Genomic DNA, 131,012 nt, shown 5'->3' with positions numbered 1-131,012 from the left:
GAGAGGGAAAGAAGAGAAGAGTAGAGTAGAATGGAGAGGAGGAGGGAGATGGAAAGAAGAGAAGAGGAGAGTAGTGAGAGTAAAGCAGAGCAGAGCAGAAGAGAAGAGAACAGATGAGAAGAGAACAGAAGATGACAGAGGAGAGGAGAGAAGGAGCTGCAAGGGACCTTGGAGGTCTTCTAGTCCAGCCCCCTAAGTGGTTTTTGTACACCTTCAGACAAAAGGACTCACAATCTGAGTTGTTGACGGCATCTCCAAAGCCTGGCCGTGTCCACTATTGTCAGCTTCATCTTGACCCCTTTCTCTTCGATGTCCACAGTATGTTTTACAATCTCTACCGTCTGATTTATTCTTTCTTCATAGATAAAGGAAAAACAACAATGCAGGTAGGTTAGCACCAAGATCTGGCGCCAAGTCCCAACTAAGATGGGGATGACCCAGGAGTCATCCCCAGGTTGCATCTGCTCTCCCTTTCCTCCAAAATATCCAATGTGTTGGGTGGCCTTGGCAGGGTTGTAACTTTGAATGGTCCCTAAGAGACTAGCTGTAGAAGGGACAAACTCATCCATTACACTGAAGCATAATTTTGGCCATTCCATGATGTAGTTGTGGACCAGGAAAGATCCCGGTTGGTCCACAAATCAGCTTATTTTGTAAAAACAGATCCTCTCAGATTACAAAGACGCTCACCCACACGTTTCTACCAAGAATATACAATTAAGACCCACAAGTTATAAACATCATAGGGAATTGTGCTATTGGCTGACCACGACTAATTAAGAATGGTACCCTCAGCGTTGAGAAGTTTCCGGTCTTTGTAGAGATCTGTCAGAAAGAGACTGTTCACCAGGGTTGATTTGCCCAAACCAGATTCTCCTAAAAGAACAAAAAGCAAACAATTCTTTAAAAAAAAAAAATAATAATAATCTTGGAAGGAGTCTCGAATCTTCAGAAATGGCACAGCTGAACTAACACAATCTTCTCTCTGTACCTGATATTCTTATTTAGAACATCCTGTCCTTGGAGAGAGACAATATTTCAGTCAAATTTTTAATCTCCATTCTCCGGGAGGGGAAGGGAGAGCCAGGGAGGGGGAGGGAGGGGAAGAGGAAAGACGAGATGGGGCAGGAAGGGAAGAGACGAGACAGGGAGGGAAAGGAAGGGAAGAGAGAGGAGGGAAGGGACAGAAGAGATGGAGGGAAGGAAGGGATGGGATGGGATAAGAAGAGAAGAGAGAGACACGGGAGGGAAGGGAAGGAAGAGAGAGGGAAGGAGGGATGGGAAGAGAGGAGAGGGAGGGAAGTGATGGGAAGAGAGGGAGGGAAGGGATGGGATGGGAAGGGGAAAGAAGAGAAGAGATGGGGAGGGGAGGGGAGAGGAGGGGAGAGAAGAGAAGAAAGCATGGGAGGGAGGGAGGGAGAGAGGAAAGAGAAAGAGGGAAGGAAGGAAGGAAGGAAGGAAGGAAGGAAGGAAAGAAGGAAGGAAGATTAAACAGCATTCATCCTTTTGATTCATCCACCCCTGGATGTTCACAGTTGGTCCACCTCTATCAAGGATGAGTTTACCATGCAAGCTATTCACAAGTAGAACCTTGGCTGACCACTCCTAACTGATTTTGGATGACCTTGGAAGATCTACCAAGCCGGACTGCTTAGTCCATCCCACAACTGCTCTACCAGGAAGCTGAAAACCCCCTCTCAGTAGACACACCCATCCTTAAAGAGAAGGTCCTCAATCTGGGTCTTCCCTCACCTGCCACCATGAGAGTGAAGTCGAAGCCCTTCTTCACCGACTTTCGATGGACCTGGTTGGGCAAAGTGGCAAAGCCCACATACTGCTTCTCATGGTCCTGAGAAGGGGAGATAAGCAGCCATGGGTCAGACTGGGGAAAAAGGAGAGAATGAGAAGAGAACAAACTTTTGATTTGCACAACAATCACATCTCAACTCTTGAGGTTGGCTACTCCCAAGTAAAGTCGGGAGATGTTCGCTTAGATTGGGTCTTCTACTCCAGGGGTCCCCAACCAGAGGTGGGTTCCTACCAGTTCTCACCCATTCAGTAGAACCGGTTCGTCAAATCTACCAAACTGGTTAGAAGAGGTTCCACCAGTGGACCCGGAAAGCAGGCCACACCTACAGAAGAGGTTCCCAAAATTTTTGAAACCCACCACTGGCAAGGATCTTGTAACTTGACAGCTTTAAGACTTGCATGCTTCAATGCCAGAGTTTCTGAATAACTACTTGGACTGACCTAAGTACTAATTCATAATTTCATATCCGGTCACATGGGCGGCAAGCCACTCCCATCTGGTCACATGGGTGGCAAGCCACTCCCACAAAGGAGGCCACACCCACAGAGTAGGTTCCAACAATTTTTGAAACCCACCACTGTCCCCAACGTTTCAGATCTTGTGGACCACTCAATTCATAATCTTAAATCCCGCGGACCACTAACAAGATCTGCCTAATGACCAGCTGGGTGGGCCTGGCTAGGTGGTCATGTGACTGGGTGGGCGTGGCCAACTGGAAGGCACTCATGTCAAGGGGCGCCCTTGCTGTTTCACCGTAATTCTGCAACCGCTCTACAGAGGTTTCATAATTTCTTGGAAACCTAGTTAAGGGTAGGCTAACCTACTGAACAAGAACCAAGAACACAATGGCCAGAATGCCTTCATTTTGTTAATTGCCCTCGTCCTGGAACCCCTTCAGGAATATTTAAATTTTAAAAAAAAAGAATTACATTTTTCTTTTCTCTAGCAAAAGTTGATCTGTGTTGCAATTTCCTCTGTGTGTGTGTGTGTGTGTGTGTGTGTGTTTGCTTAAAAGGAAGTGAGTGTTGGGTTGATGCCCTTGTTCACACACAACAGTCTTAACCCCCCACCCCTACCCTGCTTCCAAAATCTCCACAGCTGGGTTTTACACAACAACGACAACAAAGCGAACCAAAATTTGAAGAAGAAGAAAAAAAAGCCTCATTGCAGCTTAGGACAATGGGGAAATCCAGGCCACAGAGCTCATTCCAGAACGCAATCTTTTGCGATTAGAAAGGCACGGCGTGACTCGATGGCGTCTTCTCACAGAAAGGGCAAAAACCCAGAAAGATTCTTTCCAGCAGAGAGCCAGAAAAATACGAACGGGGGGAAAAAAACCCTGCTAAAGGGGAAAGCAGAGTTTGCAAAGCATGGCAATATCATCAGCTTTTTCGGATACATTTTTGCCTTCGGAAGTCAAGGCTGGTACACAGTGGCTTCCAAAAGAAATCAGCACATTTTCTTTATTTCTTTTTAAAGGCCAACATGATCTGGTGCCCCCTTGATACAAAATGAAATTCAATGTAGAGAAAAGGCAAAGTCCTACCCTTAGGTAAGAAAAATCAAAAGGACACCTATAAACCGGGTGAAACCGGGTTCAATAGCAGGGACTGTGAGAGGGATCTTGGAGTCTTTTTTTTTTTTTTAATAATTTTATTTTTTATTACATAGACAACATCACATAACAATAGAAAAAAACAATGGGAAAAGGAGAGGAAAAAAAGGAAAGAAAAAAAAAGACAAAAAAACCCATAGGGTTTTTAACCTAGGGTTTAAAATAAAAGGGGGGGAGGGGGGAAGACAAAAAAGAAAAAAAAGAAAAAAAACCATCATCACATGCAGCATGTCGTTTGGTTACAATTGTTTTAACCTCTGCATCTTCAAATAATATTTACCGTCTCAAATATTTCATCTAATATAACTAAAGGCCTTATTTTCATTCTACAATATATATTTAGTTAACATTAGCATTATTTTTCCCCAGAGAGTATACTTCTATTTATTGTTAACTTTGCATTTCATACCTTCAAACAGAGATCTTATTCCTTCATTGTTCAACAAAGCATCGCTACCTATATATACCAGTTTTCATTTGTTCCCCTATTAGAATTGCTTTATCAGCAGCGAAATATCATTATAAAAAGTTCTTAACCTTATACATTATATCCCCAGACCTTATATTAGTACTTCATTGTGTCATTATTAGATCATTTCACAGCATAATTATATCATCATTTACTTTTTTCAATTAAGGCATAAGTAGATCATTTTTCATTTCCAAAGTTTTTTTTCCCCCCTAGCCACCGATAAAACAAATCCCATATCTTATAAAATTGTTCATCCTCTTGCTCTCTAATTTCAAATGTGGATCTTGGAGTCTTAATGGACAACCAGCTAAAGAGAAGCCAACAGTGTGCAGCGGCAGCCAAAAAAGCCAATGCAATCCTAAGTGGCATTAACCGAAGGATGCAATAAAGATCAAGGGAGATACTAATACCACTCTGTAAAGCCTTAATAAGACCACAGCTAGAATACTGCATTCGGTTTTGGTCACCACACTATAAAAAAGATGTGGAGACTCTTGAAAGAGTGCAGAGAAACCAGAATGATGATGGGACTGGAGACTAAAACATACGAAGAATGGTTGCAGGAACCGGGCATGGCTAGTCTAGTGAAGAGAAGGACGAGGGGAGACAGGAGAGCATCCTTCCATATTTGAGGGGCTGCCACAGAGAGGAGGGGGGTCAAGCTATTTTCCAAAGCCCCTGAAGGCCAGACAAGGAATAATGGATGGAAACTGATCAAGGAGAGATTCAACCTGGAAATAAGAAGACATTTCCTGACAGTGATAACAACCAACCCATAGAACAGAAGTTGCCTTGGGAAGTTCTGGGAGCTTCATCCCTGGAAGCTTTCAAGAAGAAATCGGACTGCCATCTGTCCGAAATGGTGTAGGGTCTCCTGCTTGAGTGGGGGGGTTGGACTAGATGACCTACAAGGTCCCTTCCAACTCTGTTAAACTGTTATCTGATGTGTCTGATTCCCATTGTCAAAGGCCACCCTAGCTAAATATTATGGGTGCTAAAGTCCCATCCCTCCAAAATGGTGTTTCTCAACCTCAGCAACCTTAAGATGTGGTGGACTTCACCTTCCAGTTTTCCCCAAATTTCACAATCGGATCATAAGCATCTCTTGGACAACCCCAAGGTAGGATGCATGCCAATCTACCTGAACAAATCTGCTCACCTCACCCACATCCACCTCAATCTTCTGTTCAGACCATATTGGGTTGACGGCTGGGAAGATCCCCCCCAAATCATCAATCTTTGTGTATAATTTTTGTTCCTCCCCTTCTTTGTCAAGAGTCAAATCAGAGCAGCCACAGAAAGTCATCGATTTTGCAAACCACAAAATAACCTTGACCCATCACTGTCTCTTCCGATTTGCCTCGCCAACTAGATTCACAGATTAACAGAGTTGGAAGGGACCTTATAGGTCATCTAGTCCAACCCCCCAACCCCCCAAGCAGGAGACCCTACAGCATTTCTGACAAACGGCAGTCCAGTCTCTTCTTGAAAGCTTCCAAGGGATGAAGCTCCCACAACTTCCAAAGGCAATTTATGTTCGATGGGTTGATTGTTCTCACTGTCAGGAAATTCCTCCTTATTTCCAGGTTGAATCTCTCCTTGATCAGTTTCCATCCATTATTCCTTCTCTGGCCTTCGGTTGCTTTGGAAAATAGCTTGACCCCCTCCTCTCTGTGGCAGCCCAGGGGTGGGTTCCTGCCAGTTCTAACCTCTTCTCTAGAAGAGGTTCCACAAATCTACAGTGCCGTTTAGAACCGGTTCCAGCTCCCTCTCCACACCTGTCCACACATCATCAAGATGAAGAGCGAGAGGAGGAATTCTGGGAGTTGAAGTCCACAAGTCTTAAAGCTGTCAAGTTTGAACACCCTTGGGTTTTTTTTTTCTAAAGGGTTAGGGGTGCAAGGGTCTTGTAACTTGACAGCTTTAAGACTTGCATGCTTCAAATGCCAGAGTTTCTGAGCCAACATTTTGGTTGCTAAGCAAGAGCGTTGTTAAGTGAGTTCCACCACATTTTACAAATTGGCCACACCCACATGACTGCCAATCCATTCCCACTCAGTAACATGGCTGGCAAGCCACTCCCACAAAGCAGGCCACACCTACAGGAGTGGTTCTAAAAAAATTCAAAACCCATCACTGTGGCAGCCCCTCAAATACTGGAAGACTGCTCTCATGTCTCCCCTGGTCCTTCTTTTCCCTAGACTAGCCATGCCCAGTTCCTGCAACCGTTCATCATGTTTTAATCTCCAGTCCCCTAATCATATAATATATAATAGATGACCTACATATAATCATATAATAGATGACCTACAAGGTCCCTTCCAACTCTGCTAATCTAATCTAATCTAATCAAATCTCTTAACCGTCAGCAATTTTTGACCTAATAAAGGAGTATATTCATAGTTCAGGGTTGAAATGAGGGGCCATTGGTGCTCTCTGAGCCTAGTTGCTATCTTGCAGACCCTTCATGATCCAAAGAAGGCAACATCATAAGTGATGATCTAGCACTGATGTTAGCTAGTTTGGATCATGAAACGTCTGCAAGAAAACGAACAAGTTCAGAGAACACCAAGGACCCCACTGTACTTTCTCCTCTTCCCCCTCCTCCTCCTCCTCCTCCTCTCCCTTCACTCCCATCTAGCACTGATGAGGTTACTTAGTTAGAAATAGAAATAGAATAACAGAGTTGGAAGGGACCTTGGAGGTCTTCTAGTCCAACCCCCTGCTCAGGCAGGAAACCCAACACCACTTCAGGCAAATGGCTATCCAACATCTTCTTCAAAACTTCCAGTGTTGGAGCATTCACAACTTCTGGAGGCCAGTTGTTCCACTGAGTAATTGTTCTAATTATCAGGAAATGTCTCTTTAATTCCAGGTTGCTTCTCTCCTTGATTAGTTCCCACCCATTGCTTCTTGTCCTGCCTTCCGGTGCTTTTGGAGAATAACTTGATTCCAGGGGTGAAATTCAGCAGGTTCTGGAGAACCGGTCGTGGAAATTTTGAGTAGTTTGAAGAACCGGCAAATACCTCCTCTGGCTGGTCCCAGAGTGGGGTGGGAATGGAGATTTTGCAATATCCTTTCCCCCAGCTGTGGAGAGGGGATGGGGATTTTGCAGTATCCTGCCACGCCCACAGAACCAGTAGTAAAAAAAAATTGAATTTCACCACTGCTTGACTCCTGCTTCTTTGTGGCAGCCCCTGAGATATTGGAAGACTGCTATCATGCCTCCCCTAGTCCTTCTTTTCATTAAACTAGACCAGTTTCTGCAACGGTTCTTCAAATGTTTTAGCCTCCAGTCCCCTAATTATCTTTGTTGCTCTTCAGTTGACTCATGAAATGCCTGCAGAAAAACCACCAAGCTCAGAGAGCACCAAGGACCTCACAGTCCTCTTATTCCTCCTCCCAAACCCCCACTCCCTGCTAGCATTGGTGATGTTACCTAGTTGGGTCATGAAACATCTGCAAGAAAACCACCAAGCTCAGAGAGCACCAAGGACCCCTCATTTTTGTCCTGAACGTTTCCTTCCCTTCCACTTGGGAAGTGTCTTGGATGGGGAGATGATGCGTCTCCTGGGCTATCCTTCTCTCTAAGTCTAAGCCCCTTTCCCCCCCCCCGCCCCCTCTTCCCCCCACCCACCCATCCGCCTACTCCTTTCCAATCCGGTCCTCACTCTGCAGATATCCTGGTACCTTCAGCTTGGCAGAAGGACTCCGTTGGGTTTGAGTGCGGGGTAAAAGCAGCTTTGCCACTAACTGCTCTTGCAGGATGATGGAGTCCATCTGAAGGAACTCGGCAGAAAGATCCCGGGGGAGGGGGGGAGCTCCAAGCGTCAAACTATAAATGGATCGGCGCGGAGGAGAGCAGCCCCATTCGGGAGTTCTTATCCAGTTTTGACTAACTGTATCTGGCAAGCACCAGTCCGCCCACCCACACGTACGGGCACAGACACACTAACAGCAGCCAGAGGGCGAGGATTTCCTGTCCAACTCTTACAGGCTTATTACTCAGAGGGAGGAGAAGACCTGTGTGTGTCTGTGTGTCTGTGTGTCTGTGCGTGCGTGTGTGTGTGTGTGTGTACACAAAGGAGAATATCCACTGCAGCTAACAGGAGCGTCCTAGAGTGAGCATTGCCACCCTGATCCTGGCAACGGAGCCAAGGAACTATAACAAAGGCTTTGGAATAGGAATTGGGGTCAAACATCTAGCTATTCCTCGTGTAGTTTTGATAAATAGAGAGAAAAAGAGATGGGGGGGGGGGCAGGCAGGCAGAAAATAGTAGGTGTCACGTTCCGGCGTTCCACGTTGCATACAAACAGAGATTCAGTTTCTTTGGTGAAAAACGTTTATCTCTATCTAAGAAACTACGTGATAACCAGCACTAAATGACAATTATACAAAGGTAATCAAATCCAAATCAGTTCTAACCAAGTTAACACCATCACCCATAGATAGATAGATAGATAGATAGATAGATAGATAGATAGATAGATAGATAGATGGATGGATGGATGGATGGATGGATGGATGGATGGATGGATGGATGGATGGATGGATGGATGGATGGATGGATGATAGGTAGATAGATAGATAGATAGAGAGAGAGAGAGAGAGAGAGAGAGAGGTAGATAGAAATAGATAGAGATAGATAGATAGATAGATAGATAGATAGATAGATAGATAGTGATAGATAGATAGATAGATAGATAGATAGATAGATAGATAGATAGAGACAGACAGACAGACAGACAGACAGACAATGGATGGATGGATGGATGGGTGGGTGGGTGGGTGGGTGGGTGAACGAAGACAGATTAACAGAAAATGGTACATAAAAGATAGGGAGAGAGAGAGAGAGAGAAAAAGAGGGGGGGTCAGGCAGGCAGGCAGAAAAGGGTAGATAGATAACCCAGCAGTAACCCCCCCCTCCTGATCTTAATATACTAATTGTCACTACTGCAACGTGCTCTACATGGGGCAGCCCTTGAAGAGTATTCGGCGACTTCAGCTTGTCCAGAATGCAGCCGCGCGAGCGATTGTGGGTGTATCTCGGTTCACCCACGTAACACCTATCCTCCGCGAGCTGCACTGGCTGCCTATTGGTCTCCGGATACGCTTCAAGGCGCTAGTCGTCACTTATAAAGCCCTTCATGGTATTGGACCTGGGTACTTGAGAGACTGCCTGCTGCCAATTACCTCCACTAGACCAATCAGATCCCACAGACTAGGCCTCCTCCGAATTCCATCCGCCGGCCAGTGTCGACTGGCGACTACCCGGAGGAGAGCCTTCTCTGTGGCTGCTCCGGCCCTCTGGAACGAACTCCCCGTGGAGATTCGTACCCTCACCACCCTCCAGACCTTCCGCATAGCCTTTAAAACCTGGCTGTTCTGACAGGCTTGGGGCTAAAGAATCGTTGCCCCTATCTCGAATGGTATGATTGTTGTGCTTTTAACTATGTATTGTTTTATGTTGTTGTTAAACTGTCTGTATCCCCCTTCCCTTGTTTGAGTTGTGAGCCGCCCTGAGTCCCCTTAGGGAAAAGGGCGGCATACAAATGAAATAAAACTCTAAACTCTAAACTCTAAACTCAACATACTAAAAAACCCTAGAGAGGTGGGTGCGTCCTGATCTCTTGTGGCTGCACAATAATTCAAGGCTAGTTCCTTCCTTGATTCCTCCTCCTTGCCTGGCTGGGAATTCCCAACAAACACATAGAGAATTATCATTTTTAGATGGAGATTTTAACGCCCACTTGCGGTGAAGATTATTTTGGAGAAAACATGCACAGGTCCTCCTTCTGTACAGGCACAAAACTCAACCAGGCTGTTCGGCTAAAGAATTGTCCTTGCATTTTGTTGCAGTAAACCTGACTTGCGATGCAACTTACCCCTTCCCTTCAACCACTTCCCAATTCTGTTTTCTTTTGCTCAAGTCAACTATTGTGCAATAAGGAGGAAGTGGCTCCTTTGCCCAATAACTTGCTAGAAATTTACTGATACATGAGATTAATGTTGCTTAAACATGTCACAGAGAAGAGGGGGTGGCCATATGCTCCCAAGCACCTGAAGGAAGGACAAGAAACAATGGAAGGGAATAAATCAAGGAGAATAGCAACCTGGAAATAAGGAGGGATTTCTTGCCTGAAAGAACAATGGAACAGCTTGCCTCTGGGAATTATGGGTGCTCCATCAACTGGAAGTTCTCAAGAAGAATCAGGACACAATGGTATAGGGCAGCTGACTTTCGAGACATGCGTGCATGCGTGGGGGCGGGGCGGAGTGCGGGGAGGTGACACACGCACCAGCAAGGGGACGGGGCACCTAGGGAGCATCACCCGTCACTGGTATAAGGTCTCCTGCTTGAGCAGGTTGGACTAGATGACCTCCAAGGTCCCTTCCAACTCTGTTACTTCATGCTCTATGTTCTACCATGCACCAAAACAATGTTCCACGTCTTTTTTTTCCCTATTTTTTTTTAATTGCCGCATTTGCACCAACTTGAATATTTCACGGCAACCTTTGTTTTATTGCAACGTTTATTTCTTTTTCAAAAAAATCAGCAGGGGAATAGTGCTTCCATGACTTGGAGGGGGCACACGATACATTTAAATCTCCAAGGTTTGATTTTACTCCTTTTTAATAAAAGCTTTTGCTCTGAACCAGGTCACACTCAGCTTCTACCAGCTGCTCAACCTGGAGATTATTATAAATTGTCTTCCATGGCTGCAAAGTCCATCTTAAACCACCAGAGGGATGTCAACGACTGTATAATAACAATACAGACAATTATCCTACAGCCTGGGTTGCAAATCATTGCCCATCTTTGCAAATCATTGTCCAGCTTTTATTCTTAAGGAATAAAAGAGGATCCCATCAGGTCTTCGTTTGTTTCTCATCCCTTATTGTCCCTACAAGGCTCGAAATTCTCGGTTTGAATAACTTAGAACTGTGTCACTTGTGGTCAGGTATTGCATACAAAATTATATATAGTCATGTTTTACCTGTAAATGACTTTTTCTGTTTTACATCACAATAATATGCATGCAAACAACCACTTTAAACTCAATGTAAATCGTTTTAAGGGGACGCAGTGGCTCAGTGGCGAAGACGCTGAGCTTGCCCATCAGAAAAGTCGGTAGGTCGCCGGTTCGAATCCCTAGCACCACATAACGGAGTGAGCTCCCTTATGGTCCCAGCTTCTGCCAACCTAGCAGTTCGAAAGCACGTAAAAAATGCAAGTAGGAAAATAGGGACCACCTTTGGTGGGAAGGGAACAGTGTTCTGTGCGCCTTTGGTATTTAGTCATGCCGGCCACATGACCACGGAGATGTCTTCGGACAGCGCTGGCTCTTCAGCTTTAAAACGGAGATGAGCACTGCCCCCTAGAGTCGGGAACGGCTAACACATATGTGCGAGGGGAAGCTTTGCCTTTACCTTAAATCGTTCTAAACTTGATTGTAAAAAATATGATTTCTGCAACAGAGTTGTCAACGTCTGAAATGTCTTGGCTACAAATTTGAGTTTGAGTCACAAATTGACTTCCGTGGACCTTACTTCATATTTAAGTGGTTAGTTGAGGGGGTGTGCATAAGTGTACTAACATCCTTATCGTTCCTGTTATTGTGTTTTTATTCTCTTATTCTTTATTTTCATTTTTGTTTGACAAATTCCAATAAATAAATAAAAATTCTGGGAATTGAAGTCTAAACATAAAGTTACTGAGAAATATTGCTCTGTGACCTTCTTGGCATGTTCTCTCTAGGTTGCTCAGCAAAAAAAAATTTTTTGGGGAGTAATTATGCATCTGTGTTATAATTTATGTTTGAGTTTTGTGCCTGTTGTTTTTCTTTCTCCGTTATTACTTTAAAAGCATTAAAAATATAAATAATGATGAAGGGGAAAACTGGAACTTTCCCTGGCCGTGAGGATTCAAAATCAGGGTTCAAAATCTGACATTTAAAGGTAAAGGTAAAGGTTCCCCTCACACATATGTGCTGGTCGTTCCTAACTCCATTTCAAAGCCGAAGAGCCAGCGCTGTCCGAAGACGTCTCCGTGGTCATGTGGCCGGCATGATTCAATGCCGAAGGCGCACGGAACGCAGTTCCCTTCCCACCAAAGGTGCTTCCTATTTTTCTACTTGAATTTTTAACATGCTTTCGAACTGCTAGGTTGGCAGAAGCTGGGAGAAGTCTTGGGAGCTCACTCCGTTACATGGCACTAGGGATTTGAACCGCCGAACTGCCAACCTTTCTCATCGACAAGCTCAGTGTCTTAGCCACTGAGCCACTGCTTCCCTATCTGACATTTACCAGCCAGTACATCAACATAACTAAACGGGATACAGAATAAACAGTGGCAAATAGCAAATGTAAAAAGAAAAAAGAAAAAGGGGAATCCTGGCTCAAAATGCCCTCAATCTCTATCACAATCATCCCTTTGTCCAGGGTGAAATCAAAGGGAAAGCGATGTCCCCATCTGACACACTGGGTGGGAAAAACACTGATTTATAAATGGCAAATCGTTTCACGCCTAAAGAGCCGCCCGTCAATTAAAGTGGGCGGAAAACCCATTTTATTTTGAACTCCTTGGGACAAGGAAAGGATACTAAAGGATAAAGGAACGTGCGCTGTGCCAAGAAAGTTAGAAATCAGATTTTAAAAAACACTTTAAATCAGTGTTTTTCAATCCTGCCAACTTTAAGATGTAGTGATTTCAACTTCCAGCATTCCCCAGTCTGCATGTTTTAATATGGGTGGACTTCAGCTCCCAGACTTCCCCAGCCAGCATGCTTTAAGATGGGTGGACTTCAGCTCCCAGAATTCCCCAGCCAGAATGCTTTAAGATGGGTGGACTTCGACTCCCAGAATTCCCCAGCCAGAATGCTTTAAGATGGGTAGACTTCAACTCCCAGAATTCCCCAGCCAGAATGCTTTAAGATGGGTAGATTTTGACTCCGAGAATTCCCCAGCCAGTATGCTTTAAGATGGGTGGACTTCGACTCCCAGAATTCCCCAGCCAGAATGCTTTAAGATGGGTAGACTTCAACTCCCAGAATTCCCCAGCCAGAATGCTTTAAGATGGGTAGATTTTGACTCCGAGAATTCCCCAGCCAGAATGCTTTAAGATGGGTGGACTTTGACTCCGAGAATTCCCCAGCCAGAATGCTTTAAGATGGGTGGACTTCGACTCCCAGAATTCCCCAGCCAGAATGCTTTAAGATGGGTAGACTTCAACTCCCAGAATTCCCCAGCCAGAATGCTTTAAGATGGGTGGACTTTGACTCCGAGAATTCCCCAGCCAGAATGCTTTAAGATGGGTAGACTTCAACTCCGAGAATTCCCCAGCCAGTATGCTTTAAGATGGGTGGACTTCGACTCTCAGAATTCCCCAGCCAGCATGCTTTAAGATGGGTAGACTTCAACTCCCAGAATTCCCCAGCCAGTATGCTTTAAGATGGGTGAACTTCGACTCCCAGAATTCCCCAGCCAGAATGCTTTAAGATGGGTAGACTTCGACTCCCAGAATTCCCCAGCCAGCATACTTTAAGATGGGTGGACTTCGACTCCCAGAATTCCCCAGCCAGCATGCTTTAAGATGGGTGGACTTCAACTCCCAGAATTCCCCAGCCAGAATGCTTTAAAATGGGTAGACTTCGACTCCCAGAATTCCCCAGCCAGAATGCTTTAAGATGGGTAGACTTCGACTCCCAGAATTCCCCAGCCAGCATACTTTAAGATGGGTGGACTTCAACTCCCAGAATTCCCCAGCCAGCATGCTTTAAGATGGGTGGACTTCAACTCCCAGAATTCCCCAGCCAGAATGCTTTAAGATGGGTAGACTTCGACTCCCAGAATTCCCCAGCCAGCATGCTTTAAGATGGGTGGACTTCAACTCCCAGAATTCCCCAGCCAGCATGGTTTAAGATGGGTGGACTTCGACTCCCAGAATTCCCCAGCCAGCATGCTTTAAGATGGGTGGACTTCAACTCCCAGAATTCCCCAGCCAGAATGCTTTAAGATGGGTGGACTTCAACTCCCAGAATTCCCCAGCCAGAATGCTTTAAGATGGGTGGACTTCAACTCCCAGAATTCCCCAGCCAGCATGGTTTAAGATGGGTGGACTTCAACTCCCAGAATTCCCCAGCCAGAATGCTTTAAAATGGGTAGACTTCGACTCCCAGAATTCCCCAGCCAGCATGCTTTAAGATGGGTGGACTTCAACTCCCAGAATTCCCCAGCCAGAATGCTTTAAGATGGGTAGACTTCGACTCCCAGAATTCCCCAGCCAGCATGCTTTAAGATGGGTGGACTTCAACTCCCAGAATTCCCCAGCCAGCATGGTTTAAGATGGGTGGACTTCGACTCCCAGAATTCCCCAGCCAGCATGCTTTAAGATGGGTGGACTTCGACTCCCAGAATTCCCCAGCCAGAATGCTTTAAGATGGGTGGACTTCAACTCCCAGAATTCCCCAGCCAGAATGCTTTAAGATGGGTGGACTTCGACTCCCAGAATTCCCCAGCCAGCATGGTTTAAGATGGGTGGACTTCAACTCCCAGAATTCCCCAGCCAGAATGCTTTAAAATGGGTAGACTTCGACTCCCAGAATTCCCCAGCCAGCATGCTTTAAGATGGGTAGACTTCGACTCCCAGAATTCCCCAGCCAGAATGCTTTACGATGGGTGGACTTCGACTCCCAGAATTCCCCAGCCAGCATGCTTTAAGATGGGTAGACGTCAACTCCCAGAATTCCCCAGCCAGCATGCTTTAAAATGGGTAGACTTCGACTCCCAGAATTCCCCAGCCAGCATGCTTTAAGATGGGTAGACTTCGACTCCCAGAATTCCCCAGCCAGAATGCTTTACGATGGGTGGACTTCGACTCCCAGAATTCCCCAGCCAGCATGCTTTAAGATGGGTAGACGTCAACTCCCAGAATTCCCCAGCCAGTATGCTTTAAGATGTGTAGACTTCAACTCCCAGAATTCCCCAGCCAGCATGCTTTAAGATGTGTAGACTTCAACTCCCAGAATTCCCCAGCCAGCATGCTTTAAGATGGGTGGACGTCAACTCCCAGAATCCCCCATCTATCATGCTTTATGATGTATGGAATTAAATGCCCAGAATTTCCCAGCCATCATGTTTTAAGAACGGTAAGCAGTCAGCAGTGCTGACCAAAGAATTCTGGGAGTTGAAGTCCACCCATCTTAAAGCTGCCAAGGTTGAAAGAGAACATCTTAAATCCCACCCTTAGGTTACCAAAACCTAATACCTGCATTCAAATGCAATCAAAACAAATCCTATGGTAGTTTAAGGAAAAGAACCAGGTTTACAATGGCTGGATTCACACAACACACCGAATCAGATAACCGATTTGTAACGTCCATTGAGGTAATGCTGGAGGTCAACATTTCGTAACAGAATAGCAGAGTTGGAAATGACCTTGGAGGTCATCTAGTCCAACCCCCCTACTCAAGCAGGAAACCCTAGACCATTTCAGACAAATGGCTGTCCAGTGTCTTCTCCAGAAATGCGCCCCTACACCATTTTCAACTACTATGTTTCCCCGAAAATAAGACAGGGTCTTATTTTCTTTTGACTCCCCCGAAATAAGTGCTTGGCCTTATTTTCAGGGAGGTCTTATTATTTTTGAGGTGCAGGAGGTGGCGAGCGTGGTCACCTCATGGCTGCTGCTGTGTTGCAATATTTTTGGAGAGGGCTTATTTTAGTGCATACACTCAATAGCCCAATTGGGCTTATTATCCAGGGAGATCTTATTTTTGGGGAAGCATAATTGAAGCTCACTGGCTCATTCTTAGTTTTCTTCCTCTATTTCTCCTGAAGAAATGAGCAGAGAGCCAAAAAACTAAGGCCGATTTTCTAAATTTTCACACTCCCTCTTGTTGAAATGTAATGTAATAAATATAACCAGCCGGGGCGCAAGACAATTTGAACGGAGCAAAAGTCGAACTCAAGGCATTCACTGATTAGCTCCTTGGGTTATGTAAACATAGGGCAGGTCACCCTCGCTTCAAAAGCAAGGCCATGGATTATTTCGGGGAGCTTCCCCTATTTTTATCACGTCTTTCAACGGTAGCTACATTTTCCTCATTGTTTTCACAGGGAAAAGAAAGAAAGGATATGAATATTGCTGTTTAGATGTTCTATTAAAAGAGCATCGTCCCGAAGGCATCACATTCCAAAGAGGAAAAAAGAAAAAAATTGAACATTTCAATGGCTGCCAGAAGTATGGCATGCAAACACACACGCGCACACACACACACACACAAATACACACAGAGAGAGGGAGGGAAGGAGGGGAGAGAGAGATGACCAGGGGTTTGGAGTAGCAGATCACCAAGGTCCCTTCCAACTCTTGTTATTCTACTGTATAGTCTGTTGGCGTAACTTTTCGGCACTGAGTGCTGAAACGGGAGTGCGAGCGCCCCGTCCGGGGCTGCGGAACTGGGTCATCGGTGGAGGATGTCCCGCCACCCCGACGGGAACCAGGAATGACAGGCAGGAAGGCACGAGGATCCCTGAAAGGAACCTTCGCATGTACATGCGCATCAGAAACCAGAACCCCAGGTGGCTGCTGCACCTGTGCCTGCTGGAAACTGGTAGATCATCTGCCTGGCACATGCATGCTCACTGGGCGTCTGCTTTTCCAGTTTCTGGCACTTCCGTACGCATGAAGGCCAACTGCCTGGTATGCCAGATCCGGAAGAGCAACGGGAGACGACTTGCGTGCCGAGAGAGAGATATGCCTCTGCGTGTCACTTCTATAGGTTCGCCACCATGGGTATATTCATAAGAGCCAAGGTGGCGCAGTGGTTAGGGTGTAGTACTGCAGGCCACTTCAGCTGACTGTTATCTGCAGTTCAGCGGTTCTAATCTCACCGGCTCAAGGTTGACTCAGCCTTCCAACCTTCCGAGGTGGGTGAAATGAGGACCCAGACTGTGGGGGCGATATGCTGACTCTGTAAACCGCTTAGAGAGGGCTGAAAGCCCTATGAAGCGGTATATAAGTCTAACTGCTATTGCTATTGCTATTCTATATTCCCTACCACCCTATTATAGTAACTGGAAAGGTTTTTAAAAAATGGAAATCTGGGGTATTTTTCACCGCTCTCCTCATTCTAGCTAAATATGTCATTAAAACAGCAGTGACTGTGAGAGGGATCTTGGAGTCCTAGTGGGACAACCTCTTAAATAGGAGCCAGCCATGTGCAGCAGCTGCCAAAAAAGTCAACACAGTTCTAGGCTGCATCAACAGAGGGATAGAAAGAATCAAGATCGCTTGAAGTGTTAATACCACTTTATAAAGCCTTGGTAAGGCCATACTTGGAATCCTGCATTCAGTTTTGGTCACCACGATGTAGAAAAGATGTGGAGACTGTAGAAAGAATGCAGAGAAGAGCAACAAAGAGGATTAGGGGACTGGAGGCTAAAAGATATGAAGAACGGTTGCAGGAACTGGGTATGTCTATTTTAATAGAAAGACGGACTAGGGGAGACATGATAGCAGTGTTCCAGGGGCTGCCCCAAAGAAAAGGGAATCAAACTATTCTCCAAAGCACCTGAGGGCAGAACAAGAAGCAATGGATGGAAATTAATCAAGGAGAGAAGCAACCTAGAACTGAGGAGCAATTTCCTGACAATTAGAACAATTAACCAGTGGAAGAATTTGCTTCCAGAAGTTGTGAATTCTGCAACGCTGGAAATCTTTAAGAAGATGTTGGATAGCCATTTGTCTGAAATGGTCTAAGGTTTCCTGCCTAGGCAGGGGGTTGGACTAGAAGACCTCCAAGGTCCCTTCCAACTCTGCTATTGTAAAATTTCTGTGCTTTAAAATGAAAAGGGGAGAGGGGAAGCTAAGGCAGAAAACATGTCCATCGCTGGGGAACAAGAAAGCCAGAAGGATTGAGTTGGATTCAGCCAAGTGGAATTATTTCAGGAAGTTCATTTTGCCAAGAAATGAAGCACTGAGTCATTGACGCTGGAAAATACACCTGTTTCCCTGACGCTCCCAGCCCAGAGGGAGAAAAACAGTTTTGGTCCTCGTGTACAAAATTGTGATAAAAGGAAAACTCCCTTGCAAAAAATGAAGTTTCTGCTCCAAATTACAAGCCAGGGAAGGAGATGCAGTCAACAGTTTTGGGAGCGACGGATGTGAAATGCTGAAGTGGTGAAGAGTGTCAGAGCAAATTTGTTGGGCTAGGTTTCTAGATCTCATGATGGGGTGGAAGGCGATGAAACACGAGGTTAGGAGATCTAGCTTCTTTCGGTTGCCCATTCTTGTACAATAGAACTTCCAACTTCTTGTCACCCAAACCAAAGGGAATTGTCTCAGCTTGCAGGAGGACATGAAGAGGAGGAGAAGCAGAAAAAAAGAAGGAAGGAGAAGGAGAAAGAGGAAGAGAGAAAGCGAGGAGAGGAAGTAAGAGGAGGAGAGGAAGGAGGAGAAGAAGAGGGAGGAGGAGAAGGAGAGGAAGAGGAAGAAGAAGGCGGAGAGGAAGGGGAGGGAGAGGAGGGGGAGGAGGAAGAGAAGGAGAAGAAAAAGAAGGAAAGAGAAGGAGAAAAAGAAGAAGAGAGGGAGGGAGGAGAGGAAGAAGGAGAAGGAGAGGAAGAAAAAGGAGAAGGAGAGGAAGAGGAAGGAGAAGAAGAGAGAGAGGGAGGAGAGGAAGAAAGAGGAGAGGGAGAAGGAGAGGGAGAGGAACAAGAAGGAGGGGAAGAAGGAAGAGGGGAGGAAGGGGGAGGGGAACGGGGAGGAGAAGAAGAAGGAGGAGGAGGAGGAGGAAGGAGAAAGGAAGAGAGAGAGGGAGGAGAGGAAGAAAAAGGAGGAGATGAAGAAGGAGAGGAAGAGGGAGGAGGAGAGGGAGAAGAAGGAGAGGAAGAGGAAGAAGAAGGAGGGGAAGAAGGAAGAGGAGAGGAAGGGGGAGGGGAAGGGGGAGGAGAAGGAGAAGAAGCAGAAGAAGAAAAAGAAGAAAGGAGAAAGGAAGAGAGAGAGGGAGGAGAGGAAGAAAGAAGAGGAGAGGGAGAAGAAGGAGAGGAAGGAGAAGGAGGGGAAGAAGAAGGAGGAGAGGAAGGAGGGGGGAGAAGGGGGAAGAGAAGGAGAAGGAGGGAAGAAGGAGGAGGAGGAGGACACATCCTCACTACCCCATTGTAGAACTCTTTTATCCCATGCCAATTTTTTAAAAAAAACTCTCGTTTCACGTAATTATGATCCTTTGCTAATAGTTCTTATTTTTCCTCTGGCCGCCTGTGAAAAACACCACTTCTCTCAGCAGCTACTTCCCCGTCTCTCTTGCCAACTCCCCGAAGTTGACAAGCGGATGGTTCACCGCACCCCAAACTCACAAACTCCCTTCTGTATGTCGGCCCGGTGTGAAGAATCTTGATCCAGAAGGATAACACAGAGAGGGAGAGGGGGAGGGAGGGATGGAAAGAAAGTGAAAAAGAAAGGAAAGAAAGAGAGAGAGAAATGGAAAGAAAGAAAGAGGAAGGAGGGAAAAAGAAAGAAAAGGAGAGAGAGAGAGGGGGGGGGGGGAGGGGTGTTTTTCTCCAAGCCTATCCAAAGTTCGTGCAGGAGCTTTTGTTCATTTGGAGCCAAGGAAAAGAAAAATACAGGATAGGGAAAAACTCACACGCTCTACCCATTATGCTGATTTTCCGTAAGCTGGTTTCGCGAGGTCGGTTCAGTTCGCAGCAAACCTCGGATAAAGTATGAATTGTGTCCAGTTCATGGTGCCTGGCTGAATTATTATTGGTCTCTGGAGCTGAGCTTCAGCATCTCAAAACCAAGGAAAAGAAAAATAAAACAGCTTCAGATCGCTTTTGGACTTGGTACTTGAGGTGAAAACAAACAAAGTTTTGATTTCGGGTTTTGGTGATGAGTTTGTTGTTAGAGGAATGGATAAAAGTAAAAAGTTGAGGTCCTACGTTTATTACCTTATTCTATTGGCTAAAAGATGGGACCCGGTGGCTCAGTGGCTAAGAGGCTGAGCTTGTCGATCATAGAGGTTGTCAGTTCGGCGGTTCGAATCCCTAGCGCCGCGTAACGGAGGGAGCTCCCGTTACTTGCCCCAGCTTCTGCCAACCTAGCCGTTCGAAACCAGGTAAAAAATGCAAGTAGAAAAATAGGAACCACCTTTGGTGGGAAAGTAACAGCGTTCCGTGCGCCTTCGGTGTTGAGTCATGCCAGCCACATGACCACGGAGACGTCTTTGGACAGCGCTATCTGTTCGGCTTTGAAACGGAAATGAGCACCGCCCCCTAGAGTCAGGAACGACTAGCACAGATGTGCGAGGGGAACGTTTACCTTTAAATTGCAGGCGCCCTTTTGCTTATTTTTCATGTGCTCCAAGATGAAGAATTCCGGCTGGATATCGACAGAAAAACAAATTAAATTCTGCTTTTGCATGTCTTCGCCTCGAACCCAGCGAGGGATAAACGCCTCTGAACCTGAGGACCTCAGAGAGAACAAACTGTGAAAAAAAAATCCGGCATTTGTGGGAAAGGTGTGAAAAGTTTCGTTTGACTGTGTAACAGAGCTGGCTTTTGGCAAAGGAGGCGTCGGCCCAAGCCCACCTTGGCAAGCTCAAAAAAAAAAAAAAAAAGCCACACCCGCCTTACTATATTCCTTGGCACCGGAATGGTGATTCCCACCCTGGGCCGTCAATGGAGGCATTCAGACAGCGAGGAAAGTTCAGTGGCTGTAATGTTTGAAATGCTATTTGATTTGTCTGCCTTATGAAAAGGCATTTTTAGGGGCCCTTGGTGTTCTCTGAGCTTGGGGGTTTTCTTGCAGGCGTTTCATGACCCAAACTAAGTAACATCATCAATGGGAGGAGGAGGAGGAGGAGGAGCAATAGCAATAGCAATAGCAGTAGACTTATATACCGCTTCATAGGCCTTTCAGGCCTCTCTAAGCGGTTTACAGAGAGTCAGCATATTGCCCCCAACAATCTGGGTCCTCATTTTACCCACCTCGGAAGGATGGAAGGCTGAGTCAACCCTGAGCCGGTGAGATTTGAACCGCTGACCTGCTGATCTAGCAGTAGCCTGCAGTGCTGCATTTAACCACTGCGCCACCTTGGCTCTGAGGAGAAGGAGAAGGAAGGAGGAGGAGGAGGAGGAGGAGGAGGAGGAGGAGGAGGAGGAGGAGGAGGAGGAGGAGGAAGCGGAGGAGAGGAGGAGGAGGAGGAGGAGGAGGAGGAGGAGGAGGAGGAGGAGGAGGAGGAGGAGGAGGAGAAAGGTTGAGTTCCTTGGTGCTCTCTGAGCTTTGAGGTTTTCTTGAAGACATTTCCTGACCCAAACTAGGTAATATCATCAATGGGAGGAGGAGGAGGAGGAGGAGGAGGAGGAGGAGGAGGAGGAGGAGGAGGAGGAGGAGGAGGAGGAGGAGGAGGAGGAGGAAGATTGAGTTCCTTGCTGCTCTTTGAGCTTTGGGGTCTTTTTGCAGATGTTTCATGGCCCAAACTAAGTAATGACATCAATGGGAGGAGGAGGGGGGGGAGGAGGAGGAGGACGACGACGACGACAACGACTGTGAGTTCCTTGGTGTTCTCTGAACTAGGTTGTTTTCTTGCAGATGTTTCATTAACTAACCTAAGTAACATTTTTTAAATTAATTTAATTAATAGCCATGGTGGTATGGTGGTTAGAGTGCAGTCCTGCAGGCTACTTCTGCTGCTTGCCAGCTGCCTGCAATTTGGCAGTTCAAATCTCACCGGGCTCAAGGTTGACTTAGCCTTCCATCCTTCCGAGGTGGTTAAAATGAGGGCCCAGATTGTTGGGGGAGAAGAGGCTGACTCCTTAAACCGCTTAGAGAGAGCTGCAAAAGCACTGTAAAGCGATATATAAGTCTAAAGGCTATTGCTAACATCATTAGCGCTAGAAGGGAATAGGGTTTAGAGAGATGAGGAGGACTGTGGGGTCCTTGGTGCTCTCTGAGCTTGGTGGTCTTCCTGCAGACGTTTCACAACCCAACTGGGGAGCATCATCAGAGCATGAAAGGAGTGGGGTTTAAATCTCTGTTTTTATATACAAATAACTAGCTTGCAAAGAGCAAAGCTGAGCACTAAGATGAGCATCTACTAACAATGTTCTTCAACCTAGGTGACTTTTAAGATTCAGGGACTTCAACTCCCAGAATCCCCCCCCCCATGCTGGCCTGGGGAATTCTGGGAGTTGAAGTTCACCGAGATGGAAAAACACCCATCTGGAGGCATCCCATCCCCAGCTGAGCTGTCCTCCTGAACGTAGAGGCACGACTTGGGTTTCATGCTCCGTTTGCAGCCATGTCCCCAGCACTGGCTGGCACCAGCCAAGAATGTACCAACGGGTGTGTGGTTTCCCGAACAGGCAAGCTTTGTTTGAGCCAACAACAAAAGCTGGCGTGAAAGAACACGGCGCCACAGCTTTGAGGCAGCCCACAGTCCCTCTCCAAGTACCCAAACATTTGCAGAGCAAAGACATTGAGAAAAGGGGAACTTTGAGATCCGTTCCTAGGGCGCTTTTGAACAGGACTTATACAGAAAGGCTCCCCTCTGGAGCTCTCCCAGCCCTGGAACACACAAAGCCTTCGCAGTGTGAAAGCTTCATCAAAAATTGTGCATTTTCTTCCTCTAAAAACAAAACCCCCAGCAGTTTTTCCTTTGCTGTTCCACCGTATCATTTTATTTTCTGAAAACTAAGGCAACGAAGATCCAGCTATGACCATTATCTTTCAAACATCGTCAGCGTTGAAACAAACTTATGCAGATTCAATAAGGTAAAGGTTCTCCTCGCACATAAGTGCTAGTCATTCCCGACCCTGGGGGGCGCTGCTCATCTCCGTTTCAAAGCCGAAGAGCCAGCGCTGTCCGAAGACGTCTCCGTGGTCATGTGGCCGGCATGACTCAATGCCGAAGGCGCACGGAACGCTGTTTCCTTCCCACCAAAGGTGGTTCCTATTTTTCTACTTGCATTTTTTTTACGTGCTTTCAAACGGCTAGTTTGGCAGAAGCTGGGACAAGACACGGATGCTCGCTCCGTTACGCGGCGCTAGGGATTCGAACCGCCGAAATCCCGACCTTTCTGATCGACAAGCTCGACATCTTAGCCACTGAGCCACCGCATCCCTTCTTTAAAATAGGGAGGCAGGGGAAAACAAATGAGAACCTAAGGCATTCTATTTTCCTAATTCTACACCTTAGAAATATTTTTTTCTGTTAATTGCAAACGGTGTTTAGGTCCCTCTGTGCTCGAAATATTAGAAAGAAGTGGTTCTTTTAATCTACCGATGGGTAGCACTGGCACTTAAGACTTATATACTGCTTTACAGTGCTTTACAACCGTCTCTAAGCAGTTTACAGAGTCAGCCTCTTTCCTCCAACAATCTGGGTCCTCATTTTACCCATATCGGAAGGATGGAAGGCTGAGTCAACCTTGAGTCAGTCAGGATCAAACAGGAAGGAAGGAAGGAAGGAAGGAAGGGCGATAGCACTTACTTATATACCGCTCCACAGTGCTTCCCAGCCCTCTCTAAGCGGTTTACAGAGTCAGCCTCTTGCCCCCAACAATCTGGGTCCTCATTTTACCCATATCGGAAGGATGGAAGGCTGAGTCAACCTTGAAATGGTCTTTGATGCTCACACAAGCATACAACACGAGAGAGGACATCGCACAACACTACAAAACTAAGAACAGCCCCAGGGTCCCAACCCATCAATTGCATTTCTTGTGCAGAGAACCATTCCTTCATACCTACACAAAATTACTTGAGACCCGCAGTCCACCCTATAAAAATTTACACACCCTAGAAAGGCAAGAGCGTGAAACGTTTTTTTCCGGGGAACAAGAAAACCCAAGAAGAACAAAGAAATGTTGCATTTTTTTTTTAAAGGACTTTTATTTTTTTAATCCCCCAAAGGCTTAAATCCTGTGTGACTAGCGTATGCAGAGAAGTAATTTTTCTCTGATGCATTTGTCTGCTTGGAGCATGAATTATTTAGAAGAGGGAAGCCACGCTCAAGTCATATATCAAACCAAAAGGAAAGCTATATTGCAGAAATACCATTTCTAGGGGCGTCACCTGGGGTGGCAGGGAAACTATCCCCACGATTGCGAATGTATGGCACACGTCAGAGAGGGGACCCAGAGCTGTCTGACAGTTATCAGCTGCCTTTGGAATCAGACATCAGTGAGGCAGAAGAACAGCTGGAGCCTGTTCCCAGTGGGCGCATGCACAGAGTTGCCAGACGAAGGGAACAGCAAAAGAACAGGGGTCGACATGGGAGTAAGGCCACAGGTGGATGGTGAAGGGCCCCTCCCAGAGGAAATAAAAGAGGAGCAAAAGGGAAGTGGAGTTTGCAGGAGACAATTAGTTCGCTTCATTGGTTCGTGACTCTCCGAGGCTCCTTGCAAAAGTTTTGCAGATATCAGCCTGGCAGCTCTCCAAGCCAGAGAAGGTCTGTGACTGTAAATCCTCCCTCGAAAGACTTTGCTGGATATAAATGAGCAGAATTCACAGTCAATTAATAAAAGGTTTTTTTTGTCAGGACCAGGAGTTTGCTTCATGCTCTTGGGAGGCCTCGGTCAGAACAAGATTGCCCTTCTCACACAAAAATGCCGTTTTGCCTGTCATTTTGCAGGACAGGCTGAATTTTTCTCTCCCTGACTGGCCCGCAAGCAGGATTCACAAAGCCAGTGTGGGGATTCCCACAGGTTTCCAAGACCAGCCTTTACACCGGAGCTGGCTAGGCGAGTTTCTGTCTTGCAGAAATTCTGCTTTGGAGAGCCAGCAGATCTCGTTTTATTTGCTAATTGGTTTGGATGACTCCTGATTGCGGTGTGTCCCGGTTTTCTCTTCCTGGTGAAGAAGAGGCAAGGGACAGCAGCATCTAAAAAATGTGGAGCGGTTTCAGTTCCTGTGTACCGCCCCAGAAACTATCCACCCACACATCACGATAGAAATTGGAGTGGTGTGGAGGCCTACAACTGGAGCAGTTGCCCCACAGTCAGGAAGGCTGTGAGTTCAATCCTAGGTGGAGGCAGATAAATTCTCTCTCAGGGTACACTGAGAATATTATCTGCTGAATAAAACTGTTCTGATCGAGGCTTCCCAAGAGCATGAAAAAAACTCCTTGTCCCGGCAAAATACTCTTTTATTAATTTACAGGCAAACCCCACTTATATAAATTGACTGAATTCTGCTCATTCAAATCCCTAACGCCGCGTAACAGAGTGAGCTCCCGTGACTTGTCCCAGCTTCTGCCAACCTAGCAGTTTGAAAGCAGGTAAAAAATGCAAGTAGAAAAATTTGGCGTTGAGTCATGCCGGCCACATGACCACGGAGACGTCTTCGGACAGCGCTGGCTCTTTGGCTTTGAAACGGAGATGAGCACCGCCCCCTAGAGTAGGGAACAACCAGCACATATGTGCCAGGGGAACCTTTACCCTTGAGGACAGCCTGTCTAGGCTCGGGAGATTGTTTTCATGTGCAATTTTCCATTAAATCACTTCCGAGGTGGTTTTACCTGTAGGAGAAATTGTTTTTTCCCCATCTATGAGTCTGTTCAGCCTTCCCGAATCCCTTTATTCTGACCCCACAGATTGTGAATGTGGATGATAGTTAAACTGTCATTAATCCAGCTGTGGCTGGATTAAGCTTAAACTGCTGGATAAGCTGTTTTCGGATTCTGCCAATCGCCAAGAATCTTTGTCTCTTTTTTAATCCATTGCCGGATGGAGTGTTTTTTTTAAAAAAAGGTAATGACATTTCTCTCTAAATGAAAAGAGTACGTTCACCCCAACTAGCCTTCATTAAGAAAAGGAACTGTATGTCCTGGTTTATATTGTTAAGTTAGAACCCAGGAGACTCGAGCAGGAATCAAAAGTATTTCCGTCGTAACTGTTCTGACTGAGGCTTCCCAAGAGCATGAAGCAAACTCCTGGTCCTGACAAAAAAACCTTTTATTAATTGAGCGAAAATTCTGCTCATTTATATCCAGCAAAGTCTTTCAAGGGAGGATTTACGGTCACAGACCTTATCAGGCTTGAGAGCTGCCAGGCCGATATCTGCAAAACTTGGCAAGGAGCCAAGTTACTCCCCAGTCGACCTCTGTTCTTTAGTTCCTCCCTTCGTCTGGCAACTCTGTGCATGCGCACACTGGGAACAGGCTCCAGCTGTTCTTCTGCCTCACTGATCTCTGACTCCGAAGGCAGCTGACAACTGGCATACAGCCCTGGCCCCCTCCCTGCCTCCGACACAGAGCCCTCATCAGAGCTTTCCCAAGCCTCCGCTGGCCACTGGGGAGCCACAAGTCTTTTTTTTTCTTCTACGTAACTCACGAGGCGGATAAATAAATAAATAAAAATCCAACTGGAGGATTTGTGCCTTGCACGCCACCCAAATTAAAAGAAATGTCTCGGATCCGGGCGGCATGTTTCCATCGGCGGCAAGCTCTGCTAGATCAAATCCCCAGACAGATATCTGCATAGGGCAGTTTTTTCAAGAAGGCTGCAGAAAGACAGATATGGAGGGAAGGGAAAGGGGGCGATGTATATTGGGAAAATACTGATGGAATTTGGTAGCTGTTGGCTCTTGTTCTGCTCCCAAGGGACTGAGGATGGCGTAACAGCACCCTGCTGGCTGGGATCAAAGATTTCATCCTCCCCATGCACAACAGTCCAAGAGATGGGACTAAGATAACACTGGATATCGGACATTAATACAACTGAGCACGTCCAGACGTATTTCACAAGAAGAGTCCTCCACTCCTCTGCTCACAATAGATTCCCTTATGCCACCAGGCTTGAAATTCTGGGCTTGGACAACCTGGAACTACGGTCCGATTTAAGCACAGTACACAAAATTGTCTGCTACAACATCCTACCTTATTCAGCTTCAATCTCAATAACACACAGGCAAATAATCGATACAAACTCAAGGTAAACTGCTCCAAACTCGACTGCGGAAAATACGACTTCAGCAACAGAGTGGAATGCTCTACCTGACTCTGTGGTTTCTTCCCCAAACCCCCACAGCTTCAACCTTAAGTTGTCTACCGTGGACCTCACCCAGTGGTGGGTTTCAAAAATTGTTCGAACCTACTCTGTGGGTGTGGCCTCCTTTGTGGGAGTGACTTGCCACCCATGTGACCGGATGGAAGTGGCTTGCCGCCCATGTGACCGGATATGAAGATGCCGACGACACTTGTCAGAACCACCTTAAATTACCTCACACACAGCACTGGCATGCATAAGAATATGATGTAAACTTGTTTTTTAAAAGGCATCTTTGGTTTGCGTTAAAACAACTTCAACACACGCAATGTTCTGATTGCACCACAAATGCAGTAGTCATCCTTACCTTTCACAGAGGCACTGAGTTCTATAAATATGAGCATGATAGTGTAGAATAATCATATCCAAGGACCAGTGGTGGGTTTCAAAACATTGTGGAACCTCTTCTGTAGGTGTGGCCTGCTTTCCGGGTCCACTGGTGGAACCTCTTCTAATCGGTTCGGTAGATTTGACGAACCGGTTCTACCGAATAGGTGCGAACTGGTAGGAACCCACCTCTGACCTCACCCCATTCCTAAGAGGTCCGTAAAGGGAGTGTGCATAAGCGCACCAGCGTGCCTTCCGTCCCTGTCCTACTGTCCCCGTTTATTTGTACTCATTTCTTTCGTCCATATCCAAGTTTATATTTATACCTGTTATGCTGTACATGTTTGACAAGCTAATAAATACAAATAAAAACAAACAAATACAAATAAAACCATCTTTCCCAGAGTCTGTAAAGATTCTCAGCCACTCAACATTTCATGGTGGCCCTCTTGAAAAAGCACCTTTGGAACAGTCCAAGAGATGTGCTACTGGGAAACAAAATCAAATTTTTCTTTTACCGTACTCTATTGTATTTTCTGAGTGGTGGCTCCGTGGTTAAGACGCTGAGCTTGTCGATCAGAAAGGTTGGCGGTTCGAATCCCTAGTGGCGCGTAACGGAGTGAGCTCTCGTTACTTGTCCCAGCTTCTGCCAACCTAGCACTTTGAAAGCATGTAAAAAATGCAAGTAGAAAAATCGGGACCACCTTTGGTGGGAAGGGAAGAGCGTTCCGTGTGCCTTCGGCGTTGAGTCATGCCGGCCACATGACCACAGAGATGTCTTCGGACAGTGCTGGCTCTTCGGCTTTGAAATGGAGATGAGCACCGCCCCCTAGAGTCAGGAATGACTAGCACATATGTGTGAGGCGAACCTTTACCTATTGTATTCAAAGAAGATGCAGAAAGAGTGCAAGAGAAGAACAACAAAGAGGTTCAGTGGTATGGAGGCTGAACAGTTGAGAGAAATTGGGTGTGTCTAGTTTAATGAAAAGAAGGACTAGGGGAGACATGATATCAGTGTTCCAATATCTCAGGGGTTGCCCCAAAGAAGAGGGAGTCAAACTATTCTCCAAAACACCTGAGGGTAGAACAAGAAGCAATGGGTGGAAACTAATCAAGGAGAGAAGCAACTTAGAACTAAGGAGGAATTTTATGACAGTGAGAACAATTAACCAGTGGAACTACTTGCCTCCAAAAGTTGTGAATGTTCCAACACTGGACGTTTTTAAGAAGAGAGTGGACAACCATTTGTCTGGAATGGCAGTGATGGCTAACCTTTTCCGGACCGAGTGCCCAAAGCACACAAACCCCCCAAAATGCAACGCGTCTCCCTACACCTGCGCCCCCCCCAAGCGTGCATGACGCCCCCAGCTGGCCGGCAGGAGCCACACATGCATGCACAGTGGAGGTGAATTGGGGCGACGGCTCGGGTGTCACAGGTTCCCCATCGCGGGTGTAGGGTCTCCTGCTTCTGCAGGGGGCTGGACTAGAAGACCTCCGAGGCCCCTTCCAGCGCTGTTCATGCGAAAACGGCCGTCAAATCAGACACGGCGTGTGACCCAACGGAACACGCCCTTCATGGTATTGGACCTGGGTACTTGAGAGACCGCCTGCTGCCAATTACCTCCAACAGACCTATTAGATCCCACAGATTAGGCCTCCTCCGAATTCCATCTGCTGGCCAATGTCGCCTGGCTACCACCCGGAGGAGGGCCTTCTCTGTGGCTGCTCTGGCCCTCTGGAACGAGCTCCCCGTGGAGATTCGGACCCTCACCACCCTTCAGGCCTTCCGCAAAGCCCTTAAAACCTGGCTGTTCCGACAGGCCTGGGGCTGACGAGTTCCCATCCCCGCTCGAACTGTGTGGCTGTTGATTGTTTTTAAATTCTTTCTGTAGTTGTTTGTTGTGCTGTTTTTTCCCCCCTTGTCTGTATTTCCCTGTGGCACGACAAAACCGCACTCAACTAAAGCGTGCCCGATTAAACCACGTCGCTGATGTCATCAACAGGGCGACAACAGCGAGCGCGGAGAAAAAAGGGCGCTTTAAATAGCGCTTTGAAAGCAAGCCGATTCAAGTTAAGGTAAGGGTTAGGTTTAGGGTTAGGGTTAGGTTTAGGGTTAGGTTAAGGGTTAGGGTTAGGGTTAGGTTAAGGGTTAGGTTTAGGATTAGGTTTAGGGGGGTTAGGTTTAGGGGTTAATTTTAGGTTTAGTGTTTACAGCGTGCTTTTTTCTCCGCGCTGTTGTCGCGCTGTGATGACATCAGCTACGCGGTTTCGTCGAGCGCGCTTTAGTCGAACACAGTTTTGTGGTGGAACCGTATTTCCCTCCCTTTGAATTGTGAGCGGCCCTGAGTCCCTCCGGGAATAGGGCGGCATATAAATGCAATAAATTCAATTCAATTCAATTCAACAGCATGGCAGAGGGGCCAGAGCGATTCCAGAGCTCAATCACTGCCATAACCGAAGGGCCCTTTATGAAGGAGCCTTTTCAGCCGGCTAAATTTAAGGCCAGATCTTCAATCTTGCTGACAGACGCAATCCAACCACCTTCGAGTTCAATCGCAGCTGTTTTGGAATAACGCCGCCCTTTCCCTTCCCCGTACGCATCTCTGCGCCAACGGTACCCCATGTAATATTGCTAACGTGCACAGCTAGCGTGACTTTGCAGGAGTGTGGAGCAGATGCCTCCCGTTGCTTAGCAACAACACTGGATGGAGATGCAGGAGCCGTTTCGCTTCCAGCAATCTCCTTCCAACTATTCTTAGACCTCGCTGAGGTTTCCAAGAGTTGGTTCAAGGCAACTTTTTCGCTCCCTGCACGGGGTCTTCCCATGGCACGTGTCTCAGGAGGATTTGGACGTGACCCAAATGTCACAGAAGGCAACCGTTAATTCAACCCAACAGGCCGACGCGAAATAAAAGCTCCTCCGATTTCCCGGGCTCTGAATCTCTCACGAGACTGGATGAATGCAGGTTCAGTCCTCGATTTACAACCAACGACGGAGCCCAACGTCTCTCTTGCTAAGTGAGACGTTTGTTAAAGTGAGTTTCGCCCTGTGTTTTCCATTTTTTTTTTTCTTGACCTAGTTGTCAAGCGAAACCCTGCGGTTGTAAAATGAGTAGCACAGCCGTTAAGCGAAACATGCTTGTCAGAAGGTCGCAAAAGGGGATGGTATGACCTTGGGATGCAGCAACGGTCGTAAGTATGAACCGGTTGCCAAGCCTCTGAATTTTTCATCCCGGGGGGGGGGGGATGCTACGAAGGTCGTAAGTGTGGGAAATGGTCCTACATCAATTTTTTTCAGTACTGTCGTAACTTTGAATAGTCACTAAGCGAGCTGTTTGTAAGTCAAAGGCCGTGAGGGTGAAAAAACGTCCTAAGTCACTTTTTTTCATCACTGTTGGAACTTCAAACGGTCACTAAATGTGACCGTACGTCAAAGCTCATAAGTGTGGTAAAAATGCTCAAAAGTCACTTTTTTCAGCGCAGTTTTAACTTTGGTCGCTAAATGAATTGTTGTAAGCCGACGCCCACCTGTACTTCTAAGCAACGTGTAATAAGTTGGCAACTAACCACAGAGAGGTTTAGTTGAGCAGGTGAGAGATTAATTCACAGGTTGCATTAATCTGAAAACGTAGTTTGTGGTGATGAGAACACAGCCATCCTGACTCAGGTCACCACAGACTCTGGGTTCTAATCACCACAGACTCTGGGTTCTAATCCCGCCTTAGCCATGAAAGCCAGCTGGGTGACTTTGGGCCAATCACCAGGAGACAATGAGCTCTAGTCCCGCTTTAGCCGTGAAAGCCAGCTGGGTGATTTTGGGCCAATCACCAGGAGACTGGGAGTTCTAGTCCCATGGAGTCCCTCCCGCTCAGCCCAAAGCACATGACAGGACTGTTGTTGGGAAAATAAGAGAAGAGGAAGGTGTGTTGGATATGTTTGCCGCCTTGCGTTATTTGTAAAAAATAATAAAAAGGCAGGAAACAAATAAACAAATAAACAAATATATAAATCCAGAAGTAAGAAGAGGCATGGTTGCCATGTTTGATCACAATTCAATTCACTCCCTAAACCATCTGAAAACACAGGGGGTTGGACTAGAAGACCTCCAAGGTCCCTTCCAACTCTGTTATTCTATTCTATCCTATTCTATTCTATCCTTCCTCCTTGCCAGGTTGAGGAAATGCCAGGGAACTTACTCAGGTGGGGAAAAGACTCCAGAAGGCCAATTTACTCCTCCAATCATTTAACCTCATGCCTTCAACATCTGTATCCCCCCCCCCCCCGCTCAAACCGGCTAAACAGCCAGGCCCAAATCATGGATGGATTTAATTCTTGCTGTCTCCCCATCCCCAGCTACCTACGACTACGTACCTCCGAGACCAAGAAGCCACATCCCCTTTTAGCTCCCAAATGGCACACAAGCCATAATTTCAAAATAGATGGCATGCAAAGGGTTATTTAAAAAAAGTGGGGGGGACAAATTATCTGGATATAGTCTGGAATCCAATTTGCCCTTCTACCAGCCAATAACAATAATACCCTAATTCTGCATATATATCTTTCTCTCTCTCTCTCTCTCTCTCTCTCTCTCTCTCTCTCTCTCTGCCTCTTTCTTTCTCTCTCTTATTTTCTTTCTCTCTCTCTCTGTCTGTCTCACTTTCTCATATCTTTCTGTCTCTTTCTCTCATCTCTGTCTCTCATCTCTGTCTCTCTCTCCCCGTCTCCCCCTCTCTCTTTCTCTCTCTCTGTCTCATCTTTCTGTCTCATCTCTCTTTCTCTCTCTCTCTCTCATCTCTCTGTCTCTCTATCTCTCTATCTCCCCCTCTCTTTCTCTCTCTCTCTCCCCCTGTCTCCCCCTCTCTCTTTCTCTCTCTCTCTGTCTCATCTTTCTGTCTCATCTCTCTCATTCTCTCTCATCTCTCTGTCTCTCTCTGTTTCTCATCTCTCTCTCTGTCTCTCTCTCCTGCTCTCTCTTTCTCTCTCTGTCTCTCTCCCTCTCCCTCTCTCTTTCTCTCTGTCTCTCTATCTCTCTATCTCCCTCTCTCTCTTTCTCTCTGTCTCTCTCTCTCTTTCTCATCTCTCTGTCTCTCTCTCCCCCTCTCTCTTTCTCTCTCTGTCTCTCTATCTCTCTATCTCCCCCTCTCTCTTTCTCTCTCTCATCTCTCTCATCTCTCTCTCTCTCTCTCTCTCTCTGTCTCCCTCCCCCCTCCCTCTGCAAACCGATCGGGCACAATGCTCAAGCCAGCCAGCCAAATTGCAGATAAACAACCTTCCACCCTGCCACGGAATTACATCACCCTAGCTTTTCCCCCCCACCCTACCCCACCCCTGCACAAACACACACCCTAGCATCTCTCCAGGGGCACATCGAAAGGATGCTGAAGAGGGAGGGGGGGTAGAAAGCCTCAGATGGTAAGGAGGAAGCCAGCTTTGAAATCTCATAAAACTGACTCTCCGGGAGAGAGAGAATTGTCAGAAAATGGACTGGCTTGGCTTGGCCCCAGCACATGGCCGAGCGGTAGCCCATCAGGGTTGCTAGCTGCCAATCAAAGGGCAGGCCTTAGGATTTGCAAACCCCCCCCTTTAAAAAATCCTGCTTTCCTGCAGCAGCCCAGAAAGCCGAAACCCCTATCCTTAAATGCGTGTCTGTCTGTGGATGCTTGCTTATTAATCTTCCAGGAAAGCTTGACATTCACTCCCCCTCCCTCCCTTTACGCAGACCTAGAGAGGGGTCTCTCTGTGAAAATTGAGGGGGCTGGGGGAGGGAGGGAGAGAAGAGGGGAGGCATTCTGCTTGCCCTCCCTTGAGGCAGGCGAGGAAATGGAAGTGCCCCCCTCCTCTTCTTTAGCATCATCTGGGATGCCAAAAAGGGGGGGGGGGGAGAGAAAGAAAGAGAAAAAAAATAAGGGAGTCAACCTTACCTGTTTTTCTTCTACGGGAAAGCCAAAATGGGCAGATGCCGGATGAGAGAAAGAGAGAGAGAGAGAGGAAAGGAGGGAAGAAAAAAAGGCAAAATTAGAAGAATAAGAAAGCACACAGCCGCCCGAGACTCAAGACCCCCTCCCCAAAATAAGGCAGGCAGTGCCTTATTCTCCCCCACCTTCTCCCACCCACCCACCCCAAAAATAAACCTCACCTGGGTTGACAAGCTTGCTCTTGTACCGCAGGGCTGTGCTCATCTCGAAGACCCTCGACCCCCCCCCCAAAAAAAGAGGGTCTGGGGCTTCCTGGATTAGGGGTGGCGGCTGCCTCCCCCACCCCTCCCCTCCGCCCTTGCAATCCGGGCAGCGAGCCCTGCCCCACCGCCTTTCCCGGCTTTGCAAACGCGGCTCCGGCGGAGGCTGCAGCAAGCGGAATAAACGGAGATCCAAGGAAAAGGGGAGGAGGGGGAGGGAGGAATAGGAAAGGAGGGAGGCGGACCCAAAGCAGGCCTGGCCCCGCCCAATCTGTCGCCGGCAGCCAATCAAAAGCCAAAGCCCCCTCCAGCCGGCCGATCTGCGCCCCCCCTTCTCCCCCAACATAAAAGTCTATATTTTCTCAAGTCTCCAAGGATGAAAACGGCATCCTCGCGCTGCAGCCAGGTCATTCCAGGCGCTAGTCCTCATGATTCGGCTGAAAGATCAGAGAGCGCCACCGGAGCTAGTAAGGTAAAAGCAGCATCTTCTCGTGCCCGTCGGAGCCGAAGTGAATTGATGGCAGGGTAGCCAGTGAGTATTCTGGTAGGGTTTTTTTTGGGGGGGGGGTGTATGATTGGGGTACAGTCTCCTCTCTTGTTCTTTTTGCTGCAGCCCCCCAGCATCCCCATCCTGACTGGGTGACTCAGTGGCTAAGACACTGAGCTTGTCGATCAGAAAGGTCGGGCGTTTGGATCCCTAAGGGGACGGGTTGGGCTAGATGACCTCTAATGGTCCCTTCCAACTCTTGTTACTGTTTACTCTAAACACAGGAGAAGTTCTCCTGTGGTCTCACCTCAAATTTCAAAACATCTGTCCGTTTTGTTTCCTACGCCTAAAATTTCCCGCAACTGTATTGTATTTAGCACTGATGAGGTTACCTAGTTGGGTCACGAAAGGTCTGCGAGGAAACCACCAAGCTCAGAGAGCACCAAGGACCCCATAGTCCTCTTCTTCCTCCTCCTCCCTTCTCCTCCTCCTCTGCACACCCTACTCCCTTCAGCATTGATGATGTTGCCTAGTTGGTAAGCGCTCTGTAATGTGTGTGGGTATACAAGTGCCAGGAAACTGGCATAGTAGAAGGCCAGGCCTCAGTTTCCCACACACCCCAAGGTCTCCTCTGCCTTAAAAGGTCCATCAAGCCCTCTTTAAGAAATAACCATAATGGACAATTACAAACCATTCTTCCCATGTTTTAAGATCTTTGCGTCCCATTCTTTTAAGATCTTTGAGTCCCATGCTTTAAGATCTTTGGGTCCCATTCTTTTAAGATCTTGGGGTCCTATGTTTTAAGATATTTGGATCCCATGTTTTAAGATATTTGAGTCCCATTCTTTTAAGATCTTTGGGTCCTATGTTTTCAGATATTTGGATCCCATGTTTTAAGATCTTTGGGTCCCATGTTTTAAGATATTTGGGTCCCATTCTTTTAAGATCTTTGGGTCTCATGTTTTAAGATATTTGGATCCCATGTTTTCAGATATTTGGATCCCATGTTTTAAGATATCTGAATCCCATTCTTTTAAGATCTTTGGGTCCCATGTTTTAAGAAAGGCACCAAATAAATCCATGTACCATTTGTTAAAGAGCTTTGTAGCGATAAATGTCCATTAAAATGTCAATTAAAAAGGGCACAGCGGAGAGGATAGAAGTAGACTGGGTGATGGGAGATTTTAATTTGATTAGTAGGTTACTATAAGGTTGTATGTTATTCCACCTATTCTTCATTTAGCTGACAGCTGCAGTTTGACGCCTCTCATTATGAGGGTTGTCTAGACACCCAATCCTATCCTTGGGCATTTATTTAAATGCCTTATTGAACTGAATGTTTGAGCTTTAATATACATTGGGTGTAAAGGAATTTATGGAATTGATTTGCAAGTGTCTTTGGGTCCCATGGTTTTAAGATATTTGGCTCCCATGCTTTGAGGCACCGAATAAATCCATGTACCATTTGTTAAACAGCTTCTATGCCAGAGAAGTTAACTATATTGAATTCTACTGTACATCGTGCAATATTCATGCAATATCAGGGGTTTTCAATTCAATTGCATAGAAGGCGAAGGATGCGTGTTTGTATTTTATGTTTTTATGTATAAGGTACACTGAAGATGGAATTTAATTTCGTTGTACGAGGTGCCATGACAATAAAGTGAAAAGCAAAAGTTACCATTATTATTTTCAGCTCAAACATGAATATTTGATAGAATATTATATCCAATATTAGGATAGGGTAGGATAGGATAGGAACCTATCAAGGTCAAGACATGGGATGTGACTCGCTTAACCACTGCCTTTCTTAGCAGCGGAAGGTCTGGTTGGGGGTGGCTCCCTCAGTGGAGGTTTTTGAGAAGAGATTGGACAACTGTTTGTCTGGAACGGAATAGAGTCTCCTGCTGAACAGGGGGTTGGACTAGATGACCTCCAGGGTCCCTTCCAACTCTTATTTTTCTGGTCCCAATTTCTTTCCCAAAATTCAATGGATTTCAAGAAAACACACTTCCATCTGTTCACCTGTTCAAAGCTCTAGGGATTTCGCCCACAGGTTTTCTCTCTCTAACACACACACACACACACACACACAGAGAGAGAGAGAGAGAGAGAGAGAGAGAGAGAAAGAGGGAGAGAGAGAGAGAGAGAGAGAGAGAAACTCACACAGTTTTGTCAGGTTGATTCCATTTATTACAAAAGAAGGTCCAGAAAAATTAGTGTCCACGATGCTTACAAAACCTTTGAGGATTTATATTGTCGTTCTCTCAACGGAACAGAGTTCAAATTGCATAGAAAACACGGTGACAACCAAAAACAACCTATTATTTTGGAAAGAAATGTAGAAATTTCTTTTTTTAAAAGGATGGGGGCGTAATGCTCTACCCATGATTTATAAGGCATTGTGGGTGAAACTCTCCAAATTGTTCACATCCTTGGCAAGTTATATGTTCCATACAGAGATGGGTTGCCAATTTTTATTTTTTTTTACTACCGGTTCACTGGTGGGCGCGCGCGTTTTGACGCTCCTGCGCATGCTCAAAAGCTCCTGCGCATGTGCAAAAGTGTCCAGGTGGGTGGGTGGAGCCTCCCACCGCCGCTACTACTGGGAGCAACTCACCTCTGGTTCTGTACTGTGTATGTATGTATGTATGTATGTATGTATGTATGTATGTATGTATATGTATGTGTATATATATATATATATATATAATGTAGTATTTGTGCTGATAAATAAATAAAGGGAGACTAGTATAGATCTATTTCAAGCTATTTAGCTCTCATCAGCTAGCCATACCCTTACTGGGATTCGAACCTAGGCTATATTACTTATTAGGCAGATGTGTTAACCACTAAGCCACAGGCTCTGATCCGTTATCAGCTGAGCCAATATACATATATATATATATGTGTGTGTGTGTGTGTGTGTGTGTTTTATTTGTGCTGATAAATAAATGAAGGGAGACTAGTATAGATCTATTTCAAGCTATTTAGCTCTCATCAGCTAGCCATACCCTCTAAATAGCTTGAAATAGATCTATACTAGTCTCCCTTCATTTATTTATCAGCACAAATAAAAATTAAAAAAACACAAATATAACAAAGGCAACAGTAAAAAACATTGGGTTTCTGTCGTGATGGACTCTTGTGACGAGCCGATTGACAGATGATGGAAGCAGTTAGCTTCCTCCCATAATTGGGGCTTACCAGGGGTTGTAAAATTCATATATATATGAATAAAATTCATATATATATGAATATATATATATATATATATTTTGAGGGAGCACCAGAAAGGAAGAATATGATCCCATATGACCTGCAAACATCTTTTTAACGAAGTGGAGAGAAAAATGCTATAAACTCACCTAGGGCTGCAAATAAATGTAGATACCGTGTTTCCCTGAAAATAAGGCCCTGTCTTATTTATTTTTGCCACCAAAAAAGGCACCGGGTCTTATTTTTAGGGGATCTCATCCACTGAATAACTCACTTGCGCATGTCATCCCCAGCCTCCTTTTCCCTGTCAAAGGCCTTTTTCTGAGGCTTCCCTGAAGGCGTCTGCAGCCGATAACAGAACTCAGGATCGATCGGCTGCAGAAGGTCCAACGAGGCAGGTGTTGGGATATTTGAGGCCTGGCTACTTACCTGTCCAAAGATAAGTAGTAGGGCAACTACACCCTGCCCTCCATCCCCACCCTAGCTTAATTTTTACCCGGGCACTCTGGAGTGGCCAGTGTTAGGAATATAATCTAACGCAGTGTTTCTCAACGTTGGCAACTTGAAGATGTCCAGACTTCAACTCCCAGAATTCCCCAGCCAGCATTTGCTGGCTGGGGAATTCTGGGAGTTGAAGTCCAGACATCTTCAAGTTGCCAACGTTGAGAAACACTGATCTAACGGTTGGGTTGGCAATATATAAATCATGTAACTGTTTCTTTAAACCATACTGTAAAATGTGATTGACGGGTAAGCTTACCTAACAGCCAGGATATTAATTAGGACTTATTTTTTTGGGGGGGGTAGGGCGCACGTGTAAAAAAATCCAAGCTAGGACTGATTTAACAGGGTTGGTCGTATTTCCGGGGAAACACGGTACAACTCACACGATTGAGAAGAAATTGGCCAAGTCTTAACTCAAAACATCATTCCGACAGGGCACGTTGAGGGTAAAGATTCAGGAATCTGCTCAGTGGGAGGGGGGGGGGAGGAAAGAAACGTACCAAGAGCCACCTGGGCAGAAGATTAAAAAAAACAGAAGCAGGTTCTAAAGCTTAGCAGATACAACGTGCATTGTTAATTGGGGTTTTTAAAACAATGCAAGAGACACATCGAAAGATGCCAAAGGAGGGAGAAACATAACGGGTCCCCTATTGTGATGCTACATGCATGCATAGCAAGATGTGAGAAGAAAAATAGAAGCAATGTTGTACGTATGACAGCTGGGTTCAGTTTTTCCAATGTGAACTTCAAAGGTTTCTTTCTTTAGCTGCACTGGGTTATATATCTTGGTCCGGCATCCACGCATGAACCTCTCAAATCCATTAGTGTCATCATTGAAATTCAATTTTAATTCATGGCCCCTTTGTCTTAAGACCACCGAGTCCCCGCTGTAAGGAAGAGCACAAAGGCAAGAGTTTAGAAGGCTGGCTGGCGGATGGGCGATCCTCGACTTACGGCCAGCCCATTGAGTGACCAAAGGGATAACGGAACTGGAAAAAAGCAGCCTATGACAGGTTTTCATGGTAACTCCTTTTTGGGGGGGGGGGATGAGCTGGAAATAAAAAACTTTGCTGCGCTCACATTTGCGGTCCGGTAGTGAAGGTAAGTGAATCCCACCACTGGAGAGGAGGGGAAAAAAAGAAAAATGAAAAGAAAGGGGAGAGGGTAGAAGAGGAATGGGGAAAAGAAAGGAGAAACAAAAAGAAGGGGGAGAGAGGAGGGGAAAGGGGAAAAGAAATGAGGGGGAGGAGAGGAAAGGGGAAAGGAAGGCAGGGGAAGAGAAGGGGAAAGGAAAGGTAAGGAAGAGAAAGGAAAGAGAGGAAGGAAATAGATAAAGGTAAAGGTTCCCCTTGCACATATGTACTAGTTGTTCCCGACAGTAGGGGGCAGTGCTTCATCTCCCTTTCGAAGCCGAAGAGCCAGCGCTGTCCAAAGATGTCTCCGTGGTCATGTGGCTGGCAATGACTCAACGCTGAACGCAACGCTCTTCCCTTCCCACCAAAGGTGGTTCCTATTTTCCTACTTGCATTTTCTATGTTGCTATCGAACTGCTAGGTTGGCAGAAGCTGGGACAAGTAACTGGAGCTCACCTTTCTGATCGACAAGCTCAGCATCTCAGCCACTGAGCCACTGCGTGCCTTTTTCTTGGCAGAGTAAATCCACCCCCCCCTTTTTTTTTTGCATACAGCAACAGTTCCTGTGCTTTTAAATTAAGCGCTGCTTTGGTGCACAGCAGGGATTTTACGAGTGTCACAATTTGCCTGCCTTGAGGCACATAGTCAAGGCTGGTTCAACTGAGGGCAGGAAAGAGAGAGAGAGACAGAGAGACAGCTATTGTGGTCTCTGTGTGAGAGTTTTTTTGCCAGTTTGTCCATTTATAAAATGTGTAATTTTGGAGTTTCCAGCCAGATCAGAAAAACTGGAAGTGGCCAAGCGAAGGCACGGGGAGGAACTGAGTTCAGAAAGGCTGCTTGAACTGAGACAGGAAGTACAGAAAAGTAAAGATGACGATCGTGGAGTACCTGATGAACTGATTGAACTACTGTAGAGGGGAGCTGGGAGCAGATTCGGACAGTGTGGAGGTTGGGGAGGAAGATGGGCCAGTCCTGGAGTCTGGGGAAGAATCTGATGAGGGCTCTGTGTCGGAGGCAGAGATGGGGCCAGAGCCGTCTGACAGTTATCAGCTGCCTTTAGAGTCAGACATCAGTGAGGCAGAGGAACAGCTGGAGCCTTTTCAGAGTGTACAAAGAGATAGATAGATAGATAGATAGATAGATAGATAGATAGATAGATAGATAGATAGATAGATAGATAATGATAGATGACAGAGATAGATGGAGAGATAGAGAGATAGAGAGATAGAGATAGATGATGATGATAGATAGATAGATAGATGATAGATAGATATGGATAGAGAGAGAGATAGATGATAGATGATAGATAGATAGATAGATAGATAGATAGATAGATAGATAAGATAAGATAGAAAGAAAGATAGACAGACAGTAAGACAGACAGACAGACAGACATTTTTTTCCCCAAAGGCTTAAATCCTGCGTGACTAGCGTATGCAGAGAAGTAATTTTTCTCTGATGCATTTGTCTGCATGGAGCATGAATTATTTAGAAAAGGGAAGCCACGCTCAAGTATATTTTATGCACCACTTTCAATTATGTCATATGTCAAACCAAAAGGAAACCTATATTCCAGAAATATCATTTCTAGGGGGTGTCACCTGGGGTGGCAGGGAAACTAGCCCCACGATGGCGAATGTATGAAACATGTCAGAGAGGGGGCCAGAGCTGTCTGACAGTTATCAGCTGCCTCTGGAGTCAGACAAGGCAAAAGGTCAGTGAGGCAGAAGAACAGCTGGAGCCTGTTCCCAGTGTGCCCATGCGCAGAGTTGCCAGACGAAGGGAACAGCTAAAGAACAGGGGTCGACTTGGGAGTAAGGCCACAGGTGGACGATGAATGGCCCCTACCAGAGGAAATAAAAGAGGAGCGAAAGGGTAGTGGAGTTTGCAGGAGACCATTAGTTCGCTTCATTGGTTCTGACTCTCCGAGGCTCCTTGCTAAGTTCTGCAGATCTCGGCCTGGCAGCTCTCCAAGCCAGATAAGGTCTGTGACTGTAAATCCTCCCTTGAAAATTTTGATGGATGTGAATGAGCAGAACTCATAGTCAATTCATCAAAGGGTTTTTTGTTGGGACAAGGAGTTGGCTTCCTGCTCTTGGGAAGCCTGGGTCAGAACACTTATGCTGGCATGGATCACAGTCCAAACCGGCATGCTAGCACACTGTACGCCTATCAAAAATTCAGCAGTAATGTGTAGTGGCTCCATAAGATCCATTGTGCTGCTGGCAGAGCAGGAATGTGGCCATCACACAAACAAGGCCGTGAGGCAGAGGAAACTCTAGCGAAAGGTATCTTGGGTCTAATTCAAGTGAATGGTCTTTTCCGCTTTGGATCAGAGTTAGGAGAGGGTGGGGTGAAAAGAATGAAAAGAAAGGGGAGAGGGAAGAAGAGGAATGGGGAAAAGAAAGAAGAAACAAAAAAAGGGGGAGGGGAAAGGAGAAAAGAAAGGAGATATGAAAAGAAAGGAGGGGGAGGAGAGGAGAGAAAAGGGGAAAGGAAAGGGAGAAAGGAAAGGAAGAGAAAGGAGGGGAAAGGAAAGGGGGAAAGGAAATAGAAAGGAGAGGAAGAGGGAAAGGAAAGGGAAAAAGGAAAGGAAAGGGAGAAAGGAAATAGAAATAGAGAACGGAAAGGAAAGGGAGAATGGAAAGGAAAGGAAAGGGAGAAAAGAAATAGAAATAGAGAAAGGGAAGGGAGAAAGGAAAGGAAAGGAAGAGGGAAAGGAAAGGGAGAAAAGAAATAGAAATAGAGAAAGGGAAGGGAGAAAGGAAAGGAAAGGAAAGGGGAAAGGAAAGGAAGAGGGAAAGGAAAGGAGAAAGGAAATAGAAATAGAGAACGGAAAGGAAAGGGAGAAAGGAAAGGAAAGGAAAGAGAGAAACAAAATAGAACTAGAGAAAGGAAAGGAAGAGGGAAAGGAAAGGGAGAAAAGAAATAGAAATAGAGAAAAGGAAAGAAGAAAGGAAAGGAAAGGGGGGAAAAAGGAAAGGCAAGGAAGAAGGGAAGGGATGTCAACTCACAGAGAGAAACTGACAAGTCAACATGACTCACAAGGAGGCAGGATCTACTCAAACAACAGGACAATTCACTAAACCTCCCTTAACCATAGTTACAGGAAACTTCAACCTGATGGTTACTCCAAAGAAGATCTAAACTCCTGGCTAAATTTCACATTCCCACCTGAAAGACTTGGGCTCCCTTCTGCAACCTTCTCCTCCCCAGATGATGTCCCTCATTACCTCCCTCTGGCATCAGACCACGGCTGAAGTCTGGTTGCTATGGCGATGCCAGACCCATTTGTCTTTTAAAAAAACCCACATATCCGTTATCGTTATCGCAAGGGGCTGAGGGTGATTTTTCAGCCTTTTGCAAAAAAATGCGCTTGGCAGGAACCAGACCGACAGGCGGTCGCAAAAAGCAACTTGAGATAACGGAGAAAATTATGCAAACATTTTTTTTTTAAAGGCAGCTTCCTCCCCATCTTTCTTTTTCCTTGTTTTAAATGTCCTTCCACGAATTAATCCTAAGTGAAATAAATGCGTGATTAGCATCTGGAGGGATTTAAAAATGATTGCTGATGCTCAGAGCTGCTCCAGATGTTATGGAATTCTTTGTAAAAATTCTTGATTGGCCAAGTGTGGCTGGACACCCAAGGAATTTATCTTTGGTGCATATGCTCTCAGTGTACGCAAGGAGAATAAAATACATTTCATCAAGAATAAAAAGCGATAGTCACAGGTTACTAATAAGCTATCAAATACTACTAGTAAACAAATAAAACAATATAAATTGTAAAGATACAAGCAACATGGTTATAGTCATACGTGGGGAGAGATAGATACTAGGAAGGAAGAGAAGAAGAATAGTAAGACAATCTTAGTAAATGGTTTGACAGTGTTGTGGGAATTAGTTGTTTACCAGAGTGTTGGTGTTTGGGGAAAAACTGTCCTTATGTCTAGTTGTTCTGGTGTGCAGTGCCCTATAGCGTTGTTTTGAGGGTAGGAGTTGAAACAATTGATGTCCAGGATGTGAGGGGTCAATAGTTATTTTCACAGCCCACTTTTTGACTTTTTGCAGTGTACAGGTCCACGATGGAAGGCGGGTTGCTAGCCATTGTTTTTTTCTGCAGTTTTAATTATCCATTATCTATAACAAACTGAAGATAAAGGGAATTTAAAGGACTTGTCTCCTTTAAATTCCCTTTTTCCTTTTTGTGGTTTTTGGGGAGAGGAGGGGGGGGAGAAAAATCAGGATTTATGGGACATGTTCCTCCTCTTTCCAGAAAGAAAAACAAAAAAAAATGACATCCCATCATTTTAAGAGCTATTTCTGCAGCTCTGGCACATTCAGAAGTCATGATGATCCATCGCGAGATAAACCTTGGTCAGATTTTTGCAATCTTAAGCAAAAGGGTGGAGAAGAATGCGAGGTTCCTTTGCAAAAAAAAAAAAATCTGCCATCACAGACAAATTAGGCATAAAGAGGTTTTCGTGTTGCTGTTTCTAGTCTGTTCTTCTTCCAGCAGCCCAGGGCAGCTTGATTAATGTACCTCCTCCCCTTTAATTCCTGCTAGAACTTCCAAGGCTATATAATGACATGGTTAGGAAAAAACCTTGGGAGACAAACTGATAAGGGACCGGTCAGATAAGAGATGGCACAGCCCACAGCTGCATAATGAATGGGAAAAGAGACTCAGAAGGGACCCTCCCTAGTTTCTAAGGATGCAAAGGAGAGGGCTGTAATGTTATGTGGGAAAAACCTTGGAAGACGGGGAAATGAAATGCTGCCTAGGGAATGTTTAGATAATGGTCAGCATAGCCCTCAGCTTCCTAATGGGTGGAAAAAGAGACTGAAGAAGGGACCCTCCCTAGTTTCTCGGGCTGTAAAGGAGGTGGCTACAATGGTATAGGGGAAAACCCATGGGAGACGGGGAGATGAGATGTTACCTGGGGAACGGCCAGATAAGAGATGGCATAGCTCACAGCTGCCTAATGGGTTGAGAAAGAGGCTCAGAAAGGACCCTCCCTAGTATCTTTGGCTGTAAAGGAGAGAGATGTAATGGTATGTGAGAAAGACTTTGGGAGACGGGGAAGAGATACCTCCAAGGCATGGTCAGATAAGAAATGGCTGAGCCCACAGCTGAATAATGGGTGGAGAAAGATGCTCAGAAGGGACTCTCCCTAGTTTCTCGGGCTGTAAAGGAGGCAGCTATAATAGTATGTGGGAAAGGCCTTGGGAGAGGGGAAGGTGAGATGCTGCCTAGGGAGTGTTTAGATAATGGACAGCATAGCCCTCAGCTTCCTAATGGGTGGGAGAAAGAGACTCAAGAAGGGGCCTCCCTAGTTTCTCGGGCTGTAAAGGAGGCGGCTATAATGGTATAGGGGACAAACCATGGGAGACGGGGAGATGAGATGTTGCCTAGGGAACAGTCAGATAAGAGATGGCATAGCTCACAGCTGCATAATGGGTGGAGAGGCTGCCTAGGAGGGATCCTCCCTAGTTTCTCGGGCTGTAAAGGAGGCAACTATAATGGTATGTGAGAAAGACCTTGGGAGTTGGGCAGAAAAGGAGAGAAGAGAGGCTGCTTGGGGAGCTGTCCGATAAGAGACAGCATAGCCCACAGCTACAAAATGGGTGGGGAAAGAGACTCAGAAGAGACCCTCCCTAGTTTCTAAGGATGTAAAGGAGAGGGTTGTAATGGTATGTGGGAAAGACCTTGGGAGTTGGGGCAGAAAGGGGGAGAAGAGAGACTGCCTAGGGAGCAGACCAATAAGGGATGGCATAGCCCACAGCTGCATAACGGGTGGAGAAAGATGCTCAGAAGGGACCCTCCCCAGTTTCTAAGGATGTAAAAGAGAGGGCTGTAATGCTATGTGGGAAAAACTTTGGGAGACAGGTGGAAGAGACACTGGGCCGCTTTATCCAGCAACTGAACAATGAGTGAGACAAGAGGGATTCTCCCTAGGTTCTCGTTGTAAAAGAGATATGGGGGTGGGGGAGAGAGAGAAAGTACAGGTAGTCCTCAACTTACAATATTTAGTAACTTTTCAAACTTACAGCAGCACTGAAAAAGCAACTTATGACTGTTTTTCACACTTATGACCACAGTCCCCACAGTCATGTGACCAAAATTCAGATGCTTGCCAACTGTTTCATACTTATGATGGTTGCAATGTCCCAAGGTCACGTGGTCCCCTTTGGCAACCTTCTGACAAGCAAAGTCAGTGGGGAAGAAGCTGGATTCACTTAACAACATGTTATTAACTTAACATATTCACTTAACAATTATGGCGAGAAAGGTCATAAAATGGGGCAAACCTCATTTCACAACCATCTCGCTTAGCAACAGAAATTTTGGGCCCAAATTTGGTCGTAAATTGAGGACCACCTGAATGTTCAAACTTGCAAGATTCATCCGTGTAGCTTTGCAATAGAGGTTGTTCTGGAATCAAAAGTAGGGAATCGATGCAGTGAATTTAGTTACACATATTGAAACTGCTTTTAAAAAAAATATTATTATTTCAATTTGGGTAGGGGGAACGCGGTGGCTCAGTGGCCAAGACGCTGAGATTGTCGATCAGAAAGGTTGGCAGTTCAGTGGTTTGAATCCCTAGTGCCCCATAACGGAGTGAGCTCCCATGACTTGTCCCAGCTTCTGCCAACCTAGCAGTTAGAAAGAACGTAAAATTGCAAGTAGAAAAATAGGAACCACTTTGGTGGGGAGGTAACAGTGTTCCATGCGCCTTCGGGTGTTGAGTCATGCTGGCCACATGACCACGGCGACATCTTCAGACAGCGCTGGCTCTTCAACTTTGAAATGGAGATGAGCACCGCCCCCTAGAGTCAGGAACGACCAGCACATATGTGCGTGGGGAACCTTTACCTTTAGCCAACAAAATTGGGCTATTCCCTTGCTTTCCCAGCAGCAGACAGCTATCCCTTCTTGGCTGCAACCATGCGGGAAATTTTGGCTGCCCTCTTTGACTCTGACTCAAGCCAAGTTTAGTTATGACACTTCCTTTCCCAAGAAAAGTTTCCATTCGGATCGCTCCCGTTTAGAAGTTTTAAGAAGCAACTGCACAACTTGCTTTTCTTCCTTGTTGTTTTTTTTTTTGCAGGAAAAAAACAGACCATGCGCACCGCCGGGATATCTCATTCCCCAAAAATGTGGATCCCACAGAATTCTGGCTCATTGCTGTGTCTAGACTGGGAACTGTGACATGAAGCCAGCTTCTAAAAGTCTGTTTTGGAAAAGTGGTGGGTTTTTTTCTCCCTGTTAGAAAATAGGCCTCTTCAGGAAGCAACTGAAGGTTAAGTGGCTTTTTCAAGATGCTTCTGCCCGTCATTGGTTTGAAATAGACGGCCAGCCAATCGCCAACAACTTCCTGGGAGGAGCTATAAATGGGGAGGAGCTTGCTTTCCCAAATTTTAATTTTCTATTCTTCCAGGGCTTGAAGGGGGAAAAAGAAAAACACTGTTCCCATTTTGGTTGAAGCCCAAAGTCTCCCAATCAAAAGCCGAAAATCTTCTCCTCCATCCTGGCTGTTCGGTGTCAAGATTCACCTATTATCTTCGGACAGAACAACAGATGTTACAGGATTTATTTAGTTCGGTTTCTCCTTAGAAACCGTGTCTAGACTTTGTGCTGGAGGCAGAAAAAAAATGACATCTGGATCCTGGGATTTGCTGATTAGGTTACTTTGAGGTTATAGAAAGGTTAGGATTTACCAAGAATTTAAAATTTAAAAAATTGGCTGTAATTTTATATTTTTAAATTCTACTGCACTGAAAAAAGTTAGAAGTTTAATGCTTTCTTTGTTCTGTTTATCTTATCCTTCTTTCCTTCCTTTTTCTTCCTTTCTTTCCTTTCTTCCTTTTCTTTCTTTTCTATTTCTTTCTTTCTTTCCTTCCTTCCTTTTCTCTTCCTTTTCTTTCTCTTCCTTCCTTCCATTTCCTTTATTTCCCTTTCCCATTTCCCATTATCTTTATTTTCATTCATGATTTATATCATATCTATATATGAACTTAATGAAAAATAAAAATAAAAGACATGACAAGGCATATTTCTTGGTTCTGGTCAGTGTGTTGGGTCCATCTACCTTTGTAGAGGCTAAGTCAGCAAACTATATTACAAAGTAGCATGATTAAGAGAAATATAAATCCAGTTATTCATTCCAGGGTATCCCATTCCTCTGCTCTCTTAATAGTTGTGCAGATCCCATATAGAGTGGAGTAAAATCATCGGAAGAAAATCTAAACTTTAAACTTCAACCGTGACAGTAACTTTCCAAGTCGTGGGAAATGCCTTGACATCGACGTTACATTCTCCTAACTACGTAAATATTTTGGGTTTGTATTGACTTCAAACAAGGAAAGCAGAAATCAACGAAAAGAAAAATAAACAAACTTCCTTCAATGTGGAAACTGTTGCAAAGCCTTAAGGTAGAACACAAGCCATGTTACTCAAGGCTTCATATTTTAACAAGTCAGCAAAGCACAGCTGGCTGCTCAAAACTGACCACTTCAAACAGCATCCAACGTCCTACAATTGCTGGGGCTTTGGATGAGGGCTGGAGGGCCTTGTGGGACTGTATCATGGTCTGGAACTTGCCGACCATCTCAGCCCACTGAGCCTCCAGGCCTTGCACTCCTGCAGATCTTCCCTCTGCTTGGAAAGCCTATGCTGGTAGTCCTCAGTGAGGTGCTTCTGCTGAGCCTCCTTCTCGGTCAGATCCCTTTTGAACTGAGCTGTTTTGCCAACTCTTTCTCCTGGTGCCTGCTTAGTTCCAGCCACTGCTTCCTGTTGGGGTCCTAAGGAGCCCGGGCGTGGAGGCCGAGGAGTGGCTGGGAGGGGAGGGGCGAGCAGAGGCTGGCGAGGCGCCCCGCAATGTGAGTGACATGAAGTTGGCCACGTCCACCCAGTCACATGACCACCTAGGCACTCCCACCCAGCCGGTCATTAGGCAGATCATATTCGTGGTCTGGGGGATTTAAAATTATGAATTTAGTGGTCCCTGAGGTCCGAAAGGTTGGGGACCCCTGGACTAGACATGCGTAGCTCCCTCAACTGTCCATCGCATGGTTTCGCCTCCAGACCCTCCATCATCTTTGTGGCTCTTCTCTTGCACTCTTTCTAGGGTCTCAACATCTTTGTCCACGTACGGTGTGCAGTCACGTATTTTTATTATGATTCCAAGAGGATTTGTCGGCTGTACAAAGAGGGTTGACGGGACCTTTGATAACTACCCATCAGGGGGTTGCTAGAGCCACCCTCAGCCTCCCTTGGTGACTGCTGCTTCTCTCCATACTTCGAGAGATGGGAACCTGTTTGTCCCTACATCAACGCCAAGAAAATAATCCGGTGTGCATCTCTGAAGCGCGGGAATGTAAAGCCGTACTTACCGTCAAAGTTTTAGGATACCTCCTTACTCGTCTGCAGGTTTCATCCTCATCTGGGCTTGCATTTGGGCAATCATCTCCTGCATACGACGCAACTGGGTGGGTGGCAGGGGGGGGAGAAAAAGAGAGAAAATGCAGTGAGCACAGGTAGCCATAGCAAGTAGACTTATATACCACTTCACAGTGCTTTACAACTGTTTGCAAAGTCAGCATATTGTCCCCAACAACTTGAGTCATCTGATCTTAATACCTTTTTTGCACTGCTAGACATAAAATATCTATTCTATTCATCCATCCATCCATCCATCCTCTTTCTTTCTCTATCTCTCTTTCCTACCTGCATCTACTGTATCTATAGCAATATCACTTAGGCTTATACACAGTGCTTTACAACCCTGTCTACAAAGTCAGCATATTTCTGTTGTGGCCCGCCAGCAGAGCTGGCGGCAGATTGGGACAGTGAGGAGGTTGGGGAGGAACATGGGCCAGTCCTGGAGTCTGCGGAAGGCTCTGATGAGGGCTCTGTGTCAGAGGCAGAGAGGGGGCCGGGGCCATCTGACAGTTATCAGCTACCTTTGGAGTCGGAGATCAGCGCACATCGGGAACAGCTGGAGCCTGTTCCCAATGTGCGCATACGCAGAGTTGCCAGAAGAAAAGAACATCTAAGAAATCAGTGTTGACTTGGGAATAAAGCCGCACGTGAACAGTGAATGGCCCCTCCCATAGGGGAATAAAGAGGAGCGAAAGGGGAGTGGAGTTTGCAGGAGGCCGTAAGTTCAATTCATTTGGGTGAAGATCTGTTCCTGACTTCTTGCCAAGGAATTGCTGCTACAGCGTGGAGTTTGGGAGATATCGGCCTGGCAGCTCTCCAAGCCTGATAAAGTTGTGAAATCTCTTAAAAGATTGTTTGCTGGGACTTTGCTGGAGAGGAATTCACTTTAAACTCAATAAAACGGGTTTTATCGGGACGAAGAGTTGGCTTCGTGCTTTTGGGAAGCCTAGGTCAGAACTATTTCCCCCAACAATCTGTGTCCTCATTTTACCCACCTCAGAAGGATGGAAGGCTAAGTCAACCTTGAGCCAGCCTGGATTGAACTCCTGGCAGTGAGCAGAGTTAGCTTGCAATACTGCATTCTAACCCCTGTACCATCCGGGAGCATATGTGAAGTAAGGCGATGCAATGCAATATAAAAATTTTAATGTGTTGTAGTCCTTGACTTAAAACCAGTCACTTAACGACCGTTACAAAGGGACTTGAAAATGTTATTTATGACCGGTCCTCAAAGTTACGACTGTCATGGTTCTGTTGTCACTTGATCACATTTTGGCCAAAAAGTGTCCATTGGATAAAATTGATTTGGACTTTGCTTAATAGCAATAGCCCTTAGATTTATATAGCGCTTCACAGTGCTTTACAGGCCTCTCTAAGCAGGCTCTACAGAGTCCAGGACCATGGCAACTTGCTTAATGACCATTATCAAAATGGTCACAACATCGAATTTGTCCCATGATGATTCGACTTATGGCCGCAATGACTTGCAACCAAAACTCTGGGCTCCGTTATGGCCCTAAGTGGAGGATAGATAAAAGGAAAAGATTCCCCTGTACATGCGTGCTAGCCGTTCCTGACTCTAGGGGGCGGTGCTCATCTCTATTTCAAAGCCGAAGAGCCAGCGCTGTCCGAAGACGTCTCCGTGGTCATGTGGCCGGCATGGCTCAATGCCGAAGGCACACGGAACGCTGTTCCCTTCCCACCAAAGATGGTCCCTATTTTTCTACTTGCATTTTTTCGTGCTTTTCGTGCTAGGTTGGCAGAAGCTGGGACAAGTCACGGGAGCTCACTCCGTTATGCCCCCTTTTCTGATCGGCTAAGCGTCTTAGCCACTGTGTCCCCTTAAGTTGAGGATTACCCGTATTAAAAAAAAATCCACTGGATTCTACAGAGTGAAAAATCCAAGAATTTCCATTCAGAAAACCACCAATAATGGGAAGATATTCCCACGATGCTGTAACAAGCTATTTGGTATTCAAGGTATGTTTCAACGAGCCACTAATCTGGAGGAATGTGGCCAAAACACACAAGCTGTTACAACCAGCTTGCAATTATTATTTTCTTCAATTCTCCCGTGGGAATCATTTTCTCCCGTGGGACTTCTTTGCAGAAGCCACATTCTTCAAGTATGACCCATTGCTCGCTCCATGCTATTTATGGACAGCAATCTGTTTTCTTCTTTTCCCGTCCATTCTGGCATTTACGGTAAACCGAACAAGAAAAGACTAGAAGAATTTTTTAATAAAAATAACCGTGGCAGGAAGGAGGATGAAGAATTCAGCCAAGAGCATGTCTGCGTTACTATAAAAACATTTTTTTAAAAATCTATTTGCTAGTGGATTCATAAATGTGAATATATTTGAGTCCCAATGGCTCAAGCCTTCCAAATTAGAATAAAGTAGAGTAGAGTAGAATAGAATAGAATAGCAGAGTTGGAAGGGACCTTGGAGGTCTTCTAGTCCAACCCCCTGCTCAGGCAGGAAACCCTACACCATTTCAGACAAATGGTTATCCAACATCTTCTTTAAAACTTCCAGTGCTGGGGCATTCACAACTTCTGGAGGCAAGTTTGTCCCACTGGTTAATTGTTCTCACTGTCTTGAAATTCCTCCTTAGTTCTAAGTTGCTTCTCTCCTTGATTAGTTTCCACCCATTGCTTCTTGTCCTGCCCTTGGGTGTTTTGGAGAATAATTTGAATCCCTCTTCTTTGTGGCAGCCCCTGAGATATTGGAAGATTGCTATCATGTCACCCCTAGTCCTTCTTTTCATCAGACTAGCGAGACATCATTCTGAGGTCGGTAAAATGAGGGCCCAAATTGTTGGGGTCAATGTGCTGACTCCATAAGAGAGTGAAGCACTGTGAAGCGGTACATAAGTCTAAGGGCTATTGCTATATGAATAGAATAGGATAGAATGTAAAAAGAATAGAATAGAATAGAACAAGCATAGAATAGAACAGAATAGACTGTAAAAGAATAGGATAGGGTAGGGTAGGGTAGGATAGAATAGAATGTAGGATAGGATAGGATGTAAAAAGTATAGAATAGAATAGAAAAAGAATAGTATAGAATAAAATAAAATAGAATAGAACAGAACAGAACGTGATAGGATAGGATAGGATGTAAAAAGAATAGAATAGAATATAAAAAGAATAGAATATAAAAACAATAGGGATAGGATACAATAGAATGTAAAAAGAATAGAATAGAATATAGAAAGAATAGAATAGAATAGAATATAAAAAGAATAGGATAGAATAGAATAGAATAGAATGAATAGAATGTAAAAAGAATAGAATAGAATATAAAAAGAATAGGGTAGGATAGGATAGGATGTAAAAAGAATAGAATAGAATAGAATATAGAAAGAATAGAATAGAATAGAAAAAGAATAGAATAGAATAGAAAAAGAATAGGGTAGGGTAGGATAGGATAGGATAGGATAGAACGTAAAAAGATTAAAATAGAATAGAATATAGAAAGAATAGAATGGAATATAAAAAGAATACAAAAATAAAGGATAGGATAGGATAGGATAGAATAGAACGTAAAAAGAATAGAATAGAATAGAAATAGAATAGAATGTAAAAAGAATAGAATAGAATAGAAAAAGAATAGAATAGAATGTAAAAAGAATAGAATAGAATAGAAAAAGAATAGGGTAGGATAGAATAGAATACAGAAAGAATAGAATAGAATAGAATATAAAAAGGATAGGATAGAATAGAATGTAAAAAGAATAGAATAGAAAAAGAATAGGGTAGGATAGGATATCATGTAAAAAGAATAGAATAGAACAGAATATAGAAAGAATAGAATAGAATATAAAAAGGAATAGAAAAACAATAGCATAGAATAGGATAGGGCAGGATAGGATACAATAGAATGTAAAAAGAATAGAATATAATTCTTTATTGGCCCATATCTAAGCATAAACAGTAATTTCAGCACAGATTAAACATCTCTATTCTTGTTCCTACTTCACTTCCTTCATTATCATCATCATCACTATCTTCTCCAAATTCCTGCATTTTCTACATATTTAAGAGGCCCAGGGATTTAAGCAGCCACCCAATTTGTACAACATCCTGCTCTGTTGTGGCTTTAGAACTCTTGCATAATTCAGGCGCTTGGCAAGCAGTTCATATTTATCACGGGTGCACTGTTCCCAGGCTCATGGGATCCCCTTCCGCAACAAGCAAAATCAACAGACAAGCCAGATTCACTTAACAACCGTGTTGCTAACTGAACCGCTGCAGTGATTCACTTAGCAACGGTGGCATGAAAAGCCATCAAATGGGGCAAAACTCACTTAATAAGTGGCTCGCTCAGCAACAGAAATTTGGGGGCTCAATTTGTTAGTCGTAAGTTGAGGGCTAACGGCAGCCAATATCGACCTAAGCTAAGTGCTCAAGTGCCAATTACTTTTCCGCCCTGTGTTTCTTTCGAGCAACAGTGAATGTTCTGACCGGAATATTTGAAATGAACAGAGAAAGCTATCGGAGGATGCTGAATTGAAGGAGGAGAAGGCATCTTTTTACATGTGGGAGATCAGATTTAAAAAACGGTGGACTTTTGAGACCTGAGAGACTCAAAACATGCTTTTTTTTTGTTTCTGTTTCGGAAGGACTTTCCTGTTTCAAGACTCGTTTTGTTTTTGGAAAAAAGTAGCTAGCTTTATATTTGGAAGAAGAGATATAGATATTTAAAGGCAATTCGGGAAGCAAAAGTCCAGGAGACACAACACTAAATGAATACCAGTAAGAAACAGACCAGTTTGGCAGCTGGAACAAAGCATGGAAAAGATTAATTGTTCTCAAAAGTCAAGGATTTTTATTCTTTGATAAAACCCAGAATAACTATTGAGCAGGATATCTTGATCCTGGTGAGTCTGGCACTCCTCCAAGGTCTGTCTGTCTGTCTGTCTCTCTCTCTCTCACACACACACACACACACATGGGGGGGGGAGAGGGAGACAGAGAGAGAGACAGGTGGGGGAAAGAGAGAGAGGGATAGAGAGACAGAGAGAGGAGAGAGAGAGACAGAGAGAGACACAGAAAGAGGGGAGAGGGAGAGACAGGTGGGGAGGGAGAGAAAGAGAGAAGGAGAGAGAAAGACAGAGAGGAGAGAGACACACAGAGAGAGGACAGAAAGACAGACAGACAGAGAGAGGGGAGAGAGAGAGACAGGTAGGGGAAAGAGAGGGAGGGAGAGAGAGAGACAGAGAGAGGAGAGACAGACAGACAGACAGAGAGACACAAAAAGAGGGGAGAAGGAGAGACAGGGAGGGAGGGAGAGAAAGAGAGAGAGAAAGACAGAGAGGAGAGAGACACACAGAGAGAGGACAGAAAGACAGACAGACAGAGAGAGGGGAGAGAGACAGAGACAGGTAGGGGAAAGAGAGGGAGGGAGAGAGAGAGAGAGGAGAGACAGACAGACAGACAGAGAGAGAGACACAAAAAGAGGGGAGAAGGAGAGACAGGGAGGGAGGGAGAGAAAGAGAGAAAGACAGAGAGGAGAGAGACACACAGAGAGAGGACAGAAAGACAGACAGACAGAGAGAGGGGGGGAGAGAGAGACAGGTAGGGGAAAGAGAGGGAGGGAGAGAGAGAGACAGAGAGAGGAGAGACAGACAGACAGAGAGACACAAAAAGAGGGGAGAAGGAGAGACAGGGAGGGAGGGAGAGAAAGAGAGAGAGAAAGACAGAGAGGAGAGAGACACACAGAGAGAGGACAGAAAGACAGACAGAGAGAGAGAGGGGAGAGAGACAGAGACAGGTAGGGGAAAGAGAGGGAGGGAGAGAGAGAGAGAGGAGAGACAGACAGACAGAGAGAGAGACACAAAAAGAGGGGAGAAGGAGAGACAGGGAGGGAGGGAGAGAAAGAGAGAGAGAAAGACAGAGAGGAGAGAGACACACAGAGAGAGGACAGAAAGACAGACAGAGAGAGAGAGAGGGGGGAGAGAGAGACAGGTGGGGGAAAGAGAGGGGGGAGAGAGAGAGACAGGAGAGAGAGACAGAGAGAGACACAGAAAGAGGGGAGAGGGGGAGACAGGTGGGGAGGGAGAGAAAGAGAGAGGGAGAGAGAAAGATAGAGGAGAGAGACACACAGAGAGAGGACAGAAAGACAGACAGACAGAAGGAAGAGAGAGAGACAGGTGGGGGAAAGAGAGGGAGGAAGAGAGAGAGACAGAGATAAGAGAGAGACACAGAAAGAGGGGAGAGGGGGAGACAGGTGGGGAGGGAGAGAATGAGAGAGGGAGAGAGAAAGATAGAGAGGAGAGAGACACACAGAGAGAGGACAGAAAGACAGACAGACAGACAGACAGAGGGGAGAGAGAGAAAGGGAGAGAGATGTTCAGAAGGTTATATAAACTTTCCAGATTTGTAAACAGAATTTCAAGCGCTATTACTGCTCAGAATGTAAAACACTAAAAGGGAAATTGATGTTTGCACTCCCAACAAAGTCCAAGGAATGCAAACCCATTTCCTGTGTCTTTTTTAGTCCTGCTTTTCCATCTTACTTGAGCATTATAAACACTGCTTTAGAGAACAGGCAGCTTCTTAGGTAAGAGGAAGGATAAACTGGCTTGCAAGATGGTTATGACACTAAAAAATACCGAAGGAAGTTTTTGAAGAATGGAATCAGAAGAGAGTAGCCACCATATCAACAATTTCAGTGGTGAAGTCTGCTTCTATGGATAGCTTAACATCCAGCCAATGCCATCTGGCTACGACCCGGGGGAGGGCCTTCTCTGTTGCAGCTCCGGTCCTTTGGAACGAACTCCACACGGAGATTCGGACCCTCACCTCTCTCCCTGCTTTCCAAAAAGCCGTTAAAACCTGGCTGTGTCGGCAGGCTTGGGGTTGATGAGCTCCCTTCCCCTCTCGACAGATGTGGTTGTTGGTCATTTTAAATGTTTATTTTGTACTTGTATGTTTCCCCTTCCCGTTTAAGTTGTTCGCCGCCCTGAGTCCCTTTTAGGGAATAGGGGGGCATATAAATAAAATAAAACTTAAACTTAAACTTAAACATTCAAATGAATGTTATTTGACAAGATAAGAGATGGTACTGAAAATGGACTTACATCAGACAGGCCAGGAGAATGACTTAGAAAAGGATGTTTCACTGGATCTCTGCAAAAGCAACTGGCTCAGTTTCCCAAATGTAAAAGGGAATTTACAAATGAGAAACCAAGAAAGAGATCTGGGTAATCTTTTTTTCCCCCTACCGGATTTATAAAAGAGAACTCTTAAAGCCTTGAAGAACTCTGCAATTCTTATATAAAATTCCCAATAACTAACTAAATAAAAATACGGTGTATAATAAGTTCGATCACCAGGTTTGGAGGGCATCTGATGCCTCTTTACTGTTCCTTTTGCTTGGCTCTTTAACCATGATTAAATGTGCTGTTGTGGCCTGCCAGCGGCCAGCAGAGCTGGCGGCAGATTCGGACAGTGAGAAGGTTGGGGAGGAACTTGGGCCAGTCCTGGAGTCTGGGGAAGGCTCTGATGAGGGCTCTGTGTCGGAAGCAGAGAGGGGGCCAGAGCCATCTGACAGTTATCATCTGCCTTCAGAATCAGAGATCAGTGGGGCAGAAGAACAGCTGGAGCCTGTTCCCGATGTATGCATGCACAGAGCTGCCAGGAGAAGGGAACAGCTAAGGAACAAGGGTCGACTTGGGAATAAAGCCACAGGTGGACGCTGAATGGCCCCTCCCAGAGGAAATAAAAGAGGAGCGAAAGGGGAGTGGAGTTTGCAGGAGGCCATTAGTTCAATTCATTCGGGTGAAGATCTGTTCCTGACTTCGTGCCAAGGAATTGCTGCTACAGCGTGGCGTTTGGAAGATATCGGCCTGGCAGCTCTCCAAGCCTGAGAAAGGTCTGTAGTTGTGAAATCTCTTGAAAGACTGTTGGGCGGGACTTTGCTGGAGAGGAATTCCCTTTAAACTAAATAAAAGAGGTTTCACCGGGACAAGGAGTCGGGTTCATGCTCTTGGGAAGCCTAGGTCAGAACATGTTTATCCTTCCAAAAGACGATCGTTGCTGGTTAACAGTAACTAAATTTGAACTCAACCGATATCCCCCAGCCTGGCTTTTAGGTCCTTACCTCAGCCTCCTTCTGCTGAAGGATCCTGTCTTTGTCCAGGACTTCTTCCTCTGCAGGCCTGTGAAATATAAAATGGATTCGGTTGGACCAAGTTGACAGTTATTTGGATTGTGGACTTTTTCCCCCCTGTGAAACCTGGCAGGGAAAGCCAAATTCAGACAAAGAGAACTACTGAAAATGCAAGATCCGTTTTTCTCACCATGTACGTGTGTACACCCGAAGTAGACTGGGTTGTTTCTCTGTGTCATATATGTATACGCATAATTTTGTATTTATTTATTTAGTCATGTTTATGGTAGTGTATATTGGAGATGGAGATGCTTTGAGAGCTGAATGCAACGAAATTTCATTTTAATAATTGCCGATTAGTGTACATTCATTGACAATAAAGTTATTCTATTCTATTATACTATCCTATTCTATTCTATCCTATTATCCTATCCTAATCTAATCTATTCTAATCTTATTCTATTCCTTAATCCTTTTGCTTCTCCTTCTCCTTTTATTCTATTATCCTATCCTATCCTAATCTAATCTATTCTAATTTTATTCTATTCTGTTCCTTAATCCTTTTGCTTCTCCTTCTCCTTCTTTCTATTCTATTATCCTATCCTATTTTATCCTATTCTATTATCCTATCTTATCCTATCCTAATCTTATTTTATTCTGTTCCTTAATCATTTTGCTTCTCCTTCTCCTTTCTATTCTATTATCCTATCCTATTTTATCCTATTCTATTATCCTAACTTATCCTATCCTAATCTTATTTTATTCTGTTCCTTAATCATTTTGCTTCTCCTTCTCCTTTCTATTCTATTATCCTATTCTATTATCCTATCCTATCCTATCCTATTCTAATTTTATTGTATTCTGTTCCTTAATCCTTTTGCTTCTCCTTCTCCTTCTTTCTATTCTATTATCCTATCCTATTTTATCCTATTCTATTATCCTATCTTATCCTATCTAATCTTATTTTATTCTGTTCCTTAATCATTTTGCTTCTCCTTCTCCTTTCTATTCTATTATCCTATCCTATCCTATTCTAATGTTATTCTATCCTGTTCCTTAATCCTTTTGCTTCGCCTTCTCCTTCTTTCTATTCTATTATCCTATTCTATTATCCTATCCAATGCTAATCTAATCTTATTCTATTCTATTAATCCTTTTGCTTCTCCTTCTCCTCCTATTCTATTCTATTCTACTCTACTCTATTCTCTATTTTACTCTTTCTTTTTTGTTTATCTTTTAATGCACAAAGGCAAGAACTATACACACACCTACATGCTCACTCCTTGAATTAATAATGTTTTTCTGTACATGCTCTACATGTATCAAAAGAGAAAGCAAAGGAACAGGTTGGTTACTAGCGTGACCCGTCAAAACCGCGCTCGACTAAACCGCACCTGATTAAACCGCGTCGCTGATGTCATTAACAGGGCGACAACAGCCAGCGCGGAGAAAGAAGGGTGCTTTAAATAGTGCTTTGAAAGCAAGCCGATTCAACTTAAGGTAAGGGTTAGTCTTAGGGTTAGCTTTAGGGTTAGGGTTAGGATTAGGTTAAGGGTTAGGGTTAGGGTTAGGGTTAGGTTTAGGGTTAGGTTAAGGGTTAGGTTTAGGATTAGGTTAAGGGTTAGGTTTAGGGGGATTAGGTTTAGGTTTAGGGGTTAATTTTAGGTTTAGGGTTTACAGCATGCTTTTGTCTCCGTGCTGTTGTTGCCCAGTTGATGACGTCAGCGACGTGGTTTAGTCGAGCACGGTTTTGTGGGTGAACCGGTTACTAGTAAGGTGCAATGCAAAACGAAACGAAACAAAATTTCAAAGAGCAACCTTCCACCTCAAGCTCTTGGTCGGCTAAATTCAAATTAGAAAACAGCCTTTAAGTATACAATTTTTTCCCCCCAGAATTCTTTGTAAAGCAAGATGGTTAAAATTAAACATACGAGAGGAAGAGAGAGAATTAGAGGGATAAACAGACTGATTTTAAAGACTGGTGGCATCCTGAAGACACGTCCTGAAGTTGCAAAAGTTGCACACACAAACACACAAAAAAGGGTTATGCAAGGATACATTTGTCAGTTTTTAAAGGGGGTCAGGAGATTCGTTGGTGTTTGGGCTGTCAAAAGCTGAAGCATCTACACTTCTGGAAATAGCCTGCTCTATGACAGCTTTCTGAATTTCTAAGTCGTGGTGTTTGTTCTCGCACATAAGACAAATCTCCTCCTAAATGGCATTTCACACATCCTTCTTAGCTAGAATCTTAACCTCTGGGGAGGATCTGCCATCACAATCCTTATTTTTGCTGAATCTAGAGAGAAAAAGGTGTTTTAAAAGGTAAAGGGCTTCACCTGTCCAGTCATTTCTGCCTCTAGGGGGCAGTGCTCATCTCCGTTCCTTAGCCTTAGACCAGGAAGGTCAAACTCAAGGCTCAGGGGCCGGATCTGACCTGCGGGATGCTTAAGTCTGGCCCCGCGGCCTGGAAATAACATGGGACCACCAGCTCGCGGTGCCACTGGAAGCCAAAATGGGGCGCCGGGGGGGAGGGGGGGAGAGGTGCATGAGCCTCCCCCACACACACCATTTTCAGCCTGGATGACCTACTGCAGCACTCTGCCAGCCAAAATGCGGTATGGGGGGAGCCCACGCACGACCCCCCCGTGCCCCATTTTGGCTGGCAAAGTGCTGCAGGAGGTCATCCAGGCTGAAAATGGGGTGCAGGGGGCCTCACGCGCTTCGCCCATGCCCCGTTTTGGCCAGCAAAGTGTTGCAGGATGTATCCGTACAATCTCCCTCCCCAACCCACCCACATCAGGCCGGCCTGTGGAGAACTACAATGTTGATCCAGCCCTCGAAAAAATCCAGTTTGACACACCCCCCCCTCCCTTAAACCCTTCCATGGTCAGAGGGTCAGGACGATTATACGCCGACAGGCAATGGAATACTATTGCCTTCCCATTTATTTGGTTCCACCACAAATCCGCGAAGCCCTTATCCGCGGAGACATAAGCGCGAAGACTAATTCGCGCCGTTCGAAGCGCTAAGGAAAAACGCGACCCTACCGCGATGACATAATCGCGGAGGGCAAATCCGCACATTCCCAAGCACTCAGTACCCTAAACCTAACCCTAAACCTAAATCTAACCCTAAACCTAACCCTAAACCTAAATCTAACCCTAAACCTAACCCTAAACCTAAACCTAACCCTAAAACAAAACCCTAAACCTAATCCTAACCCTTACCTTAATTGAAATCAGCTTTCTGCCGCGGCGCTGTTTTAAAGCGCCCTTCTGTTGCCGCGCTGTTGTTGCGGCGGTGATGACGTGTGGTGATGACATCGCGGCTTTAGCGACGCGCTTATGTCTCCATGGATAAGGGCTTCGCGGTTTTGTCATGCCACGATTTATTTAATGACAGGTAGTGCTTGACTTAACAACCATTCATTGAGTGACTGTTCAAAATAGGGGTGGGATTCAGCCGGTTCAGACGAACCAGTAGCTCCGACAATCAGCTGAGAGCCGAACCGGCTTGTTCTGACGATCAGGGTCTGGTCGACAAGCCTAGGGTCGTAATCATTAGGGCATTCTGCTATTTGAATCTATAGCTAGTTTCTGGTAATCAACCCTCCCAGGGGGGTCATTTAAAAGGAAATTTGAGGCTCTTTTTTTGCAGTTTGCTTTTAGAAAGGGATGCGGTGGCTCAGTGGCTAAGACGCTGAGCTTGTCAATCAAAAAGGTTGGCAGTTCGAATCCCTAGCACCGCATAACGGAGTGAGCTCCCACTACTTGTCCCAGCTTCTGCCAACCTAGTAGTTCGAAAGCAGGTAACAAATGCAAGTAGAAAGATAGGAACCACCTTTGGTGGGAAGGGAACAGTGTTCCGTGCGCCTTTGGTGTTGAATCATGCCGGCCACATGACCACGGAGACGTCTTCGGACAGCGCTGGCTCTTCGGCTTTGAAACAGAGATGAGCATCGCCCCCTAGAGTCAGGAATGACTAGCACATATGTGCGAGGGGAAGTTTTACCTTAACCTTAAGTTAGGAAAGGTTTTAAAGGGAGATTCATAGCTGCAGCCAACGAAGGAAAGCAACGAGACACGAAGAAAGAACTTACTTGCCAGTCCTTTTTAATCTCTCTGACCGGAAATTTTCGTAATGCAAATCCTGGGTTACTTCTTGGAGGTCTTGCATGTGTGTCCTGAAAGAAGAAACACAATAGAGGTTGATCAGAATGGACATGAAGCCAATGGTATGTCTTCCATATGGCTTATTTAAAAACCTTCTGCAGCCCGGACAGCTGTTAGCAACAAACGAGACAAAATCTTCAAATGTAGCATGAAAATTGTCCAGTAGAGGGAACCCTTGGACTGGAATTTATTCTTTCCAAAGATGCAAAGTGGAATTAAGACTAAACAATCAGGAATTGCTCACTCTCTCTCTGTCTCTCTCTCTGTCTCTATCCATCTATCCATATCTATCCATCCATATCTATCAGTCGATACATTTCTTTCTTTTTATTTTTTTTCTTTCTATCCATTTATATCTATCATCCATATCTATACGTCTATTTATATCTACCTACCTACCCATCATATTTATCCATATTTACCCATATCTGTCTGTCTGTCTGTCTGTCTGTCTGTCTGTCTATCTATCTATCTATCTATCTATCTATCTATCTATCATCTATCTATCTATCTATCTATCTATCTATCTATCTATCATCTATCTATCTCTATCATATCTACCTACCTACCTATCTACTTTATATTTCTTTCTATCTCATATCTACCTACCTGTCTACTGTATGTATCTATCTATCTATCTATCTATCTATCTATCTATCTATCTATCTATCTATCTATCTATCTATCTATCTCATTCATATCTGCCTAGCTACCTATTGTATATTTCTTTCTTTTTTTCTTTCTTTTTCTTTTTCTTTCTTTCTTTCTTTTTCTTTCTTTCTTTCTTTCTTTCCTTTTTCTATCTATCTATCTATCTATCTATCTATCTATCTATCTATCTATCTATCTATCTATCTATCTATCTATCATCTATTTATCTATCATCTATCTATCTATCTATATCATATCTACCTACCTATCTACCGACCTACCTACTTACTGTATATTTCTTTCTATCTATATCTATCTATCTATCTATCTATCTATCTATCTATCTATCTATCATCTATCTATCTATCTATCTATCTCTACCTACCTACCTACCTACCTACCTACCTATCTCTATATCAATCATACCTACCTACCTACCTACCTACTTACCTACCTAACCTACCTACCTACCTACCTACCTACCTACCTACCTACCGTATCTATCTATCTATCTATCTATCTATCTATCTATCTATCTATCTATCTATCATCTATCTATCTATCTATCTATCTATCTATCTATCTATCTATCTATTATCTATCTATCTATCTATCTATCTATCTATCTATCTATAGCTTATCATCCATCTCTATCATCCACCCGTCCATCCATCTAGGATCTCATGTCTTATGTATTTTATCTATCTTATCTGTCATCCCTGTCTGTCCGTCCGTCTGTCCATATCTATACCTCCATCCATCCCTATTTATACATCTCTCTCTATCTATCTATCTATCTATCTATCTATCTATCTATCTATCTATCTATCTATCTATCTATCTATCTATCTATCTATCTCAGTGATATCCATGAGTTTTTTTGCTAGCTGACATAATGCACAGGGCTTCCCTACAAAGAGAGGCCAAAGAAGGTATGGGACTTACACCAGCATCGTGCGTAACTTGAGGAAGTCGTTGTGTTCAGGGTTCTCCACTTCCACCACCCCCCAGGGGTAGAGGCGGCCTCGAATCTTTTTCCCCTTCACTTCGATCAGCTGGTTGGACCCGATCACAGCAAAAGGAACACTGGCCTGGAGGAGTCAAGAGGAGGAAGAATTCCATGTCACCCCACATGTCGGAAAGCTGAGAGACCATCATTTATCCCTGTGATGGCAAGCCTATGGCATGCCATAGGTGGCATGCAGAGCCCTCTCCATTGCACATGTGTGCACCTCCTGCCGGCCAGCTGCTCTTCGGACGGGGCGCATGCAGGGAACAATACTTTTGACAGTGAATAGTGTGCATTTTGGATCCGAGTTCTGTTAAGATGCAGCCTGTTCTGCCTTAAAATGGATTCTACTGCACAGCACAGTGGAGTTGCCATGGTAACGGCTTCAGAGTACTCCACAAGGGGGCTCCCTCTAATACAGGGTTGGGATAAATACATAACCAGGCTATGCCGGGTTATCAGCTAGTAAATAATAAATACATAAATATATAGCCTGAAAGCTGTCAGATTTAGAGGCCCTGGTCACACATGTGAAAAACCACAACTTATCTTTCCAAAAACCCATGATTTGACTCCACAAACAGCAAAAAAATTGCTCCCCCTTCAGAAATGCATCCTTTTGGCGAAAAGCATCCGGGAACTAATTTCTTAAGATGCAGATTCTAGAAAGAATCCAAGGGCCTAACACTGAAAGATTCATTCATTTAGCAATTTTTCTAAGTTACCATCATCTTCTTTCTTTCAACAGCCCTGTAATCCCTTGCAGGGTGGAGTCTGGGCAGCTGAATGGAGCTGAGTGTTTTGATGGCCTAATGCCCTTCCTGTTGCCAATGCAGAGGTTTTTTTCGGCAGATATTTCCTCATTGTGCCCAGAGAGATAGAAATATCTGCCTCTAACTGGGATCGAACTCTCAGCCTGGTGGTTTAGAGGCGGGAGCTCCACCTCTAAGCCACCAGACCACTCCCTTTCTAAGTTACCATGGCACTGGAGAGGGGGGGGGGAAAGGGGGGGGAAACTTACAACTGGTGTCTATGGAGATTCTCAGTCATCCAGGTCATCGTTGTCCCAAAGGTGCTTTTTTTTTCCCCAAGAGACAACTGGACTTTCTGGTTCTTAAGGTCTTCGAAGAAAAAACAAGAAAGCCTTGTGAAAAAGCACCTTTGGGACTTCACGACTGGTCCTCCTCGCTTTTGCGCAGCAGCGTTCCAACTTCGAACGGGGGTTTAAACGAATGGCCGGAAGTCTAGGGCTGTTGGTAATGATACGATTGCGTTGGCTCACCTTCAGGATCCTCGTTTGTTCTTTGAACTCTTCATCCTCGTCAGAGTCGGCATCGGGCAGCTGGTAAATCCGGATGCCATGCTCAGCAATTTCATCTAACACCTGCCAAAGTAAAGAAAGAAAGAAAGAAAGAAAGAAAGAAAGAAAGAAAGAAAGAAAGAAAGAAAGAAAGAAAGAAAGAAAGAAAGATAGATTTGAACTAATGAATTAATTGTTCTCCTGCAAACTCCACTCCCCTTTCGCCCCTTTTTCATTTCCTCTGGGAGGGGCCATTCAACATCCACCTGTGGCCTTACTCCCAAGTCGCCCCCTGTTCTTTAGCTGTTCCCTTCGTCTGGCAGCTCTGCGCATGCGCACACTGGGAACAGGCTCCCACTGTACTTCTGCCTCAATGAAGTCCGACTCCGAAGGCAGCTGATAACTGTCAGACGGCCCTGGCCCCCTCTCTGCCTCCAACACATAGCCCTCCCCAGAACCTTTCCCAAACTCCAGGACTGGCCCAGGTTCCTCCCCAACTTCCTCACTGTCTTGAATCTGTTATGTTGGCTGCCGGCAGGCCACAATATACCCATTTCAACATACCCATTATTCTATTTCTTAGAGGAAAATATAACTCTCCACACAATAATAATAATAATTCCAGTGGTAATCGGCACACTTGGTGCTATTCCAAAAGCACTGGAATTTACATTTAAAACAGTAAAAAATTGACAAAATCACCATCAGTCAAATGCAAAAAGCCGCACTGCTTGGATCTGCACACATATTACGAAAATACATTACGACGTCCTAGGCCCCTGGGTGGGGCCCGACTAGTAATCAATGCCAAATCCGGTGAAACAACTGGCCGCTGTGATACAATTGTGATGATGATGATGATGATGATGATGATGATGATCAACCGAAGAGAACATCCAGGACTAATCCATCCAAACACAAACGGACGCAACATTTTGCAAATCTGGCAGACTATTTTCCAAAGGCGGGGCTTAAAGAATTAGCACACAGTCGTTTTAATTATAGGTTGCCAGAGAGAATAACCCTCCCAGGAACAGCCTAACATGCGGGGACTGGCCAAGATTGGCTAGTCTGCTGTTGGTCAATGATGGGGAATAAGAAAGGCCAGTTTCTCTGGACAGAGATCTTGGCGATAAAGTGTAAAACCCGAAACAATGGCGGGAAAGCCAGCAAGGGTGGCTGAATAATATACCACAGCTGTTCAGCCAAGTGCTTTCCTGAAAGGAAAAAAAGAAAGGAAGAATAGCAAGGAAAACAAACTGCATTTCATACCCCCCCCCCCCAACAATAAAACTGCATTTTGTTTCTTCAGACCTCAGTTTATGGGTCCCTGGGGGCTTCGTGCGTCTTAAAGATTAGGCTTCCCAGGGGGAAAAAAAAGAAGAAGAAAAAGAAGTCAAAATGTAAAGTTTCCCTTCACACAGTCTTTTCTTTTTTGAACTTCCTCAAAAAAACGGCACTGGATGGCTTGTGAATAGGGCACGCATTGATTCCCACTTGAGAGGATGTATTTATTTTATTTTTATGTATTTTGGTTTGTGAAGCATGTGTGAGAAAACTATAAGTATGAATATAGCATATAAACATAGAAGTACAATACAATACAATAGCAGAGTTGGAAGGGACCTTGGAGGTCTTCTAGTCCAACCCTCTGCCTAGGCAGGAAACTCTATACCGCTTCAGACAAATGGCTATCCAACATCTTCTTAAAATCTTCCAGTGTTGGAGCATTCACAACTTCTGGAGGCAAGTCGTTCCACTGATTAATTGTTCTAACTGTCAGGAAATTCCTCCTCAGTTCAGGTGAACTGTGGGGTCCCTGATGCCCTCTGAGCTTGGTTGTTTCCTTGAGGTGTTTCACGACCCAACAAGGTAGCATCATCAGTGCTGGAAGGGAGTGTGGGGTCTGGTCTTTCTTTATATACAATAGCTTGCTTGCAGAGAGTAAACCCCACACCCCTCTAGCGTTGATGATGTTACCTAGTTGGGTGATGAAATGTTTTGCAAGAAAACTACCAAACTCAGAGAGCACCAATACCCCCATAATTAAATTATTCTTATTTAGGAGACTAGTTGATAACCTGACATTGCTCAGGTATTTATTTATAGGGGGAAAATGTCTGGACCAAACGTAATTTTTAATGTTGGATTTTCCCCCTTACCAGAGGGAGCCCCCTTGTGGAATATTGTGAAGCCATTACCATGGCGACTCCACTGCGCTGTTCAGTAGAAGTCATTTTACAGCAGTATGGTAGAAGCCATTTTAAGGCACAACAGGCTGTATCTTAACAGAACACACACCCCCGAGGGGTATTAAAGGTGTCTTTCATTTCATTTCATTTCATTTTATTAAGTTTGTATGCCGCCCTATTCCCGAGAGACTCAGGGCGGCTAACAATAAAAAGGGAGGGGATACAAAAACAAAATAAAAAACAACAATTTAAAATTCTACAACAGCCGTAACCTCAAATGGGGCTGGATAGTTCAACAGCCCCAGGCCTGCCGGAACAGCCACAGAGAAGGATCTGCTTTGCGGAAGGCCAGAAGGGTAGTAAGGGTCCGGATCTCCACAGGGAGATCGTTCCAGAGGGCCGGAGCAGCCACAGAGAAGGCCCTCCCCTGAGGAGTCGCCAGCCGACATTGGCCGGCAGATGGAATTCGGAGGCCTAGTCTGTGGGATCTAATAGGTCTTTGGGAGGTGACTGGCAGGAGGCGGTCTCTCAAGTACCCAGGTCCGATACCATGTAGGGCTTTAAAAGTAACGACTAGCACCTTGAAGCGTGTCTGGAGACCAATGGGCAGCCAGTGCAGCTCGCAGAGGATAGGTGTAACGTGGGTGTACCGAGGTGCACCACAATCGCCCGCGCGGCTGCGTTCTGGACAAGCTGAAGTCTTCGAACACTCTTCAAGGGCAGCCCCATGAAGAGCGTGTTACAGTAATCCAGTCTTGAGGTGACAAGGGCGTGAGTGACTATCCAAAGGGCTCCCGGTCCAGGTAGGGCCGCAATTGGTGCACCAGGCGAACCTGGGCAAAGGTCCCCCTGGTCACAGCCGACAGATGATGTTCTAAAGTCAGCTGCGGATCCAGGACGACTCCCAAATTGCAGGCCCTCTCTGAGGGGCGTATAATTTCACTCCCCAGGCTGAGAGATGGAATAGCTGGACCATCTTTGGGAGGGAGCATCAATAGCCACTCGGTCTTGTCGGGATTGAGCACCAACTTGTTCGTTCCCATCCAGACCCTGACAGCCTCCAGGCACTGGCACATCACTTCTACCGTTTCACTGAGTTGGCACGGGGCGGACAGATACAACTGTGTATCATCCGCATATTGATGATATTTAATCCCGTGCCGGCGTATGATCTCACCCAGCGGCTTCATGTAGATGTTGAATAGGAGGGGGGACAGGACCGAACCCTGCGGCACCCCATAATTGAGGGGCCTAGGGGTCGATCTCTGCCCTCCGACCAACACCGACTGCGACCTGTCTGAGAGGTAGGAGGAGAACCACCGAAGAATGGTGCCTCCCACTCCCACCTCCCGTAACCGTTGCAGAAGAATACCATGGTCGATGGTATCGAAGGCCGCTGAGAGGTCAAGAAGCACAAGGATAGAGGAGTGACCCCTATCCCTGGCTCACCAGAGATCAGCGATCAGCGAGACCAAAGCAGTTTCCATGCTGTAACCAGGCCTGAAACCGGACTGAAAGGGATCCAGATAATCGGTTTCATCCAAGGACCGTCGGAGTTGAAAGGCCACCACTTTCTCAACAACCTTCCCAACAAAGGGGAGCTTGGTGACTGGACGATAGTTACTCAAGATGGCTGGATCCAGAGAAGGTTTCTTCAGGAGGGGTCTCACCACCGCATCCTTTAGGACAGTGATCCCCAACCCCCGGTCCGCGGACCGGTGCCGGGCCGTGGAGTGCCTGGCACCGGGCCGCGCAGTGGCCGGGGGCCATGATCGCTGCAGCGGCCGGGGGCCATAGTTTCTTTCTGTATGCAAATTAGGGCTAACTGGCACAAGGGGTGTTACTGGACCGCTGGTGGCACTCTGACGTCACCAGCGGCCCACCGCCCCCCTGTGTCCAGCGCCGCCCTTCTCATTCCTTTTCAGCGCTTCAGCGCTGGCCGATTCCTGAAAAAAACCTAAGAGCGCCTGCGCAGCTACGTAGGGCTAGCGTAGACAGCGCTAGTAGCGTAGCCTTGCGTAGGCGCAGTTTGTGCTACGCTATCTACGCTAGCCATACTGAACAATCAATGTGTCGTCGCGAACAACACCTCCCCACCCCTGCGCGCGCTCAGCGGGCCACGGTAAAATTATCAAAGGCTGACTGGTCCGCGGCGATAAAAAGGTTGGGGACCACTGCTTTAGGAGGTGCGGGAAGGACCCCTCCCGGAGAGAGGTGTTAACTATCGTCTGGATCCAGTCACGTGTCACCTCCCTGCTGGTCGAGACCAGCCTGGAGGGGCACGGGTCCAGTATACAAGTGGAGGCACTCACCGCTCCCATGGCCTTGTCCACTTCATCAGAAACACAAGTTGAAACTCGCTCCATAAAATTCGCTCAAGACCTTCCCTCGGTACCTCGGCTGGTACTGTGCAATTGGAGTCCAGATCTGTCCAAATCCGAGCGACTTTATCCGTTAGAAACTGAACAAATTCCTCAGCCCTACCTTGTAAAGGGTTGTCCGCATCCCTCCCTTTCAAGAGGGAGCGGGCTATTCTAAACAAGGCGGCTGGGCGCGATTCAGCGGATGCAATAAGAGCGGTAAAATGCGCAGATTTCGCCACCCGTATTGCCACGAGATAGGTCCTGATAAAGGCTCTCATCAGTGCTCGGTCTGACTCGGAGTTACTGGCCCTCAAGCGGCGCTCTAGGCTTCTCTTTTGGCGCTTATCTCCCGGAGTTCCTCAGTAAACCAAGGAGCTCTCCTGGATCCACTACCTCGGAGAGGCCGTAAAGGCGCAATCCGGTTTAGAGCCCCTGCCGCCGCTGTATTCCAAGCAGCGACTAAGAACTCTACCGGATTGTGGACTAGAGTGTCAGGTATTTCTCCAAGCGCCGTCTGAAATCCCATAGGGTCCATCAGGCGCCTGGGGCGGAACCACCTAATTGGTTCCTCCTCCCTACAGTGGGAGATTGGTCTCCGAAAGTCAAGCCTCAGTAGGAAGTGATCAGACCATGACAAGGACAAGATCTTAATGCCCCTCAAATCTAGATCACGTCTCCACTGCTCCGAGAGGAATACGAGGTTGAGTGTGTGCCCCGCTGAGTTAGTCGGACCCTGGATTACTTGGGTCAAGTCCATGGCCGTTATGGAAGCCATGAACTCCTGCGCCCCATCAGAGTGTCCACCGAGCGAAGGCAGGTTGAAGTCCCCCAGGACCATAAGCCTAGGGAACTCTACCGCCAGCTCAGCTACTGACTCAAGGAGCGAGGGGAGGGCTGTTGTAACGCTGTTGGGAAGAAGTTACATTAGCAACAAGCCCACTTGACCCTCAAGGTCCAACTTCACCAATAAGGACTCACACCCGACAAGCTCCGGAGCAGGGATCCTACGAGGGACTAATGACCCTCGGATGATGATAGCCACTCCCCCACCCCTTCCCTGGGGTCATGGCTGATGAGGCACCTGAAATCCTTCTGGGCACATTTCAGTGAGGGGGACTCCTCCCTCCGGGCCCAGCCAGGTTTCAGTAATACATGCCAGGTCTGCCCCCTCATCTAATATTAGGTCCCGGACGAGGGGAGCCTTGTGAACCACAGAGCTGGCATTTAGCAACAACAGCCTGAGACCAGGGCCCTAACCACTCTCACAATGCGGCCTTGGAGTGGAACTAACAGGGCCGGAAGGAGGGATCGCTGCGACATAGCGAACCCTCCTCCCCCGGTAATGGCTACCCTGAAGTTCCCGCCGTACCTGCCCCTCCCCATCGTGACCGTAATGTTCCGGCCCACTCCCGTAATTGTAGACCCCCCTGAAGCTTCCACTCTCTCCGGCAGGCTATCAATCTCAATCATTCTAGGACGGGAGATAGGCCTGGGCCCCCTACCACTTCTGCAATGGCACTCAGTGGAGGAGGCACCCGGTTGTTCTCCCAGTCCCCTCATGCATACACAGTCACTCACTCATACAGTCCCCACAAGTCAGATTAAAATTACAAAAATACAGTGACAATAAAATAATAAGTGGGTACAAACATACATCAAACATACATCACATACATACCACATACATATCCCACACAAAAGAAAAAGGAAAAATTGCGCAGATGTTAAAGATGGAGAGTGCGTATAAAGTTTGTGGCAGAATCACAGTTCAGGTGATGGAGTTTTAACGTTGCTAAAAAAGGGATAGTTCTACTTCTCTCTGTCCTTTAGAGTAAGATGGAATAAGATGGTATAGCAGGGGGTCTTACCCCCTACTGTATTTGTTTCCAGGGAGTAAGAGAGTAAGTAATTTATTTATCTATCTATCTATCTATCTATCTTGATTGAAAAAGAAGAGGAGGAGTAAGAGGAGGAGGAGTTGTTGTTGTTAATACTTCTAACTTTAACACTTATCTCCCATGCTGAAATGAGATTTGAAACAGCCTAAATGGGATTGCAAGGCAGTACTACAAACCATCAGGGAGAACTCATATATAAGGTAAAGGCAAAGGTTCCCCTCACACATATGTGCTAATTGTTCCTGACTCTAGGGGGCAGTGCTCATTTCCGTTTCAAAGCCAAAGAGCCAGCGCTGTCCGCAGATGTCTCCATGGTCATGTGGCCGGCATGACACAATGCCGAAGGCGCACGGAACGCTGTTCCCTTCCCACCAAAGGTGGTCCCTCTTTTTTCTACTTGCATTTTTTACGTGCTCTCGAACTGCTAGGTTGGCAGAAGCTGGGACAAGTCACAGGAGCTCACTCCGTTACGCGGCACTAGGGATTCAAACTGCTGAACTGCCAACCTCAGAGCTCCTGTGACTTGTCCCAGCTTCTGGCAACCTAGCACTTTGAAAGCATTTAAAAAATGCAAGTAGAAAAATAGGGACCACCTTTGGTGGGAAGGGAACAGTGTTCTGTGCGCTTTCAGCGTTTAGTCATACCAGCCACATGACCACGGAGATGTCTTCGGACAGCACTGGCTCTTCAGCTTTGAAACAGAGATGAGCACCGCCCCCTAGAGTCAGGAAAGGCTAGCACGTATGTGCAAGGGAACCTTTACCTTTACCCTATATAAAATAGTTTAATTTCCAGTATTAAGGGATAGGATTTCCTGCTGTTCATCAATTTTAAGATGTACCCCTGGGAAGTTTCTGCATAAAACCCTTCTGAAACGGAGGTGAAACCAAGATGGAAAAAATATATATATCCAGAGATGATTTTAATTGAATTGGCTAACAATACAAAAAGCAGCGATTAAAGCCCCCTTGCAGAAAGTTATTCAATACAATACAATAGCAGAGTTGGAAGGGACCTTGGAGGTCTTCTAGTCCAACCCCCTGCCTAGGCAGGAAACCCTACACCATTTCAGACAAATGGCTATCCAACACCTTCTTAAAAACTTCCAGTGTTGGAGAACCCACAACTTCTGGAGGCAAGCTGTTCCACTGATTAATTGTTCTAACTGTCAGGAAATTTCTCCTCAGTTCTCAGTTGCTTCTCTCCTTGATTAGTTTCCACCCATTGCTTCTTGTTCTACCCTCAGGTGCCTTGGAGAATAGTTTGACTATAAGCAGGTATACATTCCCCGTTCCCCTGAAAATAAGACCTCCCCGGATAATAAGCCTAATCAGGCTTTTGAGCGCATACGCTAAAACAAGCCCTCCCTGAAAATATTGCGACACAGCAGTAGCCATGAGGTGACCACGCTCGCCGCCTCCTGCACCTCAAAAATAATAAGATCTGCCCAAAAATAAGGCCAAGTGCTTATTTCAGGGGTCAAAAGAAAATAAGAACCCTGTCTTATTTTTGGGAAAACACGGTATGTGCATAAGAAATGAGTATAAATAGATGGGAACAGTAGGACAGGGATGGTAGGCTGGGGTGCTTATGATGCCCCCTTACAGACCTCTTGGGAATGGGGTGAGGTCCACGGTTGACAGTTGAAAGTTGAAGCTATGGGGCTTTAAGGATGTAACAATGGAGTCGGGTGGTGCATTCCAGGCGTTGACCACTCTGTTGCTGAAAGTTGTATTTTCTGCAATCGAGTTTAGAGTGGTTTACCTTGAGTTTGTTTCGATTATTTGCCCGAGTATTATTGAGGTTGAAGCCGAAGTAGTTGTTGACAGGTAGGACATTGTAGTAGCCAATTTTGTGTACTATGCTTAGGTCAGACTGTAGGCGGCGTACTTCTAGGTTGTCCAAGCCCAAAATTTTGAGCCTTGTGGCATAAGGGATTCTGTTGCAAGCAGAGGAGTGGAGGACTCTTCTCGTGAAATACCTCTGGACTGTATTAATGTCTGATATACAGTGTGGATTGCAGGCAGACGAGCTGTATTCGAGAATTGGTCTGGCAAAGGTTTTGTATGCCCTGGTTAGCAGCGCAATGTTACTGGAATAGAAGCTTCGCAACATTAGGTTAACAACTCTTCATGCTAGAGCCGAGGTGGCGCAGTGGTTAAATGCAGCACTGCAGGCTACTTCAGCTGACTGCAGTTCAGCAGTTTGGCTGTTCAAATCCCACCAGGCTCAAGGTTGACTCAGCCTTCCATCCTTCCGAGGTGGGTAAAATGAGGACCCAGATTGTTGTTGGGGGCAATATGCTGACTCTGTAAACCACTTAGAGAGGGCTGAAAGCCCTATGAAGCGGTATATAAGTCTAACTATTGCTATTGCTACTATTGGTTTGGGGCAATTTTTATTTTATTTTTTAAGAAAAAAGGACAAAGAAGAAGGTTCAATTTCCACGAAGTCAGGAATTCTGACTTCCTTAACAGAAAAATCCACCATTCAGGTTTCTGCTTATTCAAATACTTTTCAAAAAACCAGAAGTAGAAAAAAAAAAAGCCCTAATCTTTACTTTGGATGGTTTGCCAAATGGCAGAAACATCTAAAAAAACAACCCCCAACAACCCAAAAACCTTCGAAGCTGTGCCAAGAAAGGCGAATTCTGATCCCCTGCTTTGATTAGAGATTTCGCACTAAAGAGATGTTTGCAGGAAGAAAAATATACAGTAGCAGAAATTTCAAAGCTTTGGATCAACATGAAACATTCTGCCTTATAAAGCCAGTTTGTAGGGGAATTTTGTTTTTTTTTAAAGGCTGATTCAAATGGATCAAAATTTAAACAATGGGCTCGATGTTTATTTGCCCTTTTGCCGCTCTATATGGGGACAGGCCTTTTGTTAAAACTATCCGTGAACATTTAATGCAAAAATAAGCGCCGAAGATTTACAAGCTGGTAACGCCAAGGCGAAAGGAGGTGAAACCAACTAATCAACTGTGGTTTTCTGGAGGGCAAGATGCTTAAAGAAAGTTTTAAAACTCTCCATTTCTTTAAATGTAAAGAAGACGATTTAATTCAGTGGTTTTCATCAACCTTAGCAACACTGTGCAGACTTCGAATCCCAGAATTCCTCAGCCAGTGTGTTTTGAGATGGGTGGACGTCAACTCCCAGAATTCCCCAGTCAGAATGCTTTAAGATGGGTGGACTTCAACTCCCAGAATTCCCCAGTCAGAATGCTTTAAGATGGGTGGACTTCAACTCCCAGAATTCCCCAGTCAGAATGCTTTAAGATGGATGGACTTCAACTCCCAGAATTCCTCAGCCAGAATGGTTTAAGATGGATGGACTTCAACTCCCAGAATTCCCCAGCCAGAATGGTTTAAGATGGATGGACTTCCACTCCCAGAATTCCCCAGCCAGGATGCTTTAAGATGGGTGGACTTCAACTCCCAGAATTCCCCAGCCAGAATGCTTTAAGATGGGTAGACTTCAACTCCCAGAATTCCCCAGCCAGGATGCTTTAAGATGGATGGACTTCAACTCCCAGAATTCCCCAGCCAGGATGCTTTAAGATGGATGGACTTCAACTCCCAGAATTCCCCAGAAAAACGGATACATTACCCTTCTCTTCAGTCGTTCCCTTTCCTTCAAAGTTAAAGTGTCTGCCTTCGCTATGACAGGGACAATATTCACTTTCCCGTGAATTGCCTTCATGAATTCCACATCCAAAGGTTTCAATCTGGAAAATAAAAAAAGATATTAAAAAAAAGTTAAACAACAACAGCAACAACAAATCCACTGGATGATTTTTCACTTAACATCAAGCCAGGATCTATGGATGGATTGTCCACAATGCCACACTGCCGGGAACACATATATTTAGGAAGCCTAATAGATCATATTCGGGCCAGGAGGACCCGTCGCTTCACCTATAGAAATTCACTTGGAAGAATCCATCCTCTTGCTTTCAATCTGACCTACCTTGCAGGGGTTTTTCTCTATGGGCAAAATGGGTGGGGTCCCCACTTCTGAGCATCCCTTTATTAAACTCTCAAAGGAAAAGCTAGGAAGCAAATACATAATTTGAACAAAATGTTCACCAATAGAATATTTGCAGCTCAGGTGAACTGTGGGGTCCCTGATACCCTCTGAGCTTGGTTGTTTCCTTGAGGCGTTTCACGACCCAACGAGGTAGCATCATCAGTGCTGGAAGGGAGTGTGGGGTCTGGTCTTTCTTTATATACAATAGCTTGCTTGCAGAGAGTAAACCCCACTCCCCTCTAGCGTTGATGATGTTACCTAGTTGGGTCATGAAATGTTTTGCAAGAAAACTACCAAGCTCAGGGTATATTTTATATAGGGTAACCTTTACCGTTACCCTATATAAAATGGCTTAGTATTAAGGGATAGGTTTTCCTGCTGGTCATCAATTTTAAGACGTACCCCTGGGAAGTTTCTGCATAAAACCCTTCTGAAACAGAGGTGAAACCAAGATGGAAAAAATATATATATCCAGAGATGATTTTAATTGAATTGGCTAACAATACAAAAAGCAACGATAGCAATAGCAATAGCAGTTAGACTTATATACCGCTTCATAGGGCTTTCAGCCCTCTCTAAGCAGTTTACAGAGTCAGCATATTGCCCCCAACAACAATCTGGGTCCTCATTTTACCCACTTCGGAAGGATGGAAGGCTGAGTCAACCTTGAGCCGGTGAGATTAGAACCGCTGAACTGCAGATAACAGTCAGCTGAAGTGGCCTGCAGTACTGCACCCTAACCACTGCGCCACCTTGCGCCACGATTAAAGCCCCCTTGCAGAAAGTTATTCAATACAATTCAATAGCAGAGTTGGAAGGGACCTTGGAGATCTTCTAGTCCAACCCCCTGCCTAGGCAGGAAACCCTATACCGTTTCAGACAAATGGCTATCCAACCTCTTCTTAAAGACTTCCAGTGTTGGGGCATTCACAACTTCTGGAGGCAACTTCTGTTCCACTGATTAATTGTTCTAACTGTCAGGAAATTTCTCCTCAGTTCTAAGTTGCTTCTCTCCTTAATTAGTTTCCACCCATTGCTTCTTGTTCTGCCCTCAGGTGCTTTGGAGAACAGTTTGACTCCCTCTTCTTTGTGGCAACCCCTGAGATATTGGAAGACTGCTATCATGTCTCCCCTAGTCCTTCTTTTCATTAAACTAGACATACCCAGCTCCTGCAACCGTCCCTCATATGTTTTAGCCTCCAGTCCCCTAATTGCTCTTCTCTGCACTCTTTCTATAGTCTCCACATCTTTTCTACACCCTGGCGACCAAAACTGAATGCAGTATTCCAAGTGTGGCCTTACCACTAGATTCCAAGATCCCTTTCACAGTTACTACTGTTGAGCAAGGCACCACCTATACTGTACCTGTGCATTTAGTTTTTCTTGCCTAAATGTAGAACCTTCCTCTTTTCACCACTGAGTTTCATTTTGTTAAGATAGAAATCCAATGGTGAGGCTTCAATTCAGTGAGGCTTAGGAGTGAAACTTTTCTCCTGGGACGTTAAAAATGAACAAAACACCTTAATACTTACCCGTGTCCAAAAGGGGAAATGAAATAGAAGCAGCAATGCACTCGATTGTCTACAATATGGCGCCTATTCAAGCCGCTCTCATCGTGAAGGTACCTTTCAAACTGGTTGTCGATATAATGGATGATGGTTTTGAAACTAGGCCAAGAAGAGAGAGAAGGAAGAAACAATTTTTACAATGCTAGTACTTTGGGCATGATTTTAGTCCTGTGATGCCGAACCTATGGCCCCCAAATGCCACAGGCGGCACACAGTACTCTCTGCAGGCACACAAGCCATCCCCCGATCTCAGCTCCACTGTGCATGCGCGCATGCCTCCGGCCGGCTGGCTAGTTTTGGGGTCTCTGCTGTGCATGCACGAGGTCACATGCGGGAGGTGTGAATGCATATGGGGAGGTGCAATGTGCATGCACGGGGTGGAACACAAGGGCAGAGGGTGCATGCGCAGGCATGGGGGCGCAGGGGGCGCACACACATTGCAACAGTGCCGAAAAGGTTAGCCATCACTGTTCTAGTCTGAACTACCTCTCAAAGCTGACCCATAAGGCGATTGTGGCGACTTATGGTAAACCACTGTGGACTTTCTGCGAGTGAAATACAACCACAGACAGAACAATGGGTTTTGAAGTTTAATTTGGTTTTACCGGTGAAGTTATGTTTCCATATAGTGAGATAGATGCCAGGCTAAGTGGGATGGGTAAACTGTGTTGTAGAAATGTGTGCCTGCTTTAGAAGGGGAGGGGAGTTATTTAAAATATATTTATCTGTATTTAACAGGGGGGATAATCTATATACATAAAAGCCAAATACTGCTCACTCATCACAAAATCTCCAGAACCGTAAAGCCTACAAATTTGAAATTTGGCACATATGTTCCTCTTGGCTTCTAGGTGTTTCCTAAGAAAAGATTTTTCAAAATGATCATCAGATCATCAGTATTCCTTATACAGTAATTAACACACTCTGATGCTAAGGAGTTCTACTCCCCCTCCCCACCCGAAAAGAACTCTGTTCCAACTGCCAGTTGCCTCACGTTCCGTTACCTCAGTTCAAACTGGCAGAAGTTCCACTCCTTCACTCAGGAGAAGACTGGGGCTCCTTACAGTACTAAACGTCGGTACCTCAGCAAAATGTTTACACCTTCCACCTATGGAAATACTTCTGGACTCAAGGTGGTGGGATGGATATTCCCTTATGTGTTTCAATCACCGACCACCACTGAGCCAACGGATTGTGAACCAAATTTCTCCTGCATAGCTCAATCACATAGTTTTGTTGTGAAGCACAGTTATCCAGCTAGTATGTATGTATGTATGTATGTACATACATATATATGTGTGTGTGTGTGTATGCATGTGTGTGTATATATGTGTATGATGTATATATGTGTATGATATATATATATATATATGTATGTATGTATGTATGTATGTATGTATGTATGTATGTATATATATATATATATATATATATATATATATATATATAGAGAGAGAGAGAGAGAGAGAGAGAGAGAGAGAGAGGGAGGGAGGGAGGGAGGGAGGGAGGGAGTGTTTTGGGGGGGGTTTAATGCACATTTTTTGTGTTGCTTTTTCTTCTTTCCCTCTTTTTGGAAGTTTGTATTTTAATGTTTTGAATAAAATAAAATTTGGATTTAAAAAAATCAAGGCTGACACATAGATGACGATTTTTTTATTAGCTTCTCTTGCGTGCCGAAATTCGGGGGAAGGTAATTTTCTAGGAATCTTCCATTGTTCCTCTTAACCATACTTGGCTTTGTGATTGGGGAAACACCTGTCTTTAAATGAGACATCAGCAGCCTCCATGAGATGAGGTCATATCCTGTTCTCTGCATTAGAACAGCAAAGGGAGACGAGTTTCTTTTTTACTTGTTGGGGGGGGGGGGCATGCATCTAACATCAGGGAGATAGATTAACTCTTCCTAGCCAAAGGAAGTTCGGGAGACACATTCATGCTCACAACCGCTTTGCAAGAGAGAGATTTTTTTTAATGAATGGGCAATTCATTCTGAACGAAAGATGGCAAGTACAGTCTGTCTGTCAGTTTTCCAAATAATGCACCCACAGAAAACAAACTCCGAGGCACTCGGGTGCCTCAAGTGGCACACCGAGCCATCTCTCCAGGCACACGATCCGTTCTCCGTTGCTCTTCAGGGTTCCAGCATGCTGGCCAGCTGGTTTTCATGGGCTTGGGAGCGCCGGAAACTGGAAGAGCAGTTGGGCAGTGCGCAAATGCACATCGGGAAGATGATCTTCTGTTTTCTGTTGTGAACATGCACATGCGAACACCAGCTGACCAGGGACGCCCAAAACCGGAAGATCATCTTCCCACTGTGCGCATGCGCAGAGTGCCCCCCCCCCCAGAGAGAATAAAAGAGGAGCGAAAGGGGAGTGGAGTTTGCAGGAGACCATTAGTTCATTCCTGCCTTCTTGCCAAGTATTGCGGCATCTAAAAGATATCGGCCTGGCCAATCTCCAAGCCTGATAAAGGGCGGTAATTGTGAACTATCTTGAAAGACTTTGAGAGAGGAAAGACTTTGCTGGAGAAGAATTCACTGTAAATGAAATAAAAGGGGTTTCTCGGGACGAGGACTCGGCTTCGTGCCGCTGGGGAAGCCTAGGTCAGAACACCCGCGACCGACCCAGATTGGTTCCCGCATCATCCTCCATGCCGTGAGAAACCTTGTAAGGTGATGAATAGAAAAAAGACGCCGCCTTCCTATTGGTTGGGGAGAGAAAGGAAAAGGAAGACTCCAGCAGACAGGGTTTTTTGTGGACTTTTTAAAAATAAACGATTGTTTCTACAATCCTTTGAATTCTCTGCAGCAAGTTCGACCGCACGACGTAACGCTGGGCCTTAGAACGTCTTGTTCCTCCCACCCAATGTTTAGCGTCTCCCTCCCAGACACCCTCCCCCCACCCCCCCCAAAAAAAAGGAAAGCAGAATTTTCAGATCTGCAGAACTTCAAGAAATCTTTCCAAAGAATAAACACAAGCAGCGGAATACAATCAACAGGAAATTCTTCTGACAACACAATGGCCGAGGTCCAGCCATTCAGAGATTCAAAGGGAAGGGTCAAGCGAGATTTACCGGCAACGAGAAGGTGACGTCATTGGAAGGATGGGCAGAGCTGAGAATGGCACAAGGAAGACCAGAGATAGGTCAATTTGGTTTTTTTTTTTGGGGGGGGGGGGGAGAACCAGAGCAACACTTACCAGTTTTGGCTGTTGATGGCATCTCCGTAGCCCGGAGTGTCCACGACGGTCAAACGTAGCTTGACCCCTCGCTCTTCAATTTCGACAGTCGATGCTTCGATCTGAACTGTCCTTTCGATCTTTTCTATCGGAGAAAGAGGGGGGGGGATGTTAAACCACCGAAGCACCTTTGGGGGACAACTGTGACCTGGAGGATTGAGAATCTCCATAGATGTTCAACCCCAGAACTGCATAGCTCTGTATAGTTCTTCGTTAGAATTCGGGGAGGGGGGAGGAGTTTAAAAGGGCCGCACACCTAGAAGTGGCCATGGTTGGGAGCGCTGGTTGGAAAGGCTACCAAAGGGGACTTGGGACCTCAGCAAAGGTTGGGGGTTGGCCCTTTCAGCTTAAAGAAAGGAAGGTGAAACTGGAATCATATGAAATTGTTTGGAATCGGATGGATTAGAAGACCTCCAAGGTCCCTTCCAAGTCTGTTATTCTATTCCATTCCATTCCTATTCCTATTCTTATTTCTGTTCTGTTCTATTTTATCTTCTCTTCCTATTTTATCTTCTTTTCTATTCTATTTTCTATTCTATTCTCTATTCCTATGCTATGCTATTCCTATTCTATCTTCTGTTCTATTCTATTTTCTATTCTATTATCTGTTACAATTCTATGCTATGCTATGCTATTCCTATTCCATCTTCTATTCTATTTTCTATTCTATTCTCTATTCCGATTCTATTCTATTCCACTCCATGCTATGTTATGCTATTCCTATTCTATCTTCTGTTCTATTCTATTCTCTATTCTCTGTTCCAATTTTATGCTATTGTATTCCATTCCATTCCACTCCATGCTATGTTATGCTATTCCTATTCTATCTTCTGTTCTATTCTATTCTCTATTCCAATTTTATGCTATGCTATGCTAATCCATCTTCTATTCTATTTTCTATTCTCTATTCTGTTCTCTGTTGATTCTATTCCATTCCATTCCATCTATGCTATTCTATGCTATGCTATGCTTTGCTATTCCTATTCTATCTTCTGTTCTATTCTATTTTCTACTCTATTCTCTGTTCTGATTCTATTCCTAGTCCTATTCTATTCCTATTCCTATTCTGTTCTATTCTATTTTCTATTCTATTCTGTGTTTCTATCCTATCCTATCCCATCCTACTCTACCCTACCCTACCCTACTCTATTCAAATGGTGTTTCTCAATCTTGGCAATTTTAAGGCCTTCAACTCCCCAAATTCCCCAGCCACATACTTCCGGGAGATGAATCCCAGATATTTTTAAAATTACCTCCAGCTCCAGGGATGTAACGTTCAGGGTACAGATCCGTCAGGAATAAACTGTTAATTAAAGTGGATTTGCCCAAACCGGATTCTCCTGTTAAATAAGAGGAATATTTAATCCCTGGGATAATTTTTCTACCATTCCATGTAAGCGGCAGATTTGTCAAATGATCAAATTTCCCTCCCCACCCCCTGTTTTTTAAGACAGCATTATCAAAAGGCCTTATTACATTAGTCTTTTAAAAGTAATCTACAAATGCATTTGAACTCTGGTGCTGGAGAAGACTCCTGCGAGTCCCTTGGACCGCAAGGCCATCCAACCGGTCAGTCCTAGAAGAGATCAACCGTGACTGCTCTTTAGAATGCCAGATCTTGAAGAGGAAACTCAAATACTTTGGCCACTTAATGAGAAGGAAGGACTCCCTGGAGAAGAGCCTCATGCTGGGAATGATGGAGGGCAAAAGAAGAATGGCAGAGAAGGAGGTGGCTGGATGGAGTCACTGAAGCAGTCGGCGTGAGCTTCAATGGACTCCAGAGGATGGTAGAGGATAGGAAGGCCTGGAGGAATGTTGTCCATGGGGTTGCGATGGGTCAGACACAACTATAGCAATAGCAATAGCAGTTAGACTTATATACCACTTCATAGGGCTTTCAGCCCTCTCTAAGCGGTTTACAGAATCAGCATATCGCCCCCACAGTCTGGGTCCTCATTTCACCCACCTCGGAAAGATGGAAGGCTGAGTCAACCTTGAGCCGGTGAGATTTGAACCGCTGAACTGCAGATAACAGTCAGCTGAAGTGGCCTGCAGTACTGCACTCTTAACCACTGCGCCACCTCGGCTCTCAACTTTGCAACTAACAACAAGAAATGCAGGCTTTTGTTCACATTTTAAATCTGCTCCACAGATTTCTCGGAAATACGGGTATTCTTCGACTTTTGGGCACAACGGAGCCCAGAATTTCTGTTGCTAAGTGAGACATGGGGCAAATGGAGCTTTGCCCCATTTTACAACCTTTCTTGCCACAGCTATTTGGTGAATCACTGCAGCTGTTAAGCTAGCAACATGGCTGTTAAGTGAATCTGGCTTCCCTATTGACCTATTGCTGGTCAGAAGGTTGCAAAAGGGGATCCCCATTACACCACCACCACCACCCCCGGGATGCTGCAACCGTCATAAACATGAACCAGTTGCCAAGTGTCTGGATTTTGATCACTGACTTTTGGGATGTTGCAATGGTTATAAGTGTGAAAAGTGTTCAAAAGTCACTTTTTTTCAATGCTGTTGTAACTCGGAATGGTCGCTAAATGAATTGTTGTAAGTCAAGGACCATTTCTACCACAACTATTTCAGAAACACAATGCCACTTATTCCTCGAATGCATCGTGGAAGAAGTCTAAGGTAGGGTTGTAGGATGCCAGCCGCAGATTCGGACAGTGAGGAGGTTGGGGAGGAACCTGGGCCAGTCCTGGAGTCTGGGGAAGGCTCTGATGAGGGCTCTGTGTCGGAGGCAGAGAGGGGGCCAGAGCCATCCGAGTTATCAGCTGCCTTCAGAGTCAGACATCAGTGAGGTAGAGCAGTGGTCCCCAACCTTTTTATCGCCGCAGACCAGTCAGCCTTTGATAATTTTACCGTGGCCCGCTGAGCGCGCGCAGGGGTGGGGGGGCGAAAATGGGGGAATACAAACATACTTTTTAAATCCACCTTCCCAATTCAACACCTGAATCATATCCCACCTTCCATTTTGTATGTAGATTTTAAGGAATAAACAGCTGAATTAATCAAGGTCAAAGATAAAAAGAGCAAGGGCAAAATTAAATAAGCCAGAGGATAGCAATGTAAAAAGAATACAGTATTAAGCCCATTCACTCTATCTAAGCCCCCCCACCTCACAAGGTTGTGGTGGGGGAAATAGGGGGTGGGAGTATTAGGTATCTTCACTACGATATATAAAAGGAGATACTATCTTAAATAACAAAGTGGGCCCCCACCTCCAAAATATACTAAAAGAAAAAAGATTCCATGTGCTCAACTAATTTTTTTTAAAATCATCACTATATTATGGACTACAGACATATATATATATATATATATATATATATATATATATATATATATATATATATATATATATATACATACATACATACATACATACATATATATATATATACACATATACACATATATATACATACATGCATATATACATACCGTACGTACGTACGTACGTACGTATATATATATATAATGTCCAAATAACAGGAAAAGCGCTTCAAGGACCAAAGTATATTCCTTTTTTGCAGCCTTAAGAGAACTCTCGTTTTTTGAGGCTCAGAACCAGGCATTCTCATGGGCTGCAAAAAGGAAACACGACCCGGGAGCGCAGCCTCCAAGAGTGCATATCGCCAATAACTACGCGTGGGGGGAAAGGAAATGTGTTTTGTGAGGAAGAGAAAGAGCGCGCTTCACCGATGCCCGTTGGCGAAATTTTGGAAGAGAGGCAAGAGACTTCAGGCACCGAGCCCCCACCCACAACTGGAGCGGGCGGGAGGCAGGGAAGGGGTGGGCAAGACCGCCGTTTTTCCACCGTGCGCTGCAATAGCGGCAGCGGCGGCCTGAATCTGGCGCCAAAATCGCACACACCCCATCTCCCCTCAAAAGACCCCCCCCCCCCGCCCTCGGCTGCCCGACGTTCTCTCTCTCTCTCTCTCTACCTCTCCCGCCGTTCCTTCTCACAAGCCAAGGCCGGGCGGGAAAAAGAAGAGAGCAGCCTCCAAGGGCTCCGCTTCCAACGCATGGTCCGCCCCCTCCTCGCCTCGCTTCCAGGCGAGCCGACTGAGGCGAGAAAGGAGAAAGAGGCGGAGGCGTTCACTGAGGGGACGGCTGACTCGGGGAGGGGGCGGAGGTGGTGTAGTAGCGGGGGATTCTTCCTCCTCGCCTCACTTGCTCCTGTGCTTCCGCGCAGCTCCCCCCCTCCGGCGACGGCACTGCATGAGTGAAGTCGGCCGTTGCATGGCCCCCGGCCGCTGCGCGGCCCAGTGCCAGGTACTCCGCGGCCCGGCACCGGTCCGCGGACCGGGGGTTGGGGATCACTGAGGTAGAGGAACAGCTAGAGCCTGTTCCCAGAGTGCGCATGTGCAGAGTTGCCAGACGAAGGGAACAGCTAAAGAACAGGGGTCGACTTGGGAGTGAGGCCACAGGTGGATTGTGAATGGCCCCTCCCAGAGGGAATAAAGACGAGCGAAAGGGGAGTGGAGTTTGAAGGAGGCAATTAGTTTAATCCATTAGGGTGAAGATCTGTTCCTGATTTCTTGCCAAGGAATTGCTGCTACAGCGTGTCATTTGGAAGATATTAGCCTGACAGCTCTCCAAGTCTGATAAAGGTCTGTAGTTGTGAAATTTCTTCTAAAGACTGTTGGCCGGGACTTTACTGGAGAGGAATTCACTTTAAAACTAAATAAAAGGGGTTTTATCAGGACAAGGAGTCGTGCTTTTGGGAAGCCTAGGTCAGAACAGGTAGCTGCCACCGAGGAAGAGTGAAATCAGAATCATACCACCGAAATCCCTTTTTCTAAATCCCCTCCTTCCTAAATCCTGTGCCAAAAACAGGACTGTGAACTCAGTGGCTTCTCTTGTCACATTGCCATTTCGATGCACTGCTTTTGACCCTAAAAGATTTGAGTCATTTCTCTAAAACAGGAAGGAATTAGCAAAAGTAATATGTCCCTCTTGGGACACATCTCCTTTGGACGTTCTTGTCAAACTGACTTGGATACACAACCATTTTTCTTTAAGCTTCTGCGCTACTCTGAAAAGCCGAAGCTGACAAGAATGAATCTTGCTAGAAAAACAGCCCGAACAGAAGAGGACAGCGCCATTTTCTCCTCTGGCTGAGAATTCTTTCTTCTTTAGTTAGAAACTAGCTGATAACCTGGCGTTGCTTCAGTATTTATTTATCCTAATCCATACATTTGTCGTCCAAAATAATCCCGGACCAAGAGTAATTTCTAATGCTGGGTTTCCCCCGTTACCAGAGGGAGGCCCCTTGTGGAGTACTGTGAAGCCGTTAACATGGCAAATCCACTGTGCTGCACAGTAGAAGCCATTTTACGGCAGTACGGTAGAATCCATTTTAAGGCACAACAGGCGGTATCTTAAGAGGACACCTCCTCCGAGGGGTGTTAGGGATGTCTTACCCCCCACAGTGTTTGTTTCCAGGAAGTAAGTCATATGTGTACCACATCTGGTTGAAATTGCTCGAGGCGTTCCAGAGTTATGCTGGAACATATATACACACAGCTATTTAGATAGATGATAGAGATAGATAGATAGATAGATAGATAGATAGATAGATAGATAGATAGATAGATAGATAGATAGACAGACAGACAGACAGACAGACAGACAGACAGACAGACAGACAGACAGACAGACAGACAGACGTAGGTAGGTAGGTAGGTAGGTAGGTAGGTAGGTAGGTAGGTAGGTAGGTAGATAGATAGATAGATAGATAGATAGATAGATAGATAGATAGATAGATAGTTAGTTAGTTAGTTAGTTAGTTAGTTAGTTAAATCTGCATGTATGGGAATCTGTTTTTCTTTTGTTCTCCTAACAATCGTCTTAGGGGGAGATAAATTTGATCCTGGATGCTAAGGATCATTGTAAAGTCACAAAGGGATTTAATCCAGGTTACAAGTCCATAATTGCTACACCATACTGCTTCTCACTGTATTTTATTTAGTGATGTGATTCCAGGAATTTGCAGAACACCTTATCAAAACCCTTAGATGGCTTATGTTGATAAAACCAAGAAAGAAATGCTATAAAAAGTATAAATTATGTTTACAAGTATAAAATTGATCATCTTCATCACACAAACGGGAAAAAAAAACCAGATACTTTTCAAAAAAGCACCCACAATTATGCGGCACCCTATGCTCCAATGGACTATTAATGCTAGCCACAACATGATGGCTGTTACATGAGTTTTATGACCTTTCTTGCAATAATCACCACAGTTTTTAAGTTAGTAACATGCTTGTTAAGTGCACCTGGCTTCCCCATCGACTTTGTTTGTCAGAAGGTCACAAAAGGGGAACATGTGATCCTAAGACACTGCAACCGTCATAAATATGAGTCAGTGGCCAAGCGTCTGAATTTTGATCATGTGACCATGGGAATACCCAACGGTTGTTAAGTGTGAAAAACAGCCGTGCCACTTTTTTTCAGGGGCATTTTAACTTGGAACTAAATGGACTGTTGTATGTTGAGGACTCGATCGTTTTCGATAAGTCAATGGCCATGACTTAATTGTTAAATAATCGTGCATGATATGGAAAATCAAATCCACATACCGACAACCATGAGGGTGAATTCAAACCCTTTCTTGACTGACTTCCGGTGGACTTGGTTGGGGAGATTGGCAAACCCCACATATCCAGCCGAGTCAGAAAACTGGAATGAGAAATCAAGAATGAAAGCAGCAAATTGGAGGCAGAATTCATGAAAACGCACCAACGTTGGAAAGTTGCAAGCTTGAGAGCAGCTTCTTAAAAGAAGAACATTAGAGTAGGCTAGACTAGACTTATTTATTAGCCAAGTATGATTGGACACACAAGGAATTTGTCTTCGGTGCATAAGCTCTCCTTGTACATTAAAGCTAAAAGCGATAAATCACGATCACAGTCATCATAAAAATACATTCATCACAAATCATAAGATGCAACACTTAGTGCTAGAATCAACATAAATGGTACTAGGAAACAAAATAAAACAATCTAAACCGTAAAGATATAAGCAACAAAATTATAGTCATGAATAGAAGAGGAGATAGGTCGTAGGAAAAATGAGAAGAAGAATAGTAATACAGTCTTAATAAATAGTTTGGCAGTGTTTTGTGAATTAGTTGTTTCACAGAGTGATGGCATGGGGAGAAAACTGTCCTTGGGTCTCATTGTTCTGGTGTACAGTGCCCTATAGGGTCGTTTTCAGGGTAGAAGTTCAGGATGTGGTTCAGGATGTGAGAGGTCTGTAGATATTTTCACAGATATTTTCACATACAAGGAAAATTAGCACGCTCAACCATGCCTTTAGAGCAGTGTTCCTCAATCATGGCGACTTTAAGAGGGGTGTGTCTATGCTGGCTGGGGGATTCTGGGAGCTGAAGTCCACAACCTCTTAAAGCCGCCACGGTTGAGCAACACTCCAGACCCAAGTTACAACAGAAATCATGTATTTCCTGTTTCCTTTTCCTGGCTAGTGGGGGAGGATGAGGAACATGGTTTAGGAGAAGATCTCTTTGTAAGAACCATGCAGAGTCTCTGTGGACTCCCACTGCAAGGAAGTAGGGGGCTAGTTTTACTTCCTCTTCTTACTGCTTCTTGAGAATCTGAGGTAAAAAGTTTGGAAAAGTATTCAGTTTCACCCTGCTGGGAGATCTCAACTTTCTATTCGACCCAAAACCCGCTTAAAAATCAAACTGGATTGGCTGCGCAGCCACCATCATCCACAGCATACTGCATGTTTTACTCTTTCACTGCCAGATAACAGTGGAGAAAACCAAGAAAAATCTTTTTTTTAAATAAAGCCATTTATATTTAATGAGTATATGATGAGGGCTTAACATAACAGTTGTTTTTTTTCAAATTGAGAAGCATTCAATTGTAAATAGCCCTAATCACCTCATGGCTTGACTACTGCAATATACTCTACATGGGGCTGCCCTTGGAGACTGTCCAGAATGCCGCAGGATGATCAGCGTGTTTTTTTTTTTTAAAAAAAAATGTTTTATTGTTTACTTTTATAGCTTTATTTTAATTTTTCCAAGAAAAATCTTTTATTAACTATCCTTTGGCTTGAAAACTCACACTGAGAAATTATGATTAAAGTGTTGAGCTGTGGAAGAGGGAGAAAGCAGGATATTTAGCCAATGTTACACTAAAGATTCATATCCCAGTTGTTATCCACTGTTTTCTAGAATGGATTCAGTCATTTACGGATAATTTTCTATTCCCCTTCCCCCTTCAGTCTGTTCAAAAGAAAACAAGCAAAGTAGAATGAGTAAAGCTGGATGATTTCAGGTTATTAAAGTGGCTTATTTATTTAAACAACGATTCTCTAAAATTTATTCCAGCTGTTCTTTTGCCTACTTCCCGCCCCAAAGAGATTGCAAAATGCAGCCTTTAAAACCCTAAAAACCCCAAATAAAACATTGAAAGCTAAGAATTGTTTTGATGGGCTATGTCCCAAGTTTTAACTCACCTTTACTTTTTCAGCAGGCTGAGACATTTTCCTGCACACCAAATTTCTAAAGCCTGCAGGGGGGGAAAAACACAGAACATTTAGATGCTAAATCTGAATCTTATTCATTAGTCTTTTCCATTGTATGATGCTGGAATCCAGAGAGACAAACACATTCATATACACTGAATGTCTATTTTCCTGAACTCAAATAAAAGTGAGGTATATATTTTTTAAAAAAGGCTACGTATTCAGGGGTGAGTCACATGGAATACATCATTAAATGACAAATATTTTAAGTTTTTTCATTCTACCCCACCCAAGAGAGTGTATTCCAGTGAAATGAGTCATGTTCGTGTTTAGTAACAACGAAGTACAAATTGAACACTTTTTGGTACACCGCGGCGGCTAGCTACACACAGAATGTGAATTACTTAATCCATTTGAGCAGAAGGTGGCTGAGTTCATATGCAGAGAATCATACAATTCTGTTTTATAAGCCATAACATCTTCTGCTGCACCATAGAGAGTATTTTAACTTACTGTGCCTGTGTCTGGTTTGCTAATTGCACAGTGGCAGATAGGACAGGCTCCAGAGGGTCAACATCATTACCCAGAGGATCATTGGTTGCCCTCTCCCCTCTTTGGAAGAGCTTTATAGCTCCCACTGCCTTAAGGAAGCTCAAAACATTCTTAAAAATCCATCTCATCCTGGGCACCCTTTTTTTTTTTGAACTATTACCATCTGGCAGATGGTACAGGACAGTAAAAACAAAGACAAACAGGCTGAAAAACAGCTTCTATCCCCGAGCAGTAACTATGTTGAATCCTACTGTATAGTGCAATATGAATGCAATATCAGGGATTTTCAATTGTATGGAATGTGAAGGATGTGTGTTTGTGTTTTATTTTTATAGTTACAATGTACACTGAAGATGGCATTTAATTTCATTGTACAAGGTGAAATGACAATAAAGTAAACTAAAACTAAACTAAATAAAAGAGACAATCCCTAGTCGTTCCCGACTCTAGGGGGCGGTGATCATCTCCGTTTCAAAGCCAAAGAGCCAGCACTGTCCGAAGACGTCTCCCTGGTCATGTGGCCGGCACGACTCAACGCCAAAGGCGCATGGAACGCTGTTATCTTCCCACCAAAGGTGGTTCCTATTTTTCTACTTGCATTTTTTACGTGCTTTTGAACTGCGAGGTTGGCAGAAGCTGGGACAAGTCACGGGAGCTCACTCCGTTACGTGGCGCTAGGGATTCGAACCGCTGAACTGCCGACCCTTCTGATCAAGAAGCTCAGCGTCTTAGCCACGGAGCCACCGCATCGCATATCTCCTGCATAGCAAGAGTAAAAAGAAACCAATTCAGATTGGTTTCCTATTGATTAAAAATTTGATTGTTCTAATTTTTAAGAAGCAGAGCAAGGATAACAGCCTTCACTGACATATTCCAGCTTGTTTTAAAACCTTTAATCCTACTTTACAAATTGGACTATCAAGAAAAGGAAAGGAAAGGAAAGGAAAGAAAGAAAAATGAAAGAATGGAATGGAATGGAATAGAATAGAACAGAATAGAACAGAACTGGAAGGGACCATGGAGGTCTTCTAATCCAGCCCCCTGCTCATTGTTACAGGAATTATGGGCGTAAGTTCTGCTAGTCATTAAACAAATCACCACATGACAGTGCCTGGTTTTACAACCTTTTTCAGAGCAGTCATTAAACGAATATGGGCAGTCATTAAATGAATGCCACAATTGTTCGACGTTAAGAAAATCCATTGTCCGCAATGGGTATGTTTGCCAGTAACCAAAATACTAACTTACAGCAAAATATGCCCCAACTGTGGGAACTTCAAACCCACATCCTAAGTAGTCATGGGGAGATCTGTCAGAATAGGGGTGGCACACACAAGGCCCGCAGCAGGGGTGAAATTCAGCAGGTTCTGACCGGTTCTGCAGAACCGGTAACGAAATTTTGAGTACTTCAGAGAACCGGAAAATACCACCTCTGGCTGGCCCCGCCCGGATCTATTCTCTGCCCTTCGAGTCCCAGCTGATCAGGAGGGAATGGGGATTTTGCAATATCCTTCCCCTGCCACACCCACCAAGCCATGCCCACAGAACCAGTAGTAAAAAAAAAATGAATTTCACCACTGGCCCACAGGCCAGATCCAGCCCATGGGGTGCTTAAATCAGGCCGCGCGGCCGGCCTGGAAATATTAAAGGACTGGCCCACGTGACCTCTGGCAGCCACGTGGCTCAACACCCCCCGTTTTCAGCCTGAACGGCTTCCTACAGCACTCTGCTGGCCAAAACAGGGTGTGTGAGAGCACAGAAGCCCCCCCCCCCCCGCACTCCCTTTTGGCAAGCAGGATGTCGCAGGAGGCCGTCCTGGCCAAAAATGGGGCATAGGGGGGCACATATGGTTCCCCCCCAACGTTTTGGCCAGCAGGGGGCTGCAGAAGGAGTCTGTCCCGTTTCCCCACAACAGCGGAAAACTACAATGCTGATCCAGCTGTCGAAGAAATCCAGTTCGACACTCCTGCATCAGAACTTCAAATTGCCGCTACGCAGCTAGTCGTAACTTGTGGGCTACCCGCCTTTTTTTTTTTTTTTTGAATCCCGGGTTGCAAAAATTCAAATCAGGGGCACCAAAATCTCTTTCAAACGAAGGGGAGGACACGAGCATCCGAGGGAGGGGGTGGTGGTCCGGCAATGCTAATTTTGGATGTACGTTTGCAACGGTTGGTGCGTGGACGTGCCTGGGTTTTTATATGAAACGAATTGTTCCTTTATTTAGACTAGCGATAGCTGCTGAAGAGGAAAGGCACAAGACATGTCAGCGCTGCGGGGTTTTGTCACCCGTCCCTCCAGCCTGAAAGGCAGGAAGTGACCTATAGAAAGACACCTGCGAGGCCCAACACAGATGCTTTCCTGTTGCGAGGAAAGGCAGGATGCAACCCAAAGCTGCAGAGGGAGGCGTGGGGTGGTGGTGAAAAAAACCCAACAGGTCAGGGAATTGCTCGCACTCCAGGAAAATGGTTAATTGTGTGTGCTTTGCACCTTTTTTTTTCAGTTTCCCCTATTGCCAAACAGTGTGAGTCATTACACACACACCTCCGAGACAGAGAATTGAACTAATGAATTGAACTAACTGTTCTCCTGCAAACTCCCCTCCTCCTTTCGTCCCTCTTTTATTTCCTATGGGAGGGGCCATTCATCGTCCACCTGTGGCTTTATTCCCAAGCCAACCCCTGTTCTTTAGCTGTTCCCTTCATCTGGCAGCTCTGCGCATGCACACACTGGGAACAGGCTCCAGCTGTTCTTCTGCCTCACTGATGTCCGACTCCGAAGGCAGCTGATAACTGTCAGACGGCCCTGGCCCCCTCTCTGCCTCCGACACAGAGCCCTCATCCAAACCTTCCCCAGATTCCAGGATTGGCCCATCTTCCTCCCCAACCTCCTCACTGTCTGAGTCTGCTCCCAGTTCCTCTGGCAGGCCACAACCTCCATGCCAGTTGCCATGGATTTCGATCACGTGACCATGGGGATGCTGCAACCATCATAAACATGAGCCAGTGGCCAAGCATGATGATCACATGACCCCGGAGGTGCTGCAATGGTCGTAAGTGTGAAAAACTGTCACTTTTTTCATGGCATTTTTGTCACTGTAACTCTGAACTGTCACTAAATGGAACTATTGTAAGTCGAGGGTTACCTCTATGGAAAGGAAAGGAATATCCTTTAAGTCAGCACAGCTTAATCCTGAATTTTAAGGGTGAAACAGGTCAATAATGGGACTCTACTCTTTGAGGCATCAAATTTTACATCAAATACTTTTGCTTTGTAACAAACAAAGCATGTATGCACACCAGAACAACCAGACCCAAGAATAGTTGTTTTCCCGAAGGCCATCACTCTGCTAAAGAAATAATTCCCTCAACACTGTCAAACTATTTACTAAGTCTGCATTACTGTTAATCTTCCCATCGTTCCTATCACCCTTCTCCACTTATGACTGCAGGACTGTAACTTTGTTGCTTGTATCCTTACAATTTATATTGTTTCCTAATATGATTTGATTGCTTATTTGTACCCTATGATTTTCAAGTGCTATACCTTATAATTCGTGACAAATGTATCTTGTGTTTTGGTACATCTGCACCAAAGACAAATTCCTTGTGTGTCCAATCACACTTGGCCAATAAAGAATTCTATTCTATTCTATTTATATTGAAATTGATTGTTTCCCGATTGCTTATTTGTACCCCATGACTCTCATTAAGTGCTATACCTTATAATTCATGACAAATGTATCTTGTCTTTTTATGTTCACTGAGAGCATCTGCATCAAAGACAAATTCCTTGTGTGTCCAATCACACTTGGCCAATAAAGAATTCTATTTCTATTCTAAATCCATTCCTCTATTCTATTCTCAATTCTTATTCTATTCTATCCTATCCTATCCTTATTCTTATTTTATTCTATTATCAATTCTTATTATATTCTATTCTATATTCTCTATTCTTTTCTATTCTGTTCTGTTCTATTCTATTCTCTATTCTATTCTATTCCATTTTATTCCATTCTATTCTATTCTAACATTGTTGTATCCAATATTTTGGCTTTGTAGCCAATACTTTTGTATACAACGCTTACATTTTTGTATCAAATACTCCTCTTAATAATAAATAAAAGCTTTGCTACAGTTTCCTTAAAAATCAAAGAAGCAATTAAAGGGGGCTTATTTTTCAAACCCATTCCAGCATCATTGGATCAATTAAGAGAATTATTTTAGCAGCAACACATTTTCAATTGTCGCTTATCCCTGACCACCACCCACATACAAACACAAAGGCAGCAAAACACTGCAGCTGAACAAACAACAGCTTTCAGTAGTCTTTGGATTCATTCCCAGATATTTTTCCCGGAGGTCAGCTGGATAGTTAAATCAGATTTGCTCTTAAGCCCTGAATGGTAGCCAACTCAAACCCTTTGGCCTCCAAAAGTCCTGGCACTCAGCACCCTGAGTTGTAGTAAAATATTTGTAATTTAATTAAAGAAATCTTTTGGTCCAAAAAAACCAGCGAGAAAAGTACAAGTTTTTTTTAACTTTCTCTGATACTTAAGTAATATTCATTAATAATGGGAAGGAATCTATTATGTCCCCATATTTAGCTTTTGTTGTTAGTTGCGAAGTCATGTCCGACCCATCGCAACCCCATGGACAATGCTCCTCCAGGCCTTCCTGTCCTCTACCATCTTCTGGAGTCCATTGAAGCTCACACCGACTCCTTTGGTGACTCCATCCAGCCACCTCCCTCTCTGCCGTCCCCTTCTTCTTTTGCCCTCCATCGTTCTCCAGGGAGTCCTTCCTTCTCATTAGGTGGCCAAAGTACTTGAGTTTCCTTTTCAGGATCTGGCCTTCTACAGAGCAGTCAGGGTTGATCTCCTCTAGGACTGACCGGTTGGATCGCCTTGCAGTCCAAGGGACTCACAGGAGTCTTCTCCAGCACCAGAGTTCAAAGGCCTCCATTCTTTGGCACTCAGCCTTTATTATGGTCAACCTTCATAGCCATACATTGCAATATTCAGGGTGGAGGGAAGCGCCACTGGTGGCAAAGGGCCTCATTCCAGGGGACTGCATCATGGCCTGGAACTGCCTGACCATCTCAGCCCGCTGAGCCTCCAGGCACCGGCATCTGCCCTTGCACTCCCGCAGGTCTTCCCTCTGCTTGGAAACCCTAAACTCGTAGTCCTCAGTGAGGTGCTTCTGCTGAGCCTCCTTCTCGGCCAGATCCAATTTGAACTGAGCTGTTTTGCCAACTCTTTCTCTGGCAGCTGCTTAGCTCCAGCAACTGCTTCCTGTTGGGGCTCTAAGGAGCCCGGGCGGGCAGGTGTGGAGTGCTGGGAGGGGAGGGGCGAATAGAGGCTGGTGAGATGCCCCTTGACGGGAGTGACATCAAGTTAGCCACACCCACCCAGTCACATGACCACCTAGCCACACCCACCCAGCCAGTCATTAGGCAGATCCTATTAGTGGTCCACGGGATTTTAAATTATGAATTATAAATGGATTGTAAATTTAGTGGTACCTGAGGTCCAAAAGATTGGGGATTCCTGTTCCAAGGTCCTTTCCAACTCTGTTATATTATTCTATTCTACGGTTTGCTTATAGTTTGTTTCATTACCCGCAATTGGAAACGGACCTATTTTTACCTTATGTAACTTGACTAGTCACCGGTTTCCAAAGATGACTCCTGAACTTTATGTCTTGTACCAAGAGACATCCGGACTTTGACAGAACAGCGTTTTGAGTGTTAAGAGACTTAGAGAATGTCAAAGATCAAGGGCAGCCTGTCTTATTCAGCTCAACTTGAGCCCCCTGGAAGATGCTGTCATGCCAGAATCGCAGTATGAGATGGTGGCCTCCTGCAGGAAGGAAGCCAACTCATTTCCTTTGTAACTCCAGGATACCAAAAAAAATAAATATACCAGCTGGCATTTGAGGATTTCCCTCTCCGACCGTAGCAAAATGAAATATTATATAAAGTGTTCAAGTTCTCAGCGTTAAAAAAGATAGCTCGATCAAATGCCATGTCGACCGAGGGAAAAAGCAGGCATCAAAATAAACCATGGTTTATTTCTGTCTCATTTCCATCCCCCCGCCTCCACGTCCAGTCCTTCAAACCCATCTTTTCCATAAGACATGATGTGATCCAACTCCTTCGTTGTACCTTAAGGTATGGCAAAGGGAAAGTGCGAGATTTTTGCATCTTTTCTTGGCTTAAACCTGAATCCTAAAAACTAAAGGTAAAAGTTCACCTCGCACATATGTGCTAGTTGTTCCCGACTCTAGGGGGCGGTGCTCATCTCCGTTTCAAAGCCGAAGAGCCAGCGCTGTCTGAAGACATCTCTTTGGTCAAGTGGCTGGCATGACTCAACGCTGAAGGCGCACGGAATGCTGTTCCCTTCCCACCAAAGGTGGTCCCTATTTTTCTACTTGCATTTTTTACGTGCTTTCGAACTGCTAGGTTGGCAGAAGCTGGGACAAGTAACGGGAGCTCACTCCGTTACGTGGCGCTAGGGATTCGAACCACTGAACTGCTGACATTTCTGATCGACAAGCTCAGCGTCTTAGCCACTGAGCCACCGCATCCCTCGTTGTACCTTAGCGAAATCTAAAAACCAGGAGACTGAAAATGATGTTTCAGGTTATCTCTGCAGTCAAAAGAAAAATTTCAGAAACCAAAAAGTTCAGCTACTGAATTTGAAAAAAAATATTATGTCAATGAACGTATATGGCTGCCCGATTCAGAAACAGTACTTCATATTTGGTTGGGCACCCTGGTATTAGCTGCTGAAGAGCCCTTCCGCCAGCAACTCAAATATTTACAAACACTGTTGTAAATTGTAGGTTCTGTTGTAGGTTTTGTAACAAGACTCACGTTTCTTTTTGAACAATGGATTGAGCAAGAATACGGTTGTACTCAAAACATTTCCAGCTAATGTTCTTGGACAGGGTAGAGAACCCGGAACTTTCCAGATGCTGCTGAAACTACAATTCCCAGCACCTTTTATCTCATCAGCTACAACTGGCTATATAATAAGATTTGTAGTTTAGCAACATCTGATTTTTGTCTCTACTCTAAAACAGAGCGGAAGGGCTCTTTTTATTTTTCATATTTTTGATCCCCCCCCATCTTCCGCAAGGATTTTATTAATGCACCTTCCAAGTTTATGATGCTTGCAACATCTGGGATTTATATTTATATTAATTTATATTATTGTATAAAAGTAAAGAGCTGAGGTTGTAAATGCTATTGTCTTCTACTGTGCTAAAGAGAGGTGAAAATCAATGCTTCCCTCCCCTTCCCCCCCCTACACTTTCCCCTTCTCCCTTTTCCTTCCCTTAGTTCCACATTATGTTCATTTCTATTATATATTTTATATTCTAAAAAACTAATACAATTTTCAAACCCAAGTTTAGTAGCAAAGAGACTTAGGAAAAATGATGCCTGTTATTGCAGGAGTCACTAGATAATGGCTTGCATCCCTTAAAGCAGGGTTCACCAACCTTTCGGACCTCGGGGACCACTAAATTCATAATTTTAAATCCCACGGACCATTTATATGATCTGCCTAATGTCCAACTTGGTAGGCGTGGCTAGATGGTCATGTGACTGGGTGGGCATGGCCAACTCTATGTCACTCTCTTCGAGGGGCGCCTCGCCAGCCTCTACTCGCCGCTCACTTCCCCTCCCAGCCACTCCTCACCTGCCTGCCCAGACTCCTTAGGGCCCCAATGGGAAGCAGTTGTTGGAGCTAGCCACCACAAGAAAGAGTTGGAAAAACAACTGACTCAGTTCAAATTCTTACGGAGAAGGAGGCTCAGCAGAAGCACCTCACTGAGGACTACGAGCATAAGCATTCCAAACAGAGGGAAGACCTGCAGGAGTACAAGGCCAGGTGCCAGTGGAGGCTCAGCGGGCTGAGATGGTCAGCTAGTTCCAGGCCATGATGCAGTCCCACCGGAACAAAGCCCTCCAGCTCTTTGTCACCAGCGGCGCTTCCCTCCAGCCTTCGCCCAAAGCCCCCCACCAGGAGGCCAAAGCAGACCCCAAGTTGGAATTTGGTTGCCTGAGTTCAACAGCTTTATCTTAATGTCCAAACCAGATATTTTATAGAAAACTGGAAGGGGGGGGGCACCATTAAAGGCAAGGCAGAAGAAAATATTATTCCCTTTTGATTTAAAGTTATTTCTCAAACACAGGCAAGGACCCCCCTGCAAAAGTCAAAGATTCATTTATTTGGCAAAGAGCTGCAAAAAACCTTTAAAGGCTGCCTATCCCAAAGTTTAGAAGTGGGCGGGGACTGAAGCAGGAAGTTCTTGAACGGATGTGGCATTCCTTAAATGCTTTTGGAATTGCAAAACGGAGCACAGATTGGGAGCTGGTGAGGAAAAGTGAAGGAGAGAGGAAAATTAAGAAGGTTCCAAAATTCAGAATAGCTAGCAGGACAGCCGTACTTCAAAAGCATTAATTTTAGGTAATCAGTAATTGTGCTTGCATGGTAGAGGTAATCCAATATTCTGATTGCCCGGTCCTTAAAATGCCTTCGTTTGGTTTTTCCACATCAAATGGCATTAGTGCTGCAAATGATGGAGATAAGAATCAGGGGCTTTAAGCTGGCTTCCATGGAAGAGGCCAGAATCAAAACTATCATTTGCTTTAGACCTTGTCTGTTTGTGGTTTATTTGGGAACTTACAAAAGTGCTTTATGGTTAGACGTTTCTGGTATTAGGGGCAGTCACGCAACCTGTCGACATTAACAGAATAACAGAGTCGGAAGGGACTTTGGAGGTCTTCTAGTCCAACCCCGTTCAAGCAGGAGGCCCTATACCATTTATAGATACCATTAATTGTTTATAAATGGTTTACAAAGAATTTATATATAATAAATTGTTTCAATGCCTACTCTCAAAACGACACAATAGAGCACTGCACAGTAAGACAACTGGACATAAGAACAATTTTTTCCAAAGGTCATCACTATGCTAAACAAATAATACCCTCAACACTGTCAAATTATTTACTCAGTCTGCATTACTATTACTATTAACCTTCTCATCATTCCTATCACCCATCTCCTCCCACTTATGACTGCAGGACTGTAACCTTGCTGCTTGTATCCTTACGATTTATACTGATTGTTTCCTAGTATGATTTGATTGCTTACTTGTACCTTATGACTATCATTAAGTGTTGTCCCTTATGATTTGTGACAAAGGCAACTTTTCTTTTATGTACACTGAGAGCAAATGCACCTTGTATGCCCAATCACACTTGGCCAATAAAGAATTCTATTCTGTTCTGTTCTGTTCTATTCTGTTCTACTCTATCCTATCCTTATTCTATATTCTATTCTATATATTCCATTCTATTCTAATTCCTAATCTATTCTATATTCCATTCCATTCCACTCTATTCTATATTCAATTCTAATTCTACTTCTATTCTAATTCCTACTCTATCCTATCCTAATTTCTATCCTGTCCTGTCCTGTCAGGATTCCTCATAGAGTTGGCTTCCACTAGCTTAAAAACTAAGCCAATATGGGCAGATGTCACATGAAGGCTTCAATTCTTAAACAAGAGTAGTAGCGAGTATAAGTAGATAACTGGTTTCCATGATTCCTCTGAAAAAAATCAGATTAATTTGCCAAACCAGATTTTCTAATCCAACCACCGAATTAATTCTAACCAGCTCCAGAAGAAGCTTGTGGGATGGGAAGCGCAAGAGGTCTTTCCAAGAAAAAAACCAGACAGCCTCTGGGGGAAAAAAGAAAGATCTTTGGGGTCTCCCTAATTTTAAACCAACCAACCAACCAACCAATCAATAAAATGAATAAGCGTTCCTCTCTTTGGCAAAGACAGCAAGTCGACTGCATTCTCCAAGGATGATCAATGCAACAGGGGACGCCTGGTGCAATCTTCCCCCTTTGCATTCTTGCACGCCCACCCCCTAATATCTGCCTCTGACACACACACGCGTACACACCCATCCACCAAACAGACCCACTGATTTTGCAGCCCTGGCAGCCTTGCTCCTGTGCATTGACGGCAAACCCGTCGCTTGTACACCCCGGGAAAGGCGAGCAAGCCGGGGCGAGCATCCCCTTACCTTGTACTTGGCCCCGAGCCGTCGCTCCGTCTGCAGCTGGGCCCAGAAATGCGGAAGGAGGACGAAGAATTCGCTCTCCCGAGTCTGCTTCTATCCCACATCCCTCGCGGGCTCTTCTAGCGTTCTCCTCTCTATGGTCCTAAATCGGGCTTTGAAATGAATGAGAGCGATTCGGGGAAGAGATGGAGGCCATAGAAAGCGAGGCCTAGAGCGGCATTCTTGCTTGTGGTCCTTTTTTCCCTTAACGAAGCTACCGGGGACATCTTTGGTCTGGGAGGCCGATTCCTTTCCTTGCTTTTGCAAATCAGGGAGGGGCTAAAAAATAAACCCAGGAGGGTGGCATTTTTGGAATGGAAACGCAAGGATGAGTCAAGCGTTGGGTGTGTCCTCCTCCCAGATTTAATTACCTTTTCAGTGCAATGCATTTAATTTACCTCTTTAATTTTTGCAATGCAATAGAATAGGATTCTTTATTGGCGAAGTGTGATTGGACACACAAGGAATTTGTCTTGGATACACAATTCAGTGGTGGGATTCAAAAGTTTTACTAACTGTGGGCGTGGCTTGGTGGGCGTGGCTTGGTGGGCGTGGTATGGCTTGGTGGGCGTGGCAGGGGAAGGATACTGCAAAATCCCCATTTTCTCCCCATCAGCTGGGACTTGGGAGGCAGATAATAGATGGGGGCGGGGCCAGTCAGAGGTGGTATTTACCGGTTCTCCGAATTACTCTAAATTTCCGCTACCAGTTCTCCAGAACTGATCAGAACCTGCTGAATACTACCTCTGGTACATATGCTCTCAGTGTACATTAAAAAAAAAAGATACATTCCTCAAGAGGTTGACAAATTGCTTGTGTGTCCAAACACAATTGGCCAATAAAGAATTCTAGTCTAGTCTAGTCGAGTCCAGTCCAGTCCTTATTCTTGTCCTTATTCTATCCTATCCTATCCTATCCTGTCCTATTCTAAACCCTGAGCAAGATAGCTTCTCAAAGGATGGCAGTCCTTCAGGTTTTCTCAAGTTCATTTATTCCCTTGGGAAATTAGGCAAACTGGAGAAAAAGAAAAATAGGCTGGACCCATATGGCTGCATGCAGATAAGTTCTAATCTAATTATTGCAAAAGTGTCTGCGTAGACTATTGTCTTTTGATCTCTGTCACCAGATTCTTAATACAATAGTGTTTAGATAAGTGGTGCTGAAGGTCATGGGATGTTTACAGTATTCTGAAAATTAATATGCTACTTATAGACATTTTTAAACTGCTTCTCTGAATAGGCAACACAAGCTGAATTTTCGTCGGTGGGAAGTCCATTTGGTTAAATTCTATCTCCACCCAGATAGATGGCAATTGGCCAGTAAGCAAGTCTACATCTTAGCATCCCTTATTTTATGTATTTACTTACTTACTTACTTGACTGTCTGGTTTGGTTCTGCAACCCAACAAGACAGACACAGACTTCAGAGGATAATCAGAACTGCAGAAAAAAATAATTACTACCAACCTGCCTTCCATTGAGGACCTGCACACTGCAGGAGTCAAAAAGAGGGCTGGGAAAATATCTACACACCCCTCGCATCCTGGACATAAATTGTTTCAACTCCTACCCTCAAAACGACGCTATAGAGCACTGCACACCAGAACAATTAGACACAAGGATGGTTTTACCCCCGAATGCCATCACTCTGCTAAACAAATAATTCCCTCACCACTGTTAAACTATTCACTAAGTCTGCATTACTGTTACTATTAGTCTTCTCATCGTTCCTATCACCCATCTCCTCCCACTTATGACTGCAGGACTGTAACTTTATTGCTTGCATCCTTACGATTTATATTGATATTGATTGCTTCCTGATTGCTTATTTGTACCCTATGATTATCATTAAGTGTTGTATCTTATGATTCTTGACAAATGTATCTTGTCTTTTTATGTACACTGAGAGCATATACGCCAAAGACAAATTCCTTGTGTGTCCAATCACACTTGACCAATAATGAATTCTATTCTATTCTGTTCTATTCTATTCTATTCTACTCCATTCCATTCTCTATTCTATTTATAACCCTTCTTTATTATTTTTACAAATAATTCAAGGCGGCAAGCATATACAACACAACATCCACTTCCTATTTTCCCCATAATAACGGAAGTGAAAAAAAATTATTACATGAATTACTTGAGAGACCGCCTACTGCCAATTACCTCCACTAGACCGATAAGATCGCATAGATTAGGCCTCCTCCGAATTCCATCAACCAGCCAGTGTAGACTGGCAACTACCCGGAGGAGAGCCTTCTCGGTGGCTGCTCCGACCCTCTGGAACGAACTCCCCGTGGAGATCCGGACCCTCACCACCCTCCAGACCTTCCGCGTAGCCCTTAAATCCTGGCTGTCCCGACAGGCCTGGGGTTAAAGACTCTAACCCCTACTCGAATTGTATGACTGTTGAGTTCTTAAATGATGTTTTGTCTTTATGTTGTAAATTGTTTGTCCTCCCCTTTGAACTGTGAGCCGCCCTGAGTCCCCCCAGGGAAAAGGGCGGCATACAAATAAAGTGAAAACTATAAACTATAAACTAGTTAACCCCCCTCCCCCCCCCCCCGGTTAATAGAATGTGTGAAGAATCCCTTAAAGGCTCTGATTAATTATGAAAGAGAATCAGCAGCTTTGAATTCTAAGTGAATTCTAAGTGAACCTTTTGCCCCGATATTTCGCAAATTACGAAATTAGGAAACAAGGTGGGAAAGGGAAGTATTTTTCATCTCTATTTTGATCTCCAGATGTCTATTTTTAGAGGAACCAAATTGAGCAACTGAGGATATTGCAGGGTCATGCTCCTTTCTCAACCAGTTGTCACATCTAGGTGGGTGGGACATGAGGCCTTAAAAAGAATAACTCAGAAGAAATGTTTTCCAAAATGTGGGTTTTCTTACCTATAGAATTATATTCTAATTTGATCTGTAACTTCTAGCATTGACTGATTCTGCTGATTGTTTATAATAAAGGTAAAGGTTCCCCTTGCACATATGTGCTAGCTGTTCCCAACTCTAGGGGGCGGTGCTCATCTCCATTTCAAAGCCGAAGAGCCAGCAACTGTCCGAAGACGTCTCTGTGGCCTTGTAGCCGGCATGACTCAATGCCGAAGGCGCACAGAACACTGTTACCTTCCCACCAAAAGTGGTCCCTATTTTTTTACGTGCTTTCGAACTGCTAGGTTGGCACAAGCTGGGACAATAAGGGAGCTCACTCCATTACACAGTGCTAGGGATTCAAACTGCCGACTTTTCGAACTGCCGACCAGCTCAATGTCTTAGCAACTGAGCCACCATGTCCCTATGATTGTTGATAGTTTTGTCAATTATTTGTATCAGATTAAGCAAATATATTTACTTTAAAGCTTAATGGGGATGGAGAGGTTGGTTTGACTAAGGCTACAATATAGAGATGGTCCTTGACTTACAACCGTTCATTTAACGACTGCTTGAAGTTACAATGGCACTGAAAAAAAGTGGCTTATAGCCAGTCCTCATACTTATAACCATCTCACTAGCATCCTCACGGTCACATAATAAAAATTCATGCGCTTGGCAATCAGCATGTACTTAAGATGGTTGTAGCATCCTAAAGTCCTGTGACCATCATTTGCAATCTTTTCCATCGTAATAGCAATAGCACTTAAGACTTATATACCGCTTCATTTTCCTTTACGATGCCCTCTCTAAGCAGTTTACAGAGAAAGCCTATTGCCCCCAACAATCTGGGTCCTTGTTTTACCGACCTTGGAAGGATGAAAGGCTCAGTGAACCTTGAGTCTGGTGAGAATCGAACTGCCAAATTGCAGGCAGCCGGCAGTCAGCAGAAACGGCCTGCAGTACTGCCCTCTAGCCACTGCGCCCCCATGGCTCATTTGGGCTGGGCTAATCTAGAGAAAAGAAGGACTAGGGGAGACACGATAGCAGTGTTCCAGTATCTCAGGGACTGCCACAAAGAAGAGGGAGTCAAGCAATTCTCCATTGCTCCCAGAAGCAATGGATGGAAACTAATCAAGGAGAGAAGCAACCTGGCATTAAAGAGAAACTTCCTACTAGTGAGAATAATGAATATGGAATGGGTTGCCTTTAGAAGTTGTGGGTGCTCCATCCCTGGAAGTTTTTAAGAAGAGATTGGATGGCCACTTATCTGAAATGGTCTCCTGCTTGAGCTGGACTAGAAGACCTCCAAGGTCCCTTTCTATTCTGTTCTGTTCTGTTCTACTCTACTCTACTCTACTCTATTCTAGGACTACCTATATTGTGTAACATCATCCGTTCTTTCTGACCTAAATGCTCGGTATTATGCTGCTTGTGACCTGTTGCTTAATAACCATACTAAATAATTTCTCATTTGCTCGCATTTAATATTTGAGGCCGAGTTATTTGAGACATCTTTCTACAAAACAACTTTATACCTTTTTTTTAATTAGTAGAAATAAATGCAACATTTTCCTTAAGCGGAGCTTCAAATCCTGCTGGCCATAGGGACATCTGAAAACAATATTATATATTTGCAATATTTTTGCAGTCGACTTCTCATTATATGTCTGTGCATTAGGGGTTTCTTTCTCCCCTACTTAGCTGGCATTTTTGATCCGAATAGATCCGTCTATCAATCATTTGGGCTGGCTGTGTCTGCAATGGGATACAGAACAGGAGGAATAATAAGAGAAGATGCCCATATTTGCAGATGTTTCCAACCGAGGAAAAACCTGGAGGTGGAACTTCTGATTACCAAATCATCCTTATGATCCTCTTTCTACACAGTTGTTTATGGTTATTCGGATCATGTACCATGGGTGTGTGCTGCGTCACTTCCCTCTCTGCACAAATGATGAAGCATTTGTGGTTGAAATGGGGACCCTTCTGGCGCACTTCCTTTTTAGGCATGACCAGCTGAGCGCATTACATGAACTGGCAGGGGAAATCAGGAGGTCCATGCTTTGAAATTGCACATCGAAGGATATGATAAGGAAAGTTTGGCTCCCTTATATCATGCCTTCTGGGACACGTCTCTCATGTTGTCATCCTAGCCGGTTCACTCAGTAACTCTTGGGTTGTATGTGTGTGCTTTTTTAAATTAAGTTCCTAACTACAGGTAGTCCTCGGCTTACAACTGTTAGTGATGGTTTCAAAGTTACAACGGCACTGGGAAAAAAGGAACTGGGGACCATTTTCCACACTTACGGCTGTTGAAGCATCCCCGTGATTGTGTGATCAAAGCTCAGACGACAAACTTGAACATTGGGCACTATCTAACAAAATGAAATTCAATGGTGAAAAAAGTGAGGGTTTACATTTAGGCAAGAAAAACAAAATGCACAGGTACAGTATAGGTGGTGCCTTGCTCAACAGTAGTAACTATGAGAGGGATCTTTGGAGTCCTAGTGGACAACCATTTAAATAAGAACCAGGCATGTGCAGTAGCTGCCAAAAAAAGCCAACACAGTTCTAGGCTGCATCAACAGAGGGATAGAATCAAGATCACGTGAAGTGTTAATATCACTGTATAAGGCCTTGGTAAGGCCACACTTGGAATACTGCATTCAGTTTTGGTCACCAGGGTGTAGAAAAGATGCGGAGACTCTAGAAAGAGTGCAGAGAAGAGCAACAAAGAGGATTAGGGGAATGGAGACTAAAACATATGAAGAACAATTGCAGGAACTGGGTATGTCCAGTTTGATGAAAAGAAGGACTAGGGGAGACAGGATAGCAGTCTTCCAATATCTCAGGGGCTGCCCCAAAGAAGAGGGAGTCAAACTATTCTCTCAAGCACCTGAGGGTAGCAGAAGAAGCAATGGGTGGAAACTAATCAAGGAGAGAAGCAACTTAGAACCGAGGAGGAATTTCCTGATAGTGAGAACAATTAATCTTTGGAACAGCTTGCCTCCAGAAGTTGTGAATGCCCCAACACTGGAAGTTTTTAAGATGATGTTGGATAACCATTTGTCTGAAATGGTATAGGGTTTCCTGTCTAGGCAGGGGGTTGGACTAGAAGACCTCCAAGATCCCTTCCAACTCTGTAATTCTATTCTATTCTATTCAGAGGCTGGAATGGGCTTGAAGAACCAACCCTGTTTAACTGCTTGTGTGATTTTGAATCAAAGCATTTATTGCAAAAGAAAAATGTTTGATTCCCAAACAGAAGCATTTGATACAAAGGGTATTGGCTAGAAAGCAAAAAATATTGGCTACAAAACTGTTCAATGCAAAGCAAAAGTATTGGATGCAAAACAAAAAATATTGGATGCAAAATGAATGAAATGCATCAAAGTAGATCTGCTTATCAAACTTTAAAATTCAGGATTAAATTGGGCCGATTTAAAAGATATTCCTTTCTTTGCATATAGGCAACGGCCCACTTTGTGACCATTAAAAGTTATAATGGCACTGAAGGAAGGGACTTATGACTGCTTTTCACACTTATGACCATTGTAGCGTCTCCTTGGCCATGTGATCAAAATTCAGATGCTTGGCAACTGACTCATATTTATGACGGTTGCAGTGTCCCAGGGCCATGCGATCTATTTTTGCGACCTTCCGATAACCAAAATGAATAGGGAAGCCAGATTCACTTAACAACCGGGTGACTAACGTATCAACTGCAGGGCTTCATTTAACAACGGAGGCAAGAAAGGTCATAAAACAGGGCAACTTAAACAACAGGAATGTTGGGCTCAATTGCGGTCATAAGGCGAGGACTCCCTGTGCATCCATGCAGTTTTCTTGGCAATTGTACTGAAGTGGTTTGCCACTGCCTTTTTTAGTCCTCGACTTACGACCGCAATTGAGCCCAACATTTCCGTTCCTAAGCAAGACTGTTGCTTAGTGAATTTTGCCCACGTTTTACGAACTTTCCTGCTATTGTTAAGTGAATCCCTACCATTGTTAACCTAGTGACACGGTTGTTAAGTGAATCTGACTTCCCCCCTTGACTTTGCTCATCAGAAGGTCGCAAAAGGGGGATCACATGACCCCTTTGCAACTGTCATAAAATGCTTTTTCAAAAGGCAACTGGACCATTTGGTTTTTTTTTTCCTTGAGGAAGAAGAAGACGTTTCGCTCCTCATCCAAGAAGCTTCATCAGTTCTCAAGTCTTTTGAGGGAGGATTTACGGTCACAGACCTTATCTGGCTTGGAGAGCTGCCAGGCTGAGATCTGCAAAACTTGGCAAGGAGTCTCGGAGAGTCACGAACCAATGAAGCGAACGAATTATCTCCTGCAAACTCCACTCCCCTTTTGCTCCTCTTCTATTTCCTCTGGGAGAGGCCATTCATCGTCCACCTGTGGCCCTACTCCCGAGTCGACCCTCGTTCTTTAGCTGTTCCCTTCGTCTGGCAGCTCTGCGCATGCGCACACTGGGAACAGGCTCCAGCTGTTCTTCTGCCCCTCTGATCTCTGACTCCGATGGCAGCTGATAACTGGCATACGTCTCTGGCCCCCTCTCTGCCTCCAACACTGAGCCTTCCCCAGATTCCAGGACTGGCCCATGTTCCTCCCCAACCTCCTCACTGTCCGAATCTGCTGCCAGCTCTGCTGGCAGGTCACAACCTGCCAGAACTGATGAAGTTTCTTGGATGAGAAGTGAAACGTCTTTTTCTTCCTCAGGGGAAAAAAAAAAAAGTCCAGTAGCCTTTTGAAAAAAGCACCTTTGAGACAACTATGACCTGGATGACCGAGAAACTCCACAGAGGCTCATGGGAAATGAAAATACCGTAGAAATAACCGTTTGGGAGCAAGAAACGAAGGACACTTAAGACCACTCTTTAATTCAAAGATGTTGGTTTTTTTAAAAAAAATCTATTTGAGGACAATAACCGACAGACTCACTGGAATGTATTTGTACCAGCGATCACATTATTAGTAAGCAAAAGTCCCTTTCCTGAGCCTCGAGCGGGCTTAAAGCAGCTTAGATGCACGAAATTTAGTTTTATTGAGAGCGGACCTGTCCTGAAACAAACCAATATATCTCAGGAGACAGAGGGAGAGAGAGATCTAATGCTTTATCCTAACAAACAGAAAAAAGCAAGACTTTTCAAATGCACAATCGGCCTCCCCCTGATTTCCCAATCTTTCCTTGCCAAAAGGAATTAGGTGTTCTCAAAACAATGTTGTTGCCTGGTCTGTGGGGTAGCTGCTCCCTTGCAAACTCAAGATAACAACATGGCCCGTTGCTGGTCATAAATATTTACTACATCCCTTTGTGAACAAGCTAACCGGGGAGGGAGGGAGGTTGCTTTTGGCGTTGCCATCAGTATAATTCTTCCCCCCCCCCAATAAATAAAAATGGACAAATATCACCACAATACATTTTCCCATTTTGACTATCTTTTAATATTCCCGAGAGAATCCAATATTCCCAAAAATCAGTCCACACAGTCCCAAAAAATCCTTTTAAGCTTGCTATTTTGAGTTGATATCTCTATTTTGAGTTGGGTTGAGAGGGACGCAGTGGCTCAGTGGCTAAGACGCTGAGCTTGCTGATCAGAAAGGTCGGCAGTTCGGCGGTTTGAATCCCTAGCGCCGCGTAACGGAGTGAGCTCCCGTTACTTGTCCCAGCTTCTGCCAACCGAGCAGTTTAAAATCATGTGAAAAATGCAAGTAGAAAAAATAGGGACCACCTTTGATGGGAAGGTAACAGCGTTTCCATGAGCCTTTTGCGTTTAGTCATGACTATGGACCACGGAGATGTCTTTGGACAGCTCTGGCTCTTTGGCTTTGAAACGTAGATGAGCACCACCCCCTAGAGTCAGGAACGACTAGCACATATGTGCGAGGGGAACCTTTACCTTTACTTTTTATTTTGAGTTGAGATCTATAGTTGGCAAGTGAGATATGGTTAAAGGGAAGGGCTGCAAAAGTACATCAACAATTGTACTTGATGTCTTTTGGACAAAAATACAATAATAAATTCGTCATAATAAATGTCTTTATTTATTCTACCATATCTGAAACATGGAGAAATCTGACTCACTTTGAAGGTCTATGGGTTTTTTCTTTCTTTTTTTTTTTTCATTTCAGTTTTACCCATCTCAATTCTAATGTTTTGGGGCAACTTGCAAAGCACAACTCTTGAAAAGAAGTGTTTAATTGTTGATTTTAATTGTTTTGCATTGTTGTGTTTGAGTCCTTGGTGCTCTCTGAGCTTGGTTGTTTTCTGGCAGACATTTCATTACAAGAAAACCAGTTATCAAGGACTCCACAATTCAAGCCGCAGCTACAAATATTCTCTGCTGTTTGATTGTTGTGTCTTGTACTTCTGGTTTTGGCTGCGTGCATGCATTTGTGTGTTTTATTATAAACAGCTGAAAGACTAGGATAGCAGGCAATTTAGAGGGGGAATCAACAGATAAACACTAGATATTTCAAAACTGGGCTGAACTCTAAAGAGGCATGGCAGATGATGTAAACACCAAATGATTCAATAAATAATGGCCCAGAATTCTTAAATCATAAAGTTGGAAGAGTCAAAACTTTCACTGAAGCTGTCAGATCTTTCCTGCTACTCCCAAAAAAACCCCAAAGAACACTTATCTTAAAAACCTCCAGCTAAGAAACCCACCTCCCCCTTTCCACTGTCCAGCTTCTTTCAACGTTAAGCAGTTTTTCCCTAACATTAATTGGATTAATCTGAAATCTGCCTTTTTGTATTTTAATTCCACAAGTTTGCACTCTGGGAAGGTTGAAATCAGATGAATCCAAAACTGCTAGAATCTTGGAGCCGGCTGGTTTGTAAACCTCATAAATCATTTTTAATAATAATAATAATAATAATAATAATAATAATAATAATAATAATAACAGCAGCAGCAACAACAACAGCAACAACAACAACACACCTGACATAACAATAGTTAAAAAGAAAAAAGTATGGTTCACTGACATTGCAATACCTGGAGATGCACAAATTGAAGATAAACATCAAGAAAAAAAATCACAAAATACCGGGACTTGCAAATTGAAGTTGAGCGACTGTGGAAAAAGAAATCGTGTGTTGTCCCGATTGTAATTGGAGCCCTTGGAGCAATACCCAAAGGGCTACCTCGCTATTAGAAAAATTTAAATTTATCAGACTTGAACATTCTGATTCTACAAAAAAAAAAAAAAAAAACCCTACTTGGAACAGCTTATATCCTCCGATGTTACCTTAACAGTTCCTTGGTTAGGACTCGAGCTGTTGAGCTACCAACCAGCCCCAAAGGCTGCGAATCTCACCAAAGATTAACCACATATTATTATTATTATTAACAACAACAATAATAATAATTCCCACAAAGGAGATTGATGACCAAGCGTTCCTCAAAAGCCTACTTGGAAAAAAAGAGAATAGAAAGGAACATCTTTGACCGTGGGTGCTTTCTAACCCCTCCCCACAAAACAAATCATTCGAAATACAAGCAGTCCTCGAATTACAACTACAATTGAGCCCTGAATTCCTGTTGCTCAGAGAGACAGTTAAGTGAATATTGCCTTCTTTTAAAACCTTCCTTGCCACAGCTGAAGTGGAGAGAATCATTGCAATTGTTATGTTAGTAACATGATTATTAAACAAATCTGGCTTCTCCATTGACTTTGCTTGTCAGAAGGTCGTAAAAGGGGATCATATGACACCCCCAAGACACCATGGCAACCGTCATAAATATGAGTCAGTTGGCCAGAGTCTGAATTTTGATCACGTGACCACGGGGATGATGCAAGGGTTGTTGAGTGTGAAAAAGGGTCATGTCACTTTTTTTTCGAGCATAAAACAAACCACCCCAAACTGTGGGTCATGACCGAGAAATATTAGCATCCCTTTGAGGGGGATGCTTAGGCATAAGGAAGCAACCTTAGAGAAATAAATGTATCTTGATTATTGGGTATACAGATAGCGCAAAGCAAAGCTATCAGTGCCCCAGAAATTTAAATAAAACATGGCAACCAACTGGTTGGCTACAGATTTTTTTCTTTTGGTAGCAAAAAATCCTGCTTAAAAATCCACCGCTGGAAAATAATATTGCAAAAATAAAAATAAAATCAACTGATTTTGACACATTCTCTCTTTCTGCCTCTCTCTTTCTCTATCTCTCCCTCTCTTTCTCCTTCTCTCTCTCTCTCTCCCTCTCTGTGTCCCTCTGTCTCTCTCTTTCTCCCTCCCTCTCTCTGTCTCTCTCTCTTTCTTTCTCCTTCGCTCTATCTCTTACTCCATCTCTCTCTCTCTCTGACTTTCTTCCCCTTCTCTCTGTGTCTTCTCCCTCCCTTTCTCCCTCTCTCTGCGTGTATCCCTCCCTCTCTTTCTTTCTCGTCTCTCTCTTTCTCCATCTCTCTCTTTCTCCCCCCTCTCTTTCTTTCTTCCCCTCTCTTTCGCCCCCCCGTCTCTCTTTCTCTCTCTCTCCCCCCTTTCTCTGTGTGTATCCTTTCTCTCTCTTTCTCAGTCTCTCTCTCCATCTCCCTCTGTCCGTCCCTCTGTCGTCGTTCCCCCAGTCTGTCTCTCTCTCACAAGGGGCATCAGGGGCAGAAAGAGACGGTATTTTGCAAGACGCGGATCCTGTCCCCTCTCCCCATTGCCCTGCCTGACCCACGTCGCGCACGAAGTCGTTGTGTTCCAGTACGGTGCTTGTTGCAAACCTGGGAAGTACCCGCGCTCCCCTCTCCATCGCCTTCCGGCCTTACAAAGGGGAAGAAGGGCCAGTGGTGTGTCAGACCCGCGCGGGTCTCCACCCCGCGTCCCAAAGACACTTTCTCCTGCCCCCCACCACCCCGCCAGCGCCCTCATCCTGACTCACCCGCCTTATCCTTTGATACCCCCCCACCTTTTTTTTTTGAGACTGTAATTCTACTTTTTTTCTGCCTCCGAGCTTCCCGATTGGCTGCGGGAAAGCCATTCCTTTTTTCTATTGGCTAGTGAAGAGAGAGAAAGGGGAGGGGGCGTCTCTCGCGCGCCTTCCCTTCGACGGGGAGGGCAAGAGCTCGCCCAGCCGGGCAGCGCATCGCGCCTATATAAAGTCGAGACGGGCATCCTTTGCGCATCAGCCAAGAAAGTTTGAAGCGGACAAGCGGAGATTTCCCCGACTGGTAGCAGGAGAAAGGGAAGATCGCACAGGGCGCTGCTTTAAAGGGGAGATCGACTGCGAGAAAGCCAGCCGAGAGAGCAAGGCACACACGGACACAGACGCACGCAAGCAGCTAAAGGCGTTTCTTGGACCTGGATGGCGTCTACCGGGGTCCAACTGCTGGGCTTGACCCTGTCCATCCTGGGCTGGGCGGGGTCCATCCTAGTGGCCGCCCTGCCCATGTGGCAAGTCTCGGCTTTCATCGAGGGTCACCTGGTGGTGTCGCAGACCACCTGGGAAGGCCTCTGGATGGCCTGCGTGGTGCAGAGCACCGGACAGATGCAGTGCAAAGTCTTCGACTCCATCCTGGCGCTCAGCCCGCAGATCCAAGCCGGCCGGACTCTGATGGTCATCGGGGCGGTGCTGGGGCTGGTGGCCTTGCTGGTGACGGTCACGGGAGCCCAGTGCACCACCTGCCTGCGCGGGGCCAAGATCAAGGACTGGATCGCGGGCATCGGGGGCGCCCTCTTCCTCATCTGCGGTTTGCTAGTGCTGGTGCCCCCCTCCTGGTTCGCCAACACCATCATCAGCAACTTCTACGACCCCAACGTGGAGCCCTCCAGGAAACGGGAGATGGGCGCCGCGCTGTACCTGGGCTGGGCGGCCGCCACGCTGCTCCTGCTGGGCGGCTCGCTCATCTGCGGAGCCTCGGCTTGGAAGGACGACAGCGGCACCTTCCCCGTCAAGTATTCGGCTCCCCGGCGCTCCGCCGCCCCGGTCTCCAACGGGGCAGGAGGAGAGTACGACAAGAAGAACTACGTCTGAGAACTACTCCGTCCGCCTTAAGGGATTTTGGTTGTTGTAAGAGCGCCATCCGCCCGTCGCGGGGCCGAGGGAAGAGTTGGCGGAGGGGGAAGAAGCGAGGGGATGGCTGGTCCTCGGATTAAGACTTTCCTCCTCGCTTTTGTGACTTTAGGGAGGGGAAGGACTATTTGGGGAAACAAAACAGCAAGAACAAAAAAAATGGAAAATTCACACCCGAGACTCTTCCTTTTGCTTTGAGAATCCTTCTCTTGTATGGACTTCCAATTGTACTAGCCTTCATTGAGTGCCTGCCTGCTTGGCTTTCTTTCTTTCTTCAGCAGAAGCGCCTGGGCTATTATTCCAGCTTTGTAAAAGTTAGTTCTTAGATTTATTGCTGAATATTTTTCTTAGTAAGGGGTGTGGTGGTTCAGGGGCTGAGACAGTGAGCTTGTGGATCAGAAAGCGTGACAGTTCGAATCCCAAGCGCCGCGTAATGGAGTGAGCTCCCGTGACTTGTCCCAGCTTCTGCCAACCTAGCAGTTCGAAAGCACATAAAAAATGCAAGTAGAAAAACAGGGACCACCTTTGGAGATGTCTTCGGACAATGCTGGCTCTTCCGCTTTGAAACGGAGATGAGCACCACCCCCTAGAGTCGGGAACGACTAGCACACATGTGCGAGGGGAACCTTTACCTTTAAAGGTTTTTCACAGAGGAATCCAAAAATCAGAGGTTGATGCTTGTCTGAGATGAGGGAGGGATGGCTAATCTTGTAAATATAAGTGGGTGTGGGTGTCTTCTGACTTTGCGGTGTATTCTGCAGAGACGATCAGAGAGAGTTGTGTTCCATGAATAATGTGAAGGTGTGAGAGGTGGGTACTTCTTCAGGAAGTTTGTGAGCCTACACCAGTTTTTATGGAATTGGGGTGGGAATATACTCTTCCATTTCTAAACTTTACTTTTTTTCCTATCACTACTTTTATTTTTGTTTTTCCCCTTCCTTCTCTCTTTTAATATCGGGTGAAACATCCGTTGAACAAAATTAGAAATGACTCGGCATTCAGAGCTGCCTATTTTAAATAGCCATGTCTTACTTTATGGCCATCGTTAGATAGCTGTTTCTTTTACGGTTTCTTCTCTAAAACAGTTTTTTATTCCAAGAAACTTTTCTGCCTTCTTGTTGGTCTTCAGCAGGCCAAACTTCAAAGTTAGAGCGTTTTGCCATTTGTCTGTGCTCCATTGTGTTGCTTTTTTAAATGATGTAACTCTCACTTTTAAGTTATGGGATAACTCGATGAAATTTGGACTGCATGTTTTGTTTCCAAATACCTGTTTCAATATTGACTTTTTATTTTTGTGTGCCAAATAAAAATCCACCTCGAGGTTTTAAAATCCAGTCGAGAACATTGTGTTTGTCTGTTTCCAATTCAGAGTTTGTCCTGGTTCTCTTTCTGTTGGTAACCATCAATTTTTAGTTCCCTTCAGTGGATTTGGAGCAGGGATAATTCTGGTACTGTATTTTTTATTATTATGATTTCACACTGTAACTTAAGAAAACTGAAGTCTTCATCAACAGGGTTCTCAAATCAAAGATTGTGGTATATATTCTATATAGCTGCTTAATAGATAGATAGATAGATAGATAGATAGATAGATAGATAGATAGATAGATAGATAGATAGACAGACAGACAGACAGACAGACAGACAGACAGATAGATAATATGTCTCATTATCATGTGTTCAGTGTGGTTATCCATAAAGAACACGACTTGTTCAGAAAGCAAAAACAAAAACCGAACAATATTTTTTTCTCAACTCTCTTCCTGCTTTTGAAGTTATGTATTTTCAATGTTATTTGCTGAACCTTTTGTTTAAATGACTGATTTATTTTTAAAAAATACTTCCATCACTGTAAAGACTAAGGCTCTTAGTATGATTAACTGGGGAAGAAAATATTGGCAAGAGGCACAGCTGTGAATAGCCAGGTATTTGGGGTGGGTGGGAGATATTTTCTTAGCCCACTGTCATTTTCCAGATGTTTCCAATCTGGACTTAAAAGTATTGGTTTGGTTTCCAGGTTTGGATGGTTGCATGATGTGATAAGCTCAACCCAGCGAGAAAAAGCATCAAACATTTAGCTTTGAATAACCAAGGACTTTATTGGGAAACATATTAGCACTTCTTTCTATCCAAAAAGAATCATTCTTGTGCATTTCTGCTCTTTATTTCTCTCTGGTCCTGCAGCTCCCTTCTTTTAATTAGATGGCCTATGATAGGAAAATATTAACGCATCCGAGCACCTTAAAGATTACAGGTAGTCCTCAACTTACAATCACAATGGAGGCCAACATTTCTGTTGTTAAGCGAGACATTTGTGAAGTGAGTTTTGTCCCATTTTACGACCTTCCTGGCTTCAGAGGTTAAGGGAATCATTGCCATTGATTAGTTAGTTACCCAGTTGTTAAGGGGATCTGGCTTCCCCATTGATTTCCCCACTGCGGGCCAGTCCTTTGCTGTTTCCAGGGCAGCCCCAGGGGTCAGATCTAAGTATCCCGGGGGTTGAATCTGCCCCCCCCGGGTCTTGAGTTTGACACCCCTGCTTTATATTATGATCTCGGTGGATTAAGATTGAATGTGTTTTGGCACCTCGAGAAGTTACGATTCATATCTCAAGTCCCAGTTGAACAAATTTACAGCTCAGAATAACCTTCAAAATTCATTTGGTGTATATAATGCCCCAGGAGAGAATATTTGGAAAAGAAGCAGGTGGGTTAAGGCCGGATATCTTTGGGACAGTAGGATCTGTTTCTTTTCAACACCCACGAAAAGAGGGGAAAAAGGGCAAACGGGGCCCAAGGATGAAAGAGGGAGGAAAGGAAGCAGGAGGCATAGATGATTTTCTGGCCAAATTCAACAAGGTTGTGTGGCTGTTATGGTAAGGAGAGGAAGTGTGAAAGAGAAGGCACCCACATCAAGCTCTCCAAATTGGTGCTATCTATAAGCGTTGCAAGGGTGGCTCAGTGGCTAAGACACTAAGCTTGTAATTCAGAAAGGTCAGCAGTTCGGTGGTTCAAATCCCTAGCGCCACGTAATGGAGTGAGCTCCTGTTACTTGTCCCAGCTTCTGCCAACGTAGCAGTTCAAAAGCACATAAAAATGCAAGTAGAAAAATAGGAACCACCTTTGGTGGGAAGGGAACAGCGTTCCGTGCACCTTCGTCATTCAGTGATGCCGGCCACATGACCAGGGAGACGTCTTCGGACAGCGCTGGCTCTTCGGCTTTGAAACGGAGGTGAGCACTGCCCCCTAGAGTTGGGAACGACTAGCACATATGTGCGAGGGGAATCCACCTTTTATATGCATTGCATTATAACTCTGCAGCACATCTGGAAAGCGTAAGGGAAGGTTGTACACGTACCTACTGTGATGAAAAGTAAAGTTTATTTAGAATTCAGTCTCCTGGTGATTGGCCCAAAGTCACCCAGCTGGTTTTCATGCCTAAGGTGGGAGTGGTCTAGTGGTTAAGGCACCAGGCTAGAAAGCGGGAGTCTACGAGTTCTAGTTCTGTTTAACCGTGTGGGTGACTTTGGGCCAATCATCAGGAGAGGGCGAGTTCTAGTTCCCACTTTAGGCAAGAAAGCCAGCTGGGTGACTTTGGGCTAATCACCAGGAGAGGGTGAGTTCTAGTTCCCAGTTAGGTGAGAAAGCCAGCTGGGTGACTTTGGGCCAATCACCAGGAGACGGTGAGTTCTAGTTCCCACTTTAGGCAAGAAAGCCAGCTGGGTGACTTTGGGCTAATCACCAGGAGAGGGTGAGTTCTAGTTCCCACTTTAAGCAAGAAAGCCAGCTGGGTGACTTTGGGCTAATCACCAGGAGAGGGTGAGTTCTAGTTCCCAGTTAGGTGAGAAAGCCAGCTGGGTGACTTTGGGCCAATCACCAGGAGAGGGTGAGTTCTAGTTCCCACTTTAGGCAAGAAAGCCAGCTGGGTGACTTTGAGCCAGTTCCTCTCTCTCAGCCCAACCCACCTCTCCCCCCCTCACCCCATTCCCTTCTAAACACACACACACACACACACACACACACATTTTGTTACCCCCTTCTGTGAAGTTGCAAGGCCATTTACTTCTGAAGCAGGTACCCATTTGAAGAGGGTGATTACATGGTGATTTTCCAGGCACAAAAGGCACTGATCAGACATTCCTTCTATCAGAAGAGGTGTCCTGCACAAGAGTTAAACCCCCTCCCTCTATTTTACAAGGTGGAGCTTGAGAAAAATTATTTTACTTATTTACAGCACCCTTAGCAACGAAAGCTTCTTCAGGGAAGAAATGAACTCAAAACCCAACTGGGGGGCATTCCATACAAGAGTCTTAGCATGAGGAACAGGCCAGTTTCAGGCCCTGTTCTGCTATGTTTGTCCCACTCATTGGGAATGGCCTATAACAGGGGTCTCCAACCATGGCAACTTTAAGCCTGGAGGACTTCAACTCCCAGGCTGGGGAATTCTGGGAGTTGAAGTCTTCCAGGCTTAAAGTTGCCAAGGTTGGAGACCCCTAGCCAGTGGAGGGATTCAGCCGGTTCGCACCTATCCGGGAGAACCGTTTGTTAACTTTCCAAGCAGTTCGGAGAACCAGTGGTTGGGAGAAATCTCCTTCCAACAGCCTTTGGTTTTCCCCCCCCATTTTACAGGAAGGTATTCAGACAGGAATCAGTTTTCCATGTTGGTTCTGGCTATCATCGATCTTCCGTGTGTCTTCTCCCATTTCTAATCTAATGATTCGTATTTGGGGCAGCTTTTTGCCAGCAAAGAAGCTATTTGCATTTTTGTCCAGGTAATCTTTGCATTTCAGCAGTTCATTTAATAACCATTCAGTTATAATGGCCCTGAAAAAAGTGACTTATGATTCTTTTTTTCACACTTAGCATCCACAGTCATGAGAGTCCAGGCGAGGCGAAGCGCCCCTCGACGTGAGTGGCGTTGAGTTGGCCACGCCTACCCAGTCACATGACCACCCAGCCACGCCTACACAGCTGGCCACGAGAGCAGAAAACCGGCTGTTAAATGATTTGAATCCCACCACTGCTCTTGGCCTGTAGCATGTTTTCCGTCCATCCAGCTGAAGGCTGGAGTTCCCGTTGGGAAGTTGAATTTAAAATCTAGTGTTGGTCACTGAGACTGGAGGTTTTGTCTTCCGAGCTTTCGGAGCGCATCCTCAGGGAACCTCCCTGTAGGATGGGCTCCAGCACGAGCCCGAAAGCTCGGAAGACAGAACTTCTGGTTCCGGTGACCCACACTAAGTTGGAAACCTTCCAAAAAAAACCCCAACAACAACAACCCCAAAACATTTATTTCAGAGTTAATCACAATTCCTTGCTTTCGCTCGTGACGGGCTGTTTCCGTCTACCAATCTTACTAGATAAACATTGGGATTTTTCTCGCAGGTTATTTTCAGTTTCTTTTCCTTTTCAATCAAGCGTTTCTTAATGAAAGGTTAAAGTTATCCATGAAAGGGTTTAACCGCATCCTCCAGATAGTCTAGCAAATCCAGCTCAAACCTGCCTGTTCTATGACCAGGAAATGCAACAGTCACCAGGCGAAGGAAAAAGGAAATAATAGGTCATTTTTTCCCCCCAACAGAATGTTTAGGACAGCGTTTCCCCTTCCGTTGTATCGTAATGCTGATGTATTTGCCATTCCTCATCTGGGGGGCCCCTTTGTTTTGCTAGAATATAGAGCAATATAAAGAATTGGATGGGAAGTTTTCCATATCACCTAACAGGAATCAAAGGAGCTCGTAATGAATGCCGCGATAAGCACGTACATCCATAGGACAATGCAGGTTGGCTTTTCAAGGCAATTATGACCCATATTTTAATAGACTGTGGCCCCTTCTTGAGATGCCCAAAGGGCTGAGTTTGGTTATGCGGCATCAAATTGTTTTTACTCTTAGTGAGCACATAGATTTTTACCGTTAGTTTATAATGATGTGTAGGAAGGAAGGAGGATGAAATGAAAGGAAGGAAAAGGAAAGGAGAGGAAAGGACAGAAATAAAGAACATAGAGACAGAAAGACAGAAAGAGATGGAAAGGGAAAGGAAGAGAAAGGAAAGAGGAGAGGAATGAAGGAGAGAAAGAAACAAAAAAGACAGAGACAGAAAGACAAACCGAAAGGAAGAAGAAAGAAAGGAGACGGGAAGGAAAGAGAATAAGGAGAGAGAGTGAGAGAAAGAAGGAAGGAAGGAAGATAGAGACAGAAAGACAGAAAGGAAGAAGAAAGAAAGGAGATGGGAATGAAGGGGAATAAGAGAGAGAGAGAGAAAGAGAGGAAGGAAAGAAGAAAAGAAAAAAGAAAGAAAGAAAGAAATTTCAATTCTGAGTTTTCTGACTCATAAAAACAGACAAAGCCTTGAGGGCTCAAAGCGGATTTGAAGAGCCGTTTTCCTCCACCCCCACATAGGACAGGAAAAGCTTTTATTCTTTTCCTTGTTTAAATTAAACCTGAATTTCCTCCCTGCTCTGCCCACCTTAAGGGTCACAACGAAGGCTATTTGGGGAAGGCAAGGAGAACTAACGGGGGAGGGGGATTGAGACTAAAGTCCCCAAATACCAGGGGATAATGCAAACCCTGGATTGATTTATTTCCAGTGGCTTCATTCTCTGCTTCAAGGGAGGTGTAAGGGGGGGGGGGGGACTGGCCTAACAAGGGTTGGGTAGCCAAGCAACCTCAAAAGCTTCCCCAGTTACCATGGGGAAATATATTCCCCACACCCCTCCGTGCGCTGGCTGGCTGAAATCGCCCTGTATTGTAATTAAAGATTTGAGTCAGGAACTGAGAGGCCAGGCAGAGTCTAACTATGGGGTAGTAGCTGGGTATTTATAAGCCTGCCTGGAAGATCCTTTGCTGGCATCCAGTGGCCTTCAGGACAGAAACACTGTGATTACAAAGAAATGCCGAACAGAAATAGGCCATTTAGATCCAGACGGCAGGATTTCTTTCATCCAGAATTCCAGGAGAGACGCGGCGTAGAAATAAGGGGAAATTTGCTGACGGTTAGAACAACAAACCAATTTTGTTGTATTTAAGTACAATGACAATAAAGATTATTCTTAATGAACCAGTGGAACGACTTGCCTCCAGAAGAGGTGGGTGCTCCATCATTGGAGGTTTTCAAGAAGAGGCTGGGCATCTCTTTGTCTGGAAGGATAGAGGGCCGTGATGGAGGTATGCACACCTCCCCCCCCCCCGGTGCCCCATTTTGGGCCTGGGAGGCCTCCTGCACCAACCAGGAAGGCAGAAATGGGCGAGGGAGCGGGAAGGGCACATGTGGAGGGGTGGGGGAGCACGTAGGGGTCATGGACACATGCGCAGGGGGTTGCGTGCGCAGGTATGGGGCGCATGCACCATGAAAACCAGCTGGGTGACTTTGAACCAATCGCTAGGAGATGGTGAGTTCTAGTCCCGCCTTAGGCATGAAAGCCAGCTTGGTGACTTTGGACCCATCCCTCTCTCTCAGCCCAGTCCACCTCACAGGACTGTTGTAGGGAAAATAGGAGGAGGAAGGTGCGTTGGATATGTTCGCTGCCTTGATTTAGTTGTAAAAAAAATAATAATAAAAGCAGGATACAAATAAAAGGAATATTAAAAGTCTAAGGGACAGAAATGTGTTGGGGCCCACCAGCGGCCAACAGAACTGGCAGCAGATTCGGACAGTGAGGAGGTTGGGGAGGAACCTGGGCCAGTCCTGGAGTCTGGGGAAGGTTCTGATGAGGGCTCTGTGTCGGAGGCAGAGAGGGGACCAGGGCCGTATGCCAATTATCATCTGCCTTTGGAGTCAGACATCAGTGAGGCAGAAGAACAGCTGGAGCCTGTTCCCAGTGTGCACATGCGCAGAGCTGCCAGACGAAGGGAACAGCTAAAGAACAGGGGGCGACTTGGGAGGAAGGCCACAGGTGGACGAATGGCCCCTCCCAGAGGAAATAAAAGAGGAGTGGAAGGGGAGTGGAGTTTGCAGGAGACCATTAGTTTGCGTAATTGGTTTGGAGACTCCTTGCCAAGTTCTGCAGATCTCGGCCTGGCAGCTCTCCAAGCCAGATAAGGTCTGTGATCGAAAATCCTCCCTCGAAAAACTTTGCTGGATGTGAATGAGCAGAATTCACAGTCAATTAATAAAAGGTTTTTTTGTCGGGACCAGAAGTTTGCTTCAGGTTCTTGGGCAGCCTTGGTCAGAACAAAATGAGGGTAGGGACAGCTTTGGCACGCTACATTTTGAGCAGACCACATCTTGGCTGACATTTCCAAGGAAAACATCGCAGGAAATCTGGCAAGGAAGACTCGCTTATCTCCTTTGGCAAGGCTTTTATCTTTCTTTTTTCCCCCCTCATCCTTGCCTTCTGTTTGGAGATAAGGGCAAGGTCTATTTCTATGGAAGTGAAAGGCTGTTATCATTGTCCCCCATAATAGGCTATATAGCTGATAGGGAAGGGCAAAGGGTTTTCCTGGCTCACACAACAGATATCCTTTCCCAAATGTTAGTAAAAAAAAAAGAAAGATGTGGCTTGAACAGACTTACAACCAACCAACAGATGGTCAACTTTTAAGAAAGTTTTCCAACAAGACCGTTGCTGATGGCTGTGGCGGACTGATGACGCCAATGAGCAACAACCGACGGGGAAGTCACTTTTGCAAGGAGTCCTTGACTTACGAACAGAATCCAGCCCCACGTTTCTGTTCTTAAACGAGATGTGTGTGAAGCGAGTTTAGCCCCATTCTATGACCTTACTTGCCACAAGTTGTTAAGGGAGTCACTGCCGGCTGTTATGTTAAGTCACATGGCAGTGAAGTGAATCTGGCTTCCCCATTGACTTTGCTCGTCCGAAGGTCGCAAAAGGGGATCACATGAGCCCTGGGATGCTGCAATGGTCATAACTATGAGTCGGATGCCAAGCATCTGAATTTTGATCACATGGACCACAGGGATGCCGCAACAGACATAAGTGTGAAAATTGTTGTCAGTCACATTTTTCACTGCCTTTGTAACTAAATGAACTGATGTTAAGTTGAGGACTACCTGTATTTGTTGTTGTTGTTAGTTGCAAAGTTTTGTCTGACCCATTACAACCCCATGGACAACGTTCCTCCAGGCCTTCCTGTCCTCTCCCATCCTCTGGAGTCCATTGAAGCTCATGCCAACTGCTTCAGTGACTTCATCCAGCCACCTCCTTCTCTGCCATCCCCTTCTTCTTCTTTTGCCCTCCATTGTTCCCAGCATGAGGCTCTTCTCCAGGGAGTCCTTCCTTCTCATTAGGTGGCCAAAGTCTTTGAGTTTCCTCTTCAGGAACCGGCCTTCTAAAGAGCAGTCAGGGCTGACCTCCTCTAGGACTGACCGTTTTCCTGTATTTAGAATATCCCAAAAGTCCGGCTGGATTAGGTCAGACAGTTCCATCTTATCCAGGGTTGGGTTTCAACCAGGTTTGATCTGAAACCTCAAGGAAGCCCTGGAGAGTAAATGCTCAACTCTCAGATGGTTTTTCCAGAGGGTGGCTTGACTTCTTCGGGTTTTTTCTCTGAAAACGTTTCACTTCTCATCCCAGAAGCTTCTTTGGCTCAGGAAGAAGCTTGTTGGATGGGAAGAGAAATGTTTCCAAAGGGGGGGGGGGAAGTCCAGTTGCTTCTTGGGTAACCTGGGACAACTGAGAATCTTTAAATGCTCCAGTGTTTCCAGGTTGCATCAAGCTACAGTGTGGGTTAGGCTTAAGGTTGTGGGAATTCACATGACAAGGTTTGCACACCCAGGTTACGCTTAATATATGCAGGAACCCAGCAAATGCGGACGTAATAAGCCATTGTTAAGAGGGAAACAGAGCAGCAGAGTGTCAGCAGCAGGCCAAGCTGAGGGGGAGGTAATATGCAGCTTGAGGACAAGTCACAATTGTTCCCAAGAAGACACACGCACTAAATCAAACGTGGCTCTTTGTCCTAAAAATGACCAGTTCTTCGCTCTGGCTCAACCAGCGTTTTTGAAATCCGGTTCACTGCATTTATCAGGCAACTTCTGGTCCGTGAAAGATTTTGGCCTCCGTTCTTCTGAATCAGGCTGCATTCTCACAACCAACTAGATAAATGTCATCTTATTCTACCTCTGTAAGCAAGTGGGTTAGCTGTTGCTGTTTCTGAGAGGGGGGGGGGGGAGGAAGAGAATGCAAATACAGCCCCGTTTAAGCGACCAAAGACACACGTTTTCCAGAAATGGACATTGGGGTGACGTCCACAATTGCTCCTTGACTACCTGCTGAAATCTGTACGCTCCCAAGAATGTCACCTTTAAGCTTTATAACAGTCTTTTGAGAAGTGCCAGCTTGAAACAAAAAGTGAAGGCCAGTAATTTTATTTCTCTCAAGATTTCCCCAGCTGCTGTTTTCGGCGATCAAGTGTCATTGCCCCTCATAGTACTTATGACGCCCTCATGCTTATGACCATCATACCATCTCCATGGTCACATGAACATAATTGGCAACTAGCGCGTATTGGATGCAGTGTTATGATGTTTCACAAGATTGCAAATTACAACCTATTTTGCTGGTTTCTGCCAAAAATAAGTCAGTTTAGAAGAATGGGTTCATGTTTATGACTGCAGCATTCGCTTAAGGACTATTGATACACTTAGTGATCATGTGGGTTGCTTAACACCATTTTGCAAAAAATGGTCATGAAATTGAGTCTAATTTGACTTATGACAACAATGACTTAGTATGGAAATTCCACACCAAATGGGTCGTAAGTGATGTACTTAATTCCTTCAGGTTTTGGGGGGAATACCCAGATCAAGTAGTTTCAAAAGAAATCATGAGAAAGGAGACTCATATCACATCATGGGTTAAGGGACCCTATAGAGCAGGGGTCTACAGGAAGGGACTCTGTAGAGCAGGGGATCTCCAATCTTGGCTATTTTAACACTTGTGGATTTCAACTTCCAGAATTCCCCAGCCTGCTATAGAGAATGTTTTCCAATTTTTGCAAAGAAATCTATATCTATCTATCATCTATCTATCTATCTATCTATCTATCTATCTATCTATCTATCTATCTATCTATCTATCTATCTATCTATCTATCTATGATAAAGGTAAAGGTTTCCCTTGCACATATGCACTAGTCGTTCCTGACTCTAGGGGGCGGTGCTCATCTCCATTTCAAAGCTGAAGAGCCAACACTGTTCAAAGACGTCTCCGTGGCCAGCATGACTCAACACCGAAGGCGCACGGAACATTGTTACCTTCCCACCAAAGGTAGTCCCGATTTTTCTACTTGCATTTTTACATGCTTTCGAACTGCTAGGTTGGCAGAAGCTGGGACAAGTTACAGGAGCTCACTCTGTTACACGGCACTAGGGATTTGAACCGCTGAACTGACAACTTTTCTGATCTACAAGCTCAGCATCTTAACCACAGAGCCACCGCGTCCCCATATATCTATATCTGTCTATCTATCTATATCCATATCCATATCCCTTTTTCTTAGTTAGAAAAATCCAGCACTTTCCTACCTAAGCTGCCAGAGCATGCCGGGTCCAGTCAAGAGCACCGAATTCTTGAGAAAAGACCACATCCTGCAAGCAAAAACATAATTGAGGGCATGGCATTGAAGTTTTTCAAACATTTTTCTTCTTCCAGTCATCCTGAGGGAAACTTCCGATTTGCCTGCTCAAGGTGCAAAATGAATGCAGCCATTTTGCAGGAAATGCCTAACCGCTTACAAGGTCCGCAGTGATATTCATCTTAGTGACTAATCTAAAGAAACAGGGTGACGAATTTCTTTCTTATTCTTATTCTGCTCTGGAAAGGGCCCCAGTGACCACAGGTTATATAATAGGCTAGGTAAAGTTTCCCCTCGCACACATGTGCTAGTCATTCCTGACTCTAGGGGGTGGTGCTCATCTCTGTTTCAAAGCCGAAGAGCCAGCGCTGTCCGAGGAAGTCTCCGTGGTCATGTGGCTGGCATGACTCAACACCAAAGGCGCATGGAATGCTGTTACCTTCCCATCAAATGTGGTCTCTATTTTTCTACTTGCATTTTTACATGCTTTCGAACTGCTAGGTTGGTAGAAGCTGGGACAAGTAACGGGAGCTCACTCCGTTACGTGGCGCTAGGGATTTGAACCGCCGAACTGTCCACCTTTCTGATCGACAAGCGCAGCATATTAGCCATTGAGCCACCACGTCCCTACATATAATTAGGCTACCCACAATTTAACTGAGCCATAATTTACTTCATTATCCTAGTGTACCTAGATTGGCGCAATACAATCAACCAACTGTAAATGATCTAAAATCAACATATTGAAAAAAAATCTTCGCTTATTATTAAACAATTATTCCAAACTGGAGGGAATAGTCATGGGCTATATTGAAGCATCTACTTAAAGCACAAAGTTTTGTTGTCCGAATCCAACAAAATGAAGATGTGAGGCTCAGCATATTGTGTGAAACAGCATTATCATTTAATTCTGTAAAGCATCGTTATATATTTTGGAAATTCATGTCTAAAGCATTAAAAGCTATCAGAGAGGGGGGGAAATCCTGGGTTTGTTTATTTATATATCATTTTATTATTTGTATAAATAATTGAAGCAGGTAAACATATCTAATACTCTTTCCTCTTCCTATTTTCCCCACAACAGCCCTGTGAGGTGGGTTGAGTTGAAAGAAAGTGACTGGCCTAAAGTCACCCAGCTTCTTTTCATTCCTAAAGTGAGACTAGAACTCACCATCTCCTGGTGATTGCCCATAACCCAGCCAGCTTTTTATGCCTAAGGCAGGACTAGAACTCACTAGAACTCCTAATAATTCTGCCAAAGTCACCCATGCCCAAGGTGGGACTACAATTCACCATCACCTGGCTTCTAGCTAGGTGCCTTTACCAGTTGTAAGAGAGAAACAAAAAATATACGGGTGTCTACTTTTGACTCTGTTCTCATATATTTAATTCTGGACCTGTCATTATCAGCACTAAACTATATATCGGGCATTAATACAAACAAGCAAGTTCAGAGGTATTTCACAAGAAGAGTCCTCCACTCCTCTGCTCACAATAGAATCCCTTACGCCACCAGGCTTGAAATTTTGGGCTTGAACAACCTAGAATACGCCAATTAAGGTCTGATCTAGTTTACAAAATTATCCGCTACTACGTCCTACCTTTCAATGACTACTTCAGCTTCAACCACAAGAATACACGGGCAAACAATAGATACAAACTGAAGGTAAACCGCTCCAAACTCGATTGCAGAATATTCAGCAACAGAGTGATCAATGCCTGGAATGCATTACCCGAATCTGTTGTTACATCCCCAATCCCCCAAAACTTTAACTTTAAACTGTCTAGCATGGACCTCACTGCATTCCTAAGAGGTCCGTAAAGAGGGTGTGCATAAGCGCACCAGTGTGCCTTCCGTCCCTGTCCTACTGTCCCCATTTATTCATACCCATTTCCTGTGTTCATGCCCATGTTTATACTTATAGCAATAGCAATAGCAGTTAGACTTACATACCGCTTCATAGGGCTTTCAGCCCTCTCTAAGCGGTTTACAGAGTCAGCATATTGCCCCCAACAATCCGGGTCCTCATTTTATCCACCTCGGAAGGATGGAAGGCTGAGTCAACCCTGAGCCGGTGAGATTTGAACAGCCGAACTGCAGTCAGCTGAAGTAGCCTGCAGTGCTGCATTTAACCACTGCGCCACCTCGGCTCTTATACCTGTTATCTCGCACATGTTTGACAAACTAAACAAACAAACAAACAAACAAAATAAAGAAAGAAAACCTCCCATGGAAATGGAGACCATAACAGAATTCTCCATCTTGTGGTTTCCCACCACTTCTCCCCCAAAGAACTTCTCTGAAACTTGGCACAAAGTTAACGCGGGAAAACGGGGAGCGTTTAGAATGAAGGAATTCCATAAGGCAAAACGCCTTAGATATTATTTAAGTTCTTCGCATGGACAAGGCAGAATGGAAAAGTCCCTTGTTTCTGCATCTCCCACCCTGCCCCTCAATCCTGTCTTAAAAAATAAAAGCCTCTGCATTCTTGTTCCTTAATCTTTGCCTCACTTCTCTCCCTCTGCCAAATTGCAAACGGTAATTAGGGAGCTGAAATGCTCACAAATGATTAGCCTTCTGTTTCCAATTAAGGAAAAAGTTCTCCCACCCTGACCAAATTCGCATTGTTCTTGGTGCACTTAACGCTTCTTAATGTTTCCTGTTGGCAAAATGCGTATTTCTAAGAACGTCTGGAAGTTTTTCTGTTAGCACTAGGCTGGGAGGCTCCACCCTGGTACCCGTTTCATTTTGCCAGACGGAGGGTATTTTGAAAGGCGGCCAAAAAAAGGAATTTTCTTTTTTTAATCCGAACATTTAATGAAAAAGCATCAAACAATACCCCAATTAAGGAGCTACTCACTCAGACAGTAAACAGCCTAATTAAGGAAGCACCAGGAAAACTCCCACCAATGCTCACAGGGAAAGCTGCTTGTAAGCAACAGAGAGCAAACCCCCCACTACCTTCTGCCATTGATAACGTTACCTAGTTGGGTTTTGAAACATCTGCAAGAAGACAACCAAGCTTTGTACCAAATATTTTACAGATGGCATTTTGCACCGGCAAGATTGGCCAAAATAATAAAGATAGATCTGCTAAATGTTGGAAATGTAATCACCCATCGGGTACATACAATCATATGTGGTGGACTTGCCCAAAAGCTAAAAAATATTGGACGAAAATACACACTTAGTTGTAAAAAACGATAAAGCAGCATATAGACTTGAAACCAGAAATATTTTTGTTGGGCATCCTACCAGAAATACATGATAAAAAGATATGTGGTTTTTTACATATATAATAACTGCAGCCAGAATTGTATTTGCACAACAATGGAAAAATGATTAAATTCCATCAGATGAGAATGTAATTAAGAAAATACTAGAATGCGCAGAAATGGACAGACTAACGCTTATTATTAAGGATAAAGAAGGAACTGAATATTTGACGTGGGATATATTTTATCAATGATTAGACAATAGGAACAGAAGTTAGAAGGTAGAAGATATAAAAAGAGGAAATAGTAATGTGGAGAGAATTTGACAAAGATGCTATGCATTATTGCAATTATATTAATATATAATTATATTAACATTATTGTGATGAATGTAATAACAAATATGTGGATTATGATTGTTCAAATAACTGTATGGAAATACAGTTTGATGGAAATGGAAAATAATATAAATAAAACAAATTAAACATAAAAAAGGGCGTTGGTACTTACCCTGATACGCCTCTTCTAATAGAGTGGAGATAACATCCACTTATGGGTTAACCCTGTCCGTTCTCCGATTGGACTGAGTCTGATTAATAATTAATTAGCCACCTATATAACCCGTCTCTGTGAGTGATTCCACCCAGCTTTGCGACGAAGAACAAAGACACAGACTCCACGTGTTATCCAACCTTCAATTTTAGTAAATCATGTAGTGCAAAACCAACAAGAAAGTCCACAAGCACAAATAAGGTAACGAACAACAACATGGTCAACCCTATTCCCAGGTAAGCACGGAAAAACAGTCTCCATACAGAGCGGGGCTGGATGCTATCTCCACTCTATTAGAAGAGGCGTATCAGGTAAGTACCAACGCCCTTTCTCAGTAGAGCTGGAGATAGCATCAGAGGTGGGTTCCTACCAGTTTGCACCTATTCGGTAGAACCGGTTCATCAAATCTACCGAACCGGTTAGAAGAGGTTCCACCAGTGGACCCGGAAAGCAGGCCACACCTACAGAAGAGGTTCCAAAAAAATTTGAAACCCACCACTGGTCCTTGGATATGATTATTCTACACTATCATGCTCATATTTATAAAACTCAGTGCCTCTGTGAAAGGTAAGGACAACTACTGCGTTTGTGCTGCAATCAGAACATTCCGTGTGTTTAAGTTGTTTTAACACAAACCAAAGAATGCCTTTTAAAAAACAAGTTTACATCATATTCTTATGCATGCCAGTGCTGTGTGTGAGGTAATTTTTGGTGGTTCTGACCAGTGTCGTCGGCATCTTCATATCCGGCCACATGGGCGGCAAGCCACTCCCATAAAGGAGGCCACACCCACAGAGTAGGTTCGAACAATTTTTGAAACCCGCCACTGGATAGCATCCACTTATGGGACATATCCAAGCTAGTCCCCGTAGGGAGGGAAGAGACGGTTGGGCCACCTGTCGGTATGGACTGCTTGCAGAATCCTGCGGCCAAAGGCAGCGTCTGCTGAAGCGAATTTGTCCAGCTTATAATTCTGAACAAAGGGCGAGGGGGTCGCAGGAGAAGGGATTACAAGGGCATACTGGGGACTGCACAAAACCATGCGGGCCGCTGCGTTTTGCAGCAACTGGAGCTTCCGGATCCTCTTTAAGGGCAGCCCCGCATAGAGCATGTTGCAATAGTCAAGACTTTGTGCTGGAGGTGGAAAAAAATCCCAAGATTTTGATTTTGGATTTTGCCGATGAGATAGGTTTGTTGTTCTAGAAATGGCTAGTTTGTACTGTTATATAAAAGCAAAAAAGTTGAGGTTTGATGCTATTCTCTTATTCTAATGCGCCAAAGGGAGTTGGAAGTCAACGCTTTGCTTTCTTTGTTCTTCTTTGCCCTACACTTTTCTCTTCCCCCTTTCCACCCCCCCCACTGTTTCTTTCGTATTTTGTAGTTACATTTTGATAAACTAACAATAAAATTTTTGAACACCCAGAATAGTGAGACTTCTCGTTCCTTTATCTATATCTATCATATCTATCTATAGATATCTATAAAATGATGTGTGTGTAAATTGATGTGTGTGTAAAAATGGCTCTGTGTGTGTGTGTGTGTGTGTGTGTGTGTGTGTGTTCCAGCATAACTCTGGAACGCCTCAAACGATTTCAACCAAACTTGGTACACAGATGACTTAACTCTCTGCAAACAAATACTGTGGGGGTAAGACACCTCTAGGGGTGTGGGTTCTGTTAAGATACAACCTGTTGTGCCTTAAAATGGCTTCTACCGTACAGCCTTAAAATGGCTTCTACTGTACAGCGCTGTGGAGTTGCCATGGTAATGGCTTCACAGTGCTCCACAAGGGGGGCTCCCTCTGGTAAGCGGGAAAATCCAAAATTAGAAATTGTGGCAATGTTCATGGAGGAAGGGTTGGGATAAATAAATAAGCGGGCAACACCAGGTTATCAGCTGGTAGTCTTTAAAATTCCACACATACTACAGGGACCTGTTATTTACTACAAAGAGAATTCTGCAGAACAGGATTACATTTCCACAGTAATAGGGTATTGATTCCTGTTGCAAGTCACGGCATTTGAGCTGGAAGATCTTACAATCTATAAAGCGACTGTAAACACGACGGTCATAATTACAAAAGAAAGCACAAGCCTGATTATTTAGCTTCAATAGAAAAAGCCAGAAATCCTTCGTAATTGGCCCATAGAGCATCTGATAGTTATAGCAACAACTGCTCCTCTTGCCACTTTATCTGGTATGAAATAAATGAGGGATCAAAATGTATTTGAAGTCGCATATAGAAAATAAACAGAAATAAATAAATAAAACAAACAGGTTATTGCATTAACTATGGTAAAGAGAAAGAGGAATCTGAGGAAAGTTACCAAAAAGATTTATACCAATAATATGTGTGGTCAATGAAAGAAAGACCATAAAATTTCCTTTTTCTAATGGATATATAGAAAAGTCAATTTGGTGTAGAAGTCAGGGTGCTGGCCTAGAAAGGAGGAGACAGTGAGTTCTAGTCCTGCCTTAGTCATGAAAGACAGCTGGGTGACTTTGGGCCAATCACCAGGAGGCTGGGAGCTATAGTCCCACCTTAATCATGAAAGCTGGCTGGGTGGCTTTGGGGCAATCATCAGGAGACGGTGAGTTCTAGTCCCACCTTACACAGGAAAGACATGTGGGTGACTTTGGGGCAATCACCAGGAGATGGTGAGCTCTAGTCCCGCCTTAGTTATGAAAGCCAACTGGATGATTTTGGGCTAATCACCAGGACACTGTGAGTTCTAGTCCTCCCTTAGGTTTTGGGTCAATCACTCTCTCAGCCCAACCCACCTCACAGGTTTGTTCTTGTGGGGAAAACAAGAGGAAAGAGTATTAGGTATGTTCGCCGCCTTGAGTTGCTTGAAAAGTAATAAAGGTAGAACAAGTTACAAAAAAGATGGGACTGGAAAGAGATAGTCAGGAGAAATGACTCTTCCTGGAGAAAGGAGCTTCAGTCCTTGAATTGAGACTCTGTCCAAGGTCCTGAAATATCTGTTTGATTTTTTTAAAGTCATCCTTGTCTTTGAGATCCTTAGACGGTATCAGTGTTGCTTTGTTGTGATACATAGGTACAACATTCTAGTGCTGTGCTTCTCAACGTGAAGATGGCAGGAGGTCTTCAACTCCCAGAATTCCCCAACCAGCTTGCTAAAGATTGACATAAAGCATAGACCGGTAGTCCTAATCTACCTAACAAGCTACCGCTTGTTCAAGGACCATTCAGAGTTATAACGATGCTGGTGGGAAAAGACACTGGTGACCAGTCCTCAAGTTCTAGCCGTCACAACATTCCCACAATAACAATGCACAATCACGATTAATCGGTAACTGGCATGCATGGTTACAGAGAACCTCAATCTTAGGATCGCCATTTTGAGAACCTCACACAATCACATTCCGTCAATGGGGAAACGAGCAGGATGTCCTAAGGTGCAGTTGCATGATGTTGTGTTTAACGACCCGTGATTTGCTTAACAACCGCAGTCAGAAAGGATGTTGTCAGTCAGCATGGACACGTGACATTAAGCGAAATGTCCACACCACTTAAGGTTCTGGTCCTTATTGCAGCTGGCGAGCGAGCATAATCTGTGCACAATACCTGGTTGAGCCTGCATATTATATAGGCCAGAGGTCTCCAAATTTGGCAACCTGGCATGGCTGGCTGGGGAATTCTGGGAGTTGAAGTTCACAAGTTTTAAGGTTGTCAAGTTTTGGGGAGCCCCATAGTAGATCAAATGAATGCCCTAGTTTGGAACTCGGCATGTGGTGCAAATCCAGCCACTTTTTCCGTGAATATTGTCTGTTATCGCTTCAAATCTAGCTAGATCCTTAAATTGCAAAAAATTAAGTTTACTTTATTGTCATCGCACCTCGTACAATGAACTTAAATGCTGTCTTCGGTGTACATTATACATAAATAAATAAATAAAACAAAAACACACATCCCTCACATTCTACACAATTGAATTGAAAACCCCTGACGTTGCATTAATATTGCACTATACAGTAGAATTCAATATAGTTACTGCTCTGGGATAGAAGCTGTTTTTCAGCCTATTTGACCTTGCTTTTATTGCCCTATACCAGGGGTCGGCAAACTTAAACACTCACTTTGGACCCATTTCCCACAGAAAAGAAAACACCGGGAGCCACAAAGGTCCTAACCGGAAGCCCCCTGTTCAATTCTGGAGCTGACCGGAAGTTCAGTTCCCCCACCATAGAGTCTCCTCCTAGCGTGGCGTACTTTTTCCTCTGTCATAACCGAAAACCCTATGGAGACAACTGGAAAACCCTCCCCTTGCCATAGAGTCTTCTCCTAGCACCCGCCCCACACACAAAGCTCCTCTCAAAATTGTGGCGCCGACCTGGTGACGGAGCCGCAGCAGAGGGAGGAAAGAGCCTCCAGAGCCGCAGTTTGCTGACCCCTGCCCTGTACTGTCTGTCAGATGGTAATAGTTCAAAAAAAAAAGGGTGCCCAGGATGAGATGGATCTTTAAGAATGTTTTGAGCTTCCTTAAGGCAGTGGGAGCTATAAAGCTCTTCCAAAGAGGGGAGAGGGCAACCCTTGATCCTCTGGGCAATGATGTTGAGCCTCTGGAGCGCTGTCCTATCTGCCCCTGTGCAATTGGCAAACCAGACACAGGCGCAGTGAGTTAAAATGCTCTCTGTGGTGCAACAGTAGAAGGTCACCAGAAGTTTTCATTCAGTTCTTGTTTCCTGAGAAGTCTCAGGTAGTATAATCTCTGCTGGGCCCTTTGACCAGGGCTGCAGTATGAGTTGCCCCAGGTGAAATCCTCTTTTATGATAAAACTCAGAAAAAAAGAGGAAGTTATAAGAATAGTAATAA

At 44.8% G+C, this 131,012-nt stretch overlaps 3 protein-coding genes and 1 long non-coding RNA gene across 4 annotated transcripts in view; 2 read left to right on the top strand and 2 right to left on the bottom strand.

Moving 5' to 3' along the window:
• LOC116516803 (septin-2A-like) overlaps positions 1 to 7,692 on the bottom strand; it is a 29,929-nt gene extending 22,237 nt beyond the window's left edge. Inside the window, 4 exon segments of the mRNA XM_032229427.1 lie at positions 297 to 355; positions 790 to 876; positions 1,753 to 1,849; positions 7,588 to 7,692. Of these exon segments, the coding sequence (XP_032085318.1) occupies positions 297 to 355; positions 790 to 876; positions 1,753 to 1,849; positions 7,588 to 7,677 (333 nt within the window). The 5' untranslated portion in view covers positions 7,678 to 7,692.
• Positions 7,693 to 33,805: 26,113 nt separating this feature from the next.
• LOC116516940 lies at positions 33,806 to 46,286 on the top strand. Its single transcript, XR_004256404.1, has 2 exons — positions 33,806 to 33,975; positions 45,899 to 46,286. It is a non-coding gene; the product is annotated as an uncharacterized LOC116516940 (long non-coding RNA).
• On the bottom strand, positions 37,822 to 98,051 carry LOC116516939 (septin-2). Its single transcript, XM_032229627.1, has 13 exons — positions 97,945 to 98,051; positions 87,277 to 87,329; positions 85,371 to 85,470; positions 80,019 to 80,105; positions 78,727 to 78,850; positions 75,494 to 75,628; positions 73,542 to 73,659; positions 63,463 to 63,564; positions 62,117 to 62,262; positions 60,448 to 60,531; positions 56,340 to 56,397; positions 48,183 to 48,274; positions 37,822 to 38,540 (listed from the first exon to the last, which is right to left on the bottom strand). Exons 2-12 carry the CDS (start codon positions 87,301 to 87,303, stop codon positions 48,206 to 48,208), a joined length of 1,050 nt encoding a protein of 349 aa, XP_032085518.1. The 5' UTR covers positions 87,304 to 87,329; positions 97,945 to 98,051; the 3' UTR covers positions 37,822 to 38,540; positions 48,183 to 48,205.
• Positions 98,052 to 109,971: 11,920 nt separating this feature from the next.
• On the top strand, positions 109,972 to 111,333 carry CLDN5 (claudin 5). Its single transcript, XM_032229613.1, has one exon. It carries the CDS (start codon positions 110,167 to 110,169, stop codon positions 110,833 to 110,835), a length of 669 nt encoding a protein of 222 aa, XP_032085504.1. The 5' UTR covers positions 109,972 to 110,166; the 3' UTR covers positions 110,836 to 111,333.
• Positions 111,334 to 131,012: the final 19,679 nt, after the last annotated feature.

Source organism: Thamnophis elegans, chromosome 13 (genome assembly GCF_009769535.1).
Source record: "Thamnophis elegans isolate rThaEle1 chromosome 13, rThaEle1.pri, whole genome shotgun sequence".
Lineage (NCBI taxonomy): Eukaryota > Metazoa > Chordata > Lepidosauria > Squamata > Colubridae > Thamnophis > Thamnophis elegans.
The sequence above is the reverse complement of the archived record's forward strand: the minus strand, read 5'-3'. Positions and strand labels throughout refer to the sequence as shown.

What these genes read in the sequence shown, in the direction of transcription:
- LOC116516939 (XM_032229627.1), bottom strand. Translation starts at nt 87,303, where the DNA reads ATGTCTCAGCCTGCTGAAAAAGTAAAG. An exon ending in ATTCACCCTCATGGTTGTCG is followed by an intron (nt 80,106 to 85,370) that starts GTATGTGGATTT and finishes CTTATTTAACAG; the next exon opens with GAGAATCCGGTTTGGGCAAA. An exon ending in GGGAACGACTGAAGAGAAGG is followed by an intron (nt 63,565 to 73,541) that starts GTAATGTATCCG and finishes TTACTTTGGCAG; the next exon opens with GTGTTAGATGAAATTGCTGA.
- CLDN5 (XM_032229613.1), top strand. Translation starts at nt 110,167, where the DNA reads ATGGCGTCTACCGGGGTCCAACTGCTGGGCTTGACCCTGTCCATCCTG.